General features: G+C 49.7%; 1 protein-coding gene across 1 annotated transcript; it reads left to right on the top strand.

Annotated features, from left to right (window-relative positions):
• Nucleotides 1–15,115: 15,115 nt before the first annotated feature.
• On the top strand, nt 15,116–105,485 carry LOC144125463 (protein argonaute-4-like). Its single transcript, XM_077658848.1, has 8 exons — nt 15,116–17,225; nt 21,467–21,523; nt 26,532–26,672; nt 32,406–32,615; nt 63,582–63,830; nt 69,481–69,690; nt 103,486–103,713; nt 104,661–105,485. Exons 1-8 carry the CDS (start codon nt 15,822–15,824, stop codon nt 104,973–104,975), a joined length of 2,814 nt encoding a protein of 937 aa, XP_077514974.1. The 5' UTR covers nt 15,116–15,821; the 3' UTR covers nt 104,976–105,485.
• The last annotated feature ends 7,939 nt before the right edge of the window (nt 105,486–113,424 follow it).

Below are 113,424 nucleotides of genomic sequence, written 5' to 3' on the forward strand. Positions count from 1 at the left end.
TCCAGGTCGGGGTGAAGAGCGGGATACGTGCAACTTAGCCCGCGATGAAAGTTTGTAATCTCCGCGTACGGCGAGGCGCCTCGGCGGGGGCGTCCGCTCCCGAGAGGTCTCCGTCATCCGGTTCGTTAAACCTACAGTACGCCACTTTCAACTGTGCGTTTCTTCGAATCTCTCGCAGTAGCCGCAACAGTGTTCAGATTCAATTCTACCCGTCATCCCTAGCTTCGAATGCCGTGCTGTTCCCTCTTGGTTTTTCTCTGGATCGCATGTGTGGTGGGTGTTTTCAGCTGTAGATTTGTGGAGGGCTATCCTTTGCGCAAACGGTGTTGCTGTCGGCGCAATATTGGATAACAGGAAAGTTGCAGACCAGGGAACATCCACATGTCCTTGAGCGATAAAGTGACCCGTGGCCCTGGCAAACGGTGCCTCGGAGATTGTAACTTCTGTGGCCGCATAACCCCGCTATACTATTCTGAACAGGCAGGGTGTCGGTATAGTTAGCGTAGGCTGGGAAAGGGAACGGTTAGATAACACACTCCTCCGTGGCTTCTCCGCGCTGTAAGCGAAGGAACGAAAGAGGAAGCGAAAAATAAAGAAGTGCAAAAGAGGCAGCGTAATTGACGGCTACGCAGTAATTTCGATCGGTTGGCGTTGTTCAACGAGGACTCATGTTGTGCAGCACACGGGCGTTTTTCGATATAAACAGCCCCTGAGGTGTCTGAAATAAGTATAGTTAATCGATTGAACAGCGTAACAATCCAAGGGGCGCCGATACACTAGATACAAACGCAGCACTACAGTGTTCCAAATACCCTACGCCACAGCTGTTTCCGGCATTGAAGAGCAGGGATGAAAAGGAGGATCTTTTGCAGATGCAGCCGTTGCCGCTTCTGGGGACGCAGTTGATGCAGCGCACCATTTTCCTCTCAGTAGTTTCCCTGACAGCACTCTGAACTGCCCTTTGGTTGCACGCGGCAGTGGTTAGGCATAGCTGGAGCCCGTCGGCAGGCCCGTGCACTTTCCTCTATCATCCTGTAATCGCAACAACATGGAAACCTTAGGGAATGTATATCCTCAGACATGGATGTCTGCGATAATCTTACAATACCACCAAACGCCGATGTCGGAGATCGCCAGCGAGACGCGTATTAGTTATTCCGACTGAGCTAAGCCTGGGCTAGCGTCGCCGACTTGATGTTTTTGTCGTCTCGCACTCAGGGGGGACGTCAAAGTGTGGCGGCTTTTCTTTATCGAGCGAGTGCTAAGGTTGTGACCGCGAATCGCGCATCGGGGCCTCCTTTGAGAGCAATGGCCACCGCAACGACAGGACATAAACTCTGAGATTGGCGCCCGTGTGCTGTGCGATGTCAGTGCACGTTAGAGATCCCCAGTTGGTCCAAGTTATTCCGGAGCCCTCCACTGCGGCACCTCTTTCTTCGATGATTCGCTTAGTCCAAGTTTTATCCCTTCTCTTACTGCGCGGTTCAGGGGACCGCGGATATGTGAGACAGATACTGCGCCATTTCTTTTCCCCAAAAAACTTTTTCAGTGTCGCCTGGCTTCACCGCGCACCGGACGGAGGCTCGCTGCTGCAGTGTATGCGCTCGCACCCGCGCTCACGAATGGGCGCGGCGCTGCTCGAGTATGAGCAATTGACCCAAGGCCCACCCCCCCTACGGCTCCTGCGCGCCCTGGCCTGCTGCCTCGGAGGTACAGCGAGAGATCGTTGGCATATCGGGAAAGCGGAGCACACCCCTCGGTGCTTCGCAGCAGCTGGCCAGAGACGTCATACACGAGGAGCTCCAGGACCATCTCCTCGTGTACATCGACGGCTCAGTGGCCCACGACAGCTGCTCCTTGCTGCTGCGGCCACCATCTCCGCCCTGCGACTGCACAGCCAGAAACACGCAGCCTTCCTGGGCTCCTTCACCACGGCGGAGTTGATGGGGATCCGGCTCGGGCTGGACCTGCTGCTCACCATCGGCCCTCCGCCGCCCAGGAGTGCTCTGCTGTGCGACTCCCGCGCCGCCCTCAGCCGCCTGCAATCTAACGGCCGCGGTACCCTACTAGTGCGAGAAATTCGCTTGCGCATCGAGCGCCTCGCGCAAAGAGGTTGTGTTGTGCGTGCACAGTGGGTGCCCGGTCACTGCGGCATCGCCGGCAACGAAGAAGCTGACGACCTCGCGACCGCTGCACACCAACTACCTGCCAGCGATCTGCCCCTTGCGCTGGAGGACGTGCGTGCGGCCATCCCCGACCATCTCCGAAAGCAGCACCCCGACCCACGCATCGCGGGAGGTGAGCGCGTCGACAGTGTCACCGGCTGTCGCGCACTTACACGGTCACAACGTGCAATGATCCTCCACGCGCGCATTGGCTGCGAGTGGCCCGGGGAACGACGGGTGCATCACAGAATCGCGACGAGTGTTGTGTGTGACGGATGCGGTGCTAACACTAGAACACCTGCTCCTTCTCTGTGCCGCGTTCGCCGATGCAGTGTCGCGATATGCTCGCGGCCTATAGGGCGCAGGGCATACTACCTGACTCCATCAAGACGCTATTGTGGCCGCAGGGCAGTGCGCGCACTCGTGAGCGAACTTTGGTGAGCCTCTGTGCATTCCTCGAACACACGGGCTTGACGTCCCGTCTGTTCTCCGTCAGGTAGTTACACGCAGTGACCGAACGCTCCGCAAGTTCTACCTTGAACGAATAATAACTGGACGCCCCACTCCAGGTTGTAACCAACACAGTGATGTGCGCGTGTGTCATTTAATTCCTCTAAAATGAACTAATCACGCGCACAACCTGGACACAATTCTTATTGTGTATATAGTTTGTACATATTACTTCTCCCCCTATCCTCTCTTCCTGTCCCCTCACCTCTTTCATTTCATTTCTTCATTCTGCCTGCTGTCCTTTATTTCCGCTGCCCCAGCTCAGGTGCTTCAGTATCGATGGCAGATGCCGGGGCTAGCAAAAATCTTTTCCTTCCTTTTTACTATTATTTTTAATAAAACCACTACCACCACCACCCTCTGAGCAAAGTAGCTTCTAGGAATAATTGGGTTTCGAAGCGGAGTCACCCTCCACTTGTTGTCTTCGACTTCCTCAGCGCGCGTGTTCGAGACGCGCCGGGACCTTGCGTTCCCATAAGGAGCAGTGGTAAAGCGTTATCGTACAATTCCCTTTGGTTCCATACAGTCTTTTTTTCTTTATGCGTTCATGGAGGCAGAAGCGCCGGCACGCGCATGACGTCTCCAAGCGTAGCCAATGACGGCGGAACACGTGCAGCTCGTGGCGTCGCATATGAGCCAATCGCAGAGCGGAAAAGGCCTCTGTAAAAGAGAAACAGCGCAGCCATTTTGCCTTTCTCTAGGGGCTCGACAGGCAGTCAAGACGTCCGTTCCGTTGATTGCCAGTTGTGTTTGTGGCCCCGCTATCTAAATGGGGAAAGGAAAGCGCAAAGACAAGAAGAAAAACGACTCAGCTGCTGGACCTCCAGGTGCGTAGCGAATTTCCTTCCGGTTCTGTGGCCTCCGCCGCTGTCTCGTTTGGGTGCTCGATCCCTTTGTTCATCTGGCGTCACATAGTGGTCGCTTTAGGCCTAACCTCGTGGGCTACGATGATTGTGTTCTAAAGCATATTTTTGCGAGAAGGCTGAACGAAATGCACGAGCTTCGTTACCCGTTTGTTTTCGCTATTATGCACCATCGTTTTTACGTGAGCGTGAGTGACCGTGACTTGAGAGAAAAAAAGAACCTGGTTCCGTTGAGCCGAAGCGACCTCGGCAGCCTTCTAATCGCGTTAAGGTGGGTTCACGTGCAAGCAAATGAGCGAGCAGAGCGATAGAGCGGCGCGTTGCATACAAGAATTTGCACATTTATTGAACCTCTTTCCTCTGGCCGTTCGATGCGCCGCGACCGCTCGAAACGGCTTTGTGCGCCGCGGCGGCACAAATTGCTAGCGTTTCCGCTCCTATGTGAAGTGGCCTTTGGACTGCGTACGACTTCGCGTCTCCGGTCCTCGTGGTTCGTACAGTGTCGCCATATGCAACGCCAGTATTGGGCTCGATGCCCTCAGGCTGTGACAATAGCCTTGCTTTGTTCGAACAAAGCCCGCACGCTTAGTGAAATCGCGAAGCCTTCAGCTTGCTCAAGCTCCAACCTGCGTTGTGGACAATGCACTCTTTAGATATCAATAATATTAGGCTGGACAACTGGTGGACCCCCACACCAGAGATGCAGCGATGGCGTAGAGGTAGAACATCCGCCTCGCGTGCAGGAGGACCGGGGTTCAAATCCTGGTGCCGCGCAATTCTCCACCGGGTTAAAAAAAAAAAACCGCGTGTCGATGGAATTGCATAACCAGGCCTGGAGTGCGGCCTTATCTCGGTGACCAGAACCGACAACGCACTCTCTCACCAGAACAGGATTTGGCCACCCTGGTGTAGTACTTGGCCACAACCTTCTATGATCAAACCAATTAACCCTCGGCCCTCAGTCCCCAGCGGCTGCAGAGCAACTGACCACGGCGGCGGTCAGACCTGTGACGCAGCGGAGGGTGCTAAGAATCTCTGGCTCCGGACAGGCCGCCATTGGAATCTGAACCTGGCAACGTTTAACGCTAGAACTTTAGCTAGTGAGGCTAGCCTAGCAGTGCTGTTCGAGGAACTAGCGGGAATTAAATGGGATGTGATAGGGCTTAGCGAAGTTAGGAGGACAGGTGAGGCGTATACAGTACTAAAGGACGGACACATACTGTGCTATCGCGGGTTAGAGGATAGACGAGAACTAGGTGTGGGTTTCCTCATTAATAAGGATATAGCTGGCAACGTAGAGGAGTTCTACAGTATTAACGAGAGGGTAGCAGCTATAGTAATTAGGCTGAATAGGAGGTACAAGCTGAAAGTGGTGCAGGCCTACGCACCCACATCCAGCCATGATGACCAAGCCGTAGAAAGCTTCTATGAGGACGTAGAATCAGCAATGAATAAAGTAAAATCGCAGTACACTGTACTGATGGGTGACTTCAATGCGAAGGTGGGCAAGAAGCAGGCTGACGACCACGCGGTAGGTGACTATGGGATAGGCTCTAGAAATAGCAGGGGAGAGTTATTAGTCGAATTCGCGGATAGAAATAATTTACGGATCATGAATACCTTCTTCCGCAAACGAGAAAACAGGAAGTGGACCTGGAAGAGCCCCAATGGTGAGATTAAAAATGAAATCGACTTCATACTATGCACTAAACCTGGCATCATTAAGGATGTGGCCGTCCTCGGAAGGGTGCGTTGCAGCGACCATAGAATGGTAAGGTCTAGAATTAGCTTAGACATGAAGAGGGAACGGAAGAAGCTAGCGAAGAAGAAGACCATTAACGAGTTAGCCGTAAGAGGGAAAGCACAGGAGTTTAGGATAGCGCTGCAAAACAGATACTCGGCTTTAACTGAGGAAGATGATCTTGATGTTCATTCAATGCACGATAACCTGACATCAATAATTACGGAGTGCGCAGTAGAAGTAGGCGGTAGGGCAGTTCGAAAAGATACCGGGAAGCTATCTCAGGTGACGAAAGATCTGATTAAGAAGCGCCAAAACATGAAGGCATCTAACACTACCGATAGAATAGAACTAACGGAGCTATCAAAGTTAATAAATAAGCGCAAGGTAGCCGACATAAGGAAGTTTAATATGGAGAGAATCGAGCATGCTATAAAGAACGGAGGTAGCCTAAAAACAGTGAAGAGGAAACTAGGTATAGGTAAAAACCAGATGTATGCATTAAGAGACAAGCAGGGCAATGTCATTAGCAATATGGATAAGATAGTTAACGTAGCCGAAGAGTTCTACACAGACCTGTACAGTAGCCAATGTAATCAGAGCGCTAATGAGAAAGACAGCAGTGCACAGCAATACGTCATCCCGCCAGTTACGAAAGATGAAGTAAAGAAAGCCTTAGAAGCAATGAAAAGGGGAAAAGCAGCTGGGGAGGATCAGGTAACAGCAGATCTGTTGAAGGATGGAGGGGACATCGTGCTAGAGAAACTAGCCACCCTGTATACGCAATGCCTTATGACCTCGACTGTACCAGAAGCTTGGAAGAATGCAAACATTATCTTAATTCATAAGAAGGGAGACGCCAAGGACTTGAAAAATTACAGGCCGATCAGCTTACTATCCGTTGCCTACAAAGTATTTACTAAGGTGATCGCTAATAGAGTCAGGGCAACGTTAGACTTTAATCAACCAAATGATCAGGCAGGCTTTCGTAAAGGATATTCTACAATAGATCATATTCACACTATCAATCAGGTGATAGAGAAATGCGCAGAATATAACCAACCTCTATATATAGCTTTCATTGATTACGAGAAAGCATTCGACTCAGTGGAAACCTCAGCAGTCATACAGGCATTGCGTAATCAGGGGGTAGAAGAGCCTTATGTCAAAATACTGGAAGATATATATAGCAACTGCACAGCTACTATAGTCCTCCATAATGTCAGCAATAAAATTCCAATAAGGAAGGGCGTCAGGCAAGGAGACACGATCTCGCCAATGCTGTTCACCGCATGTTTGCAGGAGGTATTTCGAGGCCTGAATTGGGAAGAGTTGGGAATAAGAATAAATGGAGAATACCTAAATAATCTGAGATTTGCTGATGACATTGCCTTGCTGAGTCACTCAGGAGGTGAACTGCAAATCATGATCAACGAGTTAGACAGGCAGAGCAGATCGATGGGTCTAAAAATTAACATGCAGAAAACCAAGGTAATGTTCAACAGCCTAGCAAGGGAACAACAGTTCACAATTGGCAGCGAGAGCCTAGAAATGGTGCCGGAATACGTCTACTTAGGGCAGGTAGTGACAGCTGATCCGGATCATGAGAGGGAGATAACTAGAAGGATAAGAATGGGATGGAGCGCATATGGCAAATTCTCGCAGATCATGAGTGGCAGTTTACCAATTTCCCTCAAGAAGATAGTGTACAACAGCATAATCTTACCGGTACTCACCTACGGGGCAGAAACGTGGAGGCTAACGAAAAGAGTTCAGCTTAAGTTAAGGACAACGCAGCGAGCCATGGAAAGAAAAATGATAGGTGTAACGTTAAGAGATCGGAAGCGGGCAGAGTGGGTGAGGGAACAAACACGGGTTAATGACATCCTAGTCGAAATCAAGAGAAAGAAATGGGCTTGGGCAGGGCATGTAATGCGAAGGCAAGATAACCGCTGGTCTTTAAGGGTAACGGAGTGGGTTCCAAGAGAAAATAAGCGTAGCAGGGGGCGGCAGAAGGTTAGATGGGCGGATGAGATTAAGAAGTTTGCAGGCAAAGGGTGGATGCAGCTGGCAAAGGATAGGGTTAATTGGAGAGACATGGGAGAGGCCTTTGCCCTGCAGTGGGTGTAGTAGGGCTGATGATGATGATGATGATGAATATTAGGCTATTTTGTTATGACAACCAACGTTTTGCATTGATGCTGCAGTCTCGGGAATACTTGATGTTGCGGTAGCATTGCTATACGATAGAATGTATGCGGAATGAAGAAAATTACCAAATTCCAGGCATGCTACGAACGTCAGTGCTAACAGGTTATGTGAAATACCTAACTGAAGCGCATAACCCAATACAAAGGATCGCGTCGCTTCGCTTCACGTCATCTTTTGTTTTTAATTTTTTCTGAGAGGACCCATAAAAGGGGTTCCAGCCGAGCCGCGCATTTGTGACCGGCGGCGCGTTCCTGCCGTGAATGCCTTGCCGAACGTTCGCCTTGCGCACGCGCACTGTTCGTCTCGACGCTCCTCGAGCACGCGCTGCTGCACGCGTCGCCCGTGCGCCTGTGTGTTCCGTCCATGCTGCTGACCTGACACGGGACGGGTGCTGTGGAACGCTCTTCAGCTTGGTCAGTGCCTTGATCCACGGCACGTTTCCGACCGCTGCTGTCTCGTTTTAGCCCGTTCTTCTTGGTGCACAGCAACCTCTCTGCAGCTCCGCACCCCAGTCCCCTCAGCGCATTTACGATTCCTTTATGGTTTATTTGGGTTTAACGTCCCAAAGAGACTTAGGCTATGAGGGACGCTGTGGTGAAGGGCTCCGGAAATTTCGACCACCTGGGGGTTCTTTAACGTGCGCTGACATCGCACAGAACACGGGCCTCATGAATTTCGCCTCCATCGAAATTCGACCGCCGCGGCCACCGAACCCGCGTCTTTCGGGTATCGTGTTTCTGCTTCATTACTCTGATACCGCCGCATTTTTGGCTTGGGCTATCCGCATTACCCGTCACAGTGGCTCAGTGATTAGGGTGCTCGGCTACTGTTCCGGAGTACCCGGGTTCGAACCCGACCGCGGCGGCCGCGTTTCGATGGAGGCGAAATGCAGAGGCGCTCGAGTGTTGTGCGATGTCAGTGCAGGTTAAATATCTCCTGGTGGTCAAAACTTTTTCGGAGACCCCACTACGGCACCTCTTTCTTCCTTTCTTTTTTCACTCGCTCCTTCTATCCCTTCTCTTCCGGCGTGGTACAGGTGTCCACCGAGATATGCAAGACGGTTACTGCGTTATTTTCTTTCCTCAAAAGCCAATTTTCAAAAAATACCTCTCCCCGGATTGTGGTCGCTATTTCTCGCGACTGCGTGTTTTTTTTTGTTGTTTTTTTTTTGGGGGGGGGGGGGCTGCCGGGTGAAGTCAAGGCGGCTTAACAGCTTGACGAGTTTGACCTTGAACCGAGGAGAAACCATGTGAGAGCTATGACGTCACTCAGCCGCCACCGTCGCGTTCATTGTGATCATTGGCATTGTCGTTCACGATGTTGCGGACTCCGTCGATTTTGAAGAAAGGAAGGGAATTGGGGAAGCGCGTTTCCCACAGCGAGCATGTGCTGACATTCTCCGTGACAGCAAGCGTTATCCGTGGCAAGAAACGTGCATTCTTTACGCCCGATATATAAATGAAAAAAATTGAAGGCTGATTCGACGGACGGTAATTCGAAAGTTCAGCCAAGGTCTCCGCAAGCCGCCAGATACCGCTTGGCAGGTGTCGTGTTACGTTGCTAGCCCCCCTCCGGCATCGTCCCGTAGCAGCCGCCTTCCGGCTGTCCATTCCTCTCGCCGTGTCAGGTGGCGCTTCGCTCTGCTACTACGTGCCAACACGTCACCTGTCACACTCCGTAACACGTCATCTGTCAGGTAGCATGTTACAGCGACTACGATGCGGAACGCAGGGACGGGCGAGCTGCGCCCTAAACGGAATGAAACTGAAGAAGTCACTGCATTTGAACACGAAGCGAAAAGTTTCACCACGTTTGGTAAAGCATTCATCGCATAGGCCGGAGAATAACCTTGGGCGACCTTCAGCCTAACCACGTTAGCCGTGTATGACCGTACGCGGTACAGTTATGGCGTCGCTCTTGACCCTTTACCCATGACCTTTAGTTCACCTCTGCTCTTTGACATTGGGTGATACTACGTCTAAGCCATGTCGTGTGTGTATATAATATAGAACGGCCGTGAATGCAGGCGCTGCCATGGACGAGCCTGAGGCACTTTGCAAGCGTCCTTGCTTTTCGCTGAATTCCAGGGTTAGCCAAGTTGTTTTTTTTGTTTTAGAAAATTGTTTTTATTCTCACGTATACAGCTAGACGAAAAGCGTGCGCGTGTGTCTCAAGTATATTGAATGCGCGGCGGGGTTTGTCGTTTGCCGCTTCTTCGTTGCTGTGGGGGGAGGGCTGATCACTTTTGTGTGAAAATTAAGACCTTGCGCGACAGCTATTGCCTCGCACTAAGTTCTTCAGTGCAAGGGCTATACGACGCTGTTTGGGGGAGCTGCATGTTTAGTCGCGTTTAGTCACGGAGCATGCCATTATCGGCTTATACAGCTGTCTGAGTCGGGACGGCTGTTCCGACCTGTTCTCTCGACCACAGTATACTGAGTTTTCAGTCACTGACCATGTCAACTATGTTAACTGCAGTCAGCTGACCACTTTCACATGGTCAGTAAACCGAAGATTCATTCTGCTGACCTGACCAGACGGCATTCCATCAAACCATCGACTAAGTACTCTATACCAGCTGTTTTTTCCCGTTGAGCAGACAAGGGAAGGGACGAGAGGGGCTCGTTAAGAAATACATGACGCAAGCCAACAGTGACCGAACCAAGGAGCATAGGGAAATTTAAAAAAAAATATTTTGTAGTGTTCGTCAGTGGGGGCTTAATATGGCAATGACTTTTTAAATAGTCTCTTTGCGACCTTAAACCCCCATAAAAAGCGAAACTTTTTAAAGATAATTCATTAAAAAGCAGAAGAAAAACAACCACATGCCGCCGGTGGGATCCGAAACCCACGACCTCTGAATTTCGCGTCCGGTGCTCTACCAACGGAGCTCCGGCGACGCCTGTCCAGTCTTCTGCTTTCGGCAGTGTATATATGCGTGTCGTAACGATCGATATGATCGCAAACGCAGCCGATATATAGAGCCGGCGTTAAATGGGCATTTTCGGCTCGCAGCAGTGCCTTCGGCCAGCGGTGGCAACCAAGCCACACCTCCTGCTCCGTCGCCCGCCGGTCCCTCGTGGGTTTCGTTCGCGCAAGCACTCCAGCAGGGCACCGCGGCCAGCCCGCAGCCGCGCGCCGTCAGCGGCTGCCCGACCACGGCCGCGGATCCCAGCGCTCACCCCACCGCTCAGCCCAGCGCCTCCCGTCCCAGCTACGGGGCCGCCGCCGCCGCGGGTTCCGCCAAGGTAGCTTCCAGCAGCCCCCGGCCTGCATCAGCAGCAGCCGCCGTGAGTGGCACTCAGCCGGCAGCAGCTGCCCTACCACCGTCGCCACCAAGCACGCCGCCCGTCGCGGTGACACAGCAGACCCCCGCAGCTGGCGACCAGGCCACTTCAGGCGATGTTGTCAGGATCAAGGTGCGTACTGTTTTCCGAAAAGGGCTTCATCTTGAGCCATGCCATGTAGTTCGTTTAACCTCGTTATAAGGAAGCTGAAAGTTCGTTCACGGCTGTTGCTTCGTTATATGCACTGTTGAAGGAGCTCCCGAGAGGAATCGTAATTCCTTCGTTATATTCATTATTTCGTTATAAACACATGCTGTGCATCTCGTTATGCCAGCGGTCCAAATACATTTGAACCTCTTTACAACGAAGTTGAAGGTTTCCGGCGGTTACTTCGTTATAGCTGTAGCTTCGTTATAGCCCCTGATGGCCGAGCTTCCACGTGCAATCATAATTTCTTCGTTATATAAGTTGTTTCGTATTAAACCACTTCGTTACAAAGAGGTTCAGCTGTTAGCTTCAAGGCAAGAGGAAACCTCACCTCTCCAAAACATCGACTTAAGTGGACGGTACGAGAACCGAACTCCGGTATAATACAACTGAAGAAAGAAGCGGCATGTGCCTCTCGATAGAGGCCCTCCAGCCAATGGCGTCGACTGGTTCCCATGACGTCATGGTTACTCAATCCTCTTGGACCTGTGTGACATCTCAGGGAGTGGCATATGAAAGGATATGAACCACCGCTTGATCAGATTGACAGCGGCGCCCGGAGAATCGGCCGACGCCGTAGGCTGCAAGGCGTCCTTTGAAGTGCATCCGTCGCTTCTTTCTGGAGTTCCAGCCGACTACAGGGCTTAGTTTTTACTGCTGAAAAGTGCTGTGGGTAGCAAGCATCGTGGTAGTGCATGACGTATCGGGCGCTCTGGAAGTGAAACGTAAGATTTAGCTGCTGACAATGCCTAGATCGAGAACAACGTTTCGGAACCGCTACGGGTTCCTTGGTCAACAATGAGGAGGACAAGGCGAGTGGCTGAAATTTAAAACCGAAGTTTGTGACGTAAAGACCGTACTTAAATGAGTGCTTCGAATCAGACCGGGCAGCTGCAATACATTTCGATGGAGGCGAAGCGCTAAGGCACCCCTGTGCTTTGCGATGTCAGTGTACAATAAAGATCCCCAGGTGATTGAAATTATTCCGGAGCCCTCCACTACAGCACCTCTTTCTTCCTTTCCTCTTTTATCCTTTCCTTTTTCACTCCCTCCGTTTTCCCTTCCCTTATAGGGTGTTTCATGTGTCTGCCAATATGTGAGAAAGATACAGCGCCATTTCCTTTCCCCAAAAATCAATTTTCAATTTTCACAGTTTCTTCTGTGAGGTTCAGGGCCTTAGTCTCACCTGGATAAAGGGTGGCTCAAGCAATTGGTGCGTCGTCAGGTTTAGCCTTGGAGTTAACTACTTATACGCCGGCGGCCGAGTGTTTTGTTGCCAGCGTATGAAATATTGTTTTTAAAGTGAAAGCTTTACTGGCCACAGGTTGAGCAATTTTGCATGATTCCTGGAGAGCACGTGGAGCAGTAATGACACATGGCATTTCTCTCTTTCGCTCTCTACCCACTACTGTGCATGCCCCACTAGTAGCACTGAGCCACAGGTGTTCCACCTGCCTTTCCTCAAAATCCAACTTTCAATTTTGTTTTCTCTTTCCTCTTTCCCTCCCTCCTTTATCACTTCCTTCTTGGGGTGGTTCGGGTGTCCACTGAGATATGTGAGATGGTTACTGTGCGATTTCCTTTCCTCAAAAACCAAAGAAAACAAGTTAGTGGAAGGACTTTGTAGTGTTCATTGGAGTTCACAATTTTGCAAAGACCATTCATTTTCACGAATGGAAAGGCGCACAACCAGGAAAGGCGCACAACCGGCTCTGCGGGACAGTGGAGAGCTCAATCTCGCTTCCCCTTTGTATATCCTGGATTAGCTGGGCTAATCCAACCCGCCGCGGTGGCTCAGTGGTTAGGGCGCTCTGCTACTGATCTGGAGTTCCCGGGTTCGAACCCGACCGCGGCAGCTGCGTTTTTACGGAGTCAAAACACTAAGGCGCCCATGTGCTGTGCGATGTCAGTGCAGGTTAAAGATCCTCAGGTGGTCGAAATTATTCCGGTGCCCTCCACTACGGAACCTCTTTCTTCCTTTCTTCTTTCACTCCCTCTATCCCTTCTTCTATGGCGCGGTTCAGGTGTGCAGGGTTTTATGAGACTGATGGTGCATCATTTCCTTATCCCAAAAAGCAATTATTATTATTATTCCTATTATTATTATTATTAATATTGGGCTAATCGACAATAACTTTTCTGGCGGGAGGGGGGGGGCGGAAGGAAATGGTGCAGTGCCCCCAACCGCCCCCGTAAGGGAAGGGACAAGGGTTGGGGGAGTGAAAGAAGAAACGAAGTAGTGCCGTAGTGGAGGGCTGAGGAATAATTTCGACCTCCTGGGGATCTTTAACGTGCACTGACATCGAACAGCACACGGGCGCCTTTCGCCTCCATCAAAACGCAGCCGCCGCGGTCGGGTTCAAACCTGCGAACACCGGGTCAGCAGCCGAGCGCACTAAGCACTGAGCCACCGCAGTGAGTGCATTGTCTTTTTTATTCACGCGTTAAATGCGCTTTTACTCCAAGCGAAATGTTGCACTGTCGAGCCCAAACTTCCACTCTGGCAAACTGATGTTTCCTTGGGCTGTAGCTGTTGATTCTTATAAATTACGCGTCTGCACATTGTCAATTCATAGAAAGATTCCCGTATGTTGCTCATCTTTCACTGTTAATAAGCGGCTGGTGCGTCTTTCCGACCTCCACGAATGCCGAATTTTCCACTGTAGTTCCTTGTGCCGAGCTTCGGTGCCGGGCGCCGGTTTGTTTCATCATGAATAATTAAATTTTTCCAATTTTTTTCACCCCAATCGGCACCATTTCTGTGGGCGACCTTGGACATGTGACGTCACCAGCTGCATGCCCGTCGATATTTGCTCGGAGATTGGTCAAGAAGAAAAAAATAAGACCTTTGTTTTTGGCCATTTCACACAAACAGTGGTCTGTCGCTTACAGTCTCCAGTTTAGTCAGTCAACGCACCGAGAGGTTCTGTGACAGTATGCATGACGACAAGCCTCGATCTCGGCGTCATACTTGGGGAGAAACCGAGTTTTGGTTTCGGCGTTCTTTGTTTTTCCTGTTTTAAAGAGCTTCTACTCAGGATTCTGAAAAACGGTTTTTGAGGCACAGAGAAGGGACTCTTAAGAAATGTGATGCGAATGGGAACGCAATACCACGTCTAAACATATTCAAAATAGCCCACATTTTCCCTTTGAGTGGTTCAGAAACCTTGCAAGAAATGCTTCTACAGCTGTGGCACCATCATGGCCTTGGTTCACTGTATAAATAATTTAAGGCAGAAAAAGAACAAGTAATTACTGTCTCGCTTTTGATAAACACCGTGACTACGCAGTGCGGTTCCTTGATTTTGCAATCGTCCCGATCGTCCCTGTCATATGCGCTTAAAATAGCACAAGGCTCTGAAATATAATCCGAGGAAAGTACAGGGTCGGTTAAAAGTTCTCAGGCCAAAGGGTCTGCTTTTGAGCTGTATTATCAGGCAGACATGACACCACCAGACTCAGACTATCCGTAGAAAGCGGAAGAGGTATCGTTCTGTGCTCTGGGAACCTTGATAGCTTTATTCGCGTCTTAAATGCCATGATATACCGATGAAACAAGCAAGCCCTCTGGCCCCGAAACATCGGAACCAAATATTCAGAACCCACAATCCCGAGCGAAGGTTGGCGAGCTCTTTCCAGTGACTTTTTCACGCCCGCGCATTTCTCCGCCTCGAGCTCCTGCGTATTTTTGTTCAGATGTGTCTGTCGGTTAGATTCAGAAGTAAGGCAGCTGCTATGGCCGCTGCCAGTAATAAGCGTCGCTTCGGCGGTTCAGGAAGCCCCCCCGACCCCATTCTACAGGGGGGGGGGGGGAATCCCGAACGCATAGGCAGCCGGCGGTGGGGCCGAGTGGGTAGGGCTGGCTGAACAGCGCCGACCTGTGAGCATGAAAAGAGTGATGAAAAGATATAGAAAGGCTCGAAGACGCTGAAATTTAAATTTTGACTGCACATAACTTCGCTTGCACAAAACATTTTAAACATTGTCACTGGAGAATATTCTTGCTCAAGCGCTGTCCTTCAAAGGGCTCGCTATAATGCACGGGGTGCAGGAGGCTTTTTCTATTAAGACTCACCGGAACCGGTCCTGCGCTGTAGTGTAGATCGAAGACCATTCGGCCAAACTTATGTGACGCTCAACACACGAAACAGTGCGTCCATACTTAATTGTTCATGCTCTGCTCTAATTACCTCCAAACACGGCGCAGGAGCTCGAGCGAACCCTACCCTCTCACTTCCCACGGCGGCCTGCCCACGGCCAGCTGGGCCGGACCATACAACTTCTTGCCAACCACTTCAGCATCGAGATACCGACTGGCAGCGTCTACCACTACGACGTCGACATCTCCTCGGAAACTGCCAAGGAGACCAAGGTTCCTGAGCAGAAAAAGTACCGATGCCTCAGTACAAAGATCAACAGGATTGTCATCGAGCTTCTAGTAAAGAAGTACCGGCAAGACCTGGCCAACTGCATCCCGGCTTTCGATGGCCGCAAGAACCTGTACACGCGCCGCCAGCTCAACTTCCGCGAGCGGACATTCACAGTCGACCTCGAGGAAGACCAAAGATCCCAGAAGTTTATAATCAAGATCCAGTACGCGGCCACAGTGAATCTGGACGCCCTGCATGGCGTCTTCCAAAAGCGCGTACAAACTGTGCCCCAGGAAGTCCTCCAGGCCATAGACATCGTCTTGAGGCACAGCCCCTCGATCAACCTTGCACCGGTTGGACGCTCGTTTTTCAGACCGCCGGGACCCAACGAGCAAAATGACCTCGGAGGAGGCCGGGAGGTGTGGTTTGGCTACTACACGAGTGTTCGACCCGCCCAATGGAAGCCCATGCTTAACGTCGACATGTCAGCAACAACATTCTACGAGTCGCTTCCACTGGTCGACTTCATGTGCAGGTTCTTAAGCGACAGCCGTCGTGTGTTGACGCCCGCAGACTTCCGGTCATTGCGCGACAACCAGTACGTGCGCCTGAATAGGGAGCTCAAGGGACTCCGTGTCAAAGTGACGCACCTTCCGTACCCGCGCAAGTACAAAGTGGTCAAGATCACGAGGGAACCTGCGAAGGAAATCTATTTTGAATCAGAAGGTAGTCAGATCTCCGTCGCCGACTACTTCCAGAGCCGCTACAGGCGCTTGTCGCACCCGAACTTCCCTTGCGTGCAGAGTGGCAGCCCGACGCATCCGGTCTACATTCTTCTGGAGGTGTGCGAGCTGGCCGAAGGCCAGCACTGTCGGAAGAAGCTCGACGAGAGTCAGACCGCCGAGATGATCAAGCGCACGGCCAAGCCGCCAGCCAAGCGCTTCCAGAAGATTCGTCAGTCTGTGCGCGACATGGTCAGCAGCTCGGACAAGTACCTGCGAGAGTTCGGCGTCAAGATCAACACTGAGCCCACTCAGGTTGTGGGCAGAGTGCTCGACCCGCCATCTCTGGTATTTGAGAACAACACCATGTGCAAGCCGCGCGACGGTACGTGGGATCTCCGAGGGCAGCGTTTCTACAAGGCGATGTCCATGACAAAGTGGATTGTTCTCAACGTTAGCCGCTTCGCGCACAAGGATTCCCTGGAAAACTTCATCAGGATGCTGATCCGCATCGGCCAAGAACTGGGCATGCGCATTGCGCAGCCGCTTGCGGTCATCACGTTCGACACAAACCGCCAGCCCATGCGGACCGTTCTCACGGAGCAGCGCAAGCAGTACCCGCAGTTGGAGATGGTTGTGGCAGTGATAACAAAAGCCACGAACTACGCTGAGATCAAGCAGGTGGCAGAGACTGAGCTCTCTCTGCGCACACAATGCATCTTGGACAACAACGTGGTCCAAAAGTGCAACGCAGCGCTCATCCAAAACCTGTGCCAGAAGATCAACGCCAAGATGGGCGGTATTAACAATAGTCTCCTGATGCAGGAGAAGCCGAAGCTGTTTCATAGGCCCGTGATCGTCATTGGAGCAGACGTGTCGCACCCATCGCCTGGAGACAAGGTGAGGCCATCCATCGCCGCGTGCGTCGGAAGCCTAGACACTGTACCGTCCAAGTTTCACGCCACCATTCGGGTACAGATTGAAGACTCCAAGGCTAAGGCGCGTGTGGAAATCATTAGAGACCTGAAGGACATGATCAAAGAATTGCTACTGGCTTTCCACCGCGCCACCAGGCACAAGCCCGAGCAGATCGTCTTCTACAGGGACGGAGTGAGCGAGGGGCAGTTCTTGGAAGTCCGTAACTATGAGGTAAGTAACTGCGCCTACTACTATACTGTGCCCACTAAACGCTCATCTTGTTAAGACAGTTTTTCCCGCATTCAATGTCACTAGTGTCATTGGATAACCTTTGTCTTTGGAGAAGCCGACTAGCTGTGCATATACGTAACGACACCGAAATGATCTCCACAGGGATATAATTTCAGGACATCCAGGATATTCATTTCTGGAGACGTCTTGTCGGCGTTAGTTGACCTCAGCTTGATCGTTTCTCTTCAAAAGGTGGTAAACATCCAAGACTGAGGCCTCTGGCGCGGTTTTGTACGTATCCGCTCCGCCTCTCATCCTTCTTACACACGGGCGATTATAACTGCTGTGCAGTTGACCGTCCGTTGAGCTGAACGACAGTTCGAGGTGTTATACCCGTGCCACACGGTCAAGTTTTATGTCATTAATTACTTAGTAAATCAATTTTTAACGCAATTGTCGCGGTGCCACACACTTGTATTTAATGACATTAGACAGACTAACTGGCGTTTGCGACCTTCTGAGTTCGCCACACCTCATTCGCCCGAGATCTGTATACTCTTTTCGCCATTCCGCATGCGGAAAGACATGCAACTTTTTTGTGCGAAGTCACTACCCAGAGTATAATCGTTTATTCATAAACAACACTATTTTTAATAGGAATTCATATGTACTGTTATCCTGTGAGCTGACACACGAGTTCTACTTTTACACACTTGTCAAGCAAGAACAGTGGTATTTTCTACAAAATAATTTTTATATTATATTTGAAGGGCATTGCTGTTATACTTTCTCATTAACACTGTTTATATTCAGGGCTTTTTTTTACTGCCTTGAAGGCGGTATCGTCACCGTGACTAGTTAAATTATTTATTTACTTATAAACAGATACCTTATAGGCCTCTGGAGAGGCATTGTGTAAGGGGGCGATACAGAAGTTAGTGAGAAATAGCCCAGAAATCCAAAAATCATATTAAAAGTACAGCAAAACACACAAAAAACAGGTGAGTTTAGATAAGATATCGCAATTCATTAACAGGGATAAAAGTAAAAAAACCACTCTGCTTCATGAAACAAAAACAGGAGAAATGCACGAAGATTCATACAAAAGCCAAAGAAAACATATCAGGCATAAATGAGCAAAGCTGCGCATCACGAAACCGAAGAGGCAATAGTCTCAAGCTGCTGAAAACGAAGTTGTACGAATCCTGAGTATTTAAATGACGTGCTAACCGTTATCAACGAAATGTTTGGGTAGATGTTCGCGAAAGGGGTCTTGATTAGCCTGCAGGGCGGTGCTGTCCGGAAGATCGTTCCAGAGACGAATGGCACGCGGGAGTGACGAGAAGTTGAAATCATGTGTGTTGCCATAAATTCGGCATAGCTGCAGTTATAAGTAGGAGGGACGTTGTAGATGTGCTGGCGGTGAATCAGTGGCATGGACGTATTTGTGAAAGATAGATAAAAGGGCAGTCTCGCGACGAATTTGCAAAGGATGCATGGAGCGAAAGTTTGATCTTCAGTTGGGTTGCACTGGACTGATAACTGTAATTTTGCCAAAATGAGACGACAAGCCCGATTCTGGACAGCTTCCAACTTCTCTATTAGATATTTCTGATAAGGTGACCAGATGGATGAAGTCTACTCTAGCTGCGGTGCTACAAAAGTAATATAGGCTTGTTTACGCATGTCAGGGGTAGTGCATAGCAGGTTACGGCGAAAGAAAACTAGTGACCGGGAAGCATTAGCGAAAGTGGTGGATGTGTGTTCAGCCCGAGAAAAGTTTGGTGAAATATGGACGCCTAGATGCTTATACTGCGTATTCCGAGCCAATGTATCGTTATTATTGCGGTATGGAAAATTCGAAGTTGCGCATTTTCGGCTAAAAGTAATTATATTACACTTAGAACTGTTTAGTCATTAGACACGTTTTACACCAGTCGTTTATGCAATCGAGGTGACTTTGAAGTTCAAGGTGGCCATTAGTAAATTTTATTGGTCAATGAATAATGCAGACGTCAGCAAATATGTGTATCTAAGATGAGATTATTGCTGGCAGGTTATTAATGTAAATTATTAATAGTAATGGACAGAGGAGGCTTCTAGCGCCGCGCCCGATGTAACATCGCAAACAGGAAATTAATACTTGTTAACAACGGTGTACTGCTGGCAATTAGAAAGAAAACTACGGACCCATGACAGAGTTAAAGAATGTAATTTAAGCGCACAAAGCTTAGATATTTGTCGGCAATGTTCTACCCGATAAAATTCTTTGGCAAAGTCCAAAAAGGTGGAAGTGGGCAGTTTTCGTGCGAGTGTTTGTTGCCACTTTTGAAACCCGGTACAACCTTTCCTATTTTTCAACCGGTGGAAACCTCACCTGTAGATATTGACTGCTTAAAGATATGAAGGAAGATGATTTTGGAGACAGAAATGGCATTTGTTTAGTATTTTGAATTGATTTAATCAACACCAGAAAAAGAGGGTACTAGGTTAATTATCAGGTGTACTAAGCCATCAAGTGTAATGTCAACCGGCGCCATGTACGGGTAACCAAAATCGGGTACATACGAGACGTTAGGATTATCTTCTTGGGTGAAAATATATGCGAAAAACGAGTTAAATGCTTTAGGACATTCAGCATCGAAGTAGGGGGTGCTGTCAATATCATGTATTGATATATCATTACTGACACTGTTCGGACGTATTGTTTTGAAGGACTTGCTTTTATTGTTCTTAAGTAGCGCAGGAAGGGCTTTTTGAAAAAAAAAATTTTTCGTCACAGAGGCCAGAACAACAGAGGTTTAGGTAGGTTTTATATTTACCCGGCGCGCAGGGCGAACATTCGTGCTTTGTATTTTTGTACAACCGTTTTATTTTCTTATTTCTCATGCATTGATGCTTTCTTGTAAAGCAAGTGTTAGGTTTATGATTTGATAGCGTGATAAGCGGGACATGTTTGGCTACTATTTCGGCGAGCTTGCCTCTAAATTGAACCCGCGGTTATATTCTACTGACTTATATTGAAAAGAGGGTGTCAGAATATTATCAGAAAACATTTGAATTTCGTCATTTATTGGATTGTAATCTCCTCTGTTTAGTTGCGAATCAGTAATGTCAATAAATCTGCCAATAAATAATAATGTCGTTAAATCTGGACGTGTAGCGCCAGCTCCGAAAATAATGGCATAGGCAAACTTAAGGCTACAAACATCTAGAAAGTGCGCGTGTGGCACGGGTAATAAAAGGCAGCGCCACCTGCAGTTGAGATCTCAGCTCAGTGGAGATACGCAGTTGGACCAGTCTACTGACCCGCTGCATCGGCCGAGTCGGCGGCATTTCCGGCTGCCACATCTTGCTATCTTGGCTAATATAAGTACAACTACAACTTCCATTATAGTCGGATACAACTCAAGAACCCAGCAACTCAAGAACCCTGAATGGACTCTCTTGCAGCCAATGGCATAGACCAATTCTCATGAGCCTGCTTGGGTAACCACGTGGCGAATGCTAGATGAAAGGGGTTAGTCTCCCCCCTCACAGGGAAGACTATTGTCACTGCCACGGCGTACACCGCATTGTCAGCCTTGAGGGTTCGTGATGATAAGCCGAAGCCATTGGCTGGAAGGGGGTCCTTTTACGGAGAAAATCGGCTTCATTCTTGAGTGTATCCGACTATATTCGGATTAGTGTAGCCAGAAAAAAAAAGCCCGCGAAGTGGCACCAGTAAATCAACGGCTGAGCGGTGTAGCCGGACGTTCCTGTACTGAATTTTTTTTGGCTCTGTGTGGTTGTTCACTACAGGTATACTGAAACGCCAAGCTTGCACAGAAATGTTTGTTGAGTGAAGTCAACTAGGTGGTAAATGCGCAGAGTTATATGCAAATCGATCACGTGATCCGGAATGTGGACCGCGTGAACTCAATTTAGAGGAGTATGCCGAGTAACTGCAGCCGACTGTTATTCATTTAAGCGTCAGTTGGAAAAGCTGCACTTCCGTTGAACTGAACGGTAGCTGAAACGGCTCGTTTAACCAGAGTACAACCGATAATAGCATTGCTTAAAAAAACGGTGATCTTCGCACTACACTCTTTGTGAAACGACAATTGTATAAGATACGACAGCATAGTTCGTGAACATCCAAATTGTTTGGTTTACATTCTGAACTAGGTAGATATCGTGATGATTCGAATGGCCTTTCAGCCTTGACCGACATTTTTTGTTTCCGCTCTCAAATCTCGCAGGTGAGCGCCATCCGGCTGGCGTGCAAGGAACTGTCTCCCAACGAGACCTACGAGCCAGCAATTACTTTCATCTTGGTCCAGAAGCGGCATCACACGAGGTTCATGCCCGCCAACGACCGCGACGGCGTGGGCAAGTGTCGCAACGTCCCACCAGGCACGACCGTAGATTCGGTGGTCACGCACCCGCTGGACTTCGACTTCTTCCTCTGCAGCCACTTCGGCATCCAGGTAGGCGTCCTCTTCTCCGCTCTTGTTGCGATTGTCAGCGGGAAGAAATGGTCTGCGGTGTTTTCGTTTATGAATTTGCGGAGGAAATAGTCCGGGCGCCGGCATCGCCAAAGTCGTGTCGCGTCGTTAATGCGCTACAAATTCCAGGAGCGCCTGCGGTGTAGGCCTTCCACATCTTGAGGAAACGGAAGCATGGTTTTCGAGATCACCTACGCGCGAAACTGTGACGGAAGATTTCCGCTTTACATTGAGTCCATCAGGAGCGCTGTGTGTGACTGTGACGTCATCGTTCACCTTTGGGGAAGCGATATCGGAAGTTGCGCATGGGGGGCCTCTATGGCCAGTGCTCAGTGATGCTGTCATGTGGATATGGTCATTGGTTTTTATTCTCGAGGTGGCGTCTACTGAGACATGATTGCAGAAGGTTGGGTGAAAAGAGAAGCGCTTGATGTTTAGCTCGTACGTAAATGATGGAAGCGGCCTTTAAGTCTCAAAAAACGGTCAAAAATTGATTTTTGTTTAAATAGTCGTGTCGGCTTGTATGCCTCGGTGTTTATGCTGTCCCGAAGTCGGGACACCGACATAGATGACGATGACCGACCAATGCGCTGATGACAGCCAGCCAGGAAATAATAGTTATTCACTGTATTTATTGGCGCGAGGGCATCTAAGGCCAGATAAAGCCGGAAACATGTTGTGCATGCGGCATTAGGAGCAGGGCAAGTGCATGGGTTGCTCATGGGCACTGCCGGTTTTTGTATATTGCGTTTAAACACTGTCCTTCCCACGTAATGGCGCATTTAAACCGCAAACACCACGCCACACCACATCGCACCACAAGCAGGACCACACCGCACCACCACATACCTCGACACGACGCGACACAACATGACACGGCCCTTGGAATTCTCGCATGTGAATAAGTGTACTCCTCGGCGCACCCGCAGGGCACCAGCCGGCCGGCCCACTACTATGTCGTGTGAGATGACTCCATGTTCAGCGCGGACGACCTGCAGAAGCTCAGCTTCTACCTGTGCCACACATACTCCCGATGTGCAAGGAGCGTGAGCATCCCGGCCCCTGTGTACTACGCGCACCTGGCCGCCTTCCGTGCAAAACACCACATCGCCAGCAAGCTGGAGACGTCCGGCGCGGTCAGCCAGTCGTCTGAGGGCGGCGGTGACACAGTGTTGACCACTGCCCAATACGTGGAGGCCGTCAAGGTGCTGCAGGAACTGCAGGCCTCCATGTACTTCGTGTAATGGAGGAGGTTCTCCGCTGCCCCTGCATTCCGGTTACGGTGAGCCTGGAGGCGCACCACTGACGTCATACCCAACAGTTCTGGAGAAAAGCAATCTGGAACGGGAAAACGTTTAAAGGCATTTGCAGGGAGGGTGTTATATAGGGTATAGGGAGGGTATTATGAGCGCAGTGTTCCTCATATATTGTAAAATTCTACTACAACGATCAATATATCCCCAACCTACCGCCTGCAGGCTTGCATTTTTTTTTGCTATTAACGTTTTTGCTACAGTCCAAAGTGTTCCTCATTGGTTTTCTATTACAGTCATAACTGCTCGATGCGAGCAATGGAAACAGTATAAAAGGAAGATTTTTCCAGATATCGGAAGAATGGGCCTTGAATATTTCAATACCAGAATCTTACACTTTCCCAAATTTCAATTTTTTTTGTCGAAGAATGTTGGACATGTGCGCAAGACGTAGAGGACAAGATATACGTGACACGCAGTGGACATCTTCTCCCGGCCCTCTTGGCGTTGCACTGTCGTGTGTTCAAGGCGCAGGTGAAGTGGTATGCATGGGATGGACGATAAAGATCACCGCTTTACGAATGCCGTATAGCAACATTTTTTAATGCGTTCTGTTGTAGTGAGAGACGACTTAACTGTTAAGTGCTGCTCCGCCCACATTAGGGCCGCTGCATCGAATTCCTCCACGAGGAAAAAGTTAATCGTTTATAAATTCGTTTTGTGTTACCTAAACTAGAAGTTTACCACCAGACGAAATTAAAAACGAGAGAATTTTGATCCAAATTCTATGATCGGAACTTAAAGTGTTTCATTTTGGTTCATTGTAAGCTACACATCACAGATGCGCAACTGAATAGGAACATGAACACAAAGCGCTTGCCCTGTGTTGTGTGCCTTTCACGTGTTTAATTGCGCTTAGTTCAGCTGTGCATCTTCTATGAGCGCACAACCAAAATTTTTCGTTAAATATATATGCGCCTAATATGCTTTTTTTTGTCGTCCTAACAAAATGTTATTGACCACTGTCCGGCGATATTTTCTCTTTTTCTCGCTGCCTGCGCCCCGACTTGCTATACTCATAAATGCTGTATGTATTGCAGGCAGAGAAGAACCTGAACTGAATTTAACCGGCTTTCTGCACCTTGAGAGCATTTCATAGCTGCACAAAAATGCGATCTAACTTTAAAAACCGCAGCCTTCGCGACGTTCAACTGCATAGCCGTCAGCTAGTTGTCAAGCCCCGCGGGTGTCCCTTTGCGATAGATAGAGCGAGAAGTCCTTTAATTTAAACAAGAGATTTTAGCTCGCATGCTACACTCTAAACACAAACAAACGCCTATATGGGAGTAAGAAAGAGAGTAAGCTGCCTCTTAGCGGATAGGACAGCTTACTTCCCTTTCTTACTCCCTTTTTACTCCTTTCTGTTTAGAGCATACTCTACATGGGGAAGAGTATTGTGGCGAAAATATCGTAAGGCGAGAAGCGCGGAAAATATCTTTATAGCAGTAAAATAATAAAAAAACAATAAATATAATCTAAGCATAAATGGGCAGTCAATTTGCGCTGAGGTACATGGACAAGTAATGCTACAAGATATTAAATGGTGATGCGCAGTATGTCCTACAAAGGGGCTATCAGTGTTCACTGCATGAATAGTGCATAGTGGTGAGACTTCAATTCATAGCGGTGAGTTGTTTTCTATTTGTCTATATAGGCGACATTGGCCTTTTCGAGCGGATGCATGGATCTCGGAGTTCGATCTGTGAGATCGTTGTATATGCCATTTGTCACTGTTTTTCAGCATTCTCTATAGATACCAGTGTGATGAACATAGAGATCAAAAATCTTTCTTTGTGATCGGAAACAATCGCAAATAATCGGAGACTATGAAATAACGGATTTATTTTCTTGGAAGAGATGTATGATCAGTATCTTTCAGTTGTAGCTCCGCAAGCCTGGTATGAGCAACTACTAATCGGTGGTTTTCGTTGTTAGAGGCTCGGGCTGGCTTTGATTCAAATTCGACGGAACAATTTCCAGGTTAGCGTAAGTCAGCCAAGCCGCCACTAATTGCACCTTTTGTTTTCTTGCAGGCTCGCAAAGCGAAGGATTTCCTTGGTTTTGTTCTTTCATGTGCTGTCCGAAGAGTGCGGGAGCCTACATTGTTGTTTGCTGTTCTTGTGCCTTGAAATTTATTAAGTTCTAAAAAAAAGGTCGATAAAGTTGGCCGTTACATGAGGTTTCTTTGTCTTGCAGTCACTGGCGCTTGCATTGGCCAGCGTTGTCCAGATCCAGTCTTTTCAACTACAACACATGCTAAAAAAGTGATAGGGTTTTGAAACGTAGTTAAGCCGAGTAGAGGTGCGAAAGCATGTGTTTGGCTAGGTTGGCTCAAGGTTTTGCTTGGCTGGTTGTGTTTTTGTTTTGCTTTACTGTGATATTGGGCTAAGGTTAAGCTCTGAAAGAGGTTAGGCTGATCTGATCTGTTCACGCCGCAGATGGAAGTTGATATAGACGATGACGTGCAATGGACAGCATGAGTGAGTGTGGTTTTTTGACACGAGGCGTGATCGGCTGCGGAGATAGCACAGTGCTCCTTGTGTAGTGGCGAGCGAATCTGATCTGTTCGGGCCTCCGAGGGTTCATCGCCCAGTCGCAGCAATACTTATATTTTATTTCTTCATGCGCCTAGGTTGACACTCAAAGTCAAGCTCCGCGCAAACTCGGTCAGCCGACTAGACTTCGTGAGCTAGTCCCTTCCCAAGCAGCGCAGGCAAATGGGCCAATTTTGCGAATGACTGATTTCACTCTGGTGATAAAAATTTGCCAGTATATTCTCAATATTGGGCCGATCAGTTGTGCTGCTGGGTGTCAGTACTTCGCGCACCTTTGTGTGCGCACCGAGACACCCTTAGAGCGTGTGGGGGTAGCGGTCTCGGTGCCAAAAGAGATGCCATTGACTCAATGTGCCAAGCTCAGCCGGAGACCAGCTACCAAGAGCCGAGGGGGTTGGTCGTTTGGTGCCCAGCCTTCGCCGGTCGCAAGCCAGAGAATGGGTCGGAGCCAAAGGTTCACAAAACCAAACAAAGCTTATACAGCAGAGAGACGATACAGAGGATTTCGCAATCATTCGTACGAGCACATACAAAGTGATTTACAAATACAGTGCAACTCATGCAAATTAACAATCGAGAGAGATTACAATTCAACAGAATCTGCATTTAAAGCGCACTAACACAGAGAGAAAAGAAACACAATTTGTTCCCCGGGCTCTGGGAGAGTAGACGACCTGAGGAGCACGACAGGGCCGATCCCAGACTGGCGCACGTTACCTCGGTGGTCCGTGGCTGGTCGAGTGGTGTTCTCCCGGGAGTCGTGCGTGCGCGCATGTCAATGTTCCCGGATGTTCCCTCTGAGGACACTTGACTGCATGCCTCAGGCCATAGCGCCCGCATGCATGCCGGTAGTGTTCGGTTTCGGCACCGGCCTCGATCGGCGGCCCACGTTCTTCTTGAACCCTTTCCCTTCGAGCAGAGTGTGCGGTCTCGTCACTGCTTTGGCGGCAGAGTTGGCGTCACTCCGTATGCCAGCCCTGCTACGACGGCGCCGCTGCTAAGCGCAGCCACTGCCCCCTGGACAAAGAGCCTTTCCAGGAGGAAGACATGGCGTGGACAACCATCAGCAGGGGCAACGTTCTCGGCCGAAAGGTACGCCGCTGTAACTCTGAGCACGGCTGCGATACCGAGTGCGTGGCGTCCGCCATGTTGGAACACTTCGCCAACACCTACCAGTTCCACGCCATGATCTCCCCTTGTGTATCCAGATGGTCCTGCACCAGGACATTGCGGAACATCTGGAGCGCGACTGTTTATCGTCCCGCGCACGCGAACAAGACGATAAATTTGGCAACGTATTCATGCAAATAAAAGAAGCGTTAGGAAAGATACAGGAAGGGAATGGTGCCCTGCGGATGAAGCTGGATTCATTCGAGCAGTGTCTGCGCCCTGAGACTTAAAACACAGTAGCATCTCAGTCCACTACTATCGCCAGTGCAGTGACGGACGCTCTAGAAAACAAGGTTTTGGGGCTCAAGACCTTGGCCGAGACGGCATTAGCTGAACACAGGCGCGAAGTCGCATCGGAAATCAGGGACGCACTGGCTGGAAACGGGAGGTCCATGAAAGAGGTAGTCATGCCAGAGTGTGAGCGGACAGCGCTGTTTATGAAGGACAAGGTCGTAGAAGCCTTGTGTGAAGATCGCACGCTGGGAGATGCCGGATTTTTAGCTTCGGCGGCGTCTGCTGGAAAACAGGCTACGTCAGTAGACGACGAGGCCAAAGCTGAGGAACAGCTGATCATCGCTTCCCTGAACATCGGTGGTGATTTTCTGGACAAGTAGGTTCCGTTCGAACGAACCATATATGACTGGGATGAATTTCTCTCCCAAGCACGTTCTTCGCCATTCCGCACAAGCAGCGATGACCAGCCCAGCTACCACCATGGAAACCTTATAGTTCCGTGCCAATGTTTTCACGGCCACCGTGTTTGGCCTCGTGTTTACATACTCGAGGGCTTGTGCGACAAATTCCTGAATTGACCCATGGATAAGAAGGCTAAGCTAGATCTCATCGATCCTAGCGACTGCACGAGACAATTAACTGTAAGGAACGCAATTCGACCAGTCCACCGCTGCGCTTGTATGCCTACTGCCTTTGCCAACTGCATCAAGTTACCATGCTTTGCAGTAGGAATATACTACCGTTGCTAAGAGTAAGCATTCCGTATATTTAGTGACTGAAATCTCCTACGGAACTTGGGCAAAATACCCTGCCCCTAAATGTGAGCGCGCTAGAGGACAGCTTACTTTGTTTTTACACCTTTATCGGCTTATTCGTGTATAGATTGTGGGCGCTATATATGGCACATCTTCGGGGTTACCGACAGGGGCGTATTTATGGGAGGAAAGGGAGCCCCCCTTATCTCGGCTGGACCCCATTATGTGGACGAAAAAAGTCCAAGAAATACGCTGTTGAAATGCGACCAGCATTTCCAAGAGTAACACATGAATCTGCCCCTGGTTACCGACTCGTATCTCTGTCCACGAAAAGCCTTGCCTCGTTGTGACATGAGCACTACGCCAACACGCTTCTTCGGCTGTCGTTCCATTCGAAATAGTGAAATACGGCGAGGTGTGGGTGGGCAGTAGCAGAAAGCAGAGAACTCTGAAGAAAAGCTGTACGGGAGTACGAGGTTATGTGACATTTATCCTCCAGCTTAATCATAATTATTGCAGCCGACCCTGGTCGATTAAAAAATTGCTGGCTAATCCGTGCTACGCCTATATTACCCCACTGCAGGAATGCATGCCTACTGTTCATTGTTTTGATCTAATCCACACGCAAGCAACAACACAATGAACATTGTCAGCAAAAAAATCTTTATGCACTTGTTTCTTTGCCAAGATGGAATTAAATTTAACGCAGCACATGAAGGGAACAATACAGGCGTGAACTCACAACTGTTTATTCAGAAAGAACGCACATACATATATGCAGTCATGCAGTGATTCATCATATCAAAATTTCCATAATATTAGGTACGTCTCCAGAGAAATTATATTTTCGCTTCAAGCCCAGTGAAATGTCGCTGATACATATATCAGCCTTTTATTCTGATAAACGCTACCAGTAGGTACCGTTCGAATTCTGCCTAGAATCTTTATATTGGTCAACTTTGGCGAGCATATTTGCACTTCTTTTGGACGTTACGTCGCTTGTAAGCATTCAGCGATGACGTAGGCTGTACGATATGTCCGCTATGAATTATCGCCTGTTATCGGCGTTGCGGCGCAAGCACCTTTTTGGTACGCCAGGACTGAAACCTCCAATTTCAAATTTCGCCTACGCTTGTCTGTACGAATCCTTGAGTTTGCTCGGGAAGAGAAACATGGGTCGCGCTAACCTCACCGGTGGCAGCACCTGCCATCGCACGGCTCTGGCTCATCGCTTAACAGCTGCGCCACTCCGCTGGCACTGGTATAAGGACTGCTAGCGATCTATGAATTAAAAGTAGAGAATGACCATTTCCACATACATGGGCATCAGCCCTTTAACTCTATCGCGTCATATCCTTAAGGCGGAACCTAAGTCCGATTTCGCCCACCTTTTTCTGAGGCAGCTGCTTGACATTGAAAACCAAGCCTGGAACCTAAATCGAATTGAAAACCAAAGTTCTAGCAGACTTAATTCGTAGGTGGCCTAATCGTGCTAAATCGTGCGCCATTCTTTTTTTTTAATTTCACTTACCTCCCAATGGTGTCACGCGTTCGAGGTGAGATCGTTCAGGCGGATTCAAGGAACCAGCACGCTAGCGTTGACACAAGCACACTTAGAGCCATTTTGTGCACCCGACAAGCCAACCAGACCCACAAAAAATCGCTCACGCGAAAGAAAGAACGCGGGCACTGTCCCCCAGTGCAGAACGACGTGTGATTGCGTACTACAAGAGGACATACGAGGGCGTTGAAGAACGGGTGCTCGAACGCTACGGAGTACGCATCACAAGAAAACACATGCGCATTTTAAACGGATATAAATGCACAGTGCTGACAAGGAATACGTTCAGTTATCTCGTGAAGATAGTGAGCAGTCATAAGAAAAGTTTATCTCTCATATATAAGTTCTCTTTTGTAAAAATCCCTGCTATCCCCTTTGTACTTCGCTGTGCGAAATTAGTCCGTTTTTAGCAGCGGTGTTGTTGTACAGTCGCACTAATTGAATGGCAACACTTACATGAGGAAGTGCCCGTGCATAAGCGTTAACGCTTAGCTAGATCAACGTGGCAGCAGCGCTCTCTTCTCGCGTCTGCGCAAACGACCCAACGCGAGGCGTTGCATACCCACACTGACACCTCAAAGGTGCAGGTTCGAATCCCAGTCGAACATATCTATTTGCACAGCTTTTATTTCCTCGAGCTGTCTTGTGCTGAGGACGGGCGGACAGACAGAAACCTGCGGACAGAGAGGTGACAGTGTAGCCGTTAAAAAACCCGTTGTCCCGTGTTAGGTGGCGGAACTCTATAGCAGCGCATGGTTCGAGTCACGGACGTCCTTGCACTGCAGCCCTGAAACAGTGTTCGTCTCCGTATGGGTTGCAAGTAGATATAAGGATAGGCTTGGCGGCCGTCTTACAGAGGGTTGACATCCTATGAGCGTGTCAACCCTATGAGGGTTGGACCCTATGTTGATAAAAGGCGAATTAGGAAAGGAGGGCCGGGGGGAGGGCAGCAGGAACCCATGAAAAGCATCGACCACTTTTGTGATTTCCAGAGACGGAAAACGCGCCTACAGGCCTTGAAAAACTGGTGCTCAGGTCTACCCCACGATGACGCCCCCGGCCCCTTTCCTACCGCGAGCCCGCTAGCGATTGTAGCGCCACCTCGGTTATTTGTAAACATTCAGGAATTCTACAGCTGTTAACAGCAGCAACACTAGTCTCCACTAAGAGGTCTTCTCAACGCGAAGTCAACAGCAACACTAGTCTCCACTAAGAGGTATTCTCAACGCGAAGTCAATGTATTATATCTATGACCGTCAAATTATACGTACAAAATAATTTTAGCGACGAAAGACAATCAATTAGAGCCACACTTCAGGGCATGAGGCGAGTAGCATTTATACTAAGCCAAGGCCTCCGAGATCGGGTATTAAGGTAGGGTTTGCTGAATGGACCTGACGCCAGTGACGCCAGCTATAGTCGGATACAACTCAAGAAGGAAGCGGCAGACGCCCGTCAAGGGAGGCCCTCCAGCCAATGGCGTCGACCGATTTTCAAGACGCCGCGGTTAATCTGATTTACCCTTGTTTATTTTCCATCCTTCTGCCACCGCCTCCGAGCTCAAGCTGGCAGTTCCGAAGGGAACGGTCATGCGGAGAATGGGCCGGCACCACTGGCTGGAGGGTCTCCTCTGAGGGGCATTTGTCGCTTTGTTCTTGAGTCGCATCCGAGTAGAGCTAATAGTAACGTTGCCTGCGACCATGGCACAAGGTATTTTCGTTTGCTCAAGGTGGGGTCAAAGACCCATTTTCCAAGCATTTCACCCTGTTTAAGCCGAGCACCAGGCCAGGTGAAGCTTGTACCCACTGTATCACAGCTGCGTACCCAGCGACACTGGGGATCGAACCTCTCACCTCATGCATGCTAGACGGATGCTCAGCCTCGCTACTGTACACTTGTAGCACCGGTTTTCGCCTCGACTAGCTCCACCACAAATCATTTGTTAGGCTTTATCGCGGAGCACACGTTTCCTAATCTAGTACAAATGGTGGCATTGTTTCATGAAACTGTGGACAAATTCTTATGCAAGAAAAATTTCTCTTAGCTCAGGAGACGTTGATTGGAAGAGCGCGGGGTACTTCGCCACTGCTGCAGCGGATGCGTTGCTTTCATCGTCGATGGGCTTTAACCGTAGACATAGCCGTCAGAAACGCACGATGTAATGAACAGAGTTCTTCAGAAGAATTCACTATGGCGGCGCTCTAGTACTGCCTTGTAATTGAAGCCTGGACCACGCAAGGTTCCCGCTGGAACACCGGAACTAAACTGACGCTACTGGCCCAGCCCTACCGAACGCCACTTTTGAACTCCCTTAGAGCGTCACCCGCCGGAATAACAACTATACGTTTAATGTAGTGGCATTTCGAAAACCTTTCCGGTCATTCGCAGCTCTCACTTTTCAAACAAATATATATGTAATCAACTTACCATTCTACCGGCTTACTCCGCTGTCCACGCAATTTACATCAACAAGCGCCTTCTTCCGTTGCAATGTCCTAAGATAAAGCATTGTTCTCCTCAATGCAGTTTCGATTCCCAAGTTCGCGCCGTGTCTTGATATCCGCAGCACACACCAGGTGTCGCCAGCTGTTCCATGTTCGTTTTCGAGACAGATAGACGAAAAGAATTCTGCTTAGGGAGTAGCTGTGGCCAGCGAGGAGGTGAAAACGACCAACAGAAGAACGTCGCGTTTCTCATCAGGTAAACCGGGTAGATATAACTTCTTGGAATTATTGACAACGCAGTGCAGACCGGCCGGGATTCCGTCTGACCGTCTGCTGCCGCGCGCAAAGCTTCGCAGTCTAGTGTTTTCTCTTTTTACACCATACCCTGGTGTGACAAGGACGGCGGAAACGTGATAACAGTCGCACACGCAGACTGCATCCTCAGCCGACTGTGGCCGAGACGCTGCATGTTAGGACGCTTGAGTGCGTGCCTCCAGCGATGGCGCCCACGAGCCTGCAGACAGTGTTCGGTTTCAACAGAGGCTTCGATTGGAGGCCGACGTGTTTTGTGAACCCGTTCCCACCAACTAGAGTGTGCATAGTCTGCGGTCTCGTTCCTTCATCGGCAGCCATGTTACCCTGTCTACACCTGCTCTGCCAGTCCTGCTCCGAGGGCGCCGGTGCCAAACGCAACCACTGCCCCTTTCACAAGGAGCCCTTCCAGGAAGAAGACGTGGTGTGGTCAGCCTTCACCAGGGACAGTATCCTCGGCCGCAAGGTACGCTGCTGGAACGCTGAGCACGGCTGCGACACGGAGGTCTTCGCATCCGCCATGTTGGAGCACTTCGCCAACGCCTGCCAGTTCCACGTCGTGAGATGCCCCGAATGCAGCGAGAGTGTCCGACACCGAGACATTGCGGAACATCTTGCGCGTGACTGTGAACCACCGCGCGCACGCGACCAACCATCAGAGGACAACTTTTCGAACGCCTTTATGGAAGTCAAAGGAACGCTGGCAAAATATTGGAAGAAAATGCTGCCCTGCGCACGAAGATGGATTCGTTCGAGGACCGTCTGCACCCTGATACCAGTGGCGCCTTTGCAGCGCAGCGCACCAGTATTGCCGACGCAGTGACAGCCGCCCAAGTTTTCGGAGCTGACGACCGGAGCGGAGGCAGCGTTGGCTGAAGACCAACGCGAAGTCATCGCAGAGATCAGGGATGCGCTGGCTTACATCCAGCGGACCATGAAAGAGAAGAACAGCGAGGGGTGTGAGCGTAATGTGTCGCGTTTGGAGGACAGGGTCGTAAAAGCCGTTTGTGAAGAACGCACGCCGGCAGATGCCGGATCTTCACTTTCGGAGATGACAGCAGCTAAAATGAGGCGGCTTCAGTAGAGGACGAGGCGAAATCTCTGGAACTGCTGGCCGTAGCGTCTCTCAGCATCAGAAGCGACGTCCTCAGCAAATCCGTCCCGTACGTATGGACCATAGATGACTGGAATGGATTCTGCAGGAAATCGTCTGATCGTTTGCGTTATTTCACAGGCAACGATGGCCGGCCTAGTTACCACTATGGATACCTGTTAGTTCCGAGGCTATGCTTTAGCCGTGTCTATGTTTGGTTTCGTGTGTATATAATTGAAGGCTTGTTTGACAAGTTCCTGAAGTGGCCCATAGAGAAGAAGGTGAAGCTACTTTTAATCAATCCTTGCGACTGCACAAGGCAACTGGCTTTAAGCAGCTCACTTTGTCCACTCCCAAAACATCCCCTTCCTGGTTTTAGTAAAGAAGTTGTGTTTGTAGGGAGTTCTCACACTAACATTACGGTTGACGCATTCAACAAACGTGGCTTGATCGGAAACAACAAACTCCAGCTCCGGCTCGAATTTTAATCATAAGCTACTGATCCGGAGTTCCCGGGTTCGAACCCTACCGCAGCGGCTGCGTTTTTATGGAAGAAAAACGCTGAGGCGCCCGTGTGCTGTGCCATGTCAGTGCACGTTAAAGATCCCCAGGTGGTCAAAATTATTTCGGAGCCCTCCACTATGGCACCTTCCTCTTCCTTTCTTCTTTCACTACCTCCTTTATTCCTTCCCTTACGGCGCGGTTCAGGTGTCCAACGATATATGAGACAGATACTGAGCCATTTCCTTTCCCCAAAAAACGAATTGTAATATATATAGGTCCCCTGGTGGTCAAAATAAATCCGGAACCCTCCACTACTGGATTTCCTTCTTGCTTTCTTTTCGCAGTCCCTCCTTTGTCCCTTCCCTTACGGCGCGGCTCAGGTTTCCGCCGAGATTTGAGACATACTGCACCATTTCCTTTCCCCAATAGCCAATTTTCAATTTTTATGGATTGGATTGTAAAACTTTTATTGCGTCGAGAACAGATTGCAGGAGACATACTAGATGGCCGCTAGCCCATGGCTAGCGGCGACCTCATTGGCTCGCTGGAATGCCCATCCTTGAATCTTGGGGTCCGACCTTACCAGCACGGCGTCCCACCGCTCGGGAGAAGCGAGCTGTATCAAGTCCGCTTGAAGCGGATCATTTGCGCAGTTTCGCATAATGTGGTCATATGTGGCCCTTGCACCATATTTATGGCAGTTTGGGTCGTACTGGCCGGGGGTCCTTGAGGGGAAGCACTGCCGGATTCTGAAGGGAGCGTGTTTGCAGTCGGCGCTGCAGGTAACTTCCTGTGCTCTTGTTAACTATTTGTGGGGAGGGGCATAAGCGCGCCTGTCAAGTCTAAAGTGATGGGTGATGTCATGAAATTAGATGACCTGTCCCTCGTGAAATTCGGGTCGGAGGGCGCGCTCACTGCCCTAATGCGATAGCCCACCCTCTTCGATGACATCCTTGCCACCTCTCTCGGCGAAGGAATGGGACAAGCTCTTGGCCAGTTCAAGAAAACAACGCAGCTGGCCATCGTCACGCGAGCTCAAGAGGCCGCCCCCGACTGGAGGCCACACTGCCTCGCACCAGCCCCAACTAATCAATTCCATTCTGTGGCAATAAAGGTGTAACCACCACCTTAATGTAGCAGCACGCTACGGTGATACCAGCGCTTCTATTATCGAGCGGGTGCTGGTTTGCAAAGCGGATTGTTCCACCAAGAAGCGAGACAATTACATCGCCGTTTCCTTTCTTCAAAACCAATTTTTCGTAGCCCAGCGCTGCGGCATCGGGTCTCAGCGCTTTGCGAACTACACGAAATTCGATCAGAAGCGCCCATGAAGAGTGTGGCGGCAGCACAACGCTGCAGTAACGGAGTTCCATGATCATCTAGCGTTCCTAACATCAAAAAAAGGAAGAAAACGTTGTTTGGTTTTGGTGTGAGGGGTTCAACGTCCCAAAACAACTCAGACAATGAGAGACGCCGTAGTGAAGGCTCCGGAAATTTCGACCACCTGGGGTTATTTAGCGTGCTCTCACGTCGCACAGTACACGGGAATCTAGAATTTCGCCTCCATTTAAATTCGACCGCCGCGGCCGGGATCGAACCCGCGTCTGTCGGGTCAGCAGCCGAGCGCCGTAACTACTGGGCCACCGCGGCGGCTAAACTTTGTCACGTGGCGCTTCCTTGATGCTGGCGTTGCTGTGGTAGGCAGCAGTGTTCGACCCAGCGTGGCATCTTTCCAGAACACGAGGTAACGACAAGCGTTTAAGCTAAATATTTAAACTACAATTGCCGTCCGCGCTCATCAAGTGAAACGTGGCGACTGCATTGCCATTCTACTCGGCGTTTGCCTGAATTTGATAGCCAGCATTAAACACAGGTTGAAGTCAAACGTGGCCGTCGTATAGAGGGGTACTGCAGTAACTTCGAACACACAGGGTTCTTTAAATAATTTCGCGTATACATCGAAACGGGGCCGTCGCTGTCAGGCTTTGTTCCCACGTCCTCTGGCTAAGGCACGTAACGCCTGATCACGAAGACACGCTCGGCACCATCCTTACATGAGTGCTGTGACGCGTGCTGTCGCTGTCTTGCAAACGCCACACAACTGACTCTACAGATAGCTCCCCACCAGAACCACCGTCGCTCCTACGGTCGCAGTTGATGCAAAGCACATTTTTCTTTCAGTAGTTCCCCTCACACCTCTGAACTGTCCTTTGTTTGCACGCGGCAGTGGTTAGGCATAGCTGGAGCCCGTCGGCAGGCCCGTGCACATTCCTCTACCTGTGATCGCAACATGGATAGCTTATGGAATGTATAACCTCGGACATGGATGCCTGCGATGATCTTACAATACCACCAAACGCCGGCGTTGGAGATTGCCAGCGAGACGCGTATCAGATATTCCGGCTGAGCTAAGCATGGGCTAGCGTCGCCGACTTGAGTTTTTTTTTTCGCCTCGCACAAAGGGAGACGTCAAAGTTTGGCGGCTCCTCTTTGCCGAGCGAGTGCTACAGTTGTGACCGGCGAACCGTGCATCGGGGCCTCCTTCGAGAGCAATGGCCACCGCAACGACTCGACATAAACTCTGAGATTGGCGCCCGTATGCTGTGCGATGTCAGTGCACGTTAGAGATCCGCAGGTGGTCCGAGTTGATCCGGAGCCCTCCACAACGGCACCTGTTTCTTCCTTCATTCTCTTAGTCCCTGCTTTATACCTACTCTTACGGTCCGGTTCAGGGTTCCGCGGATATGTGAGACAGATATTGAGCGATTCCCCCCCCCCCCAAATCCGATTTTTCAGACTGTCGCCTCACATGTGGGCAGTAAAACATACTCCTTACTCCGGGGCTTATCCACGCTAGCACGTGGGAATAAAATGAATTAAACGGATGCAATAACAAATACATAGACATAGGTAAAAGCCAGAAATGTTGACAAATCGCTACAGCTCACACACACACACACACACACACGCACACACAGGCCGAGCAAAGAGCTTCGCTGCAGACATGTCTTCTTAGCCAGAGGTGTATAACTAAGGAAAGGGGTTTGCTTTTCAGCGTCATATTGAAGCTCTTAGGGTACCACCAGACGAAAAAAGTCCGCAAAAATTGAGAATAGGGTCGTCATTGCACTAAATTAGAGCTGAAAGGACGTGACAAGTGCTCCACCACACGTGTTAGAAACAAACTGAGTTTCTTGGATACTTTTGCCAAAGGCCGTTCACTGTGGCGTCCCTCATAGTCTCAGTTGTTTTGGGACGTTGAACACCTTAAAACAAACCAAACAACGTTTTATTTGTTTTTTTTTATGTTAGAAACGCTAGATGACTACGAAACTCCGTTAGGGCAGCGTTGTGCTTCCGCCACAGTCTTCAAAATCACTTCTTTTCGAATGTCGTGTAGTTCGCAAAGTATGAGACATGATGCCGTAGCGCTGGGCTACGAAAAATTGGTTTTCAAGAAATAAAACGGCGAAGTAATGGTCTCACTTATCGGCGGAGCAACCCGCTTTCAAACCAGTGCCCGTTCCAAAATAGAAGCGCTGGCACCGCCGTAGCGTTCTGCCCCAATAAGGTGGTGGTTACAACTTTATTGCCACAAAATGGAAGCCTGGATTATTTGGGGATGGTGCGAGGCAGTGTGACCTCCAGTCGGGGGCGGCCTCTCGAGTTCGCGTGATGATGGCCAGCTGCGTTGGTTTCTTGAACTGGCCAAGAGCTTGTCCCATTCCTCCGCCGAGGGAGGTTGCAATAATGTCATCGAAGAGGGTGGGCTATCGCATTCGGGCAGTGAGGACGCCCTACGACCAGAATTTCACGAGGGACGGGTTGATCTCATTTCATGACACCACCCATCACTTTAGGCTGGAGAAGCGCGCATATCAACCTCCCCACAGATCTTCAACAAAAGCGCAGGAAGTTACCTGGCGCCGACTGCAAACACGCTCCCTTCAGAATCCGGCAGTGCTTTCCCTCAAGGACCCTGGCCAGTACGACCCAAACTGCCATAAATATGGTTAAAGGACCACATACGACCACATTCTGTGAAACTGCGCAAATAATTCGCCTCAGGCGGAAATGATACAGTTAAGTCTCCCGAGCGGTGGGACGCCGTGCTGGTCAGCTCGGATCCCAAGATTCAAGTACGGGCAATCGAGCGGGTCAATGAGGTCGCCGCCAGCCATGGGCTAGCGGCCATCTAGTATGTGTCTCCTGCAATCTGCCCTCGACGCAATAAATGTTTTACATAATAATAATAATAATAATAATAATAATAATAATAATAATAATAATAATAATAATAATAATAATAATAATAATATTAATATTATTAATAATAATAATAATAATAATAATAATAATAATAATAATAATAATCATAATAATAATTGGTTTTTGGAGAAATGAAATGGCGCAGTATCTGTCTCATATATCGGCGGACACCCGAACATCGCCGTAAGAGAGGGGATAAAGGAGGGAGTGAAAGTAGAAAGGAAGAGAGAGGTGCCGTAGTGGAGGGCTCAGGATTAATTTGGACCACCTGGGGATCTTTAACGTGCACTGACATCGTACAGCACACGGGCGCCTCAGCGTTTTGCCTCCATAAAAACGCAGCCGCCGCGGTCGGGAAGGAACCCGGGAACTCCGGATCGGTAGCCAAGCTCCCTAACTACTTAGCCACCGCGGCGGGTAAATGTTTTAGAATCCAATCTAATCCATTAAAATTGAAAATTGGCTGCTGGGGAAAGGAAATGGTGCAGTATGTATCAAATCTCGGCGGAAACCTGAACCGCTGCTTAAGTGAAGGGATAAAGGAGGGACTGAGAAAAGAAAGCAAGAAAGAAAGCCCGTAGTGGAGGGCTCCGGAATAATTTAATAATAATAATAATTGGTTTTTGGGGGGAAAGGAAAATGGCGCAGTATCTGTCTCATGTATCGTTGGACACCTGAACCGCGCCGTAAGGGAAGGGTAAAGGAGGGCGTGAAAGAAAAAAGGGAGAATAGGTGCCGTAGTGGAGGGCTCCGGAATAATTTCGACCACCTGGGGATCTTTAACGTGCACTGACATCGCACAGCACACGGGCGCCTTAGCGTTTTTCCTCCATAAAAACGCAGCCGCCAGGAATAATTTCGGCCAACTGGTGATCTTTAACGAGCAATGAAATTTCACAGCACACGGGCATTAACCTCGTGTTCGGGAAAGAGGCGACGCTGGGTCCAATACTGCTACCGACCACAGCAACGCCGCCTTCAAGGAAGCGCCACGGGGCAACTTTTTCTTTATTTTTTAAAAATGTTAGGAACGATAGATTATGGTGGGACTCCTGTCCGCAGCGTTGATTTCTTGCTTTATGTTTGACATTAGGAACGCTACATAAGGGTGGAACTCCAATGGCGCAGCATTGGGCTGCCACAACAACCTTAGAGACCGCTTTTGTTCGAATAGTGCTATGGCGCTATGAAAAATTTTCTTCAGAAATAGCCGGAGAAGCGGCAATCACCTTGACGTTGACAAACCCGCGAGCGGAACTGATTGCCAGGGATTCAATAGCAGCCATTGGCAATTTCGCCAAGGGCAGAATATCTCCCATCTCCTTGGGAATTCTCAGGAATTACCCGGAAGACAGGACAGACGTGTGATTGGTTTGGGTACCGGCTCACTCGTCAAACCCGGGGAACGAGGCAGCCCACGATAAAGCTCGAGAATCTATCGGCCGAGCTGTGGAGGCTAACTCGGACGTCGAAATCACGAGAGATGGTCTTAATACCTACCATGAGATTACTCAGCATTATAGACTAGAAAGGCTAACCTTCCCTGCTCCGCATAAAAGCATAAACAAAGAACAGGAGGTACTGTGGAGACAACTTCAAACAAAAACTCTCCCTAATCCAGCTGTCCTAAGCCATGTGTACCTGGATAGATATAAGTCGGAGTGAAGCAAATGCGGCGACAAAGCCACCGTAGACCACATTTTCTGGGACTGTCCGAGAGATCCCCAACCAATATCGCTCAAGAGGCTCGCGCTCCCGGGCCCGTGGGAGACCTTGTTGCTTAGCTCTAACCTGGAAACCAAAGTACAGGTGGTGACGAGAGCCGAAGAGGTCGCCGCCAGCCTCCACTGACGGCCACCTAACAAGATCAACAAACCGATTTATAACTCAAGACGATAATAAACGTTTTCCAATTCAATCCAAAATTTTAGAATGGAAACCGTCCCCCTATCCTCTCTTCCTCTCCCCTCACCTTTTTCATTTCATTTTTCAATTCCTCCAAATATCCTTTATTTCCGCAGCCTCAGCTAAGGTGCTTCAGCATCGATGGCAGATGTCGGGGCTAGCAAAAATCTTTTCCTTCCTTTTTACTATTATTGTAATAAAAAAACGACTACTACCAGAAAGGAAACGGTGAAGTAATCGTTTTTATGAAGGAGAAACGCTAAGGCGCCCGTGTGCTGTGCGATGTTAGTGCACGTTAATGATCTCCAGGTGGTCGAAATTATTCCGGAGCCCTCCACTGCGGCACCTCTTTCTTCCTTTCTCCTTTCAGTCTCTCATTTATCCCTTCTTTTACGGCGCGGTTCAGGTGTCCAACGATATATGAGACAGATACTGCGCCATTTCCTTTCCCCCAAAACAAATTATTATTATCAGCACAGAGATGAGCACAGAGAGCAGTGGAGGGCTCCGGAATAATTTCGACCACCGGGGGATCTTCAACGGGCACTGACATCGAAAAAGCACACTGAAGGAAAAACGCTTAATCGCCCGTGTGCTATGCAATGTCAGTGCACGTTAGAGATCCGCAGGTGGTCGAAATTAGCTCGCAGGCTCGGCCGCTCGTTTTCGGGAAAGAGATGAAGCTTGATCCAACACTCCTGCCTACCACAGCAAAGCCAGCTTCAAAGAAGCGCCATGTGACGAAGTTTTCTTTAGTTTTAAATGTTAGGAACAATAGATTATGGTGGAACATCATTGCCGCAGTGTTGATTTCTTGCTTTAATTTTGACGTTAGGAACGCTACATAAGGGTGGAACTCCAATGGCGCAGCATTGTGCTGCCGCAACACCCTTCCAGACGGTTCCTGTTCGAATGTCGTGTAGTTCGCAAGGTGCTGAGACCCTATGCCGCTATGAAAATTTGTTTTTGACGATAGGAAACGGTCCCCCTATACTCTCTTCCTCTCCCCTCACCTTTTTCACTTCATTTTTCAATTCGGCCTGCTATCCATTATTTCCGCCGCCACAGCTCAGGTGCTTCAGTATCGATGGCAGATGCCGGGGCTGGCAAAAATCTGTTCCTTCGTTTTTATAATATTTTATAAAAAACTACTACCACCACAAAGGAAATGGTGAAGTAATCGTTTTTATGGAGGAAAAACGCTAAGGCGCCCGTGCGCTATGCGATGTCAGTGCACGTTAATGATCCGCAGGTGGTCGAAATTATTCCGGAGCCCTCCACTACGGCACCTCTTTCTTCCTTTCGTCTTTCACTCCCTCCTTTATCCCTTCCCGTACGGCGCAGTTCATTTTTCCAACGATATAAGCGACAGATAATGCACAATTTCCTCCCCCCCCCCAAAAAAAACGCAATTATTGTGCAGGAATCATCTCACTTCTCGGTGGAACAACCCGCTTTCAATCCAGCGTCCATTCGAAACTAGAAGCGTTGGTACCGTTGGAAGCGTGGGTTCTACTACAATAAGGTGGTGGTTACAACTTTATTGCCACAAAATGGAAGGGATTAGTTGGGGCAGGCGCGAGCCCAGGGTGGCAGCAAGCCGAGGGCGACCTCTTGAGCTCGCGTGATGAGGGCCAGCTGCGTTGTTTTTCCTGAACTGGTCGAGTGTTTGTCCCATTCATCCGCCGAGGAGGCAGGCAAGAGTGTCGTCGGAGCGGGGTTGCTAGCGCATTCCCATAATATATGGTCTTGTGTGGCATGCGTCCCGTCGCCACAGTGCGGGCATGCAGGGTCATATTCACCGTTGGTGATTAAACGTAATCGGTAGGGGCCAAGAATGGCCTTTGTTTGTAGGCGTCTGAGTGTGGCTTGCGCCCTGTCCAGGTCGGGGTGAAGAGCGGGATACGTGCAACTTAGCCCGCGATGAAAGTTTGTAATCTCCGCGTACGGCGAGGCGCCTCGGCGGGGGCGTCCGCTCCCGAGAGGTCTCCCGTCATCCGGTTCGTTAAACCTACAGTACGCCACTTTCAACTGTGCGTTTCTTCGAATCTCTCGCAGTAGCCGCAACACTGTTCAGATTCAATTCTACCCGTCATCCCTAGCTTCGAATGCCGTGCTGTTCCCTCTTGGTTTTTCTCTGGATCGCATGTGTGGTGGGTGTTTTCAGCTGTAGATTTGTGGAGGGCTATCCTTTGCGCAAACGGTGTTGCTGTCGGCGCAATATTGGATAACAGGAAAGTTGCAGACCAGGGAACATCCACATGTCCTTGAGCGATAAAGTGACCCGTGGCCCTGGCAAACGGTGCCTCGGAGATTGTAACTTCTGTGGCCGCATAACCCCGCTATACTATTCTGAACAGGCAGGGTGTCGGTATAGTTAGCGTAGGCTGGGAAAGGGAACGGTTAGATAACACACTCCTCCGTGGCTTCTCCGCGCTGTAAGCGAAGGAACGAAAGAGGAAGCGAAAAATAAAGAAGTGCAAAAGAGGCAGCGTAATTGACGGCTACGCAGTAATTTCGATCGGTTGGCGTTGTTCAACGAGGACTCATGTTGTGCAGCACACGGGCGTTTTTCGATATAAACAGCCCCTGAGGTGTCTGAAATAAGTATAGTTACTCGATTGAACAGCGTAACAATCCAAGGGGCGCCGATACACTAGATACAAACGCAGCACTAGAGTGTTCCAAACGCCCTACACCACAGCTGTTTCCGGCATTGAAGAGCAGGGATGAAAAGGAGGATCTTTTGCAGATGCAGCCGTTGCCGCTTCTGGGGACGCAGTTGATGCAGCGCACCATTTTCCTCTCAGTAGTTTCCCTGACAGCACTCTGAACTGCCCTTTGTTTGCACGCGGCAGTGGTTAGGCATAGCTGGAGCCCGTCGGCAGGCCCGTGCACTTTCCTCTATCATCCTGTAATCGCAACAACATGGAAACCTAAGGGAATGTATATCCTCAGACATGGATGTCTGCGATAATCCTACAATACCACCAAACGCCGATGTCGGAGATCGCCAGCGAGACGCGTATTAGTTATTCCGACTGAGCTAAGCCTGGGCTAGCGTCGCCGACTTGATGTTTTTTGTCGTCTCGCACTCAGGGGGACGTCAAAGTGTGGCGGCTTCTCTTTATCGAGCGAGTGCTAAGGTTGTGACCGCGAATCGCGCATCGGGGCCTCCTTTGAGAGCAATGGCCACCGCAACGACAGGACATAAACTCTGAGATTGGCGCCCGTGTGCTGTGCGATGTCAGTGCACGTTAGAGATCCCCAGTTGGTCCAAGTTATTCCGGAGCCCTCCACTGCGGCACCTCTTTCTTCGATGATTCGCTTAGTCCATGTTTTATCCCTTCTCTTACTGCGCGGTTCAGGGGACCGCGGATATGTGAGACAGATACTGCGCCATTTCTTTTCCCAAAAAAAATTTTTCAGTGTCGCCTGGCTTCACCGCGCACCGGACGGAGGCTCGCTGCTGCAGTGTATGCGCTCGCACCCGCGCTCACGAATGGGCGCGGCGCTGCTCGAGTATGAGCAATTGACCCAAGGCCCACCCGCCCTACGGCTCCTGCGCGCCCTGGCCTGCTGCCTCGGAGGTACAGCGAGAGATCGTTGGCATATCGGGAAAGCGGAGCACACCCCTCTGTGCTTTGCAGCAGCTGGCCAGAGACGTCATACACGAGGAGCTCCAGGACCATCTCCTCGTGTACACCGACGGCTCAGTGGCCCACGACAGCTGCTCCCTTGCTGCTGCGGCCACCATCTCCGCCCTGCGACTGCACAGCCAGCAACACGCAGCCTTCCTGGGCTCCTCCACCACGGCGGAGTTGATGGGGATCCGGCTCGGGCTGGACCTGCTGCTCACCATCGGCCCTCCGCCGCCCAGGAGTGCTCTGCTGTGCGACTCCCGCGCCGCCCTCAGCCGCCTGCAATCTAACGGCCGCGGTACACTACTAGTGCGAGAAATTCGCTTGCGCATCGAGCGCCTCGCGCAAAGAGGTTGTGTTGTGCGTGCACAGTGGGTGCCCGGTCACTGCGGCATCGCTGGCAACGAAGAAGCTGACGACCTCGCGACCGCTGCACACCAACTACCTGCCAGCGATCTGCCCCCTTGCGCTGGAGGACGTGCGTGCGGCCATCCATGACCATCTCCGAAAGCAGCACCCGACCCACGCATCGCGGAGGTGAGCGCGTCGACAGTGTCACCGGCTGTCGCGCACTTACACGGTCACAACGTGCAATGATCCTCCGCGCGCGCATTGGCTGCGAGTGGCCCGGGGAACGACGGGTGCATCACAGAATCGCGACGAGTGTTGTGTGTGACGGATGCGGTGCTAACACTAGAACACCTGCTCCTTCTCTGTGCCGCGTTCGCCGAAGCTCGTCGCGATATGCTCGCGGCCTATAGGGCGCAGGGCATACTACCTGACTCCATCAAGACGCTATTGTGGCCGCAGGGCAGTGCGCGCACTCGTGAGCGAACTTTGGTGAGCCTCTGTGCATTCCTCGAACACACGGGCTTGACGTCCCGTCTGTTCTCCGTCAGGTAGTTACACGCAGTGACCGAACGCTCCGCAAGTTCTACCTTGAACGATTAATAAACTGGACGCCCCCACTCCAGTTGTAACTAACACAGTGATGTGCGCGTGTGTCATTTAATTCCTCTAAAATGAACTAATCACGCGCACAACCTGGACACAATTCTTATTGTGTATATAGTTTGTACATATTACTTCTCCCCTATCCTCTCTTCCTGTCCCCTCACCTTTTTCATTTCATTTCTTCATTCTGCCTGCTGTCCTTTATTTCCGCTGCCCCAGCTCAGGTGCTTCAGTATCGATGGCAGATGCCGGGGCTAGCAAAAAACTTTTCCTTCCTTTTTACTATTATTTTTAATAAAACCACTACCACCACCACCCTCTGAGCAAAGTAGCTTCTAGGAATAATTGGGGTTTCGAAGCGGAGTCACCCTCCACTTGTTGTCTTCGACTTCCTCAGCGCGCGTGTTCGAGACGCGCCGGGACCTTGCGTTCCCATAAGGAGCAGTGGTAAAGCGTTATCGTACAATTCCCTTTGGTTCCATGCAGTCTTTTTTTCTTTATGCGTTCATGGAGGCAGAAGCGCCGGCACGCGCATGACGTCTCCAAGCGTAGCCAATGACGGCGGAACACGTGCAGCTCGTGGCGTCGCATATGAGCCAATCGCAGAGCGGAAAAGGCCTCTATAAAAGAGAAACAGCGCAGCCATTTTGCCTTTCTCTAGGGGCTCGACAGGCTGTCAAGACGTCCGTTCCGTTGATTGCCAGTTGTGTTTGTGGCCCCGCTATCTAAATGGGGAAAGGAAAGCGCAAAGACAAGAAGAAAAACGACTCAGCTGCTGGACCTCCAGGTGCGTAGCGAATTTCCTTCCGGTTCTGTGGCCTCCGCCGCTGTCTCGTTTGGGTGCTCCGATCCCTTTGTTCATCTGGCGTCACATAGTGGTCGCTTTAGGACTAACCTCGTGGGCTACGATGATTGTGTTCTAAAGCATATTTTTGCGAGAAGGCTGAACGAAATGCTCGAGCTTCGTTACCCGTTTGTTTTCGCTATTATGCACCATCGTTTTTACGTGAGCGTGAGTGACCGTGACTTGAGAGAAAAAAAGAACCTGGTTCGGTTGAGCCGAAGCGACCTCGGCAGCCTTCTAATCGCGTTAAGGTGGGTTCACGTGCAGGCAAATGAGCGAGCAGAGCGATAGAGCGGGCGCGTTGCATAGAAGATTTGCACATTTATTGAACCTCTTTCCTCTGGCCGTTCGATGCGCCGCGACCGCTCGAAACGGCTTTGTGCGCCGCGGCGGCACAAATTGCTAGCGTTTCCGCTCCTATGTGAAGTGGCCTTTGGACTGCGTACGACTTCGCGTCTCCGGTCCTCGTGGTTCGTACAGTGTCGCCATATGCAACGCCAGTATTGGGCTCGATGCCCTCAGGCTGTGACAATAGCCTTGCTTTGTTCGAACAAAGCCCGCACGCTTAGTGAAATCGACGAAGCCTTCAGCTTGCTCAAGCTCCAACCTGCGTTGTGGGCAATGCACTCTTTAGATATCATTAATATTAGGCTATTTTGTTATGACAACCAACGTTTTGCATTGATGCTGCAGTCTCGGGAATACTTGATGTTGCGGTAGCATTGCTATACGATAGAATGTATGCGGAATGAAGAAAATTACCAAATTCCAGGCATGCTACGAACGTCAGTGCTAACAGGTTATGTGAAATACCTAACTGAAGCGCATAACCCAATACAAAGGATCGCGTCGCTTCGCTTCACGTCATCTTTTGTTTTAATTTTTCTGAGAGGGACCCATAAAAGGGGTCCAGCCGAGCCGCGCATTTGTGACCGGCGGCGCGTTCCTGCCATGAATGCCTTGCCGAACGTTCGCCTTGCGCACGCGCACTGTTCGTCTCGACGCTCCTCGAGCACGCGCTGCTGCACGCGTCGCCCGTGCGCCCTGTGTGTTCCGTCCATGCTGCTGACCTGACACGGGACGGGTGCTGTGGAACGCTCTTCAGCTTGGTCAGTGCCTTGATCCACGGCACGTTTCCGACCGCTGCTGTCTCGTTTTAGCCCGTTCTTCTTGGTGCACAGCAACCTCTCTGCAGCTCCGCACCCCAGTCCCCTCAGCGCATTTACGATTCCTTTATGGTTTATTTGGGTTTAACGTCCCAAAGAGACTTAGGCTATGAGGGACGCTGTGGTGAAGGGCTCCGGAAATTTCGACCACCTGGGGGTTCTTTAACGTGCGCTGACATCGCACAGAACACGGGCCTCATGAATTTCGCCTCCATCGAAATTCGACCGCCGCGGCCACCGAACCCGCGTCTTTCGGGTATCGTGTTTCTGCTTCATTACTCTGTTACCGCCGCATTTTTGGCTTGGGCTATCCGCATTACCCGTCACAGTGGCTCAGTGATTAGGGTGCTCGGCTACTGTTCCGGAGTACCCGGGGTCGAACCCGACCGCGGCGGCCGCGTTTCGATGGAGGCGAAATGCAGAGCCGCTCGAGTGTTGTGCGATGTCAGTGCAGGTTAAATATCTCCTGGTGGTCAAAACTTTTTCGGAGACCCCACTACGGCACCTCTTTCTTCCTTTCTTTTTTCACTCGCTCCTTCTATCCCTTCCCTTCCGGCGTGGTACAGGTGTCCACCGAGATATGCAAGACGGTTACTGCGTTATTTTCTTTCCTCAAAAGCCAATTTTCAAAAAAATACCTCTCCCCGGATTGTGGTCGCTATTTCTCGCGAGTGCGTGTTTTTTTTGTTGTTGTTTTTTTTTTTTTGGGGGGGGGGGGGGCTGCCGGCTGAAGTCAAGGCGGCTTAACAGCTTGACGAGTTTGACCTTGAACCGAGGAGAAACCATGTGAGAGCTATGACGTCACTCAGCCGCCACCGTCGCGTTCATTGTGATCATTGGCATTGTCGTTCACGATGTTGCGGACTCCGTCGATTTTGAAGAAAGGAAGGGAATTGGGGAAGCGCGTTTCCCACAGCGAGCATGTGCTGACATTCTCCGTGACAGCAAGCGTTATCCGCGGCAAGAAACGTGCATTCTTTACGCCCGATATATAAATGAAAAAAATTGAAGGCTGATTCGACGGACGGTAATTCGAAAGTTCAGCCCAGGTCTCCGCAAGCCGCCAGCTACCGCTTGGCAGGTGTCGTGTTACGTTGCTAGCCCCCCTCCGGCATCGTCCCGTAGCAGCCGCCTTCCGGCAGTTCATTCCTCTCGCCGTGTCAGGTGGCGCTTCGCTCTGCTACTACGTGCCAACACGTCACCTGTCACACTCCGTAACACGTCATCTGTCAGGTAGCATGTTACAGCGACTACGATGCGGAACGCAGGGACGGGCGAGCTGAGCCCTAAACGGAATGAAACTGAAGAAGTCAGTGCAGTTGAACACGAAGCGAAAAGTTTCACCACGTTTGGTAAAGCATTCATCGCATAGGCCGGAGAATAACCTTGGGCGACCTTCAGCCCAACCACGTTAGCCGTGTATGACCGTACGTGGTACAGTTATGGCGTCGCTCTTGACCCTTTACCCATGACCTTTAGTTCACCTCTGCTCTTTGACATTGGGTGATACTACGTCTAAGCCATGTCGTGTGTGTATATAATATAGAACGGCCGTGAATGCAGGCGCTGCCATGGACGAGCCTGAGGCACTTTGCAAGCGTCCTTGCTTTTCGCTGAATTCCAGGGTTAGCCAAGTTGTTTTTTTTTGTTGTTTTAGAAAATTGTTTTTATTCTCACGTACACAGCTAGACGAAAAGCGTGCGCGTGTGTCTCAAGTATATTGAATGCGCGGCGGGGTTTGTCGTTTGCCGCTTCTTCGTTGCTGTGGGGGGAGGGCTGATCACTTTTGTGTGAAAATTAAGACCCTGCGCGACAGCTATTGCCTCGCACTAAGTTCTTCAGTGCAAGGGCTATACGACGCTGTTTGGGGGAGCTGCATGTTTAGTCGCGTTTAGTCATGGAGCATGCCATTATCGGCTTACACAGCTGTCTGAGTTGGGACGGCTGTTCCGACCTGTTCTCTCGACCACAGTATACTGAGTTTTCGGTCACTGACCATGTCAACTATGTTAACTGCAGTCAGCTGACCACTTTCACATGGTCAGTAAACCGAAGATTCATTCTGCTGACCTGTCCAGATGGCATTCCATCAAACCATTGACTAAGTACTCTATACCAGCTGTTTTTTCCCGTTGAGCAGACAAGGGAAGGGACGAGAGGGGCTCGTTAAGAAATACATGACGCAAGCCAACAGTGACCGAACCAAGGAGCATAGGGAAATTTAAAAAAAAATATTTTGTGGTGTTCATCAGTGGGGGCTTAATATGGCAATGACTTTTTAAATAGTCTCTTTGCGACCTTAAACCCCCATAAAAAGCGAAACTTTTTAAAGATAATTCATTAAAAAGCAGAAGAAAAACAACCACATGCCGCCGGTGGGATCCGAAACCCACGACCTCTGAATTTCGCGTCCGGTGCTCTACCAACGGAGCTCCGGCGACGCCTGTCCAGTCTTCTGCTTTCGGCAGTGTATATATGCGTGTCGTAACGATCGATATGATCGCAAACGCAGCCGATATATAGAGCCGGCGTTAAATGGGCATTTTCGGCTCGCAGCAGTGCCTTCGGCCAGCGGTGGCAACCAAGCCACACCTCCTGCTCCGTCGCCCGCCGGTCCCTCGTGGGTTTCGTTCGCGCAAGCACTCCAGCAGGGCGCCGCGGCCAGCCCGCAGCCGCGCGCCGTCAGCGGCGGCCCGACCACGGCCGCGGATCCCAGCGCTCACCCCACCGCTCAGCCCAGCGCCTCCCGTCCCAGCTACGGGGCCGCCGCCGCCGCGGGTTCCGCCAAGGTAGCTTCCAGCAGCCCCCGGCCTGCATCCGCAGCAGCCGCCGTGAGTGGCACTCAGCCGGCAGCAGCTGCCCTACCACCGTCGCCACCAAGCACGGCGCCCGTCGCGGTGACACAGCAGACCCCCGCAGCTGGCGACCAGGCCACTTCAGGCGACGATGTCAGGATCAGGGTGCGTACTGTTTTCAGAAAAGGGCTTCATCTTGAGCCATGCCATGTAGTTCTTTTAACCTCGTTATAAGGAAGCTGAAAGTTCGTTCACGGCTGTTGCTTCGTTATATGCACTGTTGAAGGAGCTCCCGAGGGGAATCGTAATTCCTTCGTTATATTCATTATTTCGTTATAAACCATGCTGTGCATCTCGTTATGCCAGCGCTCCAAATACATTTGAACCTCTTTACAACGAAGTTGAAGGTTTCCGGCGGTTACTTCGTTATAGCTGTAGCTTCGTTATAGCCCCTGATGGCCGAGCTTCCACGTGCAATCATAATTTCTTCGTTATATAAGTTGTTTCGTATTAAACCGCTTCGTTACAAAGAGGTTCAGCTGTTAGCTTCAAGGCAAGAGGAAACCTCACCTCTCCAAAACATCGACTTAAGTGGACGGTACGAGAACCGAACTCCGGTGTAATACAACTGAAGAAAGAAGCGGCATGTGCCTCTCGATAGAGGCCCTCCAGCCAATGGCGTCGACTGGTTCCCATGACGTCATGGTTACTCAATCCTCTTGGACCTGTGTGACATCTCAGGGAGTGGCATATGAAAGGATATGAACCACCGCTTGATCAGATTGACAGCGGCGCCCGGAGAATCGGCCGACGCCGTAGGCTGCAAGGCGTCCTTTGAAGTGCATCCGTCGCTTCTTTCTGGAGTTCCAGCCGACTACAGGGCTTAGTTTTTACTGCTGAAAAGTGCTGTGGGTAGCAAGCATCGTGGTAGTGCATGACGTATAGGGCGCTCTGGAAGTGAAACGTAAGATTTAGCTGCTGACAATGCCTAGTTCGAGAACAACGTTTCGGAACCGCTACGGGTTCCTTGGTCAACAATGAGGAGGACAAGGCGAGTGGCTGAAATTTAAAACCGAAGTTTGTGACGTAAAGACCGTACTTAAATGAGTGGTTCGAATCAGACCGGGCAGCTGCAATACATTTCGATGGAGGCGAAGCGCTAAGGCACCCCTGTGCTTTGCGATGTCAGTGTACAATAAAGATCCCCAGGTGATTGAAATTATTCCGGAGCCCTCCACTACAGCACCTCTTTCTTCCTTTCCTCTTTCATCCTTTCCTTTTTCACTCCCTCCATTTTCCCTTCCCTTATAGGGTGTTTCATGTGTCTGCCAATATGTGAGAAAGATACAGCGCCATTTCCTTTCCCCAAAAATCAATTTTCAATTTTCACAGTTTCTTCTGTGAGGTTCAGGGCCTTAGTCTCACCTGGATAAAGGGTGGCTCAAGCAATTGGTGCGTCATAAGGTTTAGCCTTGGAGTTAACTACTTATACGCCGGCGGCCGAGTGTTTTGTTGCCAGCGTATGAAATATTGTTTTTAAAGTGAAAGCTTTACTGGCCACAGGTTGAGCAATTTTGCATGATTCCTGGAGAGCACGTGGAGCAGTAATGACACATGGCATTTCTCTCTTTCGCTCTCTACCCACTACTGTGCATGCCCCACTAGTAGCACTGAGCCACAGGTGTTCCACCTGCCTTTCCTCAAAATCCAACTTTCAATTTTGTTTTCTCTTTCCTCTTTCCCTCCCTCCTTTATCACTTCCTTCTTGGGGTGGTTCGGGTGTCCACTGAGATATGTGAGATGGTTACTGTGCGATTTCCTTTCCTCAAAAACCAAAGAAAACAAGTTAGTGGAAGGACTTGGTAGAGTTCATTGGAGTTCACAATTTTGCAAAGACCATTCATTTTCACGAAAGGAAAGGCGCACAACCAGGAAAGGCGCACAACCGGCTCTGCGGGACAGTGGAGAGCTCAATCTCGCTTCCCCTTTGTATATCCTGGGTTAGCTGGGCTTATCCAACCCGCCGCGGTGGCTCAGTGGTTAGGGCGCTCTGCTACTGATCTGGAGTTCCCGGGTTCGAACCCGACCGCGGCAGCTGCGTTTTTATGGAGTCAAAACACTAAGGCGCCCATGTGCTGTGCGATGTCAGTGCAGGTTAAAGATCCTCAGGTGGTCGAAATTATTCCGGTGCCCTCCACTACGGAACCTCTTTCTTCCTTTCTTCTTTCACTCCCTCTATCCCTTCTTCTATGGCGCGGTTCAGGTGTGCAGGGATATATGAGACAGATGGTGCATCATTTCCTTATCCCAAAAAGCAATTATTATTATTATTCCTATTATTATTATTATTATTGGGCTAATCGACATTAACTTTTCTGGCGGGAGGGGGGGGGCGGAAGGAAATGGTGCAGTGCCCCTAACCGCCCCCGTAAGGGAAGGGACAAGGGTGGGGGGAGTGAAAGAAGAAACGAAGTAGTGCCGTAGTGGAGGGCTGAGGAATAATTTCGACCTCCTGGGGATCTTTAACGTGCACTGACATCGAACAGCACACGGGCGCCTTTCGCCTCCATCAAAACGCAGCCGCCGCGGTCGGGTTCAAACCTGCGAACACCGGGTCAGCAGCCGAGCGCACTAAGCACTGAGCCACCGCAGTGAGTGCATTGTCTTTTTTATTCACGCGTTAAATGCGCGTTCGGGGAACCCCGAACGTATAGGCAGCCGGCGGTGGGGCCGAGTGGGTAGGGCTGGCTGAACAGCGCCGACCTGTGAGCATGAAAAGAGTGATGAAAAGATATAGAAAGGCTCGAAGACGCTGAAATTTAAATTTTGACTGCACATAACTTCGCTTGCACAAAACATTTTAAACATTGTCACTGGAGAATATTCTTGCTCAAGCGCTGTCCTTCAAAGGGCTCGCTATAATGCACGGGGTGCAGGAGGCTTTTTCTATTAAGACTCACCGGAACCGGTCCTGCGCTGTAGTGTAGATCGAAGACCATTCGGCCAAACTTATGTGACGCTCAACACACGAAACAGTGCGTCCATACTTAATTGTTCATGCTCTGCTCTAATTACCTCCAAACACGGCGCAGGAGCTCGAGCGAACCCTACCCTCTCACTTCCCACGGCGGCCTGCCCACGGCCAGCTGGGCCGGACCATACAACTTCTTGCCAACCACTTCAGCATCGAGATACCGACTGGCAGCGTCTACCACTACGACGTCGACATCTCCTCGGAAACTGCCAAGGAGACCAAGGTTCCTGAGCAGAAAAAGTACCGATGCCTCAGTACAAAGATCAACAGGATTGTCATCGAGCTCCTAGTAAAGAACTACCGGCAAGACCTGGCCAACTGCATCCCGGCTTTCGATGGCCGCAAGAACCTGTACACGCGCTGCCAGCTCAACTTCCGCGAGCGGACATTCACAGTCGACCTCGAGGAAGACCAAAGATCCCAGAAGTTTATAATCAAGATCCAGTACGCGGCCACAGTGAATCTGGACGCCCTGCATGGCGTCTTCCAAAAGCGCGTACAAACTGTGCCCCAGGAAGTCCTCCAGGCCATAGACATCGTCTTGAGGCACAGCCCCTCGATCAACCTTGCACCGGTTGGACGCTCGTTTTTCAGACCGCCGGGACCCAACGAGCACAATGACCTCGGAGGAGGCCGGGAGGTGTGGTTTGGCTACTACACGAGTGTTCGACCCGCCCAATGGAAGCCCATGCTTAACGTCGACATGTCAGCAACAACATTCTACGAGTCGCTTCCACTGGTCGACTTCATGTGCAGGTTCTTAAGCGACAGCCGTCGTGTGTTGACGCCCGCAGACTTCCGGTCATTGCGCGACAACCAGTACGTGCGCCTGAATAGGGAGCTCAAGGGACTCCGTGTCAAAGTGACGCACCTTCCGTACCCGCGCAAGTACAAAGTGGTCAAGATCACGAGGGAACCTGCGAAGAAAATCTATTTTGAATCAGAAGGTAGTCAGATCTCCGTCGCCGACTACTTCCAGAGCCGCTACAGGCGCTTGTCGTACCCGAACTTCCCTTGCGTGCAGAGTGGCAGCCCGACGCATCCGGTCTACATTCCTCTGGAGGTGTGCGAGCTGGCCGAAGGCCAGCACTGTCGGAAGAAGCTCGACGAGAGTCAGACCGCCGAGATGATCAAGCGCACGGCCAAGCCGCCAGCCAAGCGCTTCCAGAAGATTCGTCAGTCTGTGCGCGACATGGTCAGCAGCTCGGACAAGTACCTGCGAGAGTTCGGCGTCAAGATCAACACTGAGCCCACTCAGGTTGTGGGCAGAGTGCTCGACCCGCCATCTCTGGTATTTGAGAACAACACCATGTGCAAGCCGCGCGACGGTACGTGGGATCTCCGAGGGCAGCGCTTCTACAAGGCGATGTCCATGACAAAGTGGATTGTTCTCAACGTGAGCCGCTTCGCGCACAAGGATTCCCTGGAAAACTTCATCAGGATGCTGATCCGCATCGGCCAAGAACTGGGCATGCGCATTGCGCAGCCGCTTGCGGTCATCACGTTCGACACAAACCGCCAGCCCATGCGGACCGTTCTCACGGAGCAGCGCAAGCAGTACCCGCAGTTGGAGATGGTTGTGGCAGTGATAACAAAAGCCACGAACTACGCTGAGATCAAGCAGGTGGCAGAGACTGAGCTCTCTCTGCGCACACAATGCATCTTGGACAACAACGTGGTCCAAAAGTGCAACGCAGCGCTCATCCAAAACCTGTGCCAGAAGATCAACGCCAAGATGGGCGGTATCAACAATAGTCTCCTGATGCAGGAGAAGCCGAAGCTGTTTCATAGGCCCGTGATCGTCATTGGAGCAGACGTGTCGCACCCATCGCCTGGAGACAAGGTGAGGCCATCCATCGCCGCGTGCGTCGGAAGCCTAGACACTGTACCGTCCAAGTTTCACGCCACCATTCGGGTACAGATTGAAGACTCCAAGGCTAAGGCGCGTGTGGAAATCATTAGAGACCTGAAGGACATGATCAAAGAATTGCTACTGGCTTTCCACCGCGCCACCAGGCACAAGCCCGAGCAGATCGTCTTCTACAGGGACGGAGTGAGCGAGGGGCAGTTCTTGGAAGTCCGTAACTATGAGGTAAGTAACTGCGCCTACTACTATACTGTGCCCACTAAACGCTCATCTTGTTAAGACAGTTTTTCCCGCATTCAATGTCACTAGTGTCATTGGATAACCTTTGTCTTTGGAGAAGCCGACTAGCTGTGCATATACGTAACGACACCGAATTGATCTCCACAGGGATATAATTTCAGGACATCCAGGATATTCATTTCTGGAGACGTCTTGTCGGCGTTAGTTGACCTCAGCTTGATCGTTTCTCTTCAAAAGGTGGTAAACATCCAAGACTGAGGCCTCTGGCGCGGTTTTGTACGTATCCGCTCCGCCTCTCATCCTTCTTACGCACGGGCGATTATAACTGCTGTGCAGTTGACCGTCCGTTGAGCTGAACGACAGTTCGAGGTGTTATACCCGTGCCACACGGTCAAGTTTTATGTCATTAATTACTTAGTAAATCAATTTTTAACGCAATTGGCGCGGTGCCACACACTTGTATTTAATGACATTAGACAGACTAACTGGCGTTTGCGACCTTCTGAGTTCGCCACACCTCATTCGCCCGAGATCTGTATACTCTTTTCGCCATTCCGCATGCGGAAAGACATGCAACTTTTTTGTGTGAAGTCACTACCCAGAGTATAATCGTTTATTCATAAACAACACTATTTTTAATAGGAATTCATATGTACTGTTATCCTGTGAGCTGACACACGAGTTCTACTTTTACACACTTGTCAAGCGAGAACAGTGGCATTTTCTACAAAATAATTTTTATATTATATTTGAAGGGCATTGCTGTTATACTTTCTCATTAACACTGTTTATATTCAGGGCTTTTTTTTACTGCCTTGAAGGCGGTATCGTCACCGTGACTAGTTAAATTATTTATTTACTTATATACAGATACCTTATAGGCCTCTGGAGAGGCATTGTGTAAGGGGGCGATACAGAAGTTAGTGAGAAATAGGCCAGAAATCCAAAAATTATATTAAAAGTACAGCAAAACACACAAAAACAGGTGAGTTCAGATAAGATATCGCAATTCATTAACAGGGATAAAAGTAAAAAACCACTCTGCTTCATGAAACAAAAACAGGAGAAATGCACGAAGATTTATACAAAAGCCAAAGAAAACATATCAGGCATAAATGAGCAAAGCTGCGCATCACGAAACCGAAGAGGCAATAGTCTCAAGCTGCTGAAAACGAAGTTGTACGAATCCTGAGTATTTAAATGACGTGCTAACCGTTATCAACGAAATGTTTGGGTAGATCTTCGCGAAAGGGGTCTTGATGAGCCTGCAGGGCGGTGCAGTCCGGAAGATCGTTCCAGAGACGAATGGCACGCGGGAGTGACGAGAAGTTGAAATCATGTGTGTTGCCATAAATTCGACATAGCTGCAGTTATAAGTAGGAGGGACGTTGTAGATGTGCTGGCGGTGAATCAGTGGCATGGACGTATTTGTGAAAGATAGATAAAAGGGCAGTCTCGCGACGAATTTGCAAAGGATGCATGGAGCGAAAGTTTGATCTGCAGTTGGGTTGCACTGGACTGATAACTGTAATTTTGCCAAAATGAGACGACAAGCCCGATTCTGGACAGCTTCCAACTTCTCTATTAGATATTTCTGATAAGGTGACCAGATGGATGAAGTGTACTCTAGCTGCGGTGCTACAAAAGTAATATAGGCTTGTTTACGCATGTCAGGGGTATTGCATAGCAGGTTACGGCGAAAGAAAACTAGTGACCGGGAAGCATTAACGAAAGTGGTGGATGTGTGTTCAGCCCGAGAAAAGTTTGGTGAAATATGGACGCCTAGATGCTTATACTGCGTATTCCGAGCCAATGTATCGTTAATATTGCGGTATAGAAAATTCGAAGTTGCGCATTTTCGGCTAAAAGTAATTATATTACACTTAGAAATGTTTAGTCATTAGACACGTTTTACACCAGTCGTTTATGCAATCGAGGTGACTTTGAAGTACAAGGTGGCCATTAGTAAATTTTATTGGTCAATGAATAATGCAGACGTCAGCAAATATGTGTATCTAAGATGAGATTGTTGCTGGCAGGTTATTAATGTAAATTATTAATAGTAATGGACAGAGGAGGCTTCTAGCGCCGCGCCAGATGTAACATCGCAAACAGGAAATTAATACTTGTTAACAACGGTGTACTGCTGGCAATTAGAAAGAAAACTACGGACCCATGACAGAGTTAAAGAATGTAATTTAAGCGCACAAAGCTTAGATATTTGTCGGCAATGTTCTACCCGATAAAATTCTTTGGCAAAGTCCAAAAAGGTGGAAGTGGGCAGTTTTCGTGCGAGTGTTTGTTGCCACTTTTGAAAACCGGTACAACCTTTCCTATTTTTCAACCGGTGGAAACCTCACCTGTAGATATTGACTGCTTAAAGATATGAAATAAGATGATTTTGGAGACAGAAATGGCATTTCTTTAGTATTTTGAATTGATTTATTCAACACCAGAAAAAGAGGGTACTAGGTTATTTATCAGGTGTACTAAGCCATCAAGTGTAATGTCAACCGGCGCCATGTACGGGTAACCAAAATCAGGTACATACGAGACGTTAGGATTATCTTCTTGGGTGAAAATATATGCGAAAAACGAGTTAAATGCTTTAGGACATTCAGCATCGAAGTAGGGGGTGCTGTCAATATCATGTATTGATATATCATTACTGACACTGTTCGGACGTATTGTTTTGAAGGACTTGCTTTTATTGTTCTTAAGTAGCGCAGGAAGGGCTTTTTGAAAACAAAAAATTTCGTCACAAAGGCCAGAACAACAGAGGTTTAGGTAGGTTTTTTTGTACAACCGTTTTTTTCTTATTTCTCATGCATTGATGCTTTCTTGTAAAGCAAGTGTTAGGTTTATGATTTGATAGCGTGATAAGCGGGACATGTTTGGCTACTATTTCGGCGAGCTTGCCTCTAAATTGAACCCGCGGTTATATTCTACTGACTTATATTGAAAAGAGGGTGTCAGAATATTATCAGAAAACATTTGAATTTCGTCATTTATTGGATTGTAATCTCCTCTGTTTAGTTGCGAATCAGTAATGTCAATAAATCTGCCAATAAATAATAATGTCGTTAAATCTGGACGTGTAGCGCCAGCTCCGAAAATAATGGCATAGGCAAACTTAAGGCTACAAACATCTAGAATGTGCGCGTGTGGCACGGGTAATAAAAGGCAGCGCCACCTGCTGTTGAGATCTCAGCTCAGTGGAGATACGCAGTTGGACCAGTCTACTGACCCGCTGCATCGGCCGAGTCGGCGGCACTTCCGGCTGCCACATCTTGCTATCTTGGCTAATATAAGTACAACTACAACTTCCATTATAGTCGGATACAACTCAAGAACCCAGCAACTCAAGAACCCTGAATGGACTGTCTTGCAGCCAATGGCATAGACCAATTCTCATGAGCCTGCTTGGGTAACCACGTGGCGAATGCTAGATGAAAGGGGTTAGTCTCCCCCCTCACAGGGAAGACTATTGTCACTGCCACGGCGCACACCGCATTGTCAGCCTTGAGGGTTCGTGATGATAAGCCGAAGCCATTGGCTGGAAGGGGGTCCTTTTACGGAGAAAATCGGCTTCATTCTTGAGTGTATCCGACTATATTCGGATTAGTGTAGCCAGAAAAAAAAGCCCGCGAAGTGGCACCAGTAAAACAACGGCTGAGCGGTGAAGCCGGACGTTCCTGTACTGAATTTTTTTTGGCTCTGTGTGGTTGTTCACTACAGGTATACTGAAACGCCAAGCTTGCACAGAAATTTTTGTTGAGTGAAGTCAACTAGGTGGTCAATGCGCAGAGTTAGGTGCAAACCGATCACGTGATCCGGAATGTGGACCGCGTGAACTCAATTTAGAGGAGTATGCCGAGTAACTGCAGCCGACTGTTATTCATTTAGGCGTCAGTTGGAAAAGCTGCACTTCCGTTGAACTGAACGGTAGCTGAAACGGCTCGTTTAACCAGAGTACAACCGATAATAGCATTGCTTAAAAAAACGGTGATCTTCGCCGTACACTCTTTGTGAAACGACAATTGTATAAGATACGACAGCATAGTTCGTGAACATCCAAATTGTTTGGTTTACATTCTGAACTAGGCAGATATCGTGATGATTCGAATGGCCTTTCAGCCTTGACCGACATTTTTTGTTTCCGCTCTCAAATCTCGCAGGTGAGCGCAATCCGGCTGGCGTGCAAGGAACTGTCTCCCAACGAGACCTACGAGCCAGCAATTACTTTCATCGTGGTCCAGAAGCGGCATCACACGAGGTTCATGCCCGCCAACGACCGCGACGGCGTGGGCAAGTGTCGCAACGTCCCACCAGGCACGACCGTAGACTCGGTGGTCACGCACCCGCTGGACTTCGACTTCTTCCTCTGCAGCCACTTCGGCATCCAGGTAGGCGTCCTCTTCTCCGCTCTTGTTGCGATTGTCAGCGGGAAGAAATGGTCTGCGGTGTTTTCGTTTATGAATTTGCGGAGGAAATAGTCCGGGCGCCGGCATCGCCAAAGTCGTGTCGCGTCGTTAATGCGCTACAAATTCCAGGAGCGCCTGCGGTGTAGGCCTTCCACATCTTGAGGAAACGGAAGCATGGTTTTCGAGATCACCTACGCGCGAAACTGTGACGGAAGATTTCCGCTTTACATTGAGTCCATCAGGAGCGCTGTGTGTGACTGTGTCGTCATCGTTCACCTTTGGGGAAGCGGTATCGGAAGTTGCGCATGGGGGGCCTCTATGCCAGTGCTCAGTGATGCTGTCATGTGGATATGGTCATTGGTTTTTATTCTCGAGGTGGCGTCTACTGAGCCATGATTGCAGAAGGTTGGGTGAAAAGAGAAGCGCTTGATGTTTAGCTCGTACGTAAAAGTTGGAAGCGGCTTTTAAGTCTCAAAAAACGGTCAAAAATTGATTTTTGTTTAATTAGTCGTGTCGGCTTGTATGCCTCGGTGTTTATGCTGTCCCGAAGTAGGGACACCGACATAGATGACGATGACCGACCAATGCGCTGATGACAGCCAGCCAGGAAATAATAGTTATTCACTGTATTTATTGGCGCGAGGGCATCTAAGGCCAGATAAAGCCGGAAACATGTTGTGCATGCGGCATTAGGAGCAGGGCAAGTGCATGGGTTGCTCATGGGCACTGCCGGTTTTTGTATATTGCGTTTAAACACTGTCCTTCCCACGTAATGGCGCATTTAAACCGCAAACACCACGCCACACCACATCTAACCACAAGCAGGACCACACCGCACCACCACATACCTCGACACGACGCGACACAACATGACACGGCCCTTGGAATTCTCGCATGTGAATAAGTGTACTCCTCGGCGCACCCGCAGGGCACCAGCCGGCCGGCCCACTACTATGTCGTGTGGGATGACTCCATGATCAGCGCGGACGACCTGCAGAAGCTCAGCTTCTACCTGTGCCACACATACTCCCGATGTGCAAGGAGCGTGAGCATCCCGGCCCCTGTGTACTACGCGCACCTGGCCGCCTTCCGTGCAAAACACCACATCGCCAGCAAGCTGGAGACGTCCGGCGCGGTCAGCCAGTCGTCTGAGGGCGGCGGTGACACAGTGTTGACCACTGCCCAATACGTGGAGGCCGTCAAGGTGCTGCAGGAACTGCAGGCCTCCATGTACTTCGTGTAATGGAGGAGGTTCTCCGCTGCCCCTGCATTCCGGTTACGGTGAGCCTGGAGGCGCACCACTGACGTCATACCCAACAGTTCTGGAGAAAAGCAATCTGGAACGGGAAAACGTTTAAAGGCATTTGCAGGGAGGGTGTTATATAGGGTATAGGGAGGGTATTATGAGCGCAGTGTTCCTCATATATTGTAAAATTCTACTACAACGATCAATATATCCCCAACCTACCGCCTGCAGGCTTGCATTTTTTTTTTGCTTTTAACGTTTTTGCTACAGTCCAAAGTATTCCTCATTGGTTTTCTATTACAGTCATAACTGCTCGATGCGAGCAATGGAAACAGTATAAAAGGAAGATTTTTCCAGATATCGGAAGAATGGGCCTTGAATATTTCAATACCAGAATCTTACACTTTCCCAAATTTTATTTTTTTTGTCGAAGAATGTTGGACATGTGCGCAAGACGTAGAGGACAAGATATACGTGACACGCAGTGGACATCTTCTCCCGGCCCTCTTGGCGTTGCACTGTCGTGTGTTCAAGGCGCAGGTGAAGTGGTATGCATGGGATGGACGATAAAGATCACCGCTTTAGGAATGCCGTATAGCAACATTTTTTAATGCGTTTTGTTGTAGTGAGAGACGACTTAACTGTTAAGTGCTGCTCCGCCCACATTAGGGCCGCTGCATTGAATTCCTCCACGAGGAAAAAATTAATCGGTTATAAATTCGTTTTGTGTTACCGAAACTAGAAGTTTACCACCAGACGAAATTAAAAACGAGAGAATTTTGATCCAAATTCTATGATCGGAACTTAGAGTGTTTCAGTTTGGTTCATTGTAAGCTACACATCAGAGATGCGCAACAGAATAGGAACATGAACACAAAGCGCTTGCCCTGTGTTGTGTGCCTTTCACGTGTTTAATTGCGCTTAGTTCAGCTGTGCATCTTCTATGAGCGCACAACCAAAATTTTCCGTTAAATATATATGCGCCTAATATTCTTTTTTTGTCGTCCTAACAAAATGTTATTGACCACTGTCCGGCGATATTTTCTCTTTTTCTCGCTGCCTGCGCCCCGACTTGCTATACTCATATATGCTGTATGTATTGCAGGCAGAGAAGAACCTGAACTGAATTTAACCGGCTTTCTGCACCTTGAGAGCATTTCATAGCTGCACAAAAATGCGATCTAACTTTAAAAACCGCAGCCTTCGCGACGTTCAACTGCATAGCCGTCAGCTAGTTGTCAAGTCCCGCGGGTGTCCCTTTGCGATAGATAGAGCGAGAAGCCCTTTAATTTAAACAAGAGATTTTAGCTTGCATGCTACACTCTAAACACAAACAAACGCCTATATGGGAGTAAGAAAGAGAGTAAGCTGCCTCTTAGCGGATAGGACAGCTTACTTCCCTTTCTTACTCCCTTTTTACTCCTTTCTGTTTAGAGCATACTCTACATGGGGAAGAGTATTGTGGCGAAATTATCGTAAGGCGAGAAGCGCGGAAAATATCTTTATAGCAGTAAAAGAATAAAAAAAACAATAAATATAATCTAAGCATAAATGGGCCGTCAATTTGCGCTGAGGTACATGGACAAGTAATGCTACAAGATATTAAATGGTGATGCGCAGTATGTCCTACAAAGGGGCTATCAGTGTTCACTGCATGAATAGTGCATAGTGGTGAGACTTCAATTCATAGCGGTGAGTTGTTTTCTATTTGCCTATATAGGCGACATTGGCCTTTTCGAGCGGATGCATGGATCTCGGAGTTCGTTCTGTGAGATCGCTGTATATGCCATTTGTCACTGTTTTTCAGCATTCTCTATAGATACCAGTGTGATGAACATAGAGATCAAAAATCTTTCTTTGTGATCGGAAACAATCGCAAATAATCGGAGACTATGAAATAACGGATTTATTTTCTTGGAGTTGTAGCTCCGCAAGCCTGGTATGAGCAACTACTAATCGGTGGTTTTCGTTGTTAGAGGCTCGGGCTGGCTTTGATTCAAAGTCGACGGAACAATTTCCAGGTTAGCGTAAGTCAGCCAAGCCGCCACTAATTGCACCTTTTGTTTTCTTGCAGGCTCGCAAGGCGAAGAATTTCCTTGGTTTGGTTCTTTCATGTGCTGTCCGAAGAGTGCGGGAGCCTACATTGTTGTTTGCTGTTCTTGTGCCTTGAAATCTATTAGGTTCTAATAAAAAAGGTCGATAAAGTTGGCCGTTACATGAGGTTTCCTTGTCTTGCAGTCACTGGCGCTTGCATTGGCCAGCGTTGTCCGGATCCAGTCTTTTCAACTACAACACATGCTAAAAAAGTGATAGGGTTTTGAAACGTAGTTAAGCCGAGTAGAGGTGCGAAAGCATGTGTTTGGCTAGGTTGGCTCAAGGTTTTGCTTGGCTGGTTGTGTTTTGCTTTGCTGTGATATTGGGCTGAGGTTAAGCTCTGAAAGAGGTTAGGCTGATCTCATCTGTTCACGCCGCAGATGGAAGTTGATATAGACGATGACGTGCAATGGACAGCATGAGTGAGTGTGGTTTTTTGACACGAGGCGTGATCGGCTGCGGAGATAGCACAGTGCTCCTTGTGTAGTGGCGAGCGAATCTGATCTGTTCGGGCCTCCGAGGGTTCATCGCCCAGTCGCAGCAATACTTATATTTTATTTCTTCATGCGCCTAGGTTGACATTCAAAGTCAAGCTCCGCGCAAACTCGGTCAGCCGATTAGACTTCGTGAGCTAGTCCCTTCCCAAGCAGCGCAGGCAAATGGGCCAATTTTGCGAATGACTGATTTCACTCTGGTGATAAACATTTGCCAGTATATTCTCAATATTGGGCCGATTAGTTGTGCTGCTGGGTGTCAGTACTTCGCGCACCTTTGTGTGCGCACCGAGACACCCTTAGAGCGTGTGGGGGTAGCGGTCTCGGTGCCAAAAGAGATGCCATTGACTCAATGTGCCAAGCTTAGCCGGAGACCAGCTACCAAGAGCCGAGGGGGTTGGTCGTTTGGTGCCCAGCCTTCGCCGGTCGCAAGCCAGAGAATGGGTCGGAGCCAAAGGTTCACAAAACCAAACAAAGCTTATACAGCAGAGAGACGATACAGAGGATTTCGCAATCATTCGTACGAGCACATACAAAGTGATTTACAAATACAGTGCAACTCATGCAAATTAACAATCGAGAGAGATTACAATTCAACAGAATCTGCATTTAAAGCGCACTAACACAGAGCGAAAAGAAACACAATTTGTTCCCCGGGCACTGGGAGAGTAGACGACCTGAGGAGCACGACAGGGCCGATCCACAGACTGGCGCACGTTACCTCGGTGGTCCGTGGCTGGTCGAGTGGTGTTCTCCCGGGAGTCGTGCGTGCGCGCATGTCAATGTTCCCGGATGTTCCCTCTGAGGACACTTGACTGCATGCCTCAGGCCATAGCGCCCGCATGCATGCCGGTAGTGTTCGGTTTCGGCACCGGCCTCGATCGGCGGCCCACGTTCTTCTTTAACCCTTTCCCTTCGAGCAGAGTGTGCGGTCTCGTCACTGCTTTGGCGGCAGAGTTGGCGTCACTCCGTATGCCAGCCCTGCTACGACGGCGCCGCTGCTAAGCGCAGCCACTGCCCCCTGGACAAAGAGCCTTTGCAGGAGGAAGACATGGCGTGGACAACCATCAGCAGGGGCAACGTTCTCGGCCGAAAGGTACGCCGCTGTAACTCTGAGCACGGCTGCGATGCCGAGTGCGTGGCGTCCGCCATGTTGGAACACTTCGCCAACACCTACCAGTACCACGCCATGATCTCCCCTTGTGTATCCAGATGGTCCTGCACCAGGACATTGCGGAACATCTGGAGCGCGACTGTTTATCGTCCCGCGCACGCGAACAAGACGATAAATTTGGCAACGTATTCATGCAAATAAAAGAAGCGTTAGGAAAGATACAGGAAGGGAATGGTGCCCTGCGGATGAAGCTGGATTCATTCGAGCAGTGTCTGCGCCCTGAGACTTAAAACACAGTAGCATCTCAGTCCACTACTATCGCCAGTGCAGTGACGGACGCTCTAGAAAACAAGGTTTTGGGGCTCAAGACCTTGGCCGAGACGGCATTAGCTGAACACAGGCGCGAAGTCGCATCGGAAATCAGGGACGCACTGGCTGGAAACGGGAGGTCCATGAAAGAGGTAGTCATGCCAGAGTGTGAGCGGACAGCGCTGTTTATGAAGGACAAGGTCGTAGAAGCCTTGTGTGAAGATCGCACGCTGGGAGATGCCGGATTTTTAGCTTCGGTGGCGTCTGCTGGAAAACAGGCTGCGTCAGTAGACGACGAGGCCAAAGCTGAGGAACAGCTGATCATCGCTTCCCTGAACATCGGTGGTGATTTTCTGGACAAGTAGGTTCCGTTCGATTGAACCATATATGACTGGGATGAATTTCTCTCCCAAGCACGTTCTTCGCCATTCCGCACAAGCAGCGATGACCAGCCTAGCTACCACCATGGAAACCTTATAGTTCCGTGCCAATGTTTTCACGGCCACCGTGTTTGGCCTCGTGTTTACATACTCGAGGGCTTGTGCGACAAACTCCTGAATTGACCCATGGATAAGAAGGTTAAGCTAGTTCTCATCGATCCTAGCGACTGCACGAGACAATTAACTGTAAGGAACGCAATTCGACCAGTCCGCCGCTGCGCTTGTATGCCTACTGCCTTTGCCAACTGCATCAAGTTACCATGCTTTGCAGTAGGAATATACTACCGTTGCTAAGAGTAAGCATTCCGTATATTTAGTGACTGAAATCTCCTACGGAACTTGGGCAAAATACCCTGCCCCTAAATGTGAGCGCGCTAGAGGACAGCTTACTTTGTTTTTACACCTTTATCGGCTTATTCGTGTATAGATTGTGGGCGCTATATATGGCACATCTTCGGGGTTACCGACAGGGGCGTATTTATGGGAGGAAAGGGAGCCCCCCCTTATCTCGGCTGGACCCCATTATGTGGACGAAAAAAAGTCCAAGAAATACGCTGTTGAAATGCGACCAGCATTTCCAAGAGTAACACATGAATCTGCCCCTAGTTACCGACTCGTATCTCTGTCCACGAAAAGCCTTGCCTCGTTGTGACATGAGCACTACGCCAACACGCTTCTTCGGCTGTCGTTCCATTCGAAATAGTGAAATACGGCGAGGTGTGGGTGGGCAGCAGCAGAAAGCAGAGAACTCTGAAGAAAAGCTGTACGGGAGTACGAGGTTATGTGACATTTATCCTCCAGCTTAATCATAATTAATGCAGCCGACCCTGGTCGATTAAAAAATTGCTGGCTAATCCGTGCTACGCCTATATTACCCCACTGCAGGAATGCATGCCTACTGTTTATTGTTTTGATCTCATCCACACGCAAGCAACAACACAATGAACATTGTCAGCAAAAAAATCTTTATGCACTTGTTTCTTTGCCAAGGTGGAATTAAATTTAACGCAGCACATGAAGGGAACAATACAGGCGTGAACTCACAACTGTTTATTATGAAAGAACGCACGTACATATATGCAGTCATGCAGTGATTCATCATATCAAAATTTCCATAATATTAGGTACGTCTCCAGAGAAATTATATTTTCAAATTATATTTTCGCTTCAAGCGCAGTGAAATGTCGCTGATACATATATCAGCCTTTTATTCTGATAAACGCTACCAGTAGGTACCGTTCGACTTCTGCCTAGAATCTTTATATTGGTCAACTTTGGCGAGCATTTACAATATTTGCACTTCTTTTGGACGTTACGTCGCTTGTAAGCATTCAGCGATGACGTAGGCTGTACGATATGTCCGCTATGAATTATCGCCTGTTATCGGCGTCGCGGCGCAAGCACCTTTTTGGTACGCCAGGACTGAAACCCGCAATTTCAAATGTCGCCGACGCTTGTCTGTACGAAACCTTGAGTTTGCTCGGGAAGAGAAACATGGGTCGCGCTAACCTCACCGGTGGCAGCACCTGCCATCGCACGGCTCTGGCTCATCGCTTAACAGCTGCGCCACTCCGCTGGCACTGGTATAAGGACTGCTAGCGATCTATGAATTAAAAGTAGAGAATGCCCATTTCCACATACATGGGCATCAGCCCATTAACTCTATCGCGTCATATCCTTAAGGCGGAACCTAAGTCCGATTTCTCCCACCTTTTTCTGAGGCACCTGCTTGACATTGAAAACCGAGCCTGGAACCTAAATCGAATTGAAAACCAAAGTTCTAGCAGACTTAATTCGTAGGTGGCCTAATCGTGCTAAATCGTGCGCCATTCTTTTTTTTTAATTTCACTTACCTCCCAATGGTGTCACGCGTTCGAGGTGAGATAGTTCAGGCGGATTCAAGGAACCATCACGCTAGCGTTGTCACAAGCACACTTAGAGCCATTTTGTGCACCCGACAAGCCAACCAGACCCACAAAAAATCGCTCACGCGAAAGAAAGAACGCGGGCACTGTCCCCCAGTGCAGAACGACGTGTGATTGCGTACTACAAGAGGACATACGAGGGCGTTGAAGAACGGGTGCTCGAACGCTACGGAGTACGCATCACAAGAAAACACATGCGCATTTTAAACGGATATAAATGCACAGTGCTGAGAAGGAATACGTTCAGTTATCTCGTGAAGAGAGTGAGCAGTCATAAGAAAAGTTTATCTCTCATATATAAGTTCTCTTTTGTAAAAATCCCTGCTATCCCCTTTGTACTTCGCTGTGCGAAATTAGTCCGTTTTTTTTAGCAGCGGTGTTGTTGTACAGTCGCACTAATTGAATGGCAACTCTTACATGAGGAAGTGCCCGTGCATAAGCGTTAACGCTTAGCTAGATCAACGTGGCAGCAGCGCTGTCTTCTCGCGTCTGCGCAAACGACCCAACGCGTGGCGTTGCATACCCACACTGACACCTCAAAGGTGCAGGTTCGAATCCCAGTCGAACATATCTATTTGCACAGCTTTTATTTCCTCGAGCTGTCTTGTGCTGAGGACGGGCGGACAGATAGAAACCTGCGGACAGATAGGTGACAGTGTAGCCGTTAAAAAACCCGTTGTCCCGTGTTAGGTGGCGGATCGCTATAGCAGCGCATGGTTCGAGTCACGGACGTCCTTGCACTGCAGCCCTGAAACAGTGTTCGTCTCCGTATGGGTTGCAAGTAGATATAAGGATAGGCTTGGCGGCCGTCTTACAGAGGGTTGACATCCTATGAGCGTGTCAACCCTATGAGGGTTGGACCCTATGTTGATAAAAGGCGAATTAGGAAAGGAGGGCCGGGGGGAGGGCAGCAGGAACCCATGAAAAGCATCGACCACTTTTGTGATTTCCAGAGACGGAAAACGCGCCTACAGGCCTTGAAAAACTGGTGCTCAGGTCTACCCCACGATGACGCCCCCGGCCCCTTTCCTACCGCGAGCCCGCTAGCGATTGTAGCGCCACCTCGGTTATTTGTAAACATTCAGGAATTCTACAGCTGTTAACAGCAGCAACACTAGTCTCCACTAAGAGGTCTTCTCAACGCGAAGTCAACAGCAACACTAGTCTCCACTAAGAGGTCTTCTCAACGCGAAGTCAATGTATTATATCTATGACTGTCAAATTATACGTACAAAATAATTTTAGCGACGAAAGACAATCAATTAGAGCCACACTTCAGGGCATGAGGCGAGTAGCATTTATACTAAGCCAAGGATTCCGAGATCGGGTATTAAGGTAGGGTTTGCTGAATGGACCTGACGCCAGTGACGCCAGCTATAGTCGGATACAACTCAAGAAGGAAGCGGCAGACGCCCGTCAAGGGAGGCCCTCCAGCCAATGGCGTCGACCGATTTTCAAGATGCCGCGGTTAATCTGATTTACCCTTGTTTATTTTCCATCCTTCTGCCACCGCCTCCGAGTTCAAGCTGGCAGTTCCGAAGGGAACGGTCATGCGGAGAATGGGCCGACACCACTGGCTGGAGGGTCTCCTCTGAGGGGCATTTGTCGCTTTGTTCTTGAGTCGCATCCGAGTAGAGCTAATAGTAACGTTGCCTGCGACCATGGCACAAGGTATTTTCGTTTGCTCAAGGTGAGGTCAAAGACCCATTTTCCAAGCATTTCACCCTGTTTAAGCCGAGCACCAGGCCAGGTGAAGCTTGTACCCACTGTATCACAGCTGCGTACCCAGCGACACTGGGGATCGAACCTCTCACCTCATGCATGCTAGACGGATGCTCAGCCTCGCTACTGTACACTTGTAGCACCGGTTTTCGCCTCGACTAGCTCCACCACAAATCATTTGTTAGGCTTTATCGCGGAGCACACGTTTCCTAATCTAGTACAAATGGTGGCATTGTTTCATGAAACTGTGGACAAATTCTTATGCAAGAAAAATTTCTCTTAGCTCAGGAGACGTTGATTGGAAGAGCGCGGGGTACTTCGCCACTGCTGCAGCGGATGCGTTGCTTTCATCGTCGATGGGCTTTAACCCTAGACATAGCCGTCAGAAACGCACGAGGTAATGAACAGAGTTCTTCAGAAGAATTCACTATGGCGGCGCTCTAGTACTGCCTTGTAATCGAAGCCTGGACCACGCAAGGTTCCCGCTGGAACACCGGAACTAAACTGACGCTACTGGCCCAGCCCTACCGAACGCCACTTTTGAACTCCCTTAGAGCGTCACCCGCCGGAATAACAACTATACGTTTAATGTAGTGGCATTTCGAAAACCTTTCCGGTCATTCGCAGCTCTCACTTTTCAAACAAATATATATGTAATCAACTTACCATTCTACCGGCTTACTCCGCTGTCCACGCCATTTACATCAACAAGCGCCTTCTTCCGTTGCAATGTCCTAAGATAAAGCATTGTTCTCCTCAATGCAGTTTCGATTCCCAAGTTCGCGCCGTGTCTTGATATCCGCAGCACACACCAGGTGTCGCCAGCTGTTCCATGTTCGTTTTCGAGACAGATAGACGAAAAGAATTCTGCTTAGGGAGTAGCTGTGGCCAGCGAGGAGGTGAAAACGACCATCAGAAGAACGTCGCGTTTCTCATCAGGTAAACCGGGTAGATATAACTTCTTGGAATTATTGACAACGCAGTGCAGACCGGCCGGGATTCCGTCTGACCGTCTGCTGCCGCGCGCAAAGCTTCGCAGTCTAGTGTTTTCTCTTTTTACACCATACCCTGGTGTGACAAGGACGGCGGAAACGTGATAACAGTCGCACACGCAGACTGCATCCTCAGCCGACTGTGGCAGAGACGCTGCATGTTAGGACGCTTGAGTGCGTGCCTCCAGCGATGGCGCCCACGAGCCTGCAGACAGTGTTCGGTTTCGACAGAGGCTTCGATTGGAGGCCGACGTGTTTTGTGAACCCGTTCCCACCAACTAGAGTGTGCATAGTCTGCGGTCTCGTTCCTTCATCGGCAGCCATGTTACCCTGTCTACACCTGCTCTGCCAGTCCTGCTCCGAGGGCCCCGGTGCCAAACGCAACCACTGCCCCTTTCACAAGGAGCCCTTCCAGGAAGAAGACGTGGTGTGGTCAGCCTTCACCAGGGACAGTATCCTCGGCCGCAAGGTACGCTGCTGGAACGCTGAGCACGGCTGCGACGCGGAGGTCGTCGCATCCGCCATGTTGGAGCACTTCGCCAACGCCTGCCAGTTCCACGTCGTGAGATGCCCCGAATGCAGCGAGAGTGTCCGACACCGAGACATTGCGGAACATCTGGCGCGTGACTGTGAACCACCGCGCGCACGCGACCAACCATCAGAGGACAACTTTTCGAACGCCTTTATGGAAGTCATAGGAACGCTGGCAAAATATTGGAAGAAAATGCTGCCCTGCGCACGAAGATGGATTCGTTCGAGGACCGTCTGCACCCTGATACCAGTGGCGCCTTTGCAGCGCAGCGCACCAGTATTGCCGACGCAGTGACAGCCGCCCAAGTTTTCGGAGCTGACGACCGGAGCGGAGGCAGCGTTGGCTGAAGACCAATGCGAAGTCATCCCAGAGATCAGGGATGCGCTGGCTTAGATCCAGCGGACCATGAAAGAGAAGAACAGCGAGGGGTGTGAGCGTAAGGTGTCGCGTTTGGAGGACAGGGTCGTAAAAGCCGTTTGTGAAGAACGCACGCCGGCAGATGCCGGATCTTCACTTTCGGAGATGACAGCAGCTAAAATGAGGCGGCTTCAGTAGAGGACGAGGCGAAATCTCTGGAACTGCTGGCCGTAGCGTCTCTCAGCATCAGAAGCGACGTCCTCAGCAAATCCGTCCCGTACGTATGAACCATAGATGACTGGAATGGATTCTGCAGGAAATCGTCTGATCGTTTGCGTTATTTCACAGGCAACGATGGCCGGCCTAGTTACCACTATGGATACCTGTTAGTTCCGAGGCTATGCTTTAGCCGTGTCTATGTTTGGTTTCGTGTGTATATAATTGAAGGCTTGTTTGACAAGTTCCTGAAGTGGCCCATAGAGAAGAAGGTGAAGCTACTTTTAATCGATCCTTGCGACTGCACAAGGCAACTGGCATTAAGCAGCTCACTTTGTCCACTCCCAAAACATCCCCTTCCTGGTTTTAGTAAAGAAGTTGTGTTTGTAGGGAGTTCTCACACTAACATTACGGTTGACGCATTCAACAAACGTGGCTTGATCGGAAACAACAAACTCCAGCTCCGGCTCGAATTTTAATCATGAGCTACTGATCCGGAGTTCCCGGGTTCGAACCCGACCGCAGCGGCTGCGTTTTTATGGAAGAAAAACGCTGAGGCGCCCGTGTGCTGTGCCATGTCAGTGCACGTTTAAGATCCCCAGGTGGTCAAAATTATTTCGGAGCCCTCCACTATGGCACCTTCCTCTTCCTTTCTTCTTTCACTCCCTCCTTTATTCCTTCCCTTACGGCGCGGTTCAGGTGTCCAACGATATATGAGGCAGATACTGAGCCATTTCCTTTCCCCAAAAAACGAATTGTAATATATAAAGGTCCCCTGGTGGTCAAAATAAATCCGGAACCCTCCACTACTGGATTTCCTTCTTGCTTTCTTTTCGCAGTCCCTCCTTTGTCCCTTCCCTTACGGCGCGGCTCAGGTTTCCGCCGTGATTTGAGACATACTGCACCATTTCCTTTCCCCAACAGCCAATTTTCAATTTTTATGGATTGGATTGTAAAGCATTTATGGCGTCGAGAACAGATTGCAGGAGACATACTAGATGGCCGCTAGCCCATGGCTAGCGGCGACCTCATTGGCTCGCTGGAATGCCCATCCTTGAATCTTGGGGTCCGACCTTACCAGCACGGCGTCCCACCGCTCGGGAGAAGCGAGCTGTATCAACTCCGCTTGAAGCGGATCATTTGCGCAGTTTCGCATAATGTGGTCATATGTGGCCCTTGCACCATATTTATGGCAGTTTGGGTCGTACTGGCCGGGGGTCCTTGAGGGGAAGCACTGCCGGATTCAGAAGGGAGCGTGTTTGCAGTCGGCGCTGCAGGTAACTTCCTGTGCTCTTGTTAACTATTTGTGGGGAGGGGCACAAGCGCGCCTGTCAAGTCTAAAGTGATGGGTGATGTCATGAAATTAGATGACCTGTCCCTCGTGAAATTCGGGTCGGAGGGCGCGCTCACTGCCCTAATGCGATAGCCCACCCTCTTCGATGACATCCTTGCCACCTCTCTCGGCGAAGGAATGGGACAAGCTCTTGGCCAGTTCAAGAAAACAACGCAGCTGGCCATCGTCACGCGAGCTCAAGAGGCCGCCCCCGACTGGAGGCCACACTGCCTCGCACCAGCCCCAACTAATCAATTCCATTCTGTGGCAATAAAGGTGTAACCACCACCTTAATGTAGCAGCACGCTACGGTGATACCAGCGCTTCTATTATCGAGCGGGTGCTGGTTTGCAAAGCGGATTGTTCCACCAAGAAGCGAGACAATTACATCGCCGTTTCCTTTCTTCAAAACCAATTTTTCGTAGCCCAGCGCTGCGGCATCGGGTCTCAGCGCTTTGCGAACTACACGAAATTCGATCAGAAGCGCCCATGAAGAGTGTGGCGGCAGCACAACGCTGCAGTAACGGAGTTCCATGATCATCTAGCGTTCCTAACATCAAAAAAAGGAAGAAAACGTTGTTTGGTTTGGTGTGAGGGGTTCAATGTCCCAAAACAACTCAGACAATGAGAGACGCCGTAGTGAAGGCTCCGGAAATTTCGACCACCTGGGGTTATTTAGCGTGCTCTCACGTCGCACAGTACACGGGCATCTAGAATTTCGCTTCCATTTAAATTCGACCGCCGCGGCCGGGATCGAACCCGCGTCTGTCGGGTCAGCAGCCGAGCGCCGTAACTACTGGGCCACCGCGGCGGCTAAACTTTGTCACGTGGCGCTTCCTTGATGCTGGCGTTGCTGTGGTAGGCAGCAGTGTTCGACCCAGCGTGGCCTCTTTCCCGAACACGAGGTAACGACAAGCGTTTAAGCTAAATATTTAAATTACAATTGCCGTCCGCGCTCATCAAGTGAAACGTGGCGACTGCATTGCCATTCTACTCGGCGCTTTGCCTGAATTTGATAGCCAGCATTAAACACAGGTTGAAGTCAAACGTGGCTGTCGTATAGAGGGGTACTGCAGTAACTTCGAACACACAGGGTTCTTTAAATATTTTCGCGTATACATCGAAACGGGGCCGTCGCTGTCAGGCTTTGTTCCCACGTCCTCTGGCTAAGGCACCTAACGCCTGATCACGAAGACACGCTCGGCACCATCCTTACATGAGTGCTGTGACGCGTGCTGTCGCTGTCTTGCAAACGCCACACAACTGACTCTAAAGATAGCTCCCCACCAGAACCACCGTCGCTCCTACGGTCGCAGTTGATGCAAAGCACATTTTTCTTTCAGTAGTTTCCCTCACACCTCTGAACTGTCCTTTGTTTGCACGCGGCAGTTGTTAGGCATAGCTGGAGCCCGTCGGCAGGCCCGTGCACATTCCTCTACCTGTGATCGCAACATGGATAGCTTATGGAATGTATAACCTCGGACATGGATGCCTGCGATGATCTTACAATACCACCAAACGCCGGCGTTGGAGATTGCCAGCGAGACGCGTATCAGATATTCCGGCTGAGCTAAGCATGGGCTAGCGTCGCCGTCTTGAGTTTTTTTTTTCGCCTCGCACAAAGGGAGACGTCAAAGTTTGGTGGCTCCTCTTTGCCGAGCGAGTGCTACAGTTGTGACCGGCGAACCGTGCATCGGGGCCTCCTTCGAGAGCAATGGCCACCGCAACGACTCGACATAAACTCTGAGATTGGCGCCCGTATGCTGTGCGATGTCAGTGCACGTTAGAGATCCGCAGGTGGTCCGAGTTGATCCGGAGCCCTCCACTACGGCACCTGTTTCTTCCTTCATTCTCTTAGTCCCTGCTTTATACCTACTCTTACGGTCCGGTTCAGGGTTCCGCGGATATGTGAGACAGATATTGAGCCATCCCCCCCCCCCCCCAATCCGATTTTTCAGACTGTCGCCTCACATGTGGGCAGTAAAACATACTCCTTACTCCGGGGCTTATCCACGCTAGCACGTGGGAATAAAATGAATTAAACGGATGCAATAACAAATACATAGAGACATAGGTAAAAGCCAGAAATGTTGACAAATCGCTACAGCTCTTTATTTGCCGCATTCTGGTGGCTCATTTATGTGGATCTCTGAGCTGAAACCACGGACTTGGACAAAATGGGAAATGAATGCTAGCAGCATCGTCCCATTTTCTCACTTTGTACGCCCGTGAACTTGGTATGCGCCTCTGTATTTTCTGAACTAGACCCTCTCAGCAAAGCAGCTTCTAGGACTACTTGAGATTCGAAGCGGAGTCCCCCTCCACTTGTTGTCTTCGACTTCCACAGCGCGCGTGTTCGAGACGCGCCGGGACTTTGCGTTCCCATAAGGGGCTGTGGAAAAGCGGTATCGTACGACGATTTCCTTTGGTTCCATAGTTTTTTTTTCTTTATGCGTTCTTGGAGGCAGAAGCGCCGGCACGCGCATGACGTCTCCAAGCGCAGCCAATGACGACGGAACACGTGCAGCTCGTGGAGAAGCATATGAGCGAATCACGGAACGGAACAGGTCACTATAAAAGAGTAACAACGCAGCCTTTTTGCCTTTCTGCAGTGGCTCGGCAGGCAGGCAAGACGTCCGTTCCGGTGGTTGCCATTTGTGTTCGTGGCCTGCTATCTAAATGGGGAAAGGAAAGCGCAAAGACAAGAAGAAAAACGACTCAGCTGGTGGACCTCCAGGTGCGTAGCAAATTTGCTTTCGGTTCTGTGCCCTCCGCCGCTCTCGTTTGGGCGCTCTCGTCAGAGCCAGAGAGAAGTTTCGGCCTTGGTGACGCTTGACGTTGCGAAGGCCTATGACAGCATGGAGCACACAGTCCTCATTAACAAGCTTGCTCAACTACAACCACCGCATTACCTCTACGCCTGGATTTGTGAATTTCTAAAAGATAGATTTTTCTTCTGTACAGACGGATCTTTTTGTTCTAATACCTATGGTCAATCAAGAGGTGTGCCGCAAGGCTCTGTTCTTTCTCCGCTGCTTTTCAACATATTAGTTCGGGACATCCCCATTCATCCTAACGTTACAGTTCATGTATACGCAGATGATATAGCTTTTTTCGCATCAGCAAATGATATTCATGTGCTCTACGGGTATTTGCAGGCATATCTGAATGCTCTTGAAGTCTGGTTGGACCAAATCAATTTATCACTTAATGTCAGCAAATGTGGCGTGCTGGTATTTCCACCCGACGCTCCTATGTACATCTCGCTAGCCTACCGCTCCACTCCAATTCCGCAGGTGGAGTCGGTTAAATACCTAGGTGTTACTTATGACCAAAATTTGGACTGGCGACACCATATTAAGAATAATGTTATTAAAGGGGAACGTGCACTGGGCCGTTTGACCCGAGTTGGCAATAAAAAGTTTGGCATGCGTCGTGACACGCTACTGTTGCTCTATAAGGCTTATATGAGACCGATTCTGGAATTTGGTTGCCCCTTGTTCTCTGGTAGAGCGAACTACAAGCTGCAGCTATTAGCCTTACTGGAAAGGCGTGCCCTACGGCTATGCCTCGGGCTCCCAAAATCAGCTTCCAACGCTGTCCTTTATCTGGAAGCCCGTATCCCCAACCTCTATTCCCGCTTCCAACTTCTAACAGTGCGTACTTTCCTCAAGTCTTTTGACCCGGGCCCCAGGCGTTAGTATTCCAATTTTTGTATCCCAACCACACCTTTTTTGACTAATCACTGGCCACGTTATCAGCTTCCGCAAGCTAGGTTCACGCAGAATCTGTTAGCTCCGCTTCAGGTTGATCTGATCTCCTTGCAACGAGTTGCTGACACGCAGGCTGATCCCGTCTTCTATTACGACTTTATTTTCCCGTCCCATGAGAAGCATATGCCCGCACATACCCTAAATGGTCTTCTTTCTGAACACCTACAGAATTTTCCACATCATACTGGTCTCTCCACTGATGCCTCCGGCAGCTGTGAGAAGGCGGCGATTGGCATATATTCGCAGGATCTAGCTTGGAGCTACTCCGTATGTATCCCTGATTATACTCCTATATTCTTCGCAGAGTTTTTGGCCATTGGTTTGGCTCTTCTCAAAATTCTCAGACATGTCGCACGGGTTCTTATTCTTACAGACTGCCTTTCAGTTATTGTCTCTCTCCAAAATTACGAAAAATCTTTCTTGACTCGTTTACTTAGGTTTTTTGTTCCGAGCACAGTGCGCGAGATCCGTTTGGTCTGGGTACCTGGGCATTCAGGCGTCTATTTTAACGAGGTGGCTGATTTATTGGCAAGGTCAGCTCTCAGCGCACCTGTAATATATCCCGTCCCTCACCTCATTCTGTTATCAGCTTCACGTTTCCAGCGGTTCTAACATATTTCAGCCACTTTGAGTGATCCGTTGCTCAACACCGTGGACTTTCAACACCTAAAGTACCCATGGAATATCCGGTGGTGTAAGTCAAGGCTTTGTGAAGTGTCCATGACGCTCCTTCGATGTCGAATCCCTCACTTAAACTTGTATTAATGCAGGTGCGGGTTCGCTGCGACAAACCTTTGTGTATCATGCGGGCAAGTTGAATCAATCGATCATTTTCTCCTCTCTTGCCGGCGGTTCGCGGTTCAGAGAAAGCAATATCTGGAGGTTCCTCTCTCGAGACTAGGACTGCCTCTGTCTCTTACAGTTCTTCTATCGTTCGGTGCGAGTGCCAAGGGATTCCCGTTAAGCAGTGTATGCGGCTACCTTCACGATTACATAAGTGCAACTAATCGATTATCTTGTTAGCTATATACAAAATTCTTTCGCATGTCCAAAAAAGGCTAGATTGATTCTATTCCGGATGACTCATACCTCTTGAATTCATTTTATTTTTCCAATTTTTTTAATCTTGATTCAGTCTTCTGACGTTTCCTTCCCCGCGCAAATGCTTCATTGGCATTCTACTCTATACCTTGGCCAATCCCCCCACGTGGGTATGTGCCATATTACTTGAGGAGAAGAAGAAGAAGAAACTGTATCGCATTTTGGACGGGGACAATAACCCCAACATTTATTACGGCGTAACGCTACCGTACTTTAACGAAAGCTACTGCAAGCACCGAGTGGGCATATCTTACTACGCGGAGAAAATGGAGTGTTACCGCACCGTCGGCCAATCGATACTGGAAGCTTTTGTAATGGGCACGCTGGTGAGGGAAATGCTTGTCGGCATACACGGATTCGACGGATGACTTCCTCTTAGATGATTCTCTGTAAGCCGTAACACTAGCGTAACCCAAGACTACCACCAGCCACACTACCAGCTTATCCGAGAATGACACGCTATTGCTTCGCAATCACCAGGCGTAACCAAGCTAAGCCACGGCCGTTTTTATTTTCCTTTTTATTTTTACTTTTATTTTATTTTATTTTAAAATATTTTTATTTTTGCTGTTCTTATTCTGTTTTATTTTTACTTTAATTTACTTTCCTCGCCCAGGTGCTATGTCGGCGTCCGTACGTGTCTATCGCGTCGTCGAAGTGTAGCTAATTAACTAATCACAATTCGTCAACCAAATGTTTTCCACAGCAAGACCTCATCACTTACTCTCTAACATTACCAAACTTTTGCACATCCATGTTCACAGAACGACGTAATCGTGCGGATAATGTTTTGCTGACACGAAACACGCCACATAACCATCTAATGCTTTCGCAATAATAATAACAAGAACGCCGTGGCATACCAGATCCGCCCGCCGCTACTCCCTCCGGGACTCCTGCGGGTGTCGTACGGATTCCTCGTCCGCCTGTCTACCGCGTTGGCCGCGTCGCCCCATGCGCACAGTTCGGGTACGTTGCTTGGCGCCGGAGGAATAGCGCCCTCAGCCAGGAGACCAAGACAGCCTCTCCGTCGGCCGTCTGGCCCTCCCAGAAGCACGACCCGCCATCCTGGCGCAGGCCTGCCTATGTGCAGAGAGGGTTTGCCTGCTTCCAAGACACAGCCAGCAGCCGAAATCACGGAGCTTCTCAGTATCACTACCGTAAGAGAAAAGAGACGCTGACGTCTGATAACATGCACCTAGGGGACGTCGGGAAATATGAACTCCGTACTAGGCTTGGCTAGTGCTTGGCCGAAGCGATCGAGCCAGCTCCTTAAACACAGCTGCGCTTCGGTGCTGCCGAGAGAACAGATGAAACTATCTCACTTGTACGTCTTTCAGTCCTTTTATAATTTATTGTGAGCAAAGGTATGGTTTTTTATGGGTGGTTTTAACGTGCCAAAGTAACTAAGGTTATGAGAGACGCCACATTGAAGAGCTGAGAAAATTTCGACCACCTGGGGTCCTTTAATGTGACCAAAGGTTTGGTACCAGCCGTGCATGGAAATTACCAGCGTATTGCCAGGTGCGTTGTCTCAAGGAGTCTAGTTCTTCCTACTGAATCCTCGTTTTCTCGGCCAGTATCCAGCCAAGAAAAATACGATGTTTCGTGTACGTTGTGCGATCTACCACAACGCCATTTTTGACTCTACAGGTATTCTTGAGAATCTCTGCGATAATAATAATAATAATAATTGGTTTTGGGGGAAGGAAATGGCGCAGCAACTCTCTCATATGTCGTTGAACAACTGAACCACGCCTTAAAGAAAGGGATAAGGGAGGGAGTGAAAGAAGAAAGGAAAAAATAGGTTCCGTAGTGGAGGGCTCCGGAATAATTTCGACCACCAGGGGATCTTTAACGTGCACTGACATTGCACAGCACACGGGCGCTTTAGCGTATTTACTCCAGTGTGCTGTGCGGTGTCAGAGCCCGTTAAGATCCCCCGGTGGCCGAAATTATTCCGGAGCCCTCCACTACTCTCAGTGCTCATCTCTGTGCTAATAATAATAATTGGTTTTGGGCGAAAGGAAATGGCGCAGTATCTGTCTCATATATCTTTGGACACCTGAACCGCGCCGTAAAGGAAGGGATAAAGGAGGGATTCAAAGAAGAGAGGAAGAAAGAGGTGCCGTGGTGGAGGACTCCGGAATAATTTTGACACCTTGGGGATCTTTAACATGCACTGAGATCGCACAGCACACGGGCGCCTTAGCGTGTTTCATCAATAAAAACGCACCCGTCGCGGTCGGGTTCGAAACCGGGAACTCCGGATCAGTTTTCTGGCGCCATAACCACTGAGCCACCGCGGCATTGACATCATCTCTGTGCTCAGAATGCATTTCATTGTGTACTGAAGGCTATACTTACTTGCCAGTGCAATAAGTATAATGTAACTGGAGTGGAGGAGGATCAGGAAGGGAGATTAAACCACGGAGCTAGCCTATTGTTACGCTGTCCAGAGCTGGATCAAGAGCGAGCGAGAGAGACAAAGAGAGGAGGATAGAACACACAAACACACACACACACACACATACACACACACACACACACGCACACACACACACACACACACACACACACACACACACACACACACACACACACACACACGCACACACAGGCCGAGCAAAGAGCTTCGCTGCAGACATGTCTTCTTAGCCAGAGGTGTATAACTAAGGAAAGGGGTTTGCTTTTCAGCGTCATATTGAAGCTCTTAGGGTACCACCAGACGAAAAAAGTCCGCAAAAGGTGAGAATAGGGTCGTCATTGCACTAAATTAGAGCTGAAAGGACGTGACAAGTGCTCCACCACACGTGTTAGAAACAAACTGAGTTTCTTGGATACTTTTGCGAAAGGCCGTTCACTGTGGCGTCCCTCATAGTCTCAGTTGTTTTGGGACGTTGAACACCTTAAAACAAACCAAACAACGTTTTATTTGTTTTTTTTATGTTAGAAACGCTAGATGACTACGAAACTCTGTTAGGGCAGCGTTGTGCTTCCGCCACAGTCTTCAAAATCACTTCTTTTCGAATGTCGTGTAGTTCGCAAAGTATGAGACATGATGCCGTAGCGCTGGGCTACGAAAAATTGGTTTTCAAGAAATAAAAGGGCGAAGTAATGGTCTCACTTATCGGCGGAGCAACCCGCTTTCAAACCAGCGCCCGTTCGAAAATAGAAGCGCTGGCACCGCCGTAGCGTTCTGCCCCAATAAGGTGGTGGTTACAACTTTATTGCCACAAAATGGAAGCCTGGATTATTTGGGGATGGTGCGAGGCAGTGTGACCTCCACTCGGGGGCGGCCTCTCGAGTTCGCGTGATGATGGCCAGCTGCGTTGTTTTCTTGAACTGGCCAAGAGCTTGTCCCATTCCTCCGCCGAGGGAGGTTGCAATAATGTCATCGAAGAGGGTGGACTATCGCATTCGGGCAGTGAGGACGCCCTACGACCAGAATTTCACGAGGGACGGGTTGATCTCATTTCTTGACACCACCCATCACTTTAGGCTGCGAGAGGCGCGCAAATCCCCCTCCCCACAGATCTTCAACAAAAGCGCAGGAAGTTACCTGGCGCCGACTGCAAACACACTCCCTTCAGAATCCGGCAGTGCTTTCCCTCAAGGACCCTGGCCAGTACGACCCAAACTGCCATAAATATGGTGAAAGGACCACATACGACCACATTCTGTGAAACTGCGCAAATAAATCGCCTCAGGCGGAGTTGATACAGTTAAATCTCCCGAGCGGTGGGACGCCGTGGTGGTCAGCTCGGATCCCAAGATTCAAGTACGGGCAATCGAGCGGGTCAATGAGGTCGCCGCCAGCCATGGGCTAGCGGCCATCTAGTATGTGTCTCCTGCAATCTGCCCTCGACGCAATAAATGTTTACATAATAATAATAATAATAATAATATTAATAATAATAATAATAATAATAATAATAATAATAATAATAATAATAATAATAATAATAATAATAATAATAATTGGTTTTTGGAGAAATGAAATGGCGCAGTATCTGTCTCATATATCGGCGGACACCCGAACATCGCCGTAAGAGAGGGGATAAAGGAGGGAGTGAAAGTAGAAAGGAAGAGATAGGTGCCGTAGTGGAGGGCTCAGGATTAATTTGGACCACCTGGGGATATTTAACGTGCACTGACATCGCACAGCACATGGGCGCCTCAGCGTTTTGCCTCCATAAAAACGCAGCCGCCGCGGTCGGGAAGGAACCCGGGAACTCCGGATCGGTAGCCAAGCTCCCTAACTACTTAGCCACCGCGGCGGGTAAATGTTTTAGAATCCAATCCATTAAAATTGAAAATTGGCTGCTGGGGAAAGGAAATGGTGCAGTATGTATCAAATCTCGGCGGAAACCTGAACCGCTCCTTAAGTGAAGGGATAAAGGAGGGACTGAGAAAAGAAAGCAAGAAAGAAAGCCCGTAGTGGAGGGCTCCGGAATAATTTAATAATAATATTAATTGGTTTTTGGGGGGAAAGGAAAATGGCGCTGTATCTGTCTCATGTATCGTTGGACACCTGAACCGCGCCGTAAGGGAAGGGTAAAGGAGGGCGTGAAAGAAAAAAGGGAGAATAGGTGCCGTAGTGGAGGGCTCCGGAATAATTTCGACCACCTGGGGATCTTTAACGTGCACTGACATCGCACAGCACACGGGCGCCTTAGCGTTTTTCCTCCATAAAAACGCAGCCGCCAGGAATAATTTCGGCCAACTGGTGATCTTTAACGAGCAATGAAATTTCACAGCACACGGGCGTTACCTCGTGTTCGGGAAAGAGGCGACGCTGGGTTCAATACTGCTACCGACCACAGCAACGCCGCCTTCAAGGACGCGCCACGGGGCAACTTTTTCTTTATTTTTTAAAAATGTTAGGAACGATAGATTATGGTGGAACTCCTATCCGCAGCGTTGATTTCTTGCTTTATGTTTGACATTAGGAACGCTACATAAGGGTGGAACTCCAATGGCGCAGCATTGGGCTGCCACAACAACCTTACAGACCGCTTCTGTTCGAATAGTGCTATGGCGCTATGAAAAATTTTCTTCAGAAATAGCCGGAGAAGCGGCAATCACCTTGACGTTGACAAACCCGCGAGCAGAACTGATTGTCAGGGATTCAAAAGCAGCCATTGGCAATTTCGCCAAGGGCAGAATATCTCCCATCTCCTTGGGAATTCTCAGGAATTTCCCGGAAGACAGGACAGACGTGTGATTGGTTTGGGTACCGGCTCACTCGTCAAACCCGGGGAACGAGGCAGCCCACGATAAAGCTCGAGAATCTATCGGCCGAGCTGTGGAGGCTAACTCGGACGTCGAAATCACGAGAGATGGTCTTAATACTTACCATGAGATTACTCAGCATTATAGACAAGAAAAGCTAACCTTCCCTGCTCCGCATAAAAGCATAAACAAAGAACAGGAGGTACTGTGGAGACAACTTCAAACAAAAACTCTCCCTAATCCAGCTGTCCTAAGCCATGTGTACCTGGATAGATATAAGTCGGAGTGAAGCAAATGTGGCGACAAAGCCACCGTAGACCACATTTTCTGGGACTGTCCGAGATATCCCCAACCAATATCGCTCAAGAGGCTCGCGCTCCCGGGCCCGTGGGAGACCTTGTTGCTCAGCTCTAACCTGGAAACCCAAGTACAGGTGGTGACGAGAGCCGAAGAGGTCGCCGCCAGCCTCCACTGACGGCCACCTAACAAGATCAACAAACCGATTTATAACTCAAGACGATAATAAACATTTTCCAATTCAATCCAAAATTTTAGAATGGAAACCGTCCCCCTATCCTCTCTTCCTCTCCCCTCACCTTTTTCATTTCATTTTTCAATTCCTCCAAATATCCTTTATTTCCGCAGCCTCAGCTAAGGTGCTTCAGCATCGATGGCAGATGTCGGGGCTGGCAAAAATCTTTTCCTTCCTTTTTACTATTATTGTAATAAAAAAACGACTACTACCTAGAAAGGAAACGGCGAAGTAATCGTTTTTATGAAGGAGAAACGCTAAGGCGCCCGTGTGCTGTGCGATGTTAGTGCACGTTAATGATCCCCAGGTGGTCGAAATTATTCCGGAGCCCTCCACTGCGGCACCTCTTTCTTCCTTTCTCCTTTCACTCTCTCATTTATCCCTTCTTTTACGGCGCGGTTCAGGTGTCCAACGATATATGAGACAGATACTGCGCCATTTCCTTTCCCCCAAAACAAATTATTATTATCAGCACAGAGATGAGCACAGAGAGCAGTGGAGGGCTCCGGAATAATTTCGACCACCGGGAGATCTTCAACGGGCACTGACATCGAAAAAGCACACTGAAGGAAAAACGCTAAATCGCCCGTGTGCTATGCAATGTCAGTGCACGTTAGAGATCCGCAGGTGGTCGAAATTAGCTCGCAGGCTCGGCCGCTCGTTTTCGGGAAAGAGATGAAGCTTGATCCAACACTCCTGCCTACCACAGCAAAGCCAGCTTCAAGGAAGCGCCACGTGACGAAGTTTCCTTTAGTTTTAAATGTTAGGAACAATAGATTATGGTGGAACATCATTGCCGCAGTGTTGATTTCTTGCTTTAATTTTGACGTTAGGAACGCTACATAAGGGTGGAACTCCAATGGCGCAGCATTGTGCTGCCGCAACACCCTTCCAGACGGTTCCTGTTCGAATGTCGTGTAGTTCGCAGGGTGCTGAGACCCTATGCCGCTATGAAAAATTGTTTTTGACGATAGGAAACGGTCCCCCTATACTCTCTTCCTCTCCCCTCACCTGTTTCATTTCATTTTTCAATTCGGCCTGCTATCCATTATTTCCGCCGCCACAGCTCAGGTGCTTCAGTATCGATGGCAGATGCCGGGGCTGGCAAAAATCTGTTCCTTCGTTTTTATATTAATTTATAAAAAACCTCTACCACCACAAAGGAAATGGTGAAGTAATCGTTTTTATGGAGGAAAAACGCTAAGGAGCCGTCATACACGAGGAGCTCCAGGACCATCTCCTCGTGTACACTGACGGCTCAGTGGCCCGCGACAGCTGCTCCCTTGCTGCGGCGGCCACCATCCCCGCCCTGCGACTGCACAGCCAGCAACACGCAACCTTCCTGGGCTCCTCCACCACGGCGGAGTTGATGGGGATCCGGCTCGGGCTGGACCTGCTGCTCACCCTCGGCCCTCCGCCGCCCAGGAGTGCTCTGCTGTGCGACTCCCGCGCCGCCCTCAGCCGCCTGCAATCTAACGGCCGCGGTACCCCACTAGTGCGGGAAATTCGCTCGCGCATCGAGCGCCTCGCGCTGAGAGGTTGTGCCGTGCGTGCACAGTGGGTGCCCGGTCACTGCGGCATCGCCGGCAACGAAGAAGCTGACGACCTCGCGACCGCTGCACACCAACTACCTGCCAGCGATCTGCCCCTTGCGCTGGAGGACGTGCGTGCGGCCATTCACGACCATCTCCGAAAGCAGCACCCCGACCCACGCATCGCGGGAGGTGAGCGCATCGACAGTGTCATCGGCTGTCGCGCACTTACACGGTCGCAACGTGCAATGATCCTCCGCGCGCGCATTGGCTGCGTGTGGCCCGGGGAACGACGGGTGCGGCACGGAATCGCGATGAGTGATGTGTGTGACGGATGCGGTGCAGTGGAAACACTAGAACATCTGCTCCTTCGCTGCTCCGCGTTCGCCGATGCTCGTCGCGATATGCTCGCGGCCTCTAGGGCGCAGGGCATACTACCAGACTCCATCAAGACGCTATTGTGGCCGCAGGGCAGTGCGCGCACTCGTGAGCGAACTTTGGTGAGCCTCTGTGCATTCCTCGAACACACGGGCTTGACGTCCCGTCTGTTATCCGTCAGGTAGTTACACGCAATGACCGAACGCTCCGCGAGTTCTACCTTGAACGATTAATAACTGGACGCCCCACTCCAGTTGTAACCTACACAGTGCTGAGCGCGTGTGTGATTTATTTCCTCTAAACTGAACTAATCACGCGCACAACCTGGACATATTACTTATTGTGTAAATAGTTTGTACATATTACTTCTCCCCTTGTCCTCTATTCCTGTCCCCTAACCTCTTTCATTTCATTTCTCCATTCTGCCTGCTATCCTTTATTTCCGCTGCCCCAGCTCAGGTGCTTCAGTATCGATGGCAGATGCCGGGGCTAGCAAAAATCTTTTCCTTCCTTTTTACTATTATTTTTAATAAAACCACTACCACCCGTGCGCTATGCGATGTCAGTGCACGTTAATGACCCGCAGGTGTTCGAAATTATTCCGGAGCCCTCCACTACGGCACCTCTTTCTTCCTTTCGTCTTTCACTCCCTCCTTTATCCCTTCCCGTACGGCGCAGTTCATTTTTCCAACGATAAAAGCGACAGATAATGCACAATTTCCTCCCCCCCCCCCAAAAAAAACGCAATTATTATTCAGGAATCATCTCACTTCTCGGTGGAACAACCCGCTTTCAATCCAGCGTCCATTCGAAACTAGAAGCGTTGGTACCGTTGGAAGCGTGGGTTCTACTACAATAAGGTGGTGGTTACAACTTTATTGCCACAAAATGGAAGGGATTAGTTGGGGCAGGCGCGAGCCCAGGGTGGCAGCAAGCCGAGGGCGACCTCTTGAGCTCGCGTGATGAGGGCCAGCTGCGTTGTTTTTCCTGAACTGGTCGAGTGTTTGTCCCATTCATCCGCCGAGGAGGCAGGCAAGAGTGTCGTCGGAGCGGGGTTGCTAGCGCATTCCCATAATATATGGTCTTGTGTGGCATGCGTCCCGTCGCCACAGTGCGGGCATGCAGGGTCATATTCACCGTTGGTGATTAAACGTAATCGGTAGGGGCCAAGAATGGCCTTTGTTTGTAGGCGTCTGAGTGTGGCTTGCGCCCTGTCCAGGTCGGGGTGAAGAGCGGGATACGTGCAACTTAGCCCGCGATGAAAGTTTGTAATCTCCGCGTACGGCGAGGCGCCTCGGCGGGGGCGTCCGCTCCCGAGAGGTCTCCCGTCATCCGGTTCGTTAAACCAACAGTACGCCACTTTAAACTGTGCGTTTCTTCGAATCTCTCGCAGTAGCCGCAACACTGTTCAGATTCAATTCTACCCGTCATCCCTAGCTTCGAATGCCGTGCTGTTCCCTCTTGGTTTTTCTCTGGATCGCATGTGTGGTGGGTGTTTTCAGCTGTAGATTTGTGGAGGGCTATCCTTTGCGCAAACGGTGTTGCTGTCGGCGCAATATTGGATAACAGGAAAGTTGCAGACCAGGGAACATCCACATGTCCTTGAGCGATAAAGTGACCCGTGGCCCTGGCAAACGGTGCCTCGGAGATTGTAACTTCTGTGGCCGCATAACCCCGCTATACTATTCTGAACAGGCAGGGTGTCGGTATAGTTAGCGTAGGCTGGGAAAGGGAACGGTTAGATAACACACTCCTCCGTGGCTTCTCCGCGCTGTAAGCGAAGGAACGAAAGAGGAAGCGAAAAATAAAGAAGTGCAAAAGAGGCAGCGTAATTGACGGCTACGCAGTAATTTCGATCGGTTGGCGTTGTTCAACGAGGACTCATGTTGTGCAGCACACGGGCGTTTTTCGATATAAACAGCCCCTGAGGTGTCTGAAATAAGTATAGTTACTCGATTGAACAGCGTAACAATCCAAGGGGCGCCGATACACTAGATACAAACGCAGCACTACAGTGTTCCAAATACCCTACGCCACAGCTGTTTCCGGCATTGAAGAGCAGGGATGAAAAGGAGGATCTTTTGCAGATGCAGCCGTTGCCGCTTCTGGGGACGCAGTTGATGCAGCGCACCATTTTCCTCTCAGTAGTTTCCCTGACAGCACTCTGAACTGCCCTTTGGTTGCACGCGGCAGTGGTTAGGCATAGCTGGAGCCCGTCGGCAGGCCCGTGCACTTTCCTCTATCATCCTGTAATCGCAACAACATGGAAACCTTAGGGAATGTATATCCTCAGACATGGATGTCTGCGATAATCTTACAATACCACCAAACGCCGATGTCGGAGATCGCCAGCGAGACGCGTATTAGTTATTCCGACTGAGCTAAGCCTGGGCTAGCGTCGCCGACTTGATGTTTTTTGTCGTCTCGCACTCAGGGGGACGTCAAAGTGTGGCGGCTTTTCTTTATCGAGCGAGTGCTAAGGTTGTGACCGCGAATCGCGCATCGGGGCCTCCTTTGAGAGCAATGGCCACCGCAACGACAGGACATAAACTCTGAGATTGGCGCCCGTGTGCTGTGCGATGTCAGTGCACGTTAGAGATCCCCAGTTGGTCCAAGTTATTCCGGAGCCCTCCACTGCGGCACCTCTTTCTTCGATGATTCGCTTAGTCCAAGTTTTATCCCTTCTCTTACTGCGCGGTTCAGGGGACCGCGGATATGTGAGACAGATACTGCGCCATTTCTTTTCCCCCAAAAAAACTTTTTCAGTGTCGCCTGGCTTCACCGCGCACCGGACGGAGGCTCGCTGCTGCAGTGTATGCGCTCGCACCCGCGCTCACGAATGGGCGCGGCGCTGCTCGAGTATGAGCAATTGACCCAAGGCCCACCCCCCCTACGGCTCCTGCGCGCCCTGGCCTGCTGCCTCGGAGGTACAGCGAGAGATCGTTGGCATATCGGGAAAGCGGAGCACACCCCTCTGTGCTTCGCAGCAGCTGGCCAGAGACGTCATACACGAGGAGCTCCAGGACCATCTCCTCGTGTACATCGACGGCTCAGTGGCCCACGACAGCTGCTCCCTTGCTGCTGCGGCCACCATCTCCGCCCTGCGACTGCACAGCCAGAAACACGCAGCCTTCCTGGGCTCCTTCACCACGGCGGAGTTGATGGGGATCCGGCTCGGGCTGGACCTGCTGCTCACCATCGGCCCTCCGCCGCCCAGGAGTGCTCTGCTGTGCGACTCCCGCGCCGCCCTCAGCCGCCTGCAATCTAACGGCCGCGGTACCCTACTAGTGCGAGAAATTCGCTTGCGCATCGAGCGCCTCGCGCAAAGAGGTTGTGTTGTGCGTGCACAGTGGGTGCCCGGTCACTGCGGCATCGCCGGCAACGAAGAAGCTGAAGACCTCGCGACCGCTGCACACCAACTACGTGCCAGCGATCTGCCCCTTGCGCTGGAGGACGTGCGTGCGGCCATCCCCGACCATCTCCGAAAGCAGCACCCCGACCCACGCATCGCGGGAGGTGAGCGCGTCGACAGTGTCACCGGCTGTCGCGCACTTACACGGTCACAACGTGCAATGATCCTCCACGCGCGCATTGGCTGCGAGTGGCCCGGGGAACGACGGGTGCATCACAGAATCGCGACGAGTGTTGTGTGTGACGGATGCGGTGCTAACACTAGAACACCTGCTCCTTCTCTGTGCCGCGTTCGCCGATGCAGTGTCGCGATATGCTCGCGGCCTATAGGGCGCAGGGCATACTACCTGACTCCATCAAGACGCTATTGTGGCCGCAGGGCAGTGCGCGCACTCGTGAGCGAACTTTGGTGAGCCTCTGTGCATTCCTCGAACACACGGGCTTGACGTCCCGTCTGTTCTCCGTCAGGTAGTTACACGCAGTGACCGAACGCTCCGCAAGTTCTACCTTGAACGAATAATAACTGGACGCCCCACTCCAGTTGTAACCAACACAGTGATGTGCGCGTGTGTCATTTAATTCCTCTAAAATGAACTAATCACGCGCACAACCTGGACACAATTCTTATTGTGTATATAGTTTGTACATATTACTTCTCCCCCTATCCTCTCTTCCTGTCCCCTCACCTCTTTCATTTCATTTCTTCATTCTGCCTGCTGTCCTTTATTTCCGCTGCCCCAGCTCAGGTGCTTCAGTATCGATGGCAGATGCCGGGGCTAGCAAAAAACTTTTCCTTCCTTTTTACTATTATTTTTAATAAAACCACTACCACCACCACCCTCTGAGCAAAGTAGCTTCTAGGAATAATTGGGTTTCGAAGCGGAGTCACCCTCCACTTGTTGTCTTCGACTTCCTCAGCGCGCGTGTTCGAGACGCGCCGGGACCTTGCGTTCCCATAAGGAGCAGTGGTAAAGCGTTATCGTACAATTCCCTTTGGTTCCATACAGTCTTTTTTTCTTTATGCGTTCATGGAGGCAGAAGCGCCGGCACGCGCATGACGTCTCCAAGCGTAGCCAATGACGGCGGAACACGTGCAGCTCGTGGCGTCGCATATGAGCCAATCGCAGAGCGGAAAAGGCCTCTGTAAAAAAGAAACAGCGCAGCCATTTTGCCTTTCTCTAGGGGCTCGACAGGCAGTCAAGACGTCCGTTCCGTTGATTGCCAGTTGTGTTTGTGGCCCCGCTATCTAAATGGGGAAAGGAAAGCGCAAAGACAAGAAGAAAAACGACTCAGCTGCTGGACCTCCAGGTGCGTAGCGAATTTCCTTCCGGTTCTGTGGCCTCCGCCGCTGTCTCGTTTGGGTGCTCGATCCCTTTGTTCATCTGGCGTCACATAGTGGTCGCTTTAGGCCTAACCTCGTGTGCTACGATGATTGTGTTCTAAAGCATATTTTTGCGAGAAGGCTGAACGAAATGCACGAGCTTCGTTACCCGTTTGTTTTCGCTATTATGCACCATCGTTTTTACGTGAGCGTGAGTGACCGTGACTTGAGAGAAAAAAAGAACCTGGTTCCGTTGAGCCGAAGCGACCTCGGCAGCCTTCTAATCGCATTAAGGTGGGTTCACGTGCAAGCAAATGAGCGAGCAGAGCGATAGAGCGGCGCGTTGCATACAAGAATTTGCACATTTATTGAACCTCTTTCCTCTGGCCGTTCGATGCGCCGCGACCGCTCGAAACGGCTTTGTGCGCCGCGGCGGCACAAATTGCTAGCGTTTCCGCTCCTATGTGAAGTGGCCTTTGGACTGCGTACGACTTCGCGTCACCGGTCCTCGTGGTTCGTACAGTGTCGCCATATGCAACGCCAGTATTGGGCTCGATGCCCTCAGGCTGTGACAATAGCCTTGCTTTGTTCGAACAAAGCCCGCACGCTTAGTGAAATCGCGAAGCCTTCAGCTTGCTCAAGCTCCAACCTGCGTTGTGGACAATGCACTCTTTAGATATCAATAATATTAGGCTATTTTGTTATGACAACCAACGTTTTGCATTGATGCTGCAGTCTCGGGAATACTTGATGTTGCGGTAGCATTGCTATACGATAGAATGTATGCGGAATGAAGAAAATTACCAAATTCCAGGCATGCTACGAACGTCAGTGCTAACAGGTTATGTGAAATACCTAACTGAAGCGCATAACCCAATACAAAGGATCGCGTCGCTTCGCTTCACGTCATCTTTTGTTTTTAATTTTTTCTGAGAGGACCCATAAAAGGGGTTCCAGCCGAGCCGCGCATTTGTGACCGGCGGCGCGTTCCTGCCGTGAATGCCTTGCCGAACGTTCGCCTTGCGCACGCGCACTGTTCGTCTCGACGCTCCTGGAGCACGCGCTGCTGCACGCGTCGCCCGTGCGCCTGTGTGTTCCGTCCATGCTGCTGACCTGACACGGGACGGGTGCTGTGGAACGCTCTTCAGCTTGGTCAGTGCCTTGATCCACGGCACGTTTCCGACCGCTGCTGTCTCGTTTTAGCCCGTTCTTCTTGGTGCACAGCAACCTCTCTGCAGCTCCGCACCCCAGTCCCCTCAGCGCATTTACGATTCCTTTATGGTTTATTTGGGTTTAACGTCCCAAAGAGACTTAGGCTATGAGGGACGCTGTGGTGAAGGGCTCCGGAAATTTCGACCACCTGGGGGTTCTTTAACGTGCGCTGACATCGCACAGAACACGGGCCTCATGAATTTCGCCTCCATCGAAATTCGACCGCCGCGGCCACCGAACCCGCGTCTTTCGGGTATCGTGTTTCTGCTTCATTACTCTGATACCGCCGCATTTTTGGCTTGGGCTATCCGCATTACCCGTCAAAGTGGCTCAGTGATTAGGGTGCTCGGCTACTGTTCCGGAGTACCCGGGTTCGAACCCGACCGCGGCGGCCGCGTTTCGATGGAGGCGAAATGCAGAGGCACTCGAGTGTTGTGCGATGTCAGTGCAGGTTAAATATCTCCTGGTGGTCAAAACTTTTTCGGAGACCCCACTACGGCACCTCTTTCTTCCTTTCTTTTTTCACTCGCTCCTTCTATCCCTTCTCTTCCGGCGTGGTACAGGTGTCCACCGAGATATGCAAGACGGTTACTGCGTTATTTTCTTTCCTCAAAAGCCAATTTTCAAAAAATACCTCTCCCCGGATTGTGGTCGCTATTTCTCGCGACTGCGTGTTTTTTTGTTGTTTTTTTTGGGGGGGGGGGGCTGCCGGGTGAAGTCAAGGCGGCTTAACAGCTTGACGAGTTTGACCTTGAACCGAGGAGAAACCATGTGAGAGCTATGACGTCACTCAGCCGCCACCGTCGCGTTCATTGTGATCATTGGCATTGTCGTTCACGATGTTGCGGACTCCGTCGATTTTGAAGAAAGGAAGGGAATTGGGGAAGCGCGTTTCCCACAGCGAGCATGTGCTGACATTCTCCGTGACAGCAAGCGTTATCCGTGGCAAGAAACGTGCATTCTTTACGCCCGATATATAAATGAAAAAAATTGAAGGCTGATTCGACGGACGGTAATTCGAAAGTTCAGCCAAGGTCTCCGCAAGCCGCCAGCCACCACTTGGCAGGTGTCGTGTTACGTTGCTAGCCCCCCTCCGGCATCGTCCCGTAGCAGCCGCTTTCCGGCTGTCCATTCCTCTCGCCGTGTCAGGTGGCGCTTCGCTCTGCTACTACGTGCCAACACGTCACCTGTCACACTCCCTAACACGTCATCTGTCAGGTAGCATGTTACAGCGACTACGATGCGGAACGCAGGGACGGGCGAGCTGCGCCCTAAACGGAATGAAACTGAAGAAGTCACTGCATTTGAACACGAAGCGAAAAGTTTCACCACGTTTGGTAAAGCATTCATCGCATAGGCCGGAGAATAACCTTGGGCGACCTTCATCCCAACCACGTTAGCCGTGTATGACCGTACGCGGTACAGTTATGGCGTCGCTCTTGACCCTTTACCCATGACCTTTAGTTCACCTCTGCTCTTTGACATTGGGTGATACTACGTCTAAGCCATGTCGTGTGTGTATATAATATAGAACGGCCGTGAATGCAGGCGCTGCCATGGACGAGCCTGAGGCACTTTGCAAGCGTCCTTGCTTTTCGCTGAATTCCAGGGTTAGCCAAGTTGTTTTTTTTTTTGTTTTAGAAAATTGTTTTTATTCTCACGTATACAGCTAGACGAAAAGCGTGCGCGTGTGTCTCAAGTATATTGAATGCGCGGCGGGGTTTGTCGTTTGCCGCTTCTTCGTTGCTGTGGGGGGAGGGCTGATCACTTTTGTGTGAAAATTAAGACCTTGCGCGACAGCTATTGCCTCGCACTAAGTTCTTCAGTGCAAGGGCTATACGACGCTGTTTGGGGGAGCTGCATGTTTAGTCGCGTTTAGTCACGGAGCATGCCATTATCGGCTTACACAGCTGTCTGAGTCGGGACGGCTGTTCCGACCTGTTCTCTCGACCACAGTATACTGAGTTTTCAGTCACTGACCATGTCAACTATGTTAACTGCAGTCAGCTGACCACTTTCACATGGTCAGTAAACCGAAGATTCATTCTGCTGACCTGACCAGACGGCATTCCATCAAACCATCGACTAAGTACTCTATACCAGCTGTTTTTTCCCGTTGAGCAGACAAGGGAAGGGACGAGAGGGGCTCGTTAAGAAATACATGACGCAAGCCAACAGTGACCGAACCAAGGAGCATAGGGAAATTTAAAAAAAAATATTTTGTAGTGTTCGTCAGTGGGGGCTTAATATGGCAATGACTTTTTAAATAGTCTCTTTGCGACCTTAAACCCCCATAAAAAGCGAAACTTTTTAAAGATAATTCATTAAAAAGCAGAAGAAAAACAACCACATGCCGCCGGTGGGATCCGAAACCCACGACCTCTGAATTTCGCGTCCGGTGCTCTACCAACGGAGCTCCGGCGACGCCTGTCCAGTCTTCTGCTTTCGGCAGTGTATATATGCGTGTCGTAACGATCGATATGATCGCAAACGCAGCCGATATATAGAGCCGGCGTTAAATGGGCATTTTCGGCTCGCAGCAGTGCCTTCGGCCAGCGGTGGCAACCAAGCCACACCTCCTGCTCCGTCGCCCGCCGGTCCCTCGTGGGTTTCGTTCGCGCAAGCACTCCAGCAGGGCACCGCGGCCAGCCCGCAGCCGCGCGCCGTCAGCGGCGGCCCGACCACGGCCGCGGATCCCAGCGCTCACCCCACCGCTCAGCCCAGCGCCTCCCGTCCCAGCTACGGGGCCGCCGCCGCCGCGGGTTCCGCCAAGGTAGCTTCCAGCAGCCCCCGGCCTGCATCAGCAGCAGCCGCCGTGAGTGGCACTCAGCCGGCAGCAGCTGCCCTACCACCGTCGCCACCAAGCACGCCGCCCGTCGCGGTGACACAGCAGACCCCCGCAGCTGGCGACCAGGCCACTTCAGGCGATGTTGTCAGGATCAAGGTGCGTACTGTTTTCCGAAAAGGGCTTCATCTTGAGCCATGCCATGTAGTTCGTTTAACCTCGTTATAAGGAAGCTGAAAGTTCGTTCACGGCTGTTGCTTCGTTATATGCACTGTTGAAGGAGCTCCCGAGAGGAATCGTAATTCCTTCGTTATATTCATTATTTCGTTATAAACACATGCTGTGCATCTCGTTATGCCAGCGGTCCAAATACATTTGAACCTCTTTACAACGAAGTTGAAGGTTTCCGGCGGTTACTTCGTTATAGCTGTAGCTTCGTTATAGCCCCTGATGGCCGAGCTTCCATGTGCAATCATAATTTCTTCGTTATATAAGTTGTTTCGTATTAAACCACTTCGTTACAAAGAGGTTCAGCTGTTAGCTTCAAGGCAAGAGGAAACCTCACCTCTCCAAAACATCGACTTAAGTGGACGGTACGAGAACGGAACTCCGGTATAATACAACTGAAGAAAGAAGCGGCATGTGCCTCTCGATAGAGGCCCTCCAGCCAATGGCGTCGACTGGTTCCCATGACGTCATGGTTACTCAATCCTCTTGGACCTGTGTGACATCTCAGGGAGTGGCATATGAAAGGATATGAACCACCGCTTGATCAGATTGACAGCGGCGCCCGGAGAATCGGCCGACGCCGTAGGCTGCAAGGCGTCCTTTGAAGTGCATCCGTCGCTTCTTTCTGGAGTTCCAGCCGACTACAGGGCTTAGTTTTTACTGCTGAAAAGTGCTGTGGGTAGCAAGCATCGTGGTAGTGCATGACGTATCGGGCGCTCTGGAAGTGAAACGTAAGATTTAGCTGCGGACAATGCCTAGATCGAGAACAACGTTTCGGAACCGCTACGGGTTCCTTGGTCAACAATGAGGAGGACAAGGCGAGTGGCTGAAATTTAAAACCGAAGTTTGTGACGTAAAGACCGTACTTAAATGAGTGCTTCGAATCAGACCGGGCAGCTGCAATACATTTCGATGGAGGCGAAGCGCTAAGGCACCCCTGTGCTTTGCGATGTCAGTGTACAATAAAGATCCCCAGGTGATTGAAATTATTCAGGAGCCCTCCACTACAGCACCTCTTTCTTCCTTTCCTCTTTTATCCTTTCTTTTTTCACTCCCTCCGTTTTCCCTTCCCTTATAGGGTGTTTCATGTGTCTGCCAATATGTGAGAAAGATACAGCGCCATTTCCTTTCCCCAAAAATCAATTTTCAATTTTCACAGTTTCTTCTGTGAGGTTCAGGGCCTTAGTCTCACCTGGATAAAGGGTGGCTCAAGCAATTGGTGCGTCGTCAGGTTTAGCCTTGGAGTTAACTACTTATACGCCGGCGGCCGAGTGTTTTGTTGCCAGCGTATGAAATATTGTTTTTAAAGTGAAAGCTTTACTGGCCACAGGTTGAGCAATTTTGCATGATTCCTGGAGAGCACGTGGAGCAGTAATGACACATGGCATTTCTCTCTTTCGCTCTCTACCCACTACTGTGCATGCCCCACTAGTAGCACTGAGCCACAGGTGTTCCACCTGCCTTTCCTCAAAATCCAACTTTCAATTTTGTTTTCTCTTTCCTCTTTCCCTCCCTCCTTTATCACTTCCTTCTTGGGGTGGTTCGGGTGTCCACTGAGATATGTGAGATGGTTACTGTGCGATTTCCTTTCCTCAAAAACCAAAGAAAACAAGTTAGTGGAAGGACTTTGTAGTGTTCATTGGAGTTCACAATTTTGCAAAGACCATTCATTTTCACGAATGGAAAGGCGCACAACCAGGAAAGGCGCACAACCGGCTCTGCGGGACAGTGGAGAGCTCAATCTCGCTTCCCCTTTGTATATCCTGGATTAGCTGGGCTAATCCAACCCGCCGCGGTGGCTCAGTGGTTAGGGCGCTCTGCTACTGATCTGGAGTTCCCGGGTTCGAACCCGACCGCGGCAGCTGCGTTTTTATGGAGTCAAAACACTAAGGCGCCCATGTGCTGTGCGATGTCAGTGCAGGTTAAAGATCCTCAGGTGGTGGAAATTATTCCGGTGCCCTCCACTATGGAACCTCTTTCTTCCTTTCTTCTTTCACTCCCTCTATCCCTTCTTCTATGGCGCGGTTCAGGTGTGCAGGGTTTATGAGACTGATGGTGCATCATTTCCTTATCCCAAAAAGCAATTATTATTATTATTCCTATTATTATTATTATTATTATTATAATTGGGCTAATCGACATTAACTTTTCTGGCGGGAGGGGGGGGGCGGAAGGAAATGGTGCAGTGCCCCCAACCGCCCCCGTAAGGGAAGGGACAAGGGTTGGGGGAGTGAAAGAAGAAACGAAGTAGTGCCGTAGTGGAGGGCTGAGGAATAATTTCGACCTCTTGGGGATCTTTAACGTGCACTGACATGGAACAGCACACGGGCGCCTTTCGCCTCCATCAAAACGCAGCCGCCGCGGTCGGGTTCAAACCTGCGAACACCGGGTCAGCAGCCGAGCGCACTAAGCACTGAGCCACCGCAGTGAGTGCATTGTCTTTTTTATTCACGCGTTAAATGCGCTTTTACTCCAAGCGAAATGTTGCACTGTCGAGCCCAAACTTCCACTCTGGCAAACTGATGTTTCCTTGGGCTGTAGCTGTTGATTCTTATAAATTACGCGTCTGCACATTGTCAATTCATAGAAAGATTCCCGTATGTTGCTCATCTTTCACTGTTAATAAGCGGCTGGTGCGTCTTTCCGACCTCCCCGAATGCCGAATTTTCCACTGTAGTTCCTTGTGCCGAACTTCGGTGCCGGGCGCCGGTTTGTTTCATCATGAATAATTAAATTTTTCCAATTTTTTTCACCCCAATCGGGACCATTTCTGTGGGCGACCTTGGACATGTGACGTCACCAGCTGCGTCGATATTTGCTCGGAGATTGGTCAAGAAGAAAAAAAATAAGACCTTTGTTTTTGGCCATTTCACACAAACAGTGGTCTGTCGCTTACAGTCTCCAGTTTAGTCAGTTAACGCACCGAGAGGTTCTGTGACAGTATGCATGACGACAAGCCTCGATCTCGGCGTCATACTTGGGGAGAAACCGAGTATTGGTTTCGGCGTTCTTTGTTTTTCCTGTTTTAAAGAGCTTCTACTCAGGATTCTGAAAAACGGTTTTTGAGGCACAGAGAAGGGACTCTTAAGAAATGTGATGCGAATGGGAACGCAATACCACGTCTAAACATATTCAAAATAGCCCACATTTTTCCTTTGAGTGGTTCAGAAACCTTGCAAGAAATGCTTCTACAGCTGTGGCACCATCATGGCCTTGGTTCACTGTATAAATAATTTAAGGCAGAAAAAGAACAAGTAATTACTGTCTCGCTTTTGATAAACACCGTGACTACGCAGTGCGGTTCCTTGATTTTGCAATCGTCCCGATCGTCCCTGTCATATGCGCTCAAAATAGCACAAGGCTCTGAAATATAATCCTAGGAAAGTACAGGGTCGGTTAAAAGTTCTCAGGCCAAAGGGTCTGCTTTTGAGCTGTATTATCAGGCAGACATGACACCACCAGACTCAGAATATCCGTAGAAAGCGGAAGAGGTATCGTTCTGTGCTCTGGGAACCTTGATAGCTTTATTCGCGTCTTAAATGCCATGATATACCGATGAAACAAGCAAGCCCTCTGGCCCCGAAACTTTTGACCAACCGGGTACAGCACCTCGCTCAATGACTACGTTCTCTCGTCATAAACATCGGAACCAAATATTCAGAACCCACAATCCCGAGCGAAGGTTGGCGAGCTCTTTCCAGTGACTTTTTCACGCCCGCGCATTTCTCCGCCTCGAGCTCCTGCGTATTTTTGTTCAGATGTGTCTGTCGGCTAGATTCAGAAGTAAGGCAGCTGCTATGGCCGCTGCCAGTAATAAGCGTCGCTTCGGCGGTTCAGGAAGCCCCCCCGACCCCATTCTACAGGGGGGGGGGGGAATCCCGAACGCATAGGCAGCCGGCGGTGGGGCCGAGTGGGTAGGGCTGGCTGAACAGCGCCGACCTGTGAGCATGAAAAGAGTGATGAAAAGATATAGAAAGGCTCGAAGACGCTGAAATTTAAATTTTGACTGCACATAACTTCGCTTGCACAAAACATTTTAAACATTGTCACTGGAGAATATTCTTGCTCAAGCGCTGTCCTTCAAAGGGCTCGCTATAATGCACGGGGTGCAGGAGGCTTTTTCCATTAAGACTCACCGGAACCGGTCCTGCGCTGTAGTGTAGATCGAAGACCATTCGGCCAAACTTATGTGACGGTCAACACACGAAACAGTGCGTCCATACTTATTTGTTCATGCTCTGCTCTAATTACCTCCAAACACGGCGCAGGAGCTCGAGCGAACCCTACCCTCTCACTTCCCACGGCGGCCTGCCCACGGCCAGCTGGGCCGGACCATACAACTTCTTGCCAACCACTTCAGCATCGAGATACCGACTGGCAGCGTCTACCACTACGACGTCGACATCTCCTCGGAAACTGCCAAGGAGACCAAGGTTCCTGAGCAGAAAAAGTACCGATGCCTCAGTACAAAGATCAACAGGATTGTCATCGAGCTCCTAGTAAAGAAGTACCGGCAAGACCTGGCCAACTGCATCCCGGCTTTCGATGGCCGCAAGAACCTGTACACGCGCCGCCAGCTCAACTTCCGCGAGCGGACATTCACAGTCGACCTCGAGGAAGACCAAAGATCCCAGAAGTTTATAATCAAGATCCAGTACGCGGCCACAGTGAATCTGGACGCCCTGCATGGCGTCTTCCAAAAGCGCGTACAAACTGTGCCCCAGGAAGTCCTCCAGGCCATAGACATCGTCTTGAGGCACAGCCCCTCGATCAACCTTGCACCGGTTGGACGCTCGTTTTTCAGACCGCCGGGACCCAACGAGCACAATGACCTCGGAGGAGGCCGGGAGGTGTGGTTTGGCTACTACACGAGTGTTCGACCCGCCCAATGGAAGCCCATGCTTAACGTCGACATGTCAGCAACAACATTCTACGAGTCGTTTCCACTGGTCGACTTCATGTGCAGGTTCTTAAGCGACAGCCGTCGTGTGTTGACGCCCGCAGACTTCCGGTCATTGCGCGACAACCAGTACGTGCGCCTGAATAGGGAGCTCAAGGGACTCCGTGTCAAAGTGACGCACCTTCCGTACCCGCGCAAGTACAAAGTGGTCAAGATCACGAGGGAACCTGCGAAGGAAATCTATTTTGAATCAGACGGTAGTCAGATCTCCGTCGCCGACTACTTCCAGAGCCGCTACAGGCGCTTGTCGTACCCGAACTTCCCTTGCGTGCAGAGTGGCAGCCCGACGCATCCGGTCTACATTCTTCTGGAGGTGTGCGAGCTGGCCGAAGGCCAGCACTGTCGGAAGAAGCTCGACGAGAGTCAGACCGCCGAGATGATCAAGCGCACGGCCAAGCCGCCAGCCAAGCGCTTCCAGAAGATTCGTCAGTCTGTGCGCGACATGGTCAGCAGCTCGGACAAGTACCTGCGAGAGTTCGGCGTCAAGATCAACACTGAGCCCACTCAGGTTGTGGGCAGAGTGCTCGACCCGCCATCTCTGGTATTTGAGAACAACACCATGTGCAAGCCGCGCGACGGTACGTGGGATCTCCGAGGGCAGCGTTTCTACAAGGCGATGTCCATGACAAAGTGGATTGTTCTCAACGTGAGCCGCTTCGCGCACAAGGATTCCCTGGAAAACTTCATCAGGATGCTGATCCGCATCGGCCAAGAACTGGGCATGCGCATTGCGCAGCCGCTTGCGGTCATCACGTTCGACACAAACCGCCAGCCCATGCGGACCGTTCTCACGGAGCAGCGCAAGCAGTACCCGCAGTTGGAGATGGTTGTGGCAGTGATAACAAAAGCCACGAACTACGCTGAGATCAAGCAGGTGGCAGAGACTGAGCTCTCTCTGCGCACACAATGCATCTTGGACAACAACGTGGTCCAAAAGTGCAACGCAGCGCTCATCCAAAACCTGTGCCAGAAGATCAACGCCAAGATGGGCGGTATCAACAATAGTCTCCTGATGCAGGAGAAGCCGAAGCTGTTTCATAGGCCCGTGTTCGTCATTGGAGCAGACGTGTCGCACCCATCGCCTGGAGACAAGGTGAGGCCATCCATCGCCGCGTGCGTCGGAAGCCTAGACACTGTACCGTCCAAGTTTCACGCCACCATTCGGGTACAGATTGAAGACTCCGAGGCTAAGGCGCGTGTGGAAATCATTAGAGACCTGAAGGACATGATCAAAAAATTGCTACTGGCTTTCCACCGCGCCACCAGGCACAAGCCCGAGCGGATCGTCTTCTACAGGGACGGAGTGAGCGAGGGGCAGTTCTTGGAAGTCCGTAACTATGAGGTAAGTAACTGCGCCTACTACTATACTGTGCCCACTAAACGCTCATCTTGTTAAGACAGTTTTTCCCGCATTCAATGTCACTAGTGTCATTGGATAACCTTTGTCTTTGGAGAAGCCGACTAGCTGTGCATATACGTAACGACACCGAATTGATCTCCACAGGGATATAATTTCAGGACATCCAGGATATTCATTTCTGGAGACGTCTTGTCGGCGTTAGTTGACCTCAGCTTGATCGTTTCTCTTCAAAAGGTGGTAAACATCCAAGACTGAGGCCTCTGGCGCGGTTTTGTACGTATCCGCTCCGCCTCTCATCCTTCTTACACACGGGCGATTATAACTGCTGTGCAGTTGACCGTCCGTTGAGCTGAACGACAGTTCGAGGTGTTATACCCGTGCCACACGGTCAAGTTTTATGTCAATAGTTACTTAGTAAATCAATTTTTAACGCAATTGTCGCGGTGCCACACACTTGTATTTCATGACATTAGACAGACTAACTGGCGTTTGCGACCTTCTGAGTTCGCCACACCTCATTCGCCCGAGATCTGTATACTCTTTTCGCCATTCCGCATGCGGAAAGACATGCAACTTTTTTGTGCGAAGTCACTACCCAGAGTATAATCGTTTATTCATAAACAACACTATTTTTAATAGGAATTCATATGTACTGTTATCCTGTGAGCTGACACACGAGTTCTACTTTTACACACTTGTCAAGCAAGAACAGTGGCATTTTCTACAAAATAATTTTTATATTATATTTGAAGGGCATTGCTGTTATACTTTCTCATTAACACTGTTTATATTCAGGGCTTTTTTTTACTGCCTTGAAGGCGGTATCGTCACCGTGACTAGTTAAATTATTTATTTACTTATAAACAGATACCTTATAGGCCTCTGGAGAGGCATTGTGTAAGGGGGCGATACAGAAGTTAGTGAGAAATAGCCCAGAAATCCAAAAATCATATTAAAAGTACAGCAAAACACACAAAAAACAGGTGAGTTTAGATAAGATATCGCAATTCAATAACAGGGATAAAAGTAAAAAAACCACTCTGCTTCATGAAACAAAAACAGGAGAAATGCACGAAGATTTATACAAAAGCCAAAGAAAACATATCAGGCATAAATGAGCAAAGCTGCGCATCACGAAACCGAAGAGGCAATAGTCTCAAGCTGCTGAAAACGAAGTTGTACGAATCCTGAGTATTTAAATGACGTGCTAACCGTTATCAACGAAATGTTTGGGTAGATGTTCGCGAAAGGGGTCTTGATTAGCCTGCAGGGCGGTGCAGTCCGGAAGATCGTTCCAGAGACGAATGGCACGCGGGAGTGACGAGAAGTTGAAATCATGTGTGTTGCCATAAATTCGGCATAGCTTCAGTTATAAGTAGGAGGGACGTTGTAGATGTGCTGGCGGTGAATCAGTGGCATGGACGTATTTGTGAAAGATAGATAAAAGGGCAGTCTCGCGACGAATTTGCAAAGGATGCATGGAGCGAAAGTTTGATCTTCAGTTGGGTTGCACTGGACTGATAACTGTAATTTTGCCAAAATGAGACGACAAGCCCGATTCTGGACAGCTTCCAACTTCTCTATTAGATATTTCTGATAAGGTGACCAGATGGATGAAGTGTACTCTAGCTGCGGTGCTACAAAAGTAATATAGGCTTGTTTACGCATGTCAGGGGTAGTGCATAGCAGGTTACGGCGAAAGAAAACTAGTGACCGGGAAGCATTAGCGAAAGTGGTGGATGTGTGTTCAGCCCGAGAAAAGTTTGGTGAAATATGGACGCCTAGATGCTTATACTGCGTATTCCGAGCCAATGTATCGTTATTATTGCGGTATGGAAAATTCGAAGTTGCGCATTTTCGGCTAAAAGTAATTATATTACACTTAGAACTGTTTAGTCATTAGACACGTTTTACACCAGTCGTTTATGCAATCGAGGTGACTTTGAAGTTCAAGGTGGCCATTAGTAAATTTTATTGGTCAATGAATAATGCAGACGTCAGCAAATATGTGTATCTAAGATGAGATTATTGCTGGCAGGTTATTAATGTAAATTATTAATAGTAATGGACAGAGGAGGCTTCTAGCGCCGCGCCCGATGTAACATCGCAAACAGGAAATTAATACTTGTTAACAACGGTGTACTGCTGGCAATTAGAAAGAAAACTACGGACCCATGACAGAGTTAAAGAATGTAATTTAAGCGCACAAAGCTTAGATATTTGTCGGCAATGTTCTACCAGATAAAATTCTTTGGCAAAGCCCAAAAAGGTGGAAGTGGGCAGTTTTCGTGCGAGTGTTTGTTGCCACTTTTGAAAACCGGTACAACCTTTCCTATTTTTCAACCGGTGGAAACCTCACCTTTAGATATTGACTGCTTAAAGATATGAAGGAAGATGATTTTGGAGACAGAAATGGCATTTCTTTAGTATTTTGAATTGATTTAATCAACACCAGAAAAAGAGGGTACTAGATTATTTATCAGGTGTACTAAGCCATCAAGTGTAATGTCAACCGGCGCCATGTACGGGTAACCAAAATCAGGTACATACGAGACGTTAGGATTATCTTCTTGGGTGAAAATATATGCGAAAAACGAGTTAAATGCTTTAGGACATTCAGCATCGAAGTAGGGGGTGCTGTCAATATCATGTATTGATATATCATTACTGACACTGTTCGGACGTATTGTTTTGAAGGACTTGCTTTTATTGTTCTGAAGTAGCGCAGGAAGGGCTTTTTGAAAAAAAAAATTTTTCGTCACAAAGGCCAGAACAACAGAGGTTTAGGTAGGTTTTATATTTACCCGGCGCGCAGGGCGAACATTCGTGGTTTGTATTTTTGTACAACCGTTTTTTTTTCCTATTTCTCATGCATTGATGCTTTCTTGTAAAGCAAGTGTTAGGTTTATGATTTGATAGCGTGATAAGCGGGACATGTTTGGCTACTATTTCGGCGAGCTTGCCTCTAAATTGAACCCGCGGTTATATTCTACTGACTTATATTGAAAAGAGGGTGTCAGAATATTATCAGAAAACATTTGAATTTCGTCATTTATTGGATTGTAATCTCCTCTGTTTAGTTGCGAATCAGTAATGTCAATAAATCTGCCAATAAATAATAATGTCGTTAAATCTGGACGTGTAGCGCCAGCTCCGAAAATAATGGCATAGGCAAACTTAAGGCTACAAACATCTAGAAAGTGCGCGTGTGGCACGGGTAATAAAAGGCAGCGCCACCTGCAGTTGAGATCTCAGCTCAGTGGAGATACGCAGTTGGACCAGTCTACTGACCCGCTGCATCGGCCGAGTCGGCGGCATTTCCGGCTGCCACATCTTGCTATCTTGGCTAATATAAGTACAACTAACTTCCATTATAGTCGGATACAACTCAAGAACCCAGCAACTCAAGAACCCTGAATGGACTCTCTTGCAGCCAATGGCATAGACCAATTCTCATGAGCCTGCTTGGGTAACCACGTGGCGAATGCTAGATGAAAGGGGTTAGCCTCCCCCCTCACAGGGAAGACTATTGTCACTGCCACGGCATACACCGCATTGTCAGCCTTGAGGGTTCGTGATGATAAGCCGAAGCCATTGGCTGGAAGGGGGTCCTTTTACGGAGAAAATCGGCTTCATTCTTGAGTGTATCCGACTATATTCGGATTAGTGTAGCCAGAAAAAAAAAGCCCGTGAAGTGGCACCAGTAAAACAACGGCTGAGCGGTGTAGCCGGACGTTCCTGTACTGAATTTTTTTTGGCTCTGTGTGGTTGTTTAGAGGAGTATGCCGAGTAACTGCAGCCGACTGTTATTCATTTAAGCGTCAGTTGGAAAAGCTGCACTTCCGTTGAACTGAACGGTAGCTGAAACGGCTCGTTTAACCAGAGTACAACCGATAATAGCATTGCTTAAAAAAAACGGTGATCTTCGCACTACACTCTTTGTGAAACGACAATTGTATAAGATACGACAGCATAGTTCGTGAACATCCAAATTGTTTGGTTTACATTCTGAACTAGGTAGATATCGTGATGATTCGAATGGCCTTTCAGCCTTGACCGACATTTTTTGTTTCCGCTCTCAAATCTCGCAGGTGAGCGCTATCCGGCTGGCGTGCAAGGAACTGTCTCCCAACGAGACCTACGAGCCAGCAATTACTTTCATCGTGGTCCAGAAGCGGCATCACACGAGGTTCATGCCCGCCAACGACCGCGACGGCGTGGGCAAGTGTCGCAAAGTCCCACCAGGCACGACCGTAGATTCGGTGGTCACGCACCCGCTGGACTTCGACTTCTTCCTCTGCAGCCACTTCGGCATCCAGGTAGGCGTCCTCTTCTCCGCTCTTGTTGCGATTGTCAGCGGGAAGAAATGGTCTGCGGTGTTTTCGTTTATGAATTTGCGGAGGAAATAGTCCGGGCGCCGGCATCGCCAAAGTCGTGTCGCGTCGTTAATGCGCTACAAATTCCAGGAGCGCCTGCGGTGTAGGCCTTCCACATCTTGAGGAAACGGAAGCATGGTTTTCGAGATCACCTACGCGCGAAACTGTGACGGAAGATTTCCGCTTTACATTGAGTCCATCAGGAGCGCTGTGTGTGACTGTGACGTCATCGTTCACCTTTGGGGAAGCGATATCGGAAGTTGCGCATGGGGGGCCTCTATGGCCAGTGCTCAGTGATGCTGTCATGTGGATATGGTCATTGGTTTTTATTCTCGAGGTGGCGTCTACTGAGACATGATTGCAGAAGGTTGGGTGAAAAGAGAAGCGCTTGATGTTTAGCTCGTACGTAATTGATGGAAGCGGCCTTTAGGTCTCAAAAAACGGTCAAAAATTGATTTTTGTTTAAATAGTCGTGTCGGCTTGTATGCCTCGGTGTTTATGCTGTCCCGAAGTCGGGACACCGACATAGATGACGATGACCGACCAATGCGCTGATGACAGCCAGCCAGGAAATAATAGTTATTCACTGTATTTATTGGCGCGAGGGCATCTAAGGCCAGATAAAGCCGGAAACATGTTGTGCATGCGGCATTAGGAGCAGGGCAATTGCATGGGTTGCTCATGGGCACTGCCGGTTTTTGTATATTGCGTTTAAACACTGTCCTTCCCACGTAATGGCGCATTTAAACCGCAAACACCACGCCACACCACATCGCACCACAAGCAGGACCACACCGCACCACCACATACCTCGACACGACGCGACACAACATGACACGGCCCTTGGAATTCTCGCATGTGAATAAGTGTACTCCTCGGCGCACCCGCAGGGCACCAGCCGGCCGGCCCACTACTATGTCGTGTGGGATGACTCCATGTTCAGCGCGGACGACCTGCAGAAGCTCAGCTTCTACCTGTGCCACACATACTCCCGATGTGCAAGGAGCGTGAGCATCCCGGCCCCTGTGTACTACGCGCACCTGGCCGCCTTCCGTGCAAAACACCACATCGCCAGCAAGCTGGAGACGTCCGGCGCGGTCAGCCAGTCGTCTGAGGGCGGCGGTGACACAGTGTTGACCACTGCCCAATACGTGGAGGCCGTCAAGGTGCTGCAGGAACTGCAGGCCTCCATGTACTTCGTGTAATGGAGGAGGTTCTCCGCTGCCCCTGCATTCCGGTTACGGTGAGCCTGGAGGCGCACCACTGACGTCATACCCAACAGTTCTGGAGAAAAGCAATCTGGAACGGGAAAACGTTTAAAGGCATTTGCAGGGAGGGTGTTATATAGGGTATAGGGAGGGTATTATGAGCGCAGTGTTCCTCATATATTGTAAAATTCTACTACAACGATCAATATATCCCCAACCTACCGCCTGCAGGCTTGCATTTTTTTTTGCTATTAACGTTTTTGCTACAGTCCAAAGTGTTCCTCATTGGTTTTCTATTACAGTCATAACTGCTCGATGCGAGCAATGGAAACAGTATAAAAGGAAGATTTTTCCAGATATCGGAAGAATGGGCCTTGAATATTTCAATACCAGAATCTTACACTTTCCCAAATTTCAATTTTTTTTGTCGAAGAATGTTGGACATGTGCGCAAGACGTAGAGGACAAGATATACGTGACACGCAGTGGACATCTTCTCCCGGCCCTCTTGGCGTTGCACTGTCATGTGTTCAAGGCGCAGGTGAAGTGGTATGCATGGGATGGACGATAAAGATCACCGCTTTACGAATGCCGTATAGCAACATTTTTTAATGCGTTCTGTTGTAGTGAGAGACGACTTAACTGTTAAGTGCTGCTCCGCCCACATTAGGGCCGCTGCATCGAATTCCTCCACGAGGAAAAAATTAATCGGTTATAAATTCGTTTTGTGTTACCTAAACTAGAAGTTTACCACCAGACGAAATTAAAAACGAGAGAATTTTGATCCAAATTCTATGATCGGAACTTAAAGTGTTTCATTTTGGTTCATTGTAAGCTACACATCACAGATGCGCAACTGAATAGGAACATGAACACAAAGCGCTTGCCCTGTGTTGTGTGCCTTTCACGTGTTTAATTGCGCTTAGTTCAGCTGTGCATCTTCTATGAGCGCACAACCAAAATTTTTCGTTAAATATATATGCGCCTAATATGCTTTTTTTTGTCGTCCTAACAAAATGTTATTGACCACTGTCCGGCGATATTTTCTCTTTTTCTCGCTGCCTGCGCCCCGACTTGCTATACTCATATATGCTGTATGTATTGCAGGCAGAGAAGAACCTGAACTGAATTTAACCGGCTTTCTGCACCTTGAGAGCATTTCATAGCTGCACAAAAATGCGATCTAACTTTAAAAACCGCAGCCTTCGCGACGTTCAACTGCATAGCCGTCAGCTAGTTGTCAAGCCCCGCGGGTGTCCCTTTGCGATAGATAGAGCGAGAAGCCCTTTAATTTAAACAAGAGATTTTAGCTCGCATGCTACACTCTAAACACAAACAAACGCCTATATGGGAGTAAGAAAGAGAGTAAGCTGCCTCTTAGCGGATAGGACAGCTTACTTCCCTTTCTTACTCCCTTTTTACTCCTTTCTGTTTAGAGCATACTCTACATGGGGAAGAGTATTGTGGCGAAAATATCGTAAGGCGAGAAGCGTGGAAAATATCTTTATAGCAGTAAAATAATAAAAAAACAATAAATATAATCTAAGCATAAATGGGCAGTCAATTTGCGCTGAGGTACATGGACAAGTAATGCTACAAGATATTAAATGGTGATGCGCAGTATGTCCTACAAAGGGGCTATCAGTGTTCACTGCATGAATAGTGCATAGTGGTGAGACTTCAATTCATAGCGGTGAGTTGTTTTCTATTTGTCTATATAGGCGACATTGGCCTTTTCGAGCGGATGCATGGATCTCGGAGTTCGATCTGTGAGATCGTTGTATATGCCATTTGTCACTGTTTTTCAGCATTCTCTATAGATACCAGTGTGATGAACATAGATATCAAAAATCTTTCTTTGTGATCGGAAACAATCGCAAATAATCGGAGACTATGAAATAACGGATTTATTTTCTTGGAAGAGATGTATGATCAGTATCTTTCAGTTGTAGCTCCGCAAGCCTGGTATGAGCAACTACTAATCGGTGGTTTTCGTTGCTAGAGGCTCGGGCTGGCTTTGATTCAAATTCGACGGAACAATTTCCAGGTTAGCGTAAGTCAGCCAAGCCGCCACTAATTGCACCTTTTGTTTTCTTGCAGGCTCGCAAGGCGAAGGATTTCCTTGGTTTTGTTCTTTCATGTGCTGTCCGAAGAGTGCGGGAGCCTACATTGTTGTTTGCTGTTCTTGTGCCTTGAAATTTATTAAGTTCTAAAAAAAAAGGTCGATAAAGTTGGCCGTTACATGAGGTTTCTTTGTCTTGCAGTCACTGGCGCTTGCATTGGCCAGCGTTGTCCAGATCCAGTCTTTTCAACTACAACACATGCTAAAAAAGTGATAGGGTTTTGAAACGTAGTTAAGCCGAGTAGAGGTGCGAAAGCATGTGTTTGGCTAGGTTGGCTCAAGGTTTTGCTTGGCTGGTTGTGTTTTTGTTTTGCTTTACTGTGATATTGGGCTAAGGTTAAGCTCTGAAAGAGGTTAGGCTGATCTGATCTGTTCACGCCGCAGATGGAAGTTGATATAGACGATGACGTGCAATGGACAGCATGAGTGAGTGTGGTTTTTTGACACGAGGCGTGATCGGCTGCGGAGATAGCACAGTGCTCCTTGTGTAGTGGCGAGCGAATCTGATCTGTTCGGGCCTCCGAGGGTTCATCGCCCAGTCGCAGCAATACTTATATTTTATTTCTTCATGCGCCTAGGTTGACACTCAAAGTCAAGCTCCGCGCAAACTCGGTCAGCCGATTAGACTTCGTGAGCTAGTCCCTTCCCAAGCAGCGCAGGCAAATGGGCCAATTTTGCGAATGACTGATTTCACTCTGGTGATAAAAATTTGCCAGTATATTCTCAATATTGGGCCGATTAGTTGTGCTGCTGGGTGTCAGTACTTCGCGCACCTTTGTGTGCGCACCGAGACACCCTTAGAGCGTGTGGGGGTAGCGGTCTCGGTGCCAAAAGAGATGCCATTGACTCAATGTGCCAAGCTCAGCCGGAGACCAGCTACCAAGAGCCGAGGGGGTTGGTCGTTTGTTGCCCAGCCTTCGCCGGTCGCAAGCCAGAGAATGGGTCGGAGCCAAAGGTTCACAAAACCAAACAAAGCTTATACAGCAGAGAGACGATACAGAGGATTTCGCAATCATTCGTACGAGCACATACAAAGTGATTTACAAATACAGTGCAACTCATGCAAATTAACAATCGAGAGAGATTACAATTCAACAGAATCTGCATTTAAAGCGCACTAACACAGAGAGAAAAGAAACACAATTTGTTCCCCGGGCTCTGGGAGAGTAGACGACCTGAGGAGCACGACAGGGCCGATCCACAGACTGGCGCACGTTACCTCGGTGGTCCGTGGCTGGTCGAGTGGTGTTCTCCCGGGAGTCGTGGGTGCGCGCATGTCAATGTTCCCGGATGTTCCCTCTGAGGACACTTGACTGCATGCCTCAGGCCATAGCGCCCGCATGCATGCCGGTAGTGTTCGGTTTCGGCAATGGCCTCGATCGGCGGCCCACGTTCTTCTTGAACCCTTTCCCTTCGAGCAGAGTGTGCGGTCTCGTCACTGCTTTGGCGGCAGAGTTGGCGTCACTCCGTATGCCAGCCCTGCTACGACGGCGCCGCTGCTAAGCGCAGCCACTGCCCCCTGGACAAAGAGCCTTTCCAGGAGGAAGACATGGCGTGGACAACCATCAGCAGGGGCAACGTTCTCGGCCGAAAGGTACGCCGCTGTAACTCTGAGCACGGCTGCGATGCCGAGTGCGTGGCGTCCGCCATGTTGGAACACTTCGCCAACACCTACCAGTTCCACGCCATGATCTCCCCTTGTGTATCCAGATGGTCCTGCACCAGGACATTGCGGAACATCTGGAGCGCGACTGTTTATCGTCCCGCGCACGCGAACAAGACGATAAATTTGGCAACGTATTCATGCAAATAAAAGAAGCGTTAGGAAAGATACAGGAAGGGAATGGTGCCCTGCGGATGAAGCTGGATTCATTCGAGCAGTGTCTGCGCCCTGAGACTTAAAACACAGTAGCATCTCAGTCCACTACTATCGCCAGTGCAGTGACGGACGCTCTAGAAAACAAGGTTCTGGGGCTCAAACCCTTGGCCGAGACGGCATTAGCTGAACACAGGCGCGAAGTCGCATCGGAAATCAGGGACGCACTGGCTGGAAACGGGAGGTCCATGAAAGAGGTAGTCATGCCAGAGTGTGAGCGGACAGCGCTGTTTATGAAGGACAAGGTCGTAGAAGCCTTGTGTGAAGATCGCACGCTGGGAGATGCCGGATTTTTAGCTTCGGCGGCGTCTGCTGGAAAACAGGCTACGTCAGTAGACGACGAGGCCAAAGCTGAGGAACAGCTGATCATCGCTTCCCGGAACATCGGTGGTGATTTTCTGGACAAGTAGGTTCCGTTCGAACGAACCATATATGACTGGGATGAATTTCTCTCCCAAGCACGTTCTTCGCCATTCCGCACAAGCAGCGATGACCAGCCCAGCTACCACCATGGAAACCTTATAGTTCCGTGCCAATGTTTTCACGGCCACCGTGTTTGGCCTCGTGTTTACATACTCGAGGGCTTGTGCGACAAATTCCTGAATTGACCCATGGATAAGAAGGCTAAGCTAGATCTCATCGATCCTAGCGACTGCACGAGACAATTAACTGTAAGGAACGCAATTCGACCAGTCCACCGCTGCGCTTGTATGCCTACTGCCTTTGCCAACTGCATCAAGTTACCATGCTTTGCAGTAGGAATATACTACCGTTGCTAAGAGTAAGCATTCCGTATATTTAGTGACTGAAATCTCCTACGGAACTTGGGCAAAATACCCTGCCCCTAAATGTGAGCGCGCTAGAGGACAGCTTACTTTGTTTTTACACCTTTATCGGCTTATTCGTGTATAGATTGTGGGCGCTATATATGGCACATCTTCGGGGTTACCGACAGGGGCGTATTTATGGGAGGAAAGGGAGCCCCCCTTATCTCGGCTGGACCCCATTATGTGGACGAAAAAAAGTCCAAGAAATACGCTGTTGAAATGCGACCAGCATTTCCAAGAGTAACACATGAATCTGCCCCTGGTTACCGACTCGTATCTCTGTCCACGAAAAGCCTTGCCTCGTTGTGACATGAGCACTACGCCAACACGCTTCTTCGGCTGTCGTTCCATTCGAAATAGTGAAATACGGCGAGGTGTGGGTGGGCAGTAGCAGAAAGCAGAGAACTCTGAAGAAAAGCTGTACGGGAGTACGAGGTTATGTGACATTTATCCTCCAGCTTAATCATAATTATTGCAGCCGACCCAGGTCGATTAAAAAATTGCTGGCTAATCCGTGCTACGCCTATATTACCCCACTGCAGGAATGCATGCCTACTGTTCATTGTTTTGATCTAATCCACACGCAAGCAACAACACAATGAACATTGTCAGCAAAAAAATCTTTATGCACTTGTTTCTTTGCCAAGATGGAATTAAATTTAACGCAGCACATGAAGGGAACAATACAGGCGTGAACTCACAACTGTTTATTCAGAAAGAACGCACATACATATATGCAGTCATGCAGTGATTCATCATATCAAAATTTCCATAATATTAGGTACGTCTCCAGAGAAATTATATTTTCGCTTCAAGCGCAGTGAAATGTCGCTGATACATATATCAGCCTTTTATTCTGATAAACGCTACCAGTAGGTACCGTTCGACTTCTGCCTAGAATCTTTATATTGGTCAACTTTGGCGAGCATTTACAATATTTGCACTTCTTTTGGACGTTACGTCGCTTGTAAGCATTCAGCGATGACGTAGGCTGTACGATATGTCCGCTATGAATTATCGCCTGTTATCGGCGTTGCGGCGCAAGCACCTTTTTGGTACGCCAGGACTGAAACCTCCAATTTCAAATTTCGCCGACGCTTGTCTGTACGAATCCTTGAGTTTGCTCGGGAAGAGAAACATGGGTCGCGCTAACCTCACCGGTGGCAGCACCTGCCATCGCACGGCTCTGGCTCATCGCTTAACAGCTGCGCCACTCCGCTGGCACTGGTATAAGGACTGCTAGCGATCTATGAATTAAAAGTAGAGAATGACCATTTCCACATACATGGGCATCAGCCCTTTAACTCTATCGCGTCATATCCTTAAGGCGGAACCTAAGTCCGATTTCGCCCACCTTTTTCTGAGGCACCTGCTTGACATTGAAAACCAAGCCTGGAACCTAAATCGAATTGAAAACCAAAGTTCTAGCAGACTTAATTCGTAGGTGGCCTAATCGTGCTAAATCGTGCGCCATTCTTTTTTTTTAATTTCACTTACCTCCCAATGGTGTCACGCGTTCGAGGTGAGATCGTTCAGGCGGATTCAAGGAACCAGCACGCTAGCGTTGACACAAGCACACTTAGAGCCATTTTGTGCACCCGACAAGCCAACCAGACCCACAAAAAATCGCTCACGCGAAAGAAAGAACGCGGGCACTGTCCCCCAGTGCAGAACGACGTGTGATTGCGTACTACAAGAGGACATACGAGGGCGTTGAAGAACGGGTGCTCGAACGCTACGGAGTACGCATCACAAGAAAACACATGCGCATTTTAAACGGATATAAATGCACACTGCTGACAAGGAATACGTTCAGTTATCTCGTGAAGATAGTGAGCAGTCATAAGAAAAGTTTATCTCTCATATATAAGTTCTCTTTTGTAAAAATCCCTGCTATCCCCTTTGTACTTCGCTGTGCGAAATTAGTCCGTTTTTAGCAGCGGTGTTGTTGTACAGTCGCACTAATTGAATGGCAACACTTACATGAGGAAGTGCCCGTGCATAAGCGTTAACGCTTAGCTAGATCAACGTGGCAGCAGCGCTCTCTTCTCGCGTCTGCGCAAACGACCCAACGCGTGGCGTTGCATACCCACACTGACACCTCAAAGGTGCAGGTTCGAATCCCAGTCGAACATATCTATTTGCACAGCTTTTATTTCCTCGAGCTGTCTTGTGCTGAGGACGGGCGGACAGACAGAAACCTGCGGACAGAGAGGTGACAGTGTAGCCGTTAAAAAACCCGTTGTCCCGTGTTAGGTGGCGGATCGCTATAGCAGCGCATGGTTCGAGTCACGGACGTCCTTGCACTGCAGCCCTGAAACATTGTTCGTCTCCGTATGGGTTGCAAGTAGATATAAGGATAGGCTTGGCGGCCGTCTTACAGAGGGTTGACATCCTATGAGCGTGTCAACCCTATGAGGGTTGGACCCTATGTTGATAAAAGGCGAATTAGGAAAGGAGGGCCGGGGGGAGGGCAGCAGGAACCCATGAAAAGCATCGACCACTTTTGTGATTTCCAGAGACGGAAAACGCGCCTACAGGCCTTGAAAAACTGGTGCTCAGGTCTACCCCACGATGACGCCCCCGGCCCCTTTCCTACCGCGAGCCCGCTAGCGATTGTAGCGCCACCTCGGTTATTTGTAAACATTCAGGAATTCTACAGCTGTTAACAGCAGCAACACTAGTCTCCACTAAGAGGTCTTCTCTACGCGAAGTCAACAGCAACACTAGTCTCCACTAAGAGGTATTCTCAACGCGAAGTCAATGTATTATATCTATGACCGTCAAATTATACGTACAAAATAATTTTAGCGACGAAAGACAATCAATTAGAGCCACACTTCAGGGCATGAGGCGAGTAGCATTTATACTAAGCCAAGGCCTCCGAGATCGGGTATTAAGGTAGGGTTTGCTGAATGGACCTGACGCCAGTGACGCCAGCTATAGTCGGATACAACTCAAGAAGGAAGCGGCAGACGCCCGTCAAGGGAGGCCCTCCAGCCAATGGCGTCGACCGATTTTCAAGACGCCGCGGTTAATCTGATTTACCCTTGTTTATTTTCCATCCTTCTGCCACCGCCTCCGAGCTCAAGCTGGCAGTTCCGAAGGGAACGGTCATGCGGAGAATGGGCCGGCACCACTGGCTGGAGGGTCTCCTCTGAGGGGCATTTGTCGCTTTGTTCTTGAGTCGCATCCGAGTAGAGCTAATAGTAACGTTGCCTGCGACCATGGCACAAGGTATTTTCGTTTGCTCAAGGTGGGGTCAAAGACCCATTTTCCAAGCATTTCACCCTGTTTAAGCCGAGCACCAGGCCAGGTGAAGCTTGTACCCACTGTATCACAGCTGCGTACCCAGCGACACTGGGGATCGAACCTCTCACCTCATGCATGCTAGACGGATGCTCAGCCTCGCTACTGTACACTTGTAGCACCGGTTTTCGCCTCGACTAGCTCCACCACAAATCATTTGTTAGGCTTTACCGCGGAGCACACGTTTCCTAATCTAGTACAAATGGTGGCATTGTTTCATGAAACTGTGGACAAATTCTTATGCAAGAAAAATTTCTCTTAGCTCAGGAGACGTTGATTGGAAGAGCGCGGGGTACTTCGCCACTGCTGCAGC

This window comes from Amblyomma americanum, chromosome 1 (genome assembly GCF_052857255.1).
Source record: "Amblyomma americanum isolate KBUSLIRL-KWMA chromosome 1, ASM5285725v1, whole genome shotgun sequence".
NCBI lineage: Eukaryota > Metazoa > Arthropoda > Arachnida > Ixodida > Ixodidae > Amblyomma > Amblyomma americanum.

Excerpts from the sequence above, each read along its gene's own strand:
- LOC144125463 (XM_077658848.1), top strand. The coding sequence starts at position 15,822 with ATGCTTAACGTCGACATGTCAGCAACAACATTCTACGAGTCGCTTCCA. Across the intron at positions 17,226-21,466 it reads TGGAAGTCCGTAACTATGAG|GTGAGCGCCATCCGGCTGGC; the intron begins GTAAGTAACTGC and ends CAAATCTCGCAG. Across the intron at positions 32,616-63,581 it reads ACGCCTGCCAGTTCCACGTC|AGTTGGCGTCACTCCGTATG; the intron begins GTGAGATGCCCC and ends CTTTGGCGGCAG.